This window comes from Rhinoraja longicauda, chromosome 4 (assembly GCF_053455715.1).
Source record: "Rhinoraja longicauda isolate Sanriku21f chromosome 4, sRhiLon1.1, whole genome shotgun sequence".
Lineage (NCBI taxonomy): Eukaryota > Metazoa > Chordata > Chondrichthyes > Rajiformes > Arhynchobatidae > Rhinoraja > Rhinoraja longicauda.
Window position 1 is genome coordinate 50,484,450 of NC_135956.1, and position 144,179 is coordinate 50,628,628.

At 40.5% G+C, this 144,179-nt stretch overlaps 3 protein-coding genes across 12 annotated transcripts; 1 reads left to right on the forward strand and 2 right to left on the reverse strand.

Annotated features, from left to right (window-relative positions):
- Positions 1-19,211: 19,211 nt before the first annotated feature.
- slc66a2 (solute carrier family 66 member 2) lies at positions 19,212-60,719 on the reverse strand. Of its 2 annotated transcripts, XM_078397709.1 has the most exons (6): positions 60,669-60,719; positions 53,460-53,920; positions 44,202-44,335; positions 41,279-41,323; positions 26,371-26,587; positions 19,212-22,904 (listed from the first exon to the last, which is right to left on the reverse strand). In XM_078397709.1, the coding sequence occupies exons 2-6, from the start codon at positions 53,666-53,668 to the stop codon at positions 22,697-22,699; spliced, it is 813 nt and encodes a 270-aa protein (XP_078253835.1). In that variant the 5' UTR covers positions 53,669-53,920; positions 60,669-60,719; the 3' UTR covers positions 19,212-22,696. The 2 variants fall into 2 exon arrangements, with proteins under 2 accessions (XP_078253835.1, XP_078253836.1); XM_078397710.1 differs by lacking the exon at positions 41,279-41,323.
- Positions 60,720-65,593: 4,874 nt separating this feature from the next.
- On the reverse strand, positions 65,594-80,624 carry txnl4a (thioredoxin-like 4A). 6 transcript variants are annotated; one of them, XM_078397714.1, is made up of 5 exons: positions 80,580-80,624; positions 76,573-76,628; positions 76,160-76,344; positions 75,084-75,187; positions 65,599-68,456 (listed from the first exon to the last, which is right to left on the reverse strand). In XM_078397714.1, exons 3-5 carry the CDS (start codon positions 76,310-76,312, stop codon positions 68,285-68,287), a joined length of 429 nt encoding a protein of 142 aa, XP_078253840.1. In that variant the 5' UTR covers positions 76,313-76,344; positions 76,573-76,628; positions 80,580-80,624; the 3' UTR covers positions 65,599-68,284. The 6 variants fall into 6 exon arrangements, with proteins under 6 accessions (XP_078253843.1, XP_078253842.1, XP_078253840.1 ...); XM_078397715.1 differs by lacking the exon at positions 80,580-80,624 and adding an exon at positions 80,510-80,573; XM_078397713.1 differs by lacking the exon at positions 80,580-80,624 and adding an exon at positions 80,369-80,573.
- A 31,566-nt stretch (positions 80,625-112,190) lies between these two features.
- tfap2a (transcription factor AP-2 alpha) lies at positions 112,191-126,553 on the forward strand. Of its 4 annotated transcripts, none has more exons than XM_078397719.1 (8): positions 112,191-112,381; positions 114,488-114,562; positions 114,797-115,228; positions 117,715-117,766; positions 119,764-119,995; positions 120,762-120,880; positions 123,212-123,353; positions 125,193-126,553. In XM_078397719.1, exons 1-8 carry the CDS (start codon positions 112,331-112,333, stop codon positions 125,482-125,484), a joined length of 1,395 nt encoding a protein of 464 aa, XP_078253845.1. In that variant the 5' UTR covers positions 112,191-112,330; the 3' UTR covers positions 125,485-126,553. The 4 variants fall into 4 exon arrangements, with proteins under 4 accessions (XP_078253845.1, XP_078253846.1, XP_078253844.1 ...); XM_078397718.1 differs by lacking the exon at positions 112,191-112,381 and adding an exon at positions 113,467-113,746; XM_078397721.1 differs by lacking the exon at positions 112,191-112,381 and adding an exon at positions 114,107-114,349.
- The last annotated feature ends 17,626 nt before the right edge of the window (positions 126,554-144,179 follow it).

Sequence of the window (144,179 nt, forward strand, 5' to 3'; positions counted from 1 at the left end):
CACAGAAGAGTAGGTTATTATGTCCTTTGAATGGTTGCATTGTTCAGTTGCATTAAAGCTGATTTCTTCTGTAATTCCATTTTCCCAGCTATGTTCAACAACTTTCATCACTGCTACAATACAAATAAATACAAATTGATCAATGAGCACCAATGTTAACAAATCTAAAACGAATAGCTTCCCGATTTCACTCCTAAATAACAGTCTAATGTTAAATTACACTCTTATTCCAGAATCTACCATTAGTCAGAATAGTTTCAATATCTACACTCTTGAATGCAATTAACATTTCAGACACCACAATTTCATCACTTCTCAGTATTCAAATCTCAAAGGAATAAATGCAAATTTATGCAATGCAATTCTAAGATTCAGTGCTGAAAATTAAACAACACTCCAGATTGCTGCCTGACTGTAACTCTGTATAAATCAACTTTTGCTTCCTCAATTATGTATTTTACCCGCCTTTTAGATAATCAACCTTGTTGATTTACTCTTTATGCTGGTGATGTGAATATATAGGCACCTTATTCCATTGCTAACCTTCATCTACTTCTCTCTCACCATCAAGGAGTTATTCCAGTGCCGCACATTGATCTCCATCTGCGTAGTGCTGTCCACTTGCACTCTGGCAAAGTCCCTTCTATAACATCTCCCCCGATTAGTACAATGCTGTTAAACACAACTCATATAAAATTAATTTTCCTCATACATTATTAATAAAGATGAAAAGTGAAGACAGCAGTAGAGATTCCTTAAGGTATGTTATTTGTCACCTTGTGCCAAATATGGAACAAATCCTTCCTTCAGTTTGCTTTATCTTGCTCTGTCCGCTCTTATTTTTGTTTGTGGTACAAATGAATGCGCTGGATCAATATTTTGTTTATTTCCATTCTTTTTAGCCTTTCCATTCCTGCTTCACGCAACTGGTTTGCTGCGAGTCCCTGGAAACTCTAAGAATCTGGCATTGTTTTCCAGTTACCTCTGAGATTTGGATTTAAGTGCAGCCCACATAAATAGCTGCACTTAAATAGTCTCCTGCAGAATAAAAGTCTCCTGGCTTCTATTTAATAAGATAAAGTTTGGTTCAGTTTCCCAGTGCCAATGCTTTCATAAGCGAACAACATTGCTAATTTAGGTAAAAGAAAATGGGTCAGGAATTTATTACATTATTAAAGTTTAATTCAAATAAACTTTGTAGATATTTATGCTTATCTAACATTTTGTAGTTGAAATAATAATTTATGCTTTAGCAGTTTGAAAAAGCCTATAAAGTTGTGATTATAACAGCTCTTAAATAGTGCCAGTTTTCAACCAGGAAGTTTGTACAGAGAATCGAGTCTCTTCTGGCTAGCTTCTAAGCTTGGAACAATTTGAAAATTAATTGTAAATCTGAATGAGCAGACTATTGCTCAAAACTAGTTGTGGTGAAACAATGGTTAGGCTCTTTTTATCTTCTATTTTGTGTTGCTGTATCATGAGAAATCAAGTCATATGGCATGGGAAAACGTCCTTCCACCCACTAAATGTGTGCCAGCCATCAAGTACCCATGAACACAAATCCCATTTTAATCTCTGCCTAGATTCTGCCACTGACCTGCATACTAAGGACCATTAAAAGTAGGCAATTAACCTACAAGCCTGCACATGTTTGTGATACAGAAGGAAACATGCCATCATATTTGACATATACATTGTGGGCCGAAGGGACTGTTCCTGTGTTGTACGGTCCTATCTATGAAACTAGAACACATGAATGAAACCCACATGGTCAACAGACGACACAGATATTCCACGCAGAGAGATAACAGGATTAAACTTGGGTGAACATGGCAATGTGGCAGTTCAACTTGTCATTCCCTTACCTTTAAAAAAAAAAAAAGTGGTAACGCCACTAGGCATTGGAGCATGCCTTTGTGATTTGAAGTCTTGATGGTAAGGCTGGGAAGGTTAGTTCTTGTTCTTCGTGAGGATGCCCACAGACTGGCACATCAGTGGGGGTGGGTGGGGGTGGTGGAGGCAGAGGGAGGGGGGAGTGGAGGCAGAGGGGAGAGAGGGGAGTGAAGGAGAGAGAGGGGATGGGAGGAGGGGAGAGAGGGGAGAGAGAGGGGAGGGGAGGGGAGAGAGGGGAGCTCTAGAAGCTACTGCCACTCAGCAACAGTGCGTGAACAGGATTTGTTGCAAGGTGTGAGTTAGAGTGAACTCAAATTTACAGAGCATGGGAGGGTATTACCAAGACAATGCTGCAATGTTTGCTATTGATATTGATGACATGCACCAAGATACTTTGTGTGCTTTCTAGGCATTTCATGCCATATATGAGTACAACAGATAGAGAAACAGTGCAGAATATAGCATTACATGTACGTGACCTGGAGTTTATACCACTGGAACTGATTTAAAAACAATGCTCGGTTGTAATAAATACACATCCTGCACCCTTGTGTGGAAAACAAATGAGGGAACACAAGACATTTTTATCAAATAGGACACCCAAATCAGCCAGGAATCTTATTATTAATTGATAACAAAAATTAATAATTGAATTGGGCAGAGTCAATATGGATTTATTAAAGGAAAATTATGTTTGACAAATTAGCTGGAATTTGTTTTTATTACAACCAGCAGAATAGAAAAGGGGAAAATAAATGGTGTGTGGATTTGGACTTTAAGAAGGGTTTCACTAAGATACCACTCAAAAGATGATAAAGCAACATTGTGGTGCAAATTACATTATTGTGGATATTGTGCTCCCAACAATGGAATATTGTTAATGGATTAAAATAGTGTGGGAGTAAATGGATAATGTTCTGTTTGGGGGTGGTGTGGCATTCTCCAGCTGTTCAAGAACCTTGATTTGGAATAAGTATAATATATCCAAGTTTGCTCTTGGGGCAAAGGTAGGTGGCAATGTAGGGTGCAGGGAGGAGGCAGAGGGACTTGAGGGAATTCAGACAGGTTACATGAATGGACAAAGACATCAAGCCTTTGGGGTTTATCCATCTCAATGGTCTCCAAGTGCCCAAACAGCTACTCTTTCTTAATCTCAAACTGCCCTTGCATATTTGTATTCTCCACACTGATCTCAATCTCCCCCATGTCCTTGATGAAAACAGATACAAAGTACTCATGTAGTATCTTGCCTACATCCCTCTACTGCAAGCAGAAACTATCTCCTTTATGAACGGTCCTACCATCTATCTTGTTACGCTCTTGTATTTAATGTAGGTATAAAAAGCCTTGTGATTTTCTTTAATCCTACTTGCCAAAGCCATTTTGTGCCTCCTTTTGACTCATCTAATTGCCCACTTGAGTTATTTTCTCCTTGCTTTATATTCCCCAAAGGCTCTGTCTGATTTAATCTTATTAAACCATGCATGCGTGTACTTTTACTTCTTTATCAAATTTTAAACTTCTTTGGTCATCCAAGGTTTCTTGAATATGCCATCCTTTTATCTCATCCTTACAGAAACATTTTGTTCCTGAACTTCAATCAACAGGCCTTTAAATTACTCCAGCAGGTCAGATGTGGACACCCAATTGCAACTGCTACCTAACAGTGTACCCTCCTAACCTAACCTAACCTCCTGCCGAATAACATTGTAATTTGCCTTACTCCAGTTTGGTACCTTCCTGCAAGGTCCTTGTTCTCGTTAAAGAGGATCCTTGTGAGACCATATTTGGAATAGTGTGTGCAGTCTGGTGTCCCAAAGGAGGGGGTGCTCTCTGGATTGAGTCCCAAAGTGGTGCATTTGCTGCATGAGGAAAACTTCAGTTGGCGGAGAAGCAATCTCATTAAATGGTAAAAAAATTCTTAAGGGAGTTGAGAGGTAGATGTGGAGTTGATATTTCCCCTGTCTGAGTCCACATTGTCAAAATAAAGGAACAACCATACAGGACAGAAATGTCTTCACCCAGGGTGCGGTGAATCTTTGGAAATCACTATCTGAGATGGCTGTGATAATTTAGTCATTGAATATATTCAAAGACAGATCAATAGATGATATTGTGGTTCATGATTAGTGCAGGAAAGTAGTGCTGACCAGAAAGATCAGCTGTTATCTTATTGAATGGCAGATCAGGCACAAAGGGATGAATGTCTGCACCTGCTACTAATTTCTATGTCCTCAAGTTCATTCATAAGTGACATTAAATCAAGACATCAGTTGCTTATTGAGAGTGTGTTAGACCATTTCATGATAAGGGCGGGGTTCTCGTCTAGTGCAGGGTAATATCTTCCTCTATTCAACACTTCAAAGTAGAATAGCTAGTCATTATTTACTGTTTGAGGGTGCCTGCCATCTGCACGATTTCTTTGTTTCCTAGTACCCTTGACTACCCTTCAAATGTGTAAATCCAGGAGAGCACTGAAATAGTTGAGTCCAGTGTTAACATGCAGGATGAGATATTCTGAGGTTGTAAATGATGCTTTGTATTTTGCAAAATGTTTTTTATTGAAACAATAATCATCCACAGTGTGCAATTATATTGCTGCACCACTTTAAAATCACTTCAGTGATCTTAGAAGGCTTATTTTATCTTAATTCTCGCAATGTGTCATGAGGTCAGGTATTATCAAGGGACATAGATTTAGTGCAGAAATTGCATTTTCAGTGACACAGAGCAAGCCAAAGAATTTGCAGATATTAGAAAATCCGAATTTACAGAAAATGCTAGAAATGCAAAAGAGGTCAATTGTCATCGACGCTGCTAACCTGCTGAGCGTTTCCAGTATTTTCTGCATGCAGTTAATTAATTCCCTTCACTCTTTAATCATTGGCTTATTGTTCATTATTTACTGTTACAATAAGGATTATCCCATTATCTTAATGATTAACTAAAGGATTATTATGCAACAGATGCAAGACTTTAGTCTCATTAATAAATCTGCAGTCAATGAACAATGCTACACTGCTGGAGTTTTGAGCAATAGTTTCTACATTGTTTATTGTGGATGTCATTTCAGTCAAGCTTCATAAAGATTTCTGTAAATATTTTGAAAGCCATACAAAATCAGTGTACAGGTTTTATAATAGAGAGGAGATAAACTTGCAATATTTAGTTCTCATTTATATGATTTATCAGAGCCATCCATGGATTCATTTCCAAAATATTCTATCTTATTGTATGAAAGACAAAACTATGACTTTTATCACTCGTGTGTTTGTACCACATTATATTGTTACTACTATTAGATTTTATGTTAAATATGTTAAAATAAAAACTAAACATAAAATAAAAACATATTTATGACAATGAAAGAATCTTACTATAAAATATCCATACCCGAAATAGCCAAAGCAACCCGATGATAAGATATTTTTAATTAAGAAAATCTTTGGAACCAGAGCTTATCATTTCTAACCACCTCTAACCATAATCTCTTCCCAACACTTGGTTATTTCTTGAGTAGAATATACCAGACTGCTCCAGTGACCTTTGCTTCTTCCCAAATGTGACCTTTTGTTCTTTTAAAGATTTTTTTTAGATTTAGAGATACAGCGCGGAAACAGGCCCTTCGGCCCACCGAGTCGGCACCGCCCAGCGATCCCCGCACACTAACACTATCCTACACACACACTAGGGACAATTTTTACATTTTACCCAGACAATTAACCTACATACCTGTATGTCTTTGGAGTGTGGGAGGAAACCGAAGATCTCGGAGAAAACCGACGCAGGTCACGGGGAGAACGTACAAACTCCGTACAGTACAGCACCCATAGTCAGGATCGAACCTGAGTCTCAGGCGCTGCATTCGCTGTAAGGCAGCAACACTACCGCTGTGCCACTGTAGTTTTGCTCAGTTGATTGTCAGAGATTCCTCAGTTTTGAAGGGTGTTCCCCACTAGCTCAAACAAAGCCACTTAAAGCCTTTTCTCCAAATAATCTTTTCCTTTTTTCCCGCAACATAAATATTGATAGCAACACTTTCCACTTCCCCCGCTGAGATTAATCTTGCTACAGTATTGAGTCATGGAATTATAGATACTAAATAACTACATAACAATTTTAACTACACCTTAAACATAAATTACTCACTGGGCTGCAAAGTATTTTGCCCCTTCCCAAGATAATGAAAGATGCCATGCAAATATAAATTTATTCCTTTTAGGTTTCCTTTCCTTCATTACTGTAGTGCCACAAAAACTCCTACACTAAACTAAGAATATATAGTACAAGTAACATGGTAAAATGTATCAAGACACTTCAGAGATGGGTTATTAAACAAGCATATGAGGAGATATTAAACCAGAATGCATGGACAGCTAGCAGGTGATTCTGTAGCTGCCATATACTCATCAATGCATTAAGAATTACTGCACCTGCTGATTACATGGCATGCACTAGTGCACCTTGAACTCAGCACTGATGTTAGGGAGATTCCTTAAGATGCTGGCTTCAAATGAAGGTGCTGGATACACTTCGTATATGCATCCCACCTCTCCCCAGCTATACATCAGCCTTGCTGTAATCCGTGCTGCAATCTCGAATAGACACAAAATGCTGGAGTAACTCAGCGGGAGTTCTGAAGAAGGATCTCGACCCGAAACGTCGCCCATTCCTTCTCTCCAGAGATGCTGCCTGTCCCGCTGTGTTACTACTTTATTTTATGTCCATCTTTGGCTTAAACCAGCATCTGCAGTTGCTTCCTACACATTTCGCCTGCAATCTGGAAGGATCTGAATGAGATCTGTCATTTAAAATGCAAATAGTTTTCTATTTTAAGTTTTGTTTTACTTAAATATTAAAAATATATAAGCTCTCTGTCTAAACTAATGATCAATTTTGAAATTATGTAAATATCCCTAGAAGTTTCTCAAGTTCATCGATCATCTGAGACATTTGGATGCATTGCAAAAACATGTGATATCATGAGCTCTCGGAGTGTCTTCAGGACGGTTTAGGGGTCGGGTCTAATTCTGATCTGCTTAGGGTCTAATGGCCATTTGTAGATCGCTCTGCTTCACCAAATGGCTGTAGCAAAGAGGACAGCTGGAAGTAAGGCAGTCACAGAAGTACAAACAAGGAACTGCAGATGCTAGTTTATTTTTAAAAACAAGACAAAGTGCTGGAGTAATTTAGTAGGTCAGGCAGCATCTCTGGAGAACAGGTGACGTTTCAGGCCAGGGCCCTTCTCTGGTCTGAAGACGGGTCCCAACCAGAAACATCAACTATTCATGTTCTCCAGAGATACTGCCTGACTCGCTGTCTTTGTTTCTTTGTTATCAGAAGTAAGGGGCTGAGTTGAGCACTAACAGCAGAGAGGACCAAATCCCTTGTCCAACAGGTGGACTATAGGGAGCGCTGTAAAGCAGAGGAGAGAGACAGAAGGAAAAACACAGTAAATTTGGATGTTAGGGGATATCAAGGGATATGGGGAATAGTCCAGGAAAGTGATACGGAAGGGAAATGATCTTATTGAATGATGAAACAAGAAACAGAAGCAGGAAAAGGCCCTCATAACTCGATATCGCCAAAGCCTTCACAAGGCCCTCATTCAATGAGATCAATTCCCTTCAGGGAATCTCAGCTGGAATACAATCATCATGCTCCTGCTGGCTTCCACCATCCACAGTCTCTGTTAGTGGACAATGTACAGTTTGTATCAACCCAAAGAAAAGGTCATATTGTAACTCCCAACTTACACAATGGGCAACTTACGTAAACTTGCACTTGCGTAAACAATTCTGTACTCAGCCGCGAATGCAATCAAGGCTGTTTATAATTTCCACAACACCATCACTCAAATTTACATCAGAAACCAGCCAGCAATGGCAGTGGTGTTTAACCAGAAGTCTGCGCACAGCAAAATATGCCCCAACAACTAGACAGAATTCTAGCCAGTCGTGGAAGTGGTGCTTACCCAGAAGGCCACGCGGCGCAGAAAGTGCCCTGGTCACTGCTGAGGCAGTTAATACTCTCCGATTCCTTTTGGGCAGAGGATGGGGTATGTAAAATCCGACTTACATGATGATTTATGGAACGTAACCCTTATGTAAGTCGGGGAGTGCCTGTATTTATTTATGCTATTCCCATCATCAAATGGGTAGTTGATTCTTGGTGCCTTGCACCATACATCAAGAAGGTGGATTAACTGGCTACCGTAAATTGCTCCATATGAATGAGTGGTTGAATCTGAGAGAGTTGATGAGAATGTGGGACGAATAAAATTAGATCAGTGGAAATGGACACTTGATTGCTGATGCAAACCTGGCATGCAGGAGGGCCAGTTTCCATGCTTTATAACACTCTAATTCTAATATTACTAATATATTGGGGGATGCCAATTCCACAGTGATTATACAATTCAAGGCTCACCAGCCATGAATCATATCAGTAACAATTATTGGACTTTATCTTGCACTATACGTTATCCCCTTTACCCTGTATTAGTACATTGTGAATAAAGACACAACGTGCTGGAGTCACTCAGCGCCTCAGACAGCATATCTGTGGTGAAAGGATGGATGACGTTTCAGGTCAGAACCCTTCTTCAGACTGAAAGTAGTGGGGGGGGAGGGAAACGAGGCAGGCCAGAACAGATCAGGACCAGCCACAGATAACTAAGGCTGTGGGCAGCTTGGTTGTAATCATGTATATCATATCATATCATATATATACAGCCGGAAACAGGCCTTTTCGGCCCTCCAAGTCCGTGCCGCCCAGCGATCCCCGTACATTAACACTATCCTACACCCACTAGGGACAATTTTTTTTGACATTTACCCAGCCAATTAACCTACATACCTGTACGTCTTTGGAGTGTGGGAGGAAACCGAAGATCTCGGAGAAAACCCACGCAGGTCACGGGGAGAACGTACAAACTCCTTACAGTGCAGCACCCGTAGTCAGGATCGAACCTGAGTCTCCGGCGCTGCATTCGCTGTAAAGCAGCAATTCTACCGCTGCGCTACCGTGCAGTCTTTCTGCTGACTGGATAGCACACAGCAAAATGCTTCTCACTGTACCTCGGTACACGTGACAATAACCTGAACTAATCTAACAATACAGCAGCTGAGTAATTACTTAAAAATCTAGCCAAAGCTTACAGGTAATAGATTTCACTTCCTTGCATGTTGTGTACCATTTTCATGACATTATAAATAATGAAATGCCACACAGACTTGTAGTTGTTTGGTATCCAGTTGATCACCTGCTTCCAACCATCATTTTAATAAACAGCATTCGGCCCATCAAGTCTACTTTGCCATTCAATCATGCCTGATCTATCTTCCCCTCCTAATCCCATTTTCCTGCCTTTTCCCCATAATCTCTGACACCCGTACTAATCAACCTGGAGCTTTCAAAGGGCTTGATAGAGCTCACACCTTGCACGACCATGAGTTTGATTGGAAATATTTCAATTCAGCCTCTGGTATCTTGATGTATATTTGATACAAAATTTGCTAAGCTTTCTGCACCTAGAGAGTTATTCTTACCCAGATTATTCATATATTACATTAATTAACATATATGGAAGAATAATTTAAATTGAACAATAAGCAAATTTCAAATGGCATCATATCAAAATGTCTACAAATAATTGTTTTAAAACTTCAGTTGCATGTGGAATAATTACTTCTCAAAAGGCAATGCAAAAGATCTTGTTATGAGATTATTGCGAATGAAGCATCAACATAGCATAAGCAAGTGCCACCTTTACCAAATTCTTTGCAGAAACTGAATTTATCTGCATGAAATCCTACATAAAATATGTCATATTGCTTTAATAAAAAGTGCAACTATATTTAATTTATCCCTAGTTATCATGGTGATAGGCAGTCATTTTAAGAGGTGTCTCATGAATATATACAGCGGAACAGGTAACAGAGGAAATCATGAAACTAATTATTCTTTAGTTTTCACTGATGCGTGAACAGTAAATCAAAGAATATGCTCTTACCAGCCTCTGATGTTTTCTGGTTACTGACTTTCTTTTCTTTTCTGCTTGTTGCTCTTCTATTCGCTCCCCTTTGTTCACTCTTCTGTGCACTTTTCAACCTTTTTCTTCCAGAATGAATATATTGGATGCCATGTCAATGGTGAGACAGGAAATTGGCTACTAGGAGACACAGGTTGCCATTGGCAAACAGGCCTTCCCAGAGAATATACATCCGACAGTGTTAATTTTCGCCAAATTATTTGTGTTCCCTCACTTTCCATTATAACATTGTTTTGTTCCACAATTCCAACCACTGACCTCATCTCTCTAAAGTATTCGCTCAACCCACACAACCTTCTGCAATTGCAGCTTAGCATCACCACTTATTTCATCTTCAACTCGTCATCCACTCGAAGGTAGACACAAAATGCTGGAGTAACTCAGCAGGACAGGCAGCATTTCTGGAGAGAAGGAATGGGTAACGTTTTGGATTGAGACCAGACATAATTCACCCTCCTGTCTTCCAACTGCACTCCACACTATGTGGGGAAAAGGCCACAGAATCTCTTTCTTCCTCACCTTTTTTTGCCTCCACACCTTTCCATTTTCCTCCTTTCCCTCATCCATTATTATCATCCTCAACCACCTCTCTTAGCCCAAATCAAATCTCAATGGGGAACTGCCTGCTCAGCTAATTCTCTGAGTCCTGATGTATCTTGCAAGTGTATGTGACTGGCATTGATTGTTTCAAACAGGTGGGGAAGATCAGTTGACATGAAAATACAATTGGCACTTTTATATTAAATGATAAATGCATCATTATTCCCAAACTCCTTTCTTTTGCCTTACACTTCCACTTTGGCCATTTCCTCCCCCTCTTCATCTCTCAGTTTACAACCATTTCTCCTGCACCTTTTTCCTTGGAGTCATAGAGAGTCAGTCATAAAGGCTCACGTTGACCATCAAACACACGTGTTTATATTAATCCTATGTTAACCAATTTTACTCTCCCCCACATTCCATTCAGTTCCTCCCAAGTTTCTATCACTCGTCCATACTCTGTGGCAAATTACAATGGTAAATTAACCCACCATACCATACTGGCTTTGTTCTAATGGTGGTAAACTTGAGAGCACTTTTTGATCAGAATATTGCATCATGGCATCAAAGTTCTTATACTTTAATATTTTTTTCCTCCCACTTTGCAATTTTACAGGATGCAAAATTTCCAATTTATTATTTTCCTCAAATCTGCACACTTATAAACTCTCCAAAAAAAATAATTTTTTTTACATGGAAATGGCAGGGCTCTGGGGAGTGTTGTAGAGCAGAGGAATCTAGGTGTATGGGTATATAATTCCTTGAAAGTGGTATCACAGACAGATAGGGTGGTTAAAAAGGCTTTCAGCACATTGGCCTTCATTAGTCAGAGTATTGGGTATAAAAATTGGGATGTTATGTTACAGCGGTACAAAACGTTGACGAGTCCAAATTTGGAGTATTGTGCTTAGTTTTGGTCCACTTGCTATACAAAAGATGACATTCAGCTGGAAGTAGTACAGAGAAGACCTATGAGGATGTTGTCAGGGCCTGCGCTAGAGGGAGAGGTTGGGCAAGCTAGGACTTTATTCCTTGGAGCGCAGGAAGACAAAGGATGATCTTATAGAACTGTATAAGATCTTGAGAGAAATAAACAGAGTTCTTTATCCAGAGTAAGGGAATCGAAAACCAGAGGACACAGGTTTGTGAGAGAGGAGAGATTTAATAAGCACCTAAGAGGCAACATTTTCCACTTATAATGTGGTGGGTATATGGAATGAGCTGCCAGAGGAGGGAGTTGGGGCAGGTACTATACCAATTTTTAAAAGACATTTGGACAGGTACATTGTTAAGAAAGGTTTAGAGACAGATGGGCCAAACTTGGGCAGGTAGGACTGGTGTAGATGGGGCACTTTGGTTGGCAAGGGCAAGTTGGGCCAAAAAGCCTGTTTCCATGCTAAATGACTCTTACTGAAGCTTTTCCAATTTGTCTGCTAGTTTCAAATTTCTTTAAAAGAACTTCAAGGTCAGAGAGTGCTAGAGTCGCAGTATCCCATAAAATAATTCTCTAAATAAAAAGGTGCAATTTATTAAATTAGATGTATTTTGCAAGGTACAGACTTGCTGATCTGGTCAAAAATATCAATGAACAATGTGCAAGCAAAATTTAAATACACAAATCAGCAAAATTCAAAAGGATTTGTTTGGTTGAAGCCTTCAATTTAAAACTAATGAAAGCATCAAAAGAAATAAAAGGTGATCAAATTAGCTCAAAATCTGAAATTTAAAAAAATTGTTTTCTTTACATTTCAATGAATGAAAAACAAAATGACCAAAAATGGTTTTCAGAACACATTGAGTAATAGGAGTCTAATGAGTATTGCCTAATGTACTTTGTGAATAGCAAAAATGTACAGTGTCTTAAAAGCACCTACCATAGCACCACCCACAGGTAGAAGTTTTTAATGAAATGCATCAATCGCATACAGATTTTAAGTACCAAAATGCACCAGTCACATGCAATGTCTGATCAATTGGTATTGGAGTTCTGTTTCATTGGGACAAAACCAATTGGGGAAGGTGTGTGGAAGAGGAGTAAACAAACCAGGGCAGAGAAATAAATGGAGTGATGGAGATGAAAAACATGCGAGACAGAGAAAAGAGGAAGCATAAGGAGTGAGCCAAATCTATCATGTTCCCCTTAACTTAATCATGTGATTGTAATCCAAGTTGAGGGGCAAGAGCAAGATTTAGACTTTAGAGATACAGCGTGGAGACATGCCCTCGGCCCGCCGAGTCCACACCAACCAGCAATCACCCCGTACACTAAAACTATCCTACACACTAGGGACAATTTACGGTTGTTACCAAAGCCAATTAACATACAAACCTGTACGTCTTTGGAGCATGGGAAGAAACTGGCGCACCTGGAGAAAACCCACACGGTCAAAAGGAGAACGTACAAGCTCCATACAGACAGCACCCGTAGTCAGGATCGAACCCGGGTCTCTGGCGCTGTAAGGCAGCAACTATACTGCTGCACCACTGTGGCATCCCAGATAGTACGATGCCAAGAAGGTGGAAAGTTTGATCTTGCAAAATTAATCACGATGTGTAAGGAAGTAATTGTGCAAACTATCAATGCTCGATGGATAATAGCAATTCTGGTGCATGCCCATTGACTTCAGCTCACCTATTATAAGGATTTATTGGATTGCACTTGTTACCATATCCTGCAAAAACTTTGATAATCTAGTTAGTTCACGTCTTTGCTGAATTGGAAGATGTTCCAGACCATTGGACATTCTTTATACCATAACGTACTGTCAATTCACCATTTTGCAAATGTTATTAGCATAATACATTTCTAGTTGAATCAGTTTAAAGGGAGCTGAGCAAATGGAGTGGGAAATGAGGCCCTGATGAGTTAAATTAGGACATAGAAAATGTCACTCGGTGGATCAGATGCCAAATCATCAGTATTTCCAAGTAATTGAATAATGGATTATGATACGTTTTACCATAGATAGACATTATTTCTGCTGGATGGCAAGTTTTGGACTGTGTCAGAATCTAAATTCACTGCCAGGTTTTAGGAGTGAAGAACACATATCCTTGCAGAGAATGCTCAAAGTTTGGTACTCTTCCAGAGTCAATGTTTTTCTCCCCCTTAAAATGACTGGAAATCATTCCCAGGAAGAGAAATAAGACAAGGCAACGTAAATAGCACAATTTTAATAGGCAGTGAGTGGAAAGATTTGCAAGATAGATGGAAAACATGGAGAGTCTTGTGCAAAATCAGTAAAATATGGCAAGATAAACTAGGAAGACTGTTAAAATACATAGAATTTAACAGAATTATGAAGGACAAAAGTAGAAGTTATGTCAATTATCTTTTACATAAAGGTCTTGGCAAAGGTCTTGGAGAGAGTACATGGAATTAATTGAACAGCATCAGGAATGAGGAACTTCAGTCAGTCATACCTAATGAATAAAGAATGTCAAGTTGTTCCCCACAGATCAGAGGTTAAGAGAATTAATAAAGGAGAGCATTTTAAAATAAATGGTAAAACAAGAAAACAAGGAGAAATGTTTACTCTTAGCTTATAATCTACACTTCAAAGTCAGGAAAAGTAGTTGAAGTAGATTCAATTGAAACTTAAAATGATATAGGATAAATGCTTAAATTGTAGTGCTTTTTTTCTGAAGATTGGGACAACAGAAATTGGATCACTCTTTCAAATGCTGTATCCATTGTGGAACAATAATGCCATCCTTTCAGATCCCTAACTAGAATCAACAACATCAATGATCACAAATGGAGGGGGAAACAAACTGATTTAGAATGAAGCAAAGAAACAGGTCACCACAAATGTATATTGGTGTAAAATAACTTTTGAACAGTTGATCAAATGAAACGGATATGTAGCAAAGAAAACCAAAGCTTTTAAAAGATAAACAAGAATGATTTTGGTTCAATTTATTCTGTTAGTTTTAGTTGGAGCATCACTATATCACAGTGCTTAAGTATTTTGATTTTATTTGATGGAAAAACTGGATATAGTTAGTTATTGCTGGAAAATTAAGTAATTTGTTTGGATTGCCCAACTGCAACCCTTATTTGTATTTAAATGTAATTAAATGTAATTAACACCACTGTATTTAAATGAATTGCTATTTACTGCTAACTATTTGATATTTAAAACTGTTGACTACAAGATATTTAAACAAATGTCATAGAAGCACCTTCGTATGTGCTATATTGAATTTGATGCTGATTTAGGTTTCCAGTCACAAGTATACACAAAAAAATAATTTCCATTTCCAACAAGTGAATTGGCTTCAGCTTCAAAGAATATTTTAAGTAGGAAAAAGATACATTGATACAAACAGGAATGTATGTAATTGATGCATTTAACTCAATTGATGAAATCCTTATTTGGCGATTAAAAATCTGGCCTCTAAAGATAAAATAATAGTTTCTGACGATGTAACATTGTCAGTGACAAGTAGCTGTCAATATTCAGATGAAAGTGTGGGTGGAAAACATAACTAATAATTCTTACATAGACCGGAGAAAGATTTAAAAATATGGATCAGGAACTTGAATTTTAGGGATTAATCTACAATTAGGTGGGAGTTGATGTCGACAAGTTGGAGTGGTTAATTTTCAATAAAAGAACAATGACACAAGTGTCTCAAGTCAATTGGAATTTGCGAAGGATAAAGGCAGCTCAGATAATGAAGAAAGCATTGAAGAGAATTTGGCCCTCCCTTGTACGATGAGATTTCAATGGAAAGATCGTGAGCAAGCAACATATATATATATATGTCACCAGATAAAGACATGGTGGACTGTCATTTCTCATGTGAATTCCTATGAAATTACACTTGGTGGGGGCGGGCAAGCTTCTAATTGTTAAATTGACTTCACGGTAAGATGAACCTGCAAGGAGGAAGTTAGGACCAGGTGCATTTAATTAAGTCTTTAATCTATGTTTAATTAATATGGCAAATGAACCCAAATGATCTGTTCATCTTGCTCATTTTAAGGCGGCTTATAATTGTTCTCCAGCATTTCTGACTTGGTTCCCTCAACTTCAGCCTTGTGCATCAAAAAAGTAATGACCATCTCTTCAAGTTTCCACTTTCAAACGACCACTTTACCAAGAAATATCCCAGGCCTTCACAAGCATCCAATATCTATGAGACTGCAATTTTACAGCAGAGGGTGCACTCTTTTTTTGTCTCAATGGGTAGCAACTGAATCGTTTAGTTTAAAAACAGTAAATTAGCTGGCTTGTTAGCCTCTTAATTACATATTGCTTTGGATTTTCTTTTAAGTATTTAAACTCACCTGGGTATTTGTTGAAGCAGAGCTCCCAAGACGTTTATTGTGAAAGAGGTTCAAAAATTCCCCCAAGTACTGGAGGATAGCTAAACTCAAGCAGAACGTTTCTTTTAAGCTTGTTTGACAAATTGATTTGTGGTAACCTGAACATTAAATGAGAAAAGCAAGTATATGCATGCTATTAATTCAAGCATCAGCTGTTCGGAACAGACACTGTGGGCTGCAAGGCCTGTTCCTCTGCTGTGCTGTTCTATGTACAATGTGGAGGAAAAAACACACAGATTGGTGATGGAGCAACTGCCTGTGGAGATTTATGGATCGAGAGCAAATTATATCACACCTTTCTAAAATACTGTTTAAGTTTAACGGAAATGTCAGTATTTAAAAAAAAATAATGTTAGCTTTTGGCCGCTGTTCCAAGTGGAGACTTACAATAGAACTTCATTGTTGGTTCCTGGCAGAATCAGTGATTTTTTTCTTTAAAAATACAAAATTTATTTCATTGGAGGCCCTTTGCATCCACTTCAGTTGGAAAAGATAACTTAGCTTCTAAAACAGGTCACAGTTCCACGGCTCTATTATCCCTTATCCAGTCCCTTCTGACCTACATCCGCGACACCTCACAATTTCTAAAGCCCCATTGCCTCATTTTAACATGAATGTCATTCTTTTTTATTCCTCTATCCTCCACCAGTTCTTTCTTGAGCAAAGACCCAATTAGTTTCCCTTCTGGTAACACTCCACTGCCTGGCGTAATTTGTCCTCACCCTCATCATTTTCTCTTAATTCCTTTCACATCCTTGTTCCAAACGTACACTAGCACCGCGCCAAACTCTTTCCCCGATCATCGGCGACTGCATCAAGGCTGCCTCCTGCACCCGTACAGACCTCTTTGATTTCATTAACTTCACCACTAACTTCCACCCTGCCCTTAAATTTACCTGGACCAGACCTCCCAACATTTGATTTTACAAATTCAGAATTTTGATGTCCAAAATTCAGAATTTTACATCAAAATTCATAATATGGCACGTAATGCAACTTTTCAGCAAAAAAAAGTATGCACGCCAAATGCGCATACGTGTTGCGCTACATTCACGTGTGAAAAACGACTATTATTTCCACCAGTCTGTAGTTCTTGGACTACATGTACAATGTCAGGCCTATCATGAGTATATTCTGCTATTATGGAAAGGTTTTGAACAGAAATACTTTTTACAACAAAGAAAAAATTGTTTTGTTTTGTTTTTTCTATTTTGCTTTTTCCTTACACATCCCAATTCTCTTGGTATTGAATAAAAGAACAATGGTAATAAAATGTATGACTAAGTTATGAAGAGTTTCATTTAAAAAACTGCACATACCTAATTTAATTGAAGACATACTTGCTCCAGTGGTCTTCAACAGCAAATCACAACGGTCCATGTCCCCCCCAACGCTACTCGCCGCCACCCCCTCCCCTCCCCTCCCCTCCCTCCCCTTTCCCTGCAAATACTCCCCCACCCCTCCTCCCTTCCCCTCCCACCACCGCTTTCCCCCTCCCTTCCTCCAACCCCCCGACCGCCACTCCCTCCTCCCACTCCACTGCCCCCCCCATCCCCTCTCAACATCAACGGGCCTCACGCTCCGCAGCGACGCTAGGCCAGGCGAGCGGCGAGGCCGGGTGAGCGGCAAGAGGCGAGGCGAAGCCAGCAGCGAGAAACGAAGTGAGGCCGGGCCAGCGGCGAGGCGAGGCCAGGCCAGCGACAAGGCGAGGCCGGGCGAGCGGCAAGGTGAGGCAAAGCTAGCGCTGAGGCCGGGCCAGCGGCGAGGCTAGGCGGGTACAGAGGCGAGGCGATGCCAGAGGCGAGGTGAGCGGCGGGGCGAGGCGAGCGGTGAGGCATGTTTTGCGGAAAAATGTGAGGCGAAATGAGAATGGTGGAAATGAAATAAGAAAGCGGAAACTTTCCGCCAAATTCGGAAGGGTTGGGAGGTCTGCTGGACTATCTACGACATCTCTCTCCCTTTCTTGATCTCTGACCCCATTAGAGGGTGCAGACTATCAACTGACTTTTACTACAAACACACCTACTGCCAGTTATCTGAACTGCGCCTTCTCCCACCCTTACACTTGCAAATATACTATCCCCTATTCTCAATATTTCCTTCTTCACCACATCTGTTCCTAAGATGAGGCTTTCTATTCTAGGACATCAAAGATGTCTTTTTTTCAGTAAACATGGGATCCTCCTGCTATCACAGATTAACCCCTCACCCACATCTCCTCTGCACCCTGTAATTCTGTTCTTTCTTCCCCCAGACAGGATAGAGCTCCCCCGGTCCTCACTTTTGCCCCACCAGCATCTGTACCCCACACATTGTTCTCAGACATTTCCGTCACCTCCAACATAATCCCATCCCTTTCCGCTTTCAGTCGAGATCACTTACTCCACAACTCCTTGGTTCACATCCTTTCACACCCAAACCATTCCCTCCTCAGGTACTTTCCCCTGCAACTGCAGGAGATGTAACACCTGTCGCAATACCCTCCTTCCTCACATCCATCTAGGAACCACAGCAGTCCTTCAAGGTGAGACAGATTCATGCGCATCTCCTCTAACCTTATTTACTGCATCTGGTGTACTCAATGTGGCCTCCTTTACATCGGGGAGACCATGTGCAGGCTTAGTGATCGTGAACACCTCAGTTCAGTCTGCCTAGGTCCAGGCGATCTCCCGGTTGCTAAACATTACCCCTCCGATTCCCATCCTGGGCTACCTCCACTGTCAGAATGAGGCCCAACACAAATTGTAGGAACAGCACCTCATATTTCACTTGGGCTGCTTACAACCCAGCGGTATGAATATTGACTTCTTTAACTTCAAGTAACCCTTGCTTTCCCTCTCTCTCTCTCTCTTTATCTCTCCCCATCCTAGTTCTCCGACTAGTTTCACAGACCTGATTAAATTTCAGATTGTGTGCCTCGTTGTCACCTTCCCCTCAGCTAACAATGATCCATGCTATATTTTCCTTGATCATCGTCCCCTTTGCTATCATGTTCACACCTTGCCCTTCCATATCTTTACGTCTCTCTCTCTCTCTCTCTCTCTCTCTCCCCTGACTCAGTCTGAAGAAGTCTCGACCAGAAACGTCATCCATTCCTTCTCGCCAGAGATGCTGCTGGTCCTGCTGAGTTGCTCCAGCATTTTGTATTTATTTGTCATATGCCCAGGATATGAACCAGAACAGTTAAATTCCTACAAGCTGCAGCTCCACGGGCACATTTGATACAACAATATACAAAGTATTAGTTATTCTGAGTAAACCAGACCATAAAGGTGCAACAAAAAAAACCGTAGAGAATCAATACTTTATTTAAAAATGTAATCTCAGGTCACTCACCTTTATTTACAGAGCCACTTTCCCCAATATGAAAATTAATATAAAATACATGTTTTTACACAAGTGATTACCTGCTGATTAATATAACAAATGTGTTCTGATTTGCAATTTAATGGGAAGGAAATAAATATTCACAAGATTCCACATTAGTTCCAAATACTTTTATTTAGGGTTTGGCTTAATACATGAATACAGAGAGTAGGCTAATGTATGCACTTCAAATTTAATCAAATTTTCATTTTCCTTCAACAGCCTTATAATACATCCATAAATGGCAAAGTACCTAAATACAATGCTAAATGGCAGCATATGTTTAAGGTTTTTCGTAAAGGCTGGTTGTATTGTGCAACATTATTGTGCCGGTTTAGTGCTTTCATCTGGTTTCTTTTGGCAATGAACAAGTCTTTTACTTTTATGGTACACATGACGTAATACAAAATATGCTAATATTCAAAGATTTACAAATGTAAATACTAAATAAAATGTGAAAGTACACCATGTAACCTGTAAAAAAAAAATTAATAAACTATGTTCAATTATTTCATGACCAGCCAAGACCTGCCCTTTTGACCATGTCCTAAAGTAAATACTTCCATGCCATTTAGCAGAATACCAATTAGGTACAAAACATTCTGTAAACATAATTGAAATTACTGCACCCATGGACTGATCAGCCACTATCAAAGACTGACTAATTTTGTTATGTGAGAACAGCAGGCTACATGTTGTACCACCACCTCACGGTGGCCTAAGGCAAATGCTACAAACCACATAAACAAATGGAAGAGATCTGTGTAAGTCTTAACATGACGATGGTACATTTAGCAGATGTTGACTGCAGAGTTTGGGCCATAAAGGTATGCAAAGTTTACTCAGAACACCAGTGTGAAAGACTGCGTAACCTGGCTTCAGCAGAGTAAACATCATCACTCTCTTGTTAATAGTGCAGTTAATGTGAAATTATTCTTGATTCTGAAACGCATACTCTTAAGAAAATATTTTATAAAATTTAAATGTTTGATAATCAAGGTGGAAAGGCCAGCATTTAACAGTCCCCTAATTGATGAAAATACATGCTGCTGTCTGAACATACAAGCACAGGCAACTTGGCTTAAAATGTTCCTGTTTACATTTTGTTTGTAAGGTCACTTAGGCCCAAAGCAAACTGTGATGACCAGCTATGGGTCAGAAAGACCAAACTTCTGGTAGAACAAATGTCATGCAATGACAACGTCCACTGAATAGCTCCTGAGCAAAATGGAGTGATGCCTGTAAATAGTAAGAGCCTTTAATGGTACAACTCTCATTTGTTGCTACACACAGCCCGAGGGTGGTCACCCAAAGAAATAGTTCTGTAGCAGCTGTATTAAACTTATTACATGACTTGGTAAAATTTAGATTTTTTAGATTTAGAGATACAGCGCGGAAACAGGCCCTTCGGCCCACCGAGTCCGCGCCGCCCAGCGATCCCCGCACATTAACACTATCCTACACACACTAGGGACAATTTTTACATTTACCCAGTCAATTAACCTACAAACCTGTACGTCTTTGGAGTGTGGGAGGATACCGAAGATCTCGGAGAAAACCCACGCAGGTCACGGGGAGAACATCCAAACTCCACACAGACGGCGCCCGTAGTCAGGATCGAACCTGAGTCTCCGGCGCTGCATTCGTTGTAAGGCAGCAACTCTACCGCTGCACCACCGCAGTTTTGCTCCCAGCCATTGTAAATTAGATGGTGACAGTTTAAATTCAGATTGAGAAAATACAATTTCACAGCTTGCTGGAATCCTGTGAATGCGAACCAACTAATTTTTTTAACACAATTGCTCAAACAAAATGTGGCTCATATTAATACATTTACATAATGATCAGATATGAGTTGAAATAAATGAAAGGAAGCTGGTTAAATGCATATTAAAAACAGAGTTGTAATGTCACATTTCTATTTAAATACTAAGGGGTAGGCATTCATAGATACCAACTCCTTGCTCAAAGTATTCTGGAAAGATCAATTTCATTCAGCAATTGGTGAGAACATATACGGACTTTTTGTAGGAAATGGATTGGATTTCAATCAGATTGGTAAAAGTTTCTCTGTGGCTCAAATGGCCTACCAGTGAGAAGACTACCCTTGTAATTTCCATGCAGCCTGGTTGACATGAAGAATTACCTTAGAATGGGGAAAGCAATTTATGGTACCAGGAGACTCACCAGGACTCGCCCAGAAGAAAACATTTGAACACCAGGAACTAGTCACTCATAATGCAATATGGCACAGGAAGCTCTACCTGGATATGCATCCAAAATGGTTTCGTTTTATTTCTTACATGGAAATGCTTCCTTGGAACAATGCTATTTACTTAAATACGTTCCCTGCAAAATGTAGGCATATATCAGTACTGATTTGAACAACAGACATGGATAGATGAAAAGCAAATTAGAGCATCTGTTTGAAAATAATCCCTACATTATGGTTCAAAATTAACCAGTGAACATGGCAATACATCTACTGAAAGGGGAAAAGTCAGCTTCACTGAGTACTTTCAGTTTGCATCTTTTCACTAAAAGTAATTGTTAATTTCATTACCATTTTTATCAAAATAAGACATAATCATAATTAACCTGTCCCATTGCTGAGTATATCTGTACAATTTTTTCTTGCTTTTTCCCTTCTCCTGTGAGCTCCTATCATCCATATCTGAATAAATATCTGAGCTACCCCCAGTCTTTATCCAATGTTATTCCAAAACTGTTCCGAATGGCCCTCTGGGAATTCACCCTAGATAAGCACCTGATTGTGCCACTGTTATGATCTCCGTGGAGAGAATCCCAAGCACAAATTAATGTCCAACCTTTCTCCTTCACTCCAGAGTGTCCAGTTCCAATGGACAATGTTGCTGTAGCATCCAATTATAATGAAGTGAAACTGGCTCCTTGTTCTCCAAAATACATTTGGGAGATTACAAATAACTTTTGTGGATCTAGTTTTAACTAGTTACTGATGAATTAACCCAGTTTACTTGGACATGCAAGTATGAATGTGACTTCAGTCCCTTCCTACAGGTTTCTAAATTAGTCCCATTTTAGCTTTTTAGAAGAACATGTGGTCACATTAAAAGAAAATGAATCAAAAGACAATTGTTTTAAAGCAAGTCCTGAATGTACAACTCTTTGGATGTATGCAAAGGATTGAACAAAAACTGGTTCTAAGATCACAATACTGTCACAAAGCTAGACTTGCAAAACACCAGTGGGAAAAAAAGTTCCAGAAAACAAAAATGTCCCAGAAACAATTCATATGGTAAGGCATTTAGGTGAACTAATCTAAAGACAATGATTAAATTAAGCATAATAGAATATATAAATAATCAACGACATTCCATTGTTTAACCATGTAAACCTCTTTCCAAGAAAGCAACTTTGAAATCCTTTCCGCATCCTGAGAACCAATATGCTGGCACTGGTTCAATTGTAGGGGCTGTGATGCCCTTTCCAAGAGTTGCTCATTTGGTGCTCCTGTTGAACAGTGTGTATTAAAGTGCCTTGGTGCTTGTGAAAGGGACGGTATGTGAAGATGGCTTCTGAGGATAACGCTCATAATAGTAAGCTTGAAAGAGAATAGTAATATCGACACAAACTTGGAGCAATCCACATATCCAGAATTGGAAAGGTGATTGATTCAGAATGAAGTAAGCAGTCTTGAAAGTGTCACCGCTTGCCCACATCAACACCATCGTGATGCTTTATGGAGAGGGAAAAAAAATCAAAAATTAGTTATCATTCATGCACTCGGCTTATAAAGACTCAAATGCATCCAAGGTAATTGCAATGCAGTAAAATATGTAGAATACCCATTTCACTACCTGGATAGTTGACGAGTCTCTACCTACTATTGGTCTTCCTGTAGAGCTCCACAAAATGAAATTGGTGTTTGTATTTGCTGGTTCCTTGGTTTGACTGACATTGACTAATTAAGTTCTACTTAATCTTTTAGAGGAATAAAAGTTTGGTATGAAGAAAGATCAAAGTAATAATTGTGGCTCAGATCTGGTAACAACCTGGCCGCTGCATTCAAGTCCCCTCCAGCAAAAATAGCACAAAATATTGGCATTACTTTGTAATGCTGAGGGAGCTTTGTATTGTTATAAATGCCATTGTTCAGCTGAGATATTACACCAAGGTACTGCCTACACTCTTATTTATTCACAAATGCTAGAGTAACTCAGCAGGTCAGGCAGCATCTCAGGAGAGAAGGAATGGGTGACGTTTTGGGTCAAGACCCTTCTTCAGACCATCTTAGGTGATTGAAATAGCCTAAGGCAATATCTTTAAGAGTAAGCAAGCCATTTTTGACAGGCCAACCAATCTTTCAATCAAGGTTACAAAAAGCAGATAGTTAGGTCCATAGATACTCCACATATTGCTGGAGTAACTCAGCGGGACAGGCAGTATCTCTGGAGAGAAGGAATAGGTGGCGTTTTGGGTCGAGACCCTTCTTCAGACTGTCAGGTCCTCATCTTGGTGATTGTCTGAGTATGCTGTACACAAATTTGCTGTTGTATTTCCTACATGACACATAGTCATGTTTGATGCTTAGGGAATTGAAAGACACTACATAAATGCACTTTTTTTCTCCCTTAGAAAACCAGGACAGAAATCATTCTACGTTTGCAACATCCCACCTCAGCTTAAATCTGATCTCAGCATCACCCTTCACGCTCAGAGCTTTTGATTGAAGACATCAAACACAGCAGGTTTTTGGAACCAAACATGATTTTGCTCTCAAACACAAGGATGAAAAACAGTAGATGATGAGATTAAAGTACAATCATGAACTAAAAATCAAGTATTGGTGCGACTTTAAAAGAAAGATGATAAATGAAAGAGTGCAATTCTACCTAAATTAATAGATTTCATTCATGGCAGCATCTTTAAAAATAATAATGCTGCCTTTCTTTTGGCAAGGAGAAAATTTATTTGGTTTGTAGACTAAATTGACTTGATGGTTTGGATTATTTTGCTTGGCTCTTCAGCTAAATGTCAATCACTTGAATTTAAAAACAAGTTCAAGTTTTTTGATATGAAAAACAAAGACAGCTTCATACACTTCGATGTTTGCAATCCATCTTAATCTTTTTTTATTTTTAGCTTATTCGCAATTTTTAAAAAGTTCCAGGTTGCCAAACTGACATTTTTAGCAATTGTCTTGATTAGCGACTGAAAACATAATTCCTAGGATTTGCTCCTACCAAGGTATCACATAAAATAAGCCTTTATTACTGCAGTCCCTGATGAGTGATGTTCAGCACTTCCCAGTTGCTCCTGTAGGCATACTTATTCAATCACTGTTTATAATATTGAAAGATAATCTATATAGAGAACAATCACTTTTGAGGACAGAGTCTCAAAAAAGAAATACTGGACTGAACTAGGCACAGTGCAAATTCAGAATAATACCAGAGCTTAATGTTTATATTAAGTCCCATAGATATGGTCTGCACCCCTTGAATTTACAAAGTTGAGGAGTGATTTAATTGAAACGGTTATAAGGATCTGATATAAAGTTATAAGGATCAGAATGTAACCCCAAGAGGGGCTGGAGGGCAGGCAAGTGAGCAACTGAATTATATGGACAGTGTGAACACCATGAGAAAGCAGGCCAATGAGACAAATCCTGTGGATTTATATGTAGTCCACAAAAGTTACTTGCAATGGAAATTCAGATAATTCGTAATTTAAAAGTATAAAAGTTTGTTTTATAAAATGCTCTAAGGCAATTGATTCCGAATGATGAAGCAAAGTCTGATTCAATGCCTGTCACTGAGGTCCCAGACTAAGTGACTTTGGCACATTAGGTAGTAAGCAACCTTTGAAACGCTAATTTCAAGATGTCATGCATCTCAAGGGAAGCATATCATTTTGACATTTCGAGGATAGAAAAATGTCTCGGTGACAGTACATGCCAGCTCTGTGGAGCTTGTTCATTTACGATCTAATACTTTTCTGATTTAGATTGCAAGCTGCAGTCCATCAGCTGCATGAAACACACACATTACACAGTGCAACAAGCCAGGGTATAATCACAAAAAATCCTGTTTTGCTCTCAGGTTCTTGATTATTTATTTAAATAAAGCTGATAAAGACTGCCTAATTCAAAGGGTAAATGCAGATTGTTACGGAGTTATTATTGACAATGTAGTCAAGGGCATATCTAATTTAATAGTATCAAAATAAAATCAAAACCACAGTCTTGGTTCACTTTCAACCTGATTTACATTCCACACATAATTTCTGCAGAGTGGAACAGCTTCAACAGATGACAGATGTTTGCAAATTAGTTTGGAAAACTAATCAGTTCTGCTCATAGCATCTCAAAGTAAAAAATACACATCGTCAATAAAGAACTGAGGGGAAAATAAAGATTTATAATAATTCAGGAAGAATACATTTCAGAGGTTACCATTTTTGCACATATAGAAAATCTTACAGGACTTTGACATGAGAGAAAACTAGGACAACAGAATGTCATTAAAGTTGAAAAATACATTTTTGGAATAGGCTGTAAACCAGAATAACAGAGAGGGTAAACAGGATGTAAATTTTGACTGAATGCCAAAAGGACACTAAAAATAGATGAATTCCAAAAGGTCAAATCCTTCTTTTCTCTCATTTCCAACTTTGTGTACTTTTAGGAAAAACCTTAATTGGTTAGGATTAGGTAGTAAGAGACGTTTCAAAAATAGGAGTATCTGGAAACGCAACCACAATTAGCAGCCTTAATCTGAAGGTAATACACTGATGCATCACCAATTACACTTTTAAATTTGCTCAGTATATTGGTGGAATTCTAATATATTCAAACCATGCTCCAGGACCACAGCTATATAATGTAAGCTGGCACTGGAGATTAGTACTGTGCCACTGTGTTAGAGATCAAATGTCCAGCTGTGTTAAATCAAGGCTTTAGAAGTTCAGGAAGATGCAAAAGAGCTGTGAATTATTCTGGTGCCCTGACCAATATTTGCCCTTGCACTATCACCAAAACCAGCCTCATGTGTCATTTGATACCATCTGCTGTGCAGGAATTGCCTGGTGCTTTAACCCATTGTGATTATGCTTCAAAACAATAATAAACAAGACCCAACATAAAATAAATAGAAATGTGTTCTTCCATAAAAATATTATTTATATTGCCTCATTATCTTACCTCATTCCTTCTGTGGATTTGTTCTCATAGTTGCGGTACAACTGTGGTGTGCCCAGCATGGCTTCCGTGAAGACAGCAAAGAAACCAAGCGTTTCCACAAAGAATGTAGAGTCAATAAGGAGGTAGGTTATATACGCAGCAACAACAGTGAAAGTCAATACACACTGGATATAATCAATGAATCTGCTCCACAGCCAGAAGTATTGTAGATCAAAGTCTAAAGCAGAAACAAAATGTTAAGAAAAGTAAAGGAACATTTTGTATGGTTTATTAGTCCTAGATTATATCATAATGAATTAAACATTACAACCATGTCACATTCAATTATTATACAAGTAGATAAAATAAAGATTTAAACCATACATCCGATGATATTCATTTTCTGGTTTAATAGGATGGCATCTGTGAAACAAAGACAATTGTTCTTTTCCAATTTTCTGTCTCTTCTCACAGTAGACAGGACACGAAAACTTGTAAAATGGACCTAACTTCTACAAGACAAGAGTTTTTAATCTGACACTATATTTCCAATCAACCACAACTTACTCCATTCTAGGACATTGGACTTTGTCTCAGGCACTGATGTGTTACAATGTCGAGAACTATATCCTGTACTCTGCATCTTCCCCTTTGCACTATGTACTTGGGTTTGAACGGATTGCATCTATGGATGGTATATCTGATCTGTTTGGATAGCATGAAAACAAAGCTTTTCCCCGTATTGACAATAATAAACCTAAACCTAAAAAAATGAACCAGACTTACATACTCAATTATTGTTGAGGCCAACATATAGATCTCACACAGGTATGATTTCTTTAGATTTTTATTTGCACCTTGTGGACACACTCCCAACTAAATTAACACCCCATTGTGGATATCTTTCAGACTCATTACAGGACCCAAAGCCAATTGCACCTTAAATTCCCCTACATTCCTCATGTCCCTGACCCCTTGTTCCTACACCAATGCTCAGATGTAGTCCTCACCATCTTAATCTAACCTCGACAAAGTCTAAACTTTCCTTCTCTCAATCACACCACAACCATTTCTGTGACAAACCAGTTCTCTTTGCTAATTTTAATCACACATGTTTCATGTGCAATAGAATAATGTTGTGAAATAGAGATGGGCGTGCACATAACATGCAGAAGATCCCTATGTCTTACCAGTTCACTGTCTTTTGAGATTCAAAACATTCTGGGCTCTGGTCAATCATTAAGGCAATATCCCAATCTGTTTTTCTCAAACCTAAGGTTGATGATCTTCCATAGTGAATTACAAATGGTGTTGCTTTACGCTTTACTCATCCTCAAACCCCCCCCCCCCCCCCCTTCCTTCCCCTATACAACTTATTTCAACCAATTAATAGAAAGTTTATTTGGAAAATATGTTCCCAAGTACAATGATGATTTCTTGTTCATGCTGTAAATGGTATAGGGCACACAAGTGATTTGCTGTCCTGAAGCTAGAGTATGTGCCCATTATAACAGGGATAACAGGTATAACAGAGCTTTATTTGTCGTTCGGTACTGAAGTACCGAACGAAACTACATAGCAGTCATAGAAAAAAAAAAAGAACACAAGACACATAACCCCAACACAAACGTCCATCACAGTGACTCCAAACACCCCCTCACTGTGATGGAGGCAACAAAACTTCCACTCTCTTCCCCACGCCCACGGACAGACAGCTCGTCCCCGACCGACCCGCACAGTCCCCGCACCGGGCGCTGAAACGTCTCGCGGCCGAACCGGGCGATGAAAGGCCCGCGACCAAGCCTTGCGCAGCTAAGTCCCGTGGTCGAGCCGCACCGGGCGATGTCAAGTCCGCAGCCGAGCCGCACCAGCGATGAAAAGCCCCGCAGCCGAGCCGCACCGGGCGATGTTAAGTCCCGCAGCCGAGCCGCACCAGCGGTGAAAAGTCCCGCAGCCGAGCTGCACCGGGCGATGTTAAGCCCCGCAGCCGAGCTGCACCGGGCGATGTTAAGCCCCGCAGCCGAGCTGCACCGGGCGATGTTAAGCCCCGCAGCCGAGCTGCACCGGGCGATGTTAAGCCCCGCAGCCGAGCTGCACCGGGCACTGTTAAGTCCAGCGGCCAAGCCGCACCGGGATGTAAAGTCCAGCGGCCGAGCCGCAGCGGGCGATGTTAGGCCCCGCAGCCGAGCTGCACCCCGCGCCGTGAGGAAGAGAAAAGTTCCCCCCCCCCCCACCCACACCACCACCCCCTCCCACACATACACAACCAAAAAAATATATATAAAAACCATCCCAACACCGACACACAACAAAAAAAGGGAAAAAAAGACGGACAGACTGCTAGTCAGCCGCTGCCGTTAGGCAGATACACGTTCATACCCACAACCTCAATGCTAAACAGCCAACTCACCAGGAAGGAGGTAAACAGTATCAGATAAATGAAATCAGACACTTAGCCAGAGGGAAAGGAAAGCAGCTCTTGGAAAAAAAGCCCAGAGCATTAAATCCTTTTCAAACTCCAAGCAATAATGCTTGGTAGTTTATGCTTAAGTTTACATTTTTCAGCTTACACAATAAACTGAGTCTAAACAATTTTACTGACAATGCTTCAGAATATCTTCTCCTCATTACATGAACTCTGGATCTTGCAGGATTCTCTGGGTCTGATACAAGTAGGTTAAAAGACACCGAGTAACTTCCTGACAAAGGTTGTCATAAGCAACAATAATTAGAGAACTCTTAGTTTTTCACTCTTATGTGTGCCAATTATTCCTGGTACTTTATGCTGGAGGAATGCCAGCATCCAAACTATATTTAAAGGCAGTGCTGACAGAGGGATAGATTTTCACATATTTACAACAATTTGGTTTTCGAATAACTTTTATAATTACAGAGGAAAATGTGCTTCAGGATTTGATCTACAATGAAATATAATATCAGACTTAAGGGCCTGTCCCAGTTCAGCGATTTTTAAGGCGACTGCCACCATTCGCCGGGGTGTTGCGGGCATGGTCGTGAGTAGTCTCCAATGAGTCGTAGCAGATCTCGGATCGTCGCGGAAATTTTATTCTGTTCGAAATTTTTCAGCGACAGCCGGCTTGACGCCAATGATCGTAGCTTGTCATATCCTGTCGTGGGCGCTTTCGTAGGTTGTCGCCAGGTGAATTTGGTTATCGCCAGTGCTGATTCACCTTTTATAAGAATTTTGTTTGTTTGAATAATGTCAATTTTGGACAAAATTGAGAAAAAAATATCCTTCTCATTGCTCTTAAAAAGGCAATCCCTTATTCCAAAGCCATACATTCCAGTTCTTGAATGGAGGGAAAACCTCTCACAGCATTCTCCCAGCCACCTTCAGAAACATGCAGGTTTCAATTAAATCTTTCCCCTCTCACTCTAAACCTTTGCCCATTTATCTGCAATGCCACTTTCAGGAAACTATGTACTCTTTGATTTCTCTACTTTAGATAGTTCCTCTGTCCCTCTCTTCCCCTCCTCCTTCCCAGATCTCCCTCTATCTTCCCGTCTCCACCAATATCCTTCCTTTGTCCCGCCCCCCTGACATCAATCTGAAGAAGGGTCTCGACCCGAAATGTCACCCATTCCTTCTCTCCCGAGATGCTGCCTGACCTGCTGAGTTACTCCAGCATTTTGTGAATAAATACCTTCGATTTGCACCAGCATCTGCAGTTATTTTCTTATATTATATTTCTCTACTCAACAATACTCACTGTTTAGTGTGAAGGTGCTGCAATGGTTTGATTTCACAAAATGCAACATTTCACACTTATCCATGTTAAACTCTATTAGCCGCACCTTGGCTCACTTGTCCAGCTGATCGAGATCCCAATGTATTTCTCGCTAGCCATCTTCATTGTCTACAATACCACTTATTTTAATATCATGTGCAAACTTACTAATCATGCCTTGACCGTTCTCATCCAAATCGTTGATATAGATGACAAATAGCAATGGCTTGAGCACTAATCGCAAAGACACACCACTAGTCACAGGCCTCCAGTCTGAAAGGCAACCTGCACCACCACCCTCTGTATCCATCATTAAGCCAATTATGTATACAGTTAGACGTGGATCCCATGCAATCTTATTTTCCAGAACACTATCACAGGGAACCTTAAAAACTTTGCTGAAATACATGTGGGATCACGTATATGGCCCTGCCCTCATCAACCTTCTTGGCTACTTCTTTAAAAACCTCAAATGACTCCATTCACACAAATGTTTACTCATTACAATCTGTCGGTTTAGCTTTATTATCAAGTATCCAGTGAAAAGCTTTGTTTTGCATTCTACCCAATCTGATGAGATGCATAAATGCAATCAAATCAACTCAAGTATAATAGGTAGAGCGAAGGGGAAGATAGAGTGCAGAATATAGTTCTCAGCATTGTAACACATCAGTTCCACAGACAAAGTTCAATGTATGCAATGGGGTAGAGGTGAATCTGACAATCCCCTACCCTTGAAAGAACCTTTCAGAAGCCTGATAACAGAGGGATAGTCATTCCTGAGTCTGGTGGTACGCACTTTTAAGGTTTTGTACCTCGTCTGAAAGGAGCAGGGAGAAGAATAAATGACCATGGTGGGATAAGTTTTCGATTATGTTGGCTGCTTTTCCAAGGCAATATGAAGTGTAGATGGAGTACATGGTGGGAAGTCTGATCGTTGTGATGGGCTGGGCTATATCTAGAATTCTCTGCAATTTCTTGCAGTTTTGGGCAGAGTTATTCCCAAGCCAAGTTGTGATGCGACTCAATAGTATGCTTTATATGGTGCATCCGTATCATAGAAACATAGAAAATAGGTGCAGGAGGCCATTCGGCCCTTCGAGGCAGCACCGCCATTCATTGTGATCATGGCTGATCATCCATAATCAGTAACCTGTGCCCAACATCTCCCCATATCCCTTGATTTCGCTGGCCCCATGAGCTCTATCTAACTCTCTCTTAAATTCATCCAGTGATTTGGCCTCCACTGCCCTCTGTGGCAGAGAATTCCACAAATTCACAACTCTCTGGGTGAAAAAGTTCCTTGCAGATGATACAAAGCTGGGTGGTAGTGTGAACTGTGAGGAAGATGCTATGAGGTTGCAGGGTGACTTGGACAGGTTGTGTGAGTGGGCAGATGCATGGCAGATGCAGTTTAATGTGGATAAGTGTGAGGTTATCCACTTTGGTGGTAAGAATAGGAAGGCAGAGTATTATCTGAATGGTGTCAAGTTAGGAACAGGGGACGTACAACGAGATCTGGGTGTCCTAGTGCATCAGTCACTGAAAGGAAGCATGCAGGTACAGCAGGCAGTGAAGAAAGCCAATGGAATGGTGGCCTTCATAACAAGAGGAGTTGAGTATAGGAGCAAAGAGGTCCTTCTGCAGTTGTACAGGGCCCTAGTGAGACCGCACCTGGAGTACTGTGTGCAGTTTTGGTCTCCAAATTTGAGGAAGGATATTCTTGCTATTGAGGGCGTGCAGCGTAGGTTTACTAGGTTAATTCCCGGAATGGCGAGACTATCATATGTTGAAAGACTGGAGCGACTAGGCTTGTATACACTGGAATTTAGAAGGATGAGAGGAGATCTTATCGAAATGTATGATTATTAAGGGGTTGGACACGTTAGAGGCAGGAAACATGTTCCCAATGTTGGGGGAGTCCAGAACAAGGGGCCACAGTTTACGAATAAGGGGTAGGCCATTTAGAACTGAGATGAGGAAAAACTTTTTCTGTCAGAGAGTTGTGAATCTGTGCAATTCTCTGCCTCAGAAGGCAGTGGAGGCCAATTCTCTGAATGCATTCAAGAGAGAGCTAGATAGAGCTCTTAAGGATAGTGGGGTCAGGGGGTATGGGGAGAAGGCAGAAACGGGGTACTGATTGAGAATGATCAGCCATGATCACATTGAATGGCGGTGCTGGCTGGAACGGCTGAATGGCCTCCTCCTGCACCTATTATCTATTGTCTATTGTCACCTCAGTTTTAAATGGCTTCCCCTTTTAGACTGCGGCCCCTGGTTCTGGACTCGCCCATTCTAGGATCTGTTCCTTCCTCAAAACATTATTTTATGCTGTCATAAATTTGGCTACCATAGTTAATTCCTTCACATAAATCATCAACGTTGGTGGTCATTAAGTGGGACCCAATACCGATATCTGTAGTAGTAGCCCACTGGTTACACCTTGCCCCATCAGGCACCAGTTGTGGAAAAGTGGACATACTGGCCTCATCAGTTACTTCTGGATGCACAAAAATAAAAATGAAATCATCCCTGATCCCAGGTGACAAATCAATAGCTTCTACATTATAGGTTCCTGGGGGGAAAAAAAGAGCATGATATAATCTGGCTGGAGGAATTAAATCTGAAAAAGAACATGACTTCATCTATTGCTCTTTACTTCCTTTTCAGCCACAAAGCAGTTGCAAATTTGTATATGCTTTGTGTGCTTACAAACTTCCACAAATGGGCAGGTGCTGGAGGCAATAATGTCATGATGATTTTCCACAAATTCCACTATCTTTACCAACTTTGTCCCTCAAACAAAATTACGCCTACAGGATGCAGATAGACTTGCGCTTTTGAAATATCATCCCGGTGGAAGTGCACTTCACAACACTGAACAATCAATTCTATTAGAAAAGCAGCTTGGGAGCCTACCACTTTACACCCACGCATAACATTGCTATTCCAATTTGCAATGCTGCGGCATTGTCAACTCCAGCTTAGCATAGTCAGCTGTGAAAATGTATTAATATTTTCATGGATAATATTAATATTTCCCCCAAAATGGATATTTCAAATATGCTTTGATTTAATTCTTTTTGCCATAGGATTATTTCAGCTTCTACCTCAATCATACGCATTTTCTCTTTGTTCACCGATTCTGCACATTAAGCTATTATTGAATCTATAAAACATGCTGAAAGGCTTTTGGAATCTGAAAACTAGATTCAGCTGTCACTAGAAAGCAACAAAATCTTTTATTTAGTTCTCTGTAAAATAGTTAAGTTAATTAAAAGTTTCTATGCTCCTTTGTGGAACACAGAGAATTTGTCAATGGAATTGGATGCTCAGCCTGTATGATGACTTGACAGCTACTGCATGCCAATAGTTCCATTGAAATTGATGTTTGATAACCACCTTTGTGGAAAATAGGTAGATTTTTGCCACAATGAATACTAGATCTTTGAAGGAAGCTTCAAAGCTTCCTTCAGTGGCTACATCATCGCTTTGCTGCTAACTGCAACTCAGGAACAATGTTTCTTATTTCAATCTCAAAGTTAATGAAGTCTGAGGAAGGGCTCCGACCCAAAACATCGCCTATCCATGTTCTCCAGGGATGCTGCCTGACCCAGACGTACTCCAGCATTTTGTGTCTATCTTTGGTATAAACCACCATCTGCAGTTCCTTGTTATTATACTTAAAGTTAATGCCCTTGCTCTGCAACAGCATAACCATGAATAACATTTGATTAGACTGAACAAAACAGGATGTCCCAGTTATGGAGAAACACTCCATTCAAACAGAAAGTCTTTTGAAATGCACAAATTCTTCTATATTCTGCTTATCATCTCCAGTCACTGACTCTTAAATTTACCGCATGTCTCTTTTATGTTAAGGATAATAGAATCCATGACAAACACTGATGAATGCTGCTTATTCAAAGCAATAGGATACCATCATTCAGTTTAATTCACATTGAGTGAGTTAGACTGTGAACTAGCATAATATAATGCAAACATGCTTAATCCTGGATTCCTTGTGCAAGCTACTTTCTTCATCACCAAAAAGTTTCTTCTCTCCAATATGTCTGTTCTTATCTTTTAAACTCTATATTCTGGTGGTGATCATTTGTATGTTTTTTTGTTAATTAATTCAAGATTTTTCTTGAATTGATTTTCTAGAATCTGGACTTAATTGGCAAAGTTACAATTTAGTGTCCATCGCTCACTTCCTTTGAACTGAAATGGCTTAATAAAAATAACACGCCATTGCAGAGTCAACCATATTAGTTGGCCTGGAGTCACATATAGGTCAGACTGGGTTGGAATGTCACATTTCTTTTCCTAATGGACGTGAGTTATATAGGTTTTACGATAGTCAGTAGCTTTGTGGTCACCATTGCTAATAACTTGTTTTTCTTTTGTAGGTGTCATGCACAACTCAAATATTTTGTTATGTTTGTTATCAGTTTCCAGCCTGCTCTCACTTTCACATAATACATACGTGACCTGCCTTTTCCCTTTATGGTTAAGGGGAAATATCCATTACAAGCCCACAGACTGCCACGGCTACTTTGACAAGTCATCCTTCCACCCTACTCTATTCCATTCTCCAACTTTCTCTAGAGTCTATTTCTGTTCTCATATTCTCTCCTCCCAGCAGAGCAAGAAGAGGGCTCCTTTATCACTTAGAATTCACAATGTAGTCTCTACTATGGGGAGCCAAAATGTTTCATTAGGTCCATAAGGGCAACCTCAAGCATCTAGCTGCCAATCAACAAGCTACCATCCCACTCCTACTCTGACCGCTGCTTTAAGCATCCTACAACAACCCCAATACAAATTTAAGAAGCAGAACCTCATCTTCCATCTGGCACACTGCAGTACTTGGGACTCAACATTGAATTCATCAATTTTAAATCATCAGCCTCTTTAGGTCAGAATTGACAAGTTCTGAAAGAAGGCTGTAGGAAGGGTCTTGACCCAATATGTCACCCATTCCTTCTCTCCACAGCTGCTGCCTGTCTCACCGAATTACTCCAGCATTTTGTGTCTACTCAAAAACAAGGTTGCTCACCCGTAACACCAAATCCATTTTTTCTCTTAAAAATGTCAACTAATCTAATAAATACCTCCAGCATTCTCTTTTATTTCAGAGTTATATGCCGAGTTCTACATCTCACAGTTCCAAAGATTTTTCCTCCCTCGAGCTCATTCATTCATTCATCTCCCTCAGTTTATACTCTTCCAGTCAGAGCAGATATGATTGACAAGCATTCATCTCCCTCTCAAGTGACTTCAATAGAATTTCTGCCACCTGGACGTCTTGGTATCTCAAATCAGCAACTTAAAACTTTGAAAAATCATCTGAAACACAAATCTGAAGTAATCATCAGTTTATAAAAAGTTTAGTACAGTAATTCTCCCTATCTCCCCTGAAGATAACAGCTCCCTTCTATTGACTCCATTTGTAGATCACGCTGCCTTGGCGAACCCAGCAGCATAATCAAGAATGAGTTGCACGCTGGCCACTCCCTCTTCTCCCGTCTCCCATCAGGCAAAAGGTATACAAGTGTAAAAACCCACACCACCAGATTTGAGGACAGTTTCTTCCCAGCTGTCAAGCAACTGAATCATCCTACCACAGAGAGCAGTGCCGAACTACTATCTACCTCTTTGATGACACTCGGACTATCCTTGATCGGACTTTGCTGGCTTGACCTTGTACTAAACGTTATTCCCTTATCATGCATTCTATACATTGTAAATGGATCGACTACACTCGTATATTGTCTTTCTACTAACTGGTTACCACGTAACAAAAGCTTTTCGTTGTACCTTGGTACACGTGACAATAAACTAAACTGTAACTATAAACTGTAACTGTAGATCTTAGCAGCATCTGCAACCTGGAATCAACAACTCCTACCATTCTTCCTCAATGGAACTATTAAAAAATATTTAGTAAAGTCCTGCAGATTATTTTTGACCAGTTTACTGTCTAACTCGTACCGTGCAGGAAATGCACTTTTTAAAATATTTAGAAGAATCCTGCTTGGTATTTAAAAACACATTATACTCCAATCCATTAAGAATGGTGGGGACTGCACTTGCACTTGTGCAAGATCTATGACAGTACATAGCAAGTCTCCAGAAGCAGGGAGCAATTAAAACAGATACAAAAGCATTTTTTCAATCTAAAAGTGAAAATAGTATTTTAGCTTAAAAGTAAGTTCTGGTCTGTTTCGTTTCCTCTCATGCTCACCTCTGCAGTTAAGTGAAATAATGTGCCCCATGCTACAGGCAGGACCAATATACAGAACTGCCAAAAACCTGGGTTTGAAAGTTACTACATGTAGGTCTGGTGAGCATTGGCACTCAAGAGGTATCATGATTAGTTTTATATTAAAATCATTTCAACTGTATTTCGAGTATTGTTTTAAGTAATATTGCATGTCCTTTCTGAAAAAAATGCCAATAATAATTTAAATAATTATTAATCTTGACAGTTGAATTTTCATTATATTTTCATTAAACAATTTCATTATGCAACATCTGTTCAAAAGTTATGTGTCTTAGGTTTATTTTGATCATTATCAAACACTGACTCCTACAGGACTTGAACTATATTACATTCTATTAAAAAAATCAGTATAGAAGGCAAAAACTAAATTTTAAATCAAACAGATTTAAAGATTTTCATAACCTACTAAGGTATATTTTATATAACAATCCCTGCTCCAGGCATACACAGCCCTATCCCCGAACTCTACCTCCGCTACATTGACAACTGCATTGGTGCTACCTCCTGCACCCGTGCAGAACTCACTGACTTCATCAACTTCACCACTAATTTCCATCCTGCACTCAAATTCACGTGGACCATCTCCGACATCTCCCTGCCGTTTCCAGATCTCACCGTCTCCATCACAGGAAACAGACTATTGACAGACATCTACTACAAACTTACTGACTCCCATAGCTATCTTGACTACACTTCTTACCACCCCGTTTCCTGTAAAGACTCTATCCCCTACTCCAATTTCTCTGTCTACGCCGCATCCATTATAGATGAGGCTCTCGCTAGGGTCTCCTTGATGTCCCGCAGCTTCACTCTTGCTCCCCCTCCCCGCATTTGTAACAAGGACAGAGATCCCCTTGTCCTCATCTTCCATCCCATCAGCTGTCGCATGCAGCATATAATCCTCCAACATTTTTGTCACCTCCAACGAGATCCCTCCACTGGCCACATCTTCCCATCTCCACCCCTTTCTGCTTTCCACAAACACCGTTTCCTCAGAAACTCCCTGGTCAACTCATCCCTTCCCATCCAAACCACCCCTTCCCCAGGTACTTTCCCCTGCAACTGCAGGAGATGCAACACCTGTTCCTTTACCTCCCCCCTTCGACCCCATCCAAGGACCCAAACAGTTTTTCCAGGTGAGGCAGAGGTTCACTTGCATCTCCTCCAACCTCATCTACTGTATCCGCTGTTCCAGGTGTCAACTTCTCTACATCGGCGAGACAAAGCGCAGGCTCGGCAACCGTTTCGTTGAACACCTCCGCTCAGTCCGTCTTAACCTGCCTGATCTCCCGGTGGCTCAGCACTTCAACTCCCCCTCCCATTCCCAATCTGACCATTCTGTCCTGGGCCTCCTCCATTGTCAGAGTGAGGCCCAGCGCAAATTGGAGGAACAGCACCTCATATTTCGCTTGGGTAGTTTACACCCCAGCGGTATGAACACTGACCTCAAACTTCAGTTAGCCCTTGCTTTCTCTCTCCATCCCCTCCCCCTTCCCAGTTCTACCACTACTAGTCTTACTGTCTCCGACTACATTCTATCTTTGTCCCGCCCCCTCCTCTAACATCAGTCTGAAGAAGGGTCTCGACCCGAAAGGTCACACATTCCTTCTCTCCGGAGATGCTGCCTGACCCGCTGAGTTACTCCAGCATTTTGTGTCTACCTTCAATTTAAACCAGCATCTGCAGTTCTTTCCTACACAGGGTATATTTTAGTTAGGCAAGACTAAAAATGTATTTCTACTGAAACAGTAACAGAACACAACCCCCCCCCCACATTTGAAAGACAAATATATTTATGGTCCATCATTAATTCTTCCTACACTCCTATGAATGGAAACATGTTGTACATTAATCCATTAATTTATCATATGCTATTCAATGCTATGGATTAGATTTGCCTCGAAGGAATTACATATTTCAAATTATATCATGTATCAAACATTACAATTGCATGTCACATTGTTTACATATCTTGGCTGAATTAATCACAAAAAATGGTCGAAATATCCAGCACATCTGACAAAATTAAGTATGCTTCAGGCATACTATAAGCTTCAGGCCAGGCACTAAATCTCAACTGAAAGGATGAGCAGGCTTTGTAACATTAAAAGCGTTGCAATGAACCCATTTGTTGCCACCCCTCAGATTAATTATCAGCTTGCAACTGCCGGCCTGTGTGGGATGGTACACACACTGCTGAAAACAGATTCAATGCAAGGTCAGGGATGAATGATCCAAGAAGCAATAGCTGACGGGGTTCATATTTGCCTCAGGGAGAGGGAAAATCTTCCAACATCTCTCCTTCAGAGAGTAAATGAGAGGAAACTCAATCTGCCCAGCACTTTAAGGACCTATTTTCAATAATGAATTTCTCTTAGAAAAATCAATTATTAAAAGTCTGCCAACATTTATGTGAAACAAAAGCTGCTTTTTATGTCAGAGGGAACATGTTCGATTTTATAAGCTCAACAATCGGACAGAAAATGTTAATCCAAAATTCCAATGAAAATGCCACTGTGCTATTTTTGGAAAGACCAGCTTCTTTCTTCAATTTCATCAACATAAGTGACTAATCATTAATACCACAGAGTTGATCTAATGTATTGCAGTAGTAGCCCTGACCGCAATTATTGAATATGACCATCTTATACGGTTTTCAATGATAACCATCATTTCACACCATCATTCTGTTCAACTAGCTGCTCTTCCTTTTAAAATAAAAAAGGAAGTGAAGGAAATACTCTCAGGCAGCTTGGTGGAGAGAAAAAACAATAGTTAAATATAACAGCGTTCAACAATTTTGGATAACCAGCACCTCTGGTACTTTTATTTCAGATTCCCAGTATTCAGGGTACTTTTCCCGCAGGTTAATCAGAATTATATCCGATTATTCTGACTCTCCCAATTGCTTTCTTTTCTGACCCAATTTGTTTCCCTCACTTGCCCCATTAATGCCTCATCAACTGGCACTACATTCTCTTTTGTCATTCACTCTATCCCACATTTACTTTATCAAAGCCATTTTTTTCTTCTCCTTTTATCTTGAAATATTTTCGCCTTTCTCAGCTCTGGTAGATCATGGTCCAAAATATTAAATAATCCTCTCTTCATAGATGATGCCTGACTTGCTGCATATTGCCAGTATGTTCAGGTTTTATTTCAGATTTCTTGCATCTGCGAGTTTTATACATTGATAAGCTTTATCAGTTTACAAATGTCTGTGGACTCGCATCATCATAACATTACTACGTTATCAACATCCCAAAAATCAAAACATAAAAGGAAAAAAGGTTATTCCAGTTAACACCCATCCTTATAGCTCGGTCAGTAAATGTGGTCTGTGAAATCCACAAAAAGATTTTAATAAAAGATTTTGATAGTGATCAGCCATGATCGCATTGAATGGCGGTGCTGGCTCGAAGGGCTGAATGGCCTACTCCTGCACCTATTGTCTATTGTCTATTATAGCTAAAGTAACAATACTGCTGACAATGCAGATCAGTTCCTGTGATGAGTGGAAGGGGTGTAATATGCATGCTGGTTTAAACCCAATTGACTACAGGGTTGGAAGATGCAACATAAAAAATCCCTAAAGATTAATGAATTTGTAAAGGAGTAGGATGGAGTGGTGATAACAGTATCAGCCATTATAAACAAATGTCCAGACAATGTTTTAGGTTGGGACCCTCCTTCAGATATCTGAAGGGTTCCAACGAGAAACATCATCTATCCATTCCCGCCACAGATGCAGCTTGACCAGCTAAATTCCTCCTGTATTTTGTTTTTTGCTCAAGATTCCAGCATCAACAGTTTCTTGTGCTTCCATAAACAAATATTCACCGATTGTCCTAATATACCCAAGTGCAAAACTTTACAGAACAGTCTGCACCAGCAGATAACAAATCTTGATTATTTATCTTTAGGTTCACTGATCCTGGTTTACAAACCTCTGAGGTCATTCATAAACATTAGCATCAGGATATTTAACATCCCCTTAAAGTTAAGAGTATTTAATTTTTATAATGTTGTAAGATACTTAGTATGCTGAGACGAGCTTATTTTGCTGCCACATTCATTTTAGAAAAATGGCTAATAGCCCTATTAACACAGTAGAATAATTTCATGGTCCTGTGTTAAGCATTTATATGCCAATTCCAAAGTACAAAACAATTAAAAAACTATTGCATGCCCATTTGCAGGCTTGGGCAGGGAAGTCAGTTCATTAGTAACTTAGATTGTGTACCAGCTTCCCAGCCTCAGTGATGTGGCAGAGGCAAGAAATCACATTCTGTCTTCAGGTGAGGAACATAAATCTTTCAAGCCTTTTGTCAAAGGAAAACTATGTAGTTCTTTGCAGCTACAGCCATAAAAACCATTAAAAATCTCAAATATTAATTAGTTCTGTACAGCTGAAGCATTGCTACACAATTAGAAACTTGTATGCTATGTCTAATATAATTTAAAATACTTAAATGGCTATTTATGCCCAGATGTAATGCAAATTTAGCCTTTTATTTTCAACACATTCATCAGTTTTGGCTGAGACTTGTACGAGTATAGCAATTTCTTCTAAATGTTCTCAATGAATTAAGGCCTTAGAATGCACACACCTTTTACATTGGAGGAGAAAATAAAGTTCAATATTCCATGAACAAGATTATACATACATACACACACACAGCTTTGAAATGCTCAGAATTATCCAACCACTCCCATTTTATTTCAACATAAACACTTGCTTCCAATGAAAAGGCACTGCACAGGTCACAACTTTAATCACACCTAAACAAGCATGCACTCAACATAAAATCAAACTGGAAAAATGGAAGGGTCAGAGTAAGGCTATGGAATGAATCTTGGGTAAATGCATGCTACATGGGTGTATACATACCCAGGAAGAATTTCCTAGGAGTTTTGATTTCTTCATCGTTACTGTCTGATATGATAGACCAAGAGCCCAAAAGAAAAGAGAAGAAGAAGCAAGTTGATTTTGATTCAGCCCAGCATTTTTCAGCGACCATTGCAGTGCTACTTTGTTGGCAGAGCAGAGATGTTAATAAAGAATGCTTGAATGTTAATTGTTTCAGCCCATGCTTTCTCCATCACCCCTCCCCCCCCCCCCCCCCCCAGACGAGGATTTAGTATATCGTTCTTTACATCTGTAATTAGCTTTAATAATCGAGCATCCACAATATGGCTCCTATCTTGTGTCATTTTATGTAAACTGAGAACCTAAAGATTAGAGCAGGCAGCCAACACAGCACGTTTCCTGTTTTATATATAAAGATCAAAATGCTTTAGCAAACAGACCAAGCTGCACCAACCTTGGCAATTAAGCCAGAAGTATGGGTTGGCAATATCAGCAGCTTGGATTCAGAGCATTTCCACATTACACTGTTCCATTTTTTAAAATATTAGCGGTTTACATTTTTTTGCCTCATATAAAATGTGCAATAAGGATGATCACTTGATCAATTTCACAGATATGGACATCCTCCCATTGTACACGGGCAATGCCTATTTGGAACACCAAGCATCTTTCCTTGTATTTTATGCATTAATATTGGTAAATCAAGCCAAGAACTTCCAGAGTTTGCTAATCTCAAGCACCTAATGCAACAGCACCAATGTAACGCAACTGATCTCCCGGTGGCCCAGCACTTTAACTCCCCCTCCCATTCCCAGTCTGACCTCTCTGTCATGGGCCTCCTCCAGTGCCATAGTGAGGCCCGCCGGAAATTGGAGGAGCAGCACCTCATATTTCGCCTGGGCAGTTTGCAGCCCGGTGGTATGAACGTCGACTTCTCCAACTTCAGATAGCTCCTCTGTCCCTCCCTTCCCCTCCTCCTTCCCAGAGCTCCCTCTATCTTCCTGTCTCCACCTATATCCTTCCTTTGTCCCACCCCCGACATCAGTCTGAAGAAGGGTCTCGACCCGAAACGTCACCCATTCCTTCTCTCCCGAGATGCTGCCTGACCTGCTGAGTTACTCCAGCATTTTGTGAATAAATCGATTTTTACCAGCATCTGCAGTTATTTTCTTATAGCACCAATGTAACAGATGGCCTTAAATTAATCTCTTCAGAAGGATTTAGAAGGGGCTCCTGATTACCATTCAACAACCCAAGTTTGAATAAGTGTACATTTATGTGTGGCAAGAGCAAGATCAGACTAGGTTATACCAATACAATACAATATATCTTTATTGTCATTGTACAGGGGTACAACGAGATTGGGAATGCGCCTCCGATACGATGCAATAAATCAATTAGCTAATCAGTATTAATTTAAACAACCCAATGAAATAAATTAGAACATTTTTAAAACAGAATAAAGTGCAAGTAGATCTCACTGTGCGATGTGACCATCCGGCTCAGCAGGACCGGTTCATAGCAGCTATGGCTCTGGGGATGAAGCTATTCCTGAGTCTGGAGGTGCGGGCATAGAAGGCCTTGTATCGTCTGCCCGATGGTAGAAGTTCGAGCAGACTGTTGCAGGGCTGTGAATAGTCTTTGTGGATGGTAACATTTAAAAAAACACTCATCTCCTGGGAACACTATCTGATAGGGGACAAAGTATATTGGGAAATATATAGCATTTCAAGTCACTCATCTTCAGATGACAGAACGCAAAGGTAGAATATTAACTAAGATCATTTGTTCCCACCACCAATAGCTTATGCATGTAAACACCCAAACTAAGATCAATCTCAGCCAAATCAGAGACCACATCTATTCAGCATTCAGCTTTATTCCAGGTCCACTCCCTTTATACATTTTCAGCTTTAGACTGAATGTTGATGGTGTAACGTTTGGAAAAATAACATGGTTTTGTATCAAACCATCTCTTGGGGAACAATCAGCAGTCGGGTACAATGTGTTACTTGCAAACACAAGTACAAAGCAAAGTACATGTTTATTTGTATCCAGGATTACTTTAACAAGTCAATTTTATTGCTGCCTACCACTTAAGGCTGGACACATCCAAAAAAAGTGATGAGGGCAGAGTACCAAACCAACGGGTGATTCACATTAACTTCATTTGAGTCCTGGATTCTATTTAACTTAATAAAAAACTACAGAATGTGCAATTTATACAATTACAGTGGTGATACATCAATTAAAACAAGTTATATTAATATTTAAAACTTAACAGTGAGTTACATGCCCTTCTATAAAAACAACACGTCTTTTGTTTAACCTCAATTATCAGCATTATTCTGCTCTTCCACCCCAACTATCAACATATCAACTTGGGTGCTAGTTTTAGATGCTGAGAACTTGACACCATATTTATCTCATTAAGATCAGGGTGAATTTCCTCATGTGGCTTATTTAAAAGAAAAGGAATGCAATGCATATGGTCAATAATACAAAGGGGAAAAGGAATAAAACTGAGGTGGGAATGGTTTCAACCAACAGTGGGACGGACGCACTGGAAGATGAAATTCAACAATAAAGACTTACTTTCCATACCTTTGCAGCTCAGGGAAAATATTTGGTCCAATTAAGAATTCAATGACCTCGTGGCAAGTTTATTAACTTCTTTTTAAATACAAAGATAAGTTAGGTACGCCTAACTTATACAAAGCATTTCTTTCAAAAGCAATTCCACCCTGCCCCAAGGGTGACAATCATAATCTAGCCAAATTTACAACCACGTAGATTTAATAAAATTGCCGTAAGTTTACTTAAACTGTTGCTTTCATTTAAATGGCTCTCTTGATTATTTATAAAAATAAAACATTTTTCTGTGGAGAAATACACGAACGTGCTTGCATTTTGGCTACTTCCCACCCATTACATTGACACTAACCTGAAAAGGCACGGCGTCGTGTTGAGAGTTCATTGGTCATTCGGACGGCGGTACATAGCTTCAACATCACTAACATGGTAATGATCATGATAATACTTTGCAACAAGAGGGGTGGCTCAAAGTACCTTCCAAACCTTAAGTAAAGAATATATTAAATTCACTCATCAATCTGCACAATTTTTGGAATTATTTAAAAAATATTCAAACAAAATAGCACACTTTTACAAAATTACATGGAATGAGCAGCACAAAAATAAGTAACTTTGGGGCTCAATGTCTCGGAATAGGAATAGGAATACTTTATTGTCACATGTGACTAGGCACAGTGAGATTCTTTGCTTACATACACAATGTATACAAATAGCAGCCACCTAAGGTGCTGACAAAGTTACAAAGCATGCTGGCTCCCCCTTTTGTTCTAAACCCCCACAGCAGTCTACCCACGCCGGGTCCTCCATTGTTCTTCCCCTCCTCCCTCACGGTGGTCATCCACGCTCTCATCAACCGTCGACCGCGGGTTGACCCACGAGGCTTCACCACGGCCGAGGCCCCATCGTCGCGGGGCTTCACCGCTGTCGCCACCGAGACGGTAACATGTCTTCCCTCAATGCTGCCTACTTTAAACCTTTTTCTCCTTGTGCCAATAGGTTCCACGTGTTTTTTTTTCTATTCATTTAAAATAATGTAAATGTCATCAGCAGAGAAAAGGTGGTGGTTAGAAAAAGCCACTTTCTTGAACTGCTGCAATCATTCTGGTGAAGACACCCCCAGAATGTCATCAGGTAGGCATTTAGTCTGGATAGCAAATGGAACCAGGGGTAAGCAATACTGAGCAGCTGAAGTATAGTAACAACTTTCAAGATTAATTTGCTATTACATTGTCCTGTTGTTCCTAGAAATATTTATATCCCCGAGGGGATTTACTGTTAATTTACAAAAACATTCAAATTAAATATGCAGGTCAAGAATGTACTGTACTTTTCCAAGTCAGAATGGTATGCAAACTGGAGGGGAGCAAATAGTATTCCCGAGAGCCTGCTACCATTGACTTTTCAGATGGTAAAAATCACTGGTTGGAAGATGCTATTGGAATAGTTTAAGGAAATAATACACACTGTCCCGGTCATGATGGGAATGAGTCAAGTCAAGTTTACCATCTGGCCCATGCTCTCTTCTTGCTACTACTGTTGGGTAAGGGGGACAGAAGCCAGAAATCACCCACCACTGGGTTATTATAAAAGAGAAAGCATTAGGGTCTTGAGGTACATAAAAGATGATAAATTCCGCGTGCCTGACCAAGAGTAGCCCAGGACGTTTGTGAAGTAGAGGGAAATTCCTCTTCATTAGCCATGGGCTAGAAGACTGGAATATAGCTAATGCTGTGTCGTTATTTATACTTTACAACGACCAAACTAAAGAACTGCAAATTGGTTAACCTAACATGGGAAAACATCATGGGAAAGTTACTGGAGGGGTTTCTGAGAGACAGAATCTATTGCATTAAGAAAAGAAAGGACTGATTATGGGGAGTCAGCATTGCTTTGTGTGTGCAAGATCATGTCTCACAAATTTAATTTTTTGAAGTGATCATAGCGATTGATAAATGCTCCTTTTCCACCTTGGTACCCACAAAACCAGTGGAAGGAAGTTATAGTGTATCAGGCTTTGGGTGAGCAAAGATTGTACTGGAGCAGCTTGCTCCAGCATCTACCTGACAATGGAGAAAGTTGTTCAGATATATAACGTTCTAATTATTGTCCTATAGTCCTAATTATTGCCCAATTAATCAACTCCCAAAGTGATGGAAGCTGTAAATAACAGTGCTACCTAGCAGCACTTACTCACCAATAACCTGTTCATTAATGTATAGCTTAGGATTCGCCAAGACCAAATGATTCCAAACCTCATTACACCCATGGTTTAAACATGAACTTCAGAGGTGACATGAAGACAGCATTTGATTATGGTATGAAGGAGTCCTAAAACTGAAGCTAATGGGCAATAATAGGAAAACACACCAGTGGCTGAAGTCGCACCTTGCATAAAGGAAGATAAGTTGTATTTGTTGCGGTCAGCCTCAGGACATCTCTGCGAGAGTTTGTTAGAACACTGTTCCAGCTACAGCATCTTAATAGACAATAGACAATAGGTGCAGGAGTAGGCCATTCGGCCCTTCGAGCCAGCACCGCCATTCAATGTGATCATGGCTGATCATTCTCAATCAGTACCCCGTTCCTGCCTTCTCCCCATACCCCCTGACACCACTATCCTTAAGAGCTCTATCTAGCTCTCTCGAATGCATTCAGAGAATTGGCCTCTACTGCCTTCTGAGGCAGAGAATTCCACAGATTCACAACTCTCTGACTGAAAAAGTTTTTCCTCAGCTCAGTTCTAAATGGCCTACCCCTTATTCTTAAACTGTGGCCCCTTGTTCTGGACTCCCCCAACATTGGGAACATGTTTCCTGCCTCTAACGTGTCCAACCCCTTAATAATCTTATACGTTTCGATAAGATCTCCTCTCATCCTTCTAAATTCCAGTGTATACAAGCCTAGTCGCTTCAGCTGCTTCAATTAACAAACTTCCATCTGTCTCAAAGTCAGCAGTTTATATGTTCGATGATTACACAACATTCAATTCCCATCACAACTCTTTAGAAACTGAAGCAATCTAATCTGCACGCAGCAAAACCTGGACACCATTTAGGCATAGGCTGATGAGTGGCAGGTAATATTTGCTCCACAATAGTTATAGGTGACACCGATCCACGAGTACAATCACCTACCCTGACATTCAATGGCATTACCATCACCAAGTCTTCTACCATCAACATCAATGGGAGTACACCACTAACCAGAAACTCAACTGAACCAGCCACATACAAAACAAATGTCAGAGGGTATCTCACAGCAAGCAACTCGACTCCGAATACCCCAAAGCCTTTCTGCCATTTGCAAATCAGCAGTGTGATGGAATACCCTCCACTTGTTTGCATGTTCATTTCAACTGACACTCTATAGGACTAAATGGCATCCCATTTTAACACCCTAAATGTACATTCTCTCTGCTACTAGTGCACAGTGGCTGCAGTGTGTAGATCCACAAATGCATTTGGAGTATTGCGTGCAGTTCTAGTTCCCCATTACAGAAGGATGTGGAGGCTTTAGAATGGGTGCAGAGGTGGTTTACCCAAATGATGCCTGGATTTGGGGATATAAGCTACAGGGAAAGGTTGGACAGACTTGATGGTTTTCTCTAGAACGCTGGAGGTTGCAGGGAGACCTGAGACAAATACATAAAATTATGAGGCTTAGATAGAGTAGACAGTCAAAACCCTCTCCCCCCCCCCCCCCCCCCCCCCAAGATGGAAAAATCAATACTAGAGCGCATAGCTTTAAGGAGAGAGGGGCAATGCTTAAAGGAGATGCACAGGGCAAGGTCTTTCAATTTACAGAGGCCTGGAACCCACTGGTGGTTGAGGCAGGTATGATACTGGCATTTAATATAATTTTGGATAGGCACATGTATTTGCAGGGAGTGGAGGGATATGGATTATGTGCAGGTAGATAATAGATGGGATAGTGTTTGGCACAGACATTGTAGGTTGAAGGGCCTGTTCTTGTGTTGGCTCTACATGTGAATATGAGTTTCAAGCCTCGGCTACGCTGACAGAACCTCCTAATGTCATTACCTCAACACCAACGACAAGGCCAGAAAGCACATGAGCAGAAAAACAATCAACAATTTGATTAGCAAATAAATAGACAGTACTCTGCATCCCACTTCTGAACTACAATAGACTATTATTATTATTGCACTACTATTGTTTGTTTTTGTGTGTACGTATGTGTGTGTGTGTGTATATATATATATATATATATACACACACATATAAATATATGTATACACATGTGTGTATATATACACGTACTCACAAATACACACACACAGACATATATATATGTATGTGTGTGTGTGTGTACTTGTGAGTTTGTGTATTATACACACTGAACTTTTTTTTCTCTCTCGTTTATTATATTGTTTACAATGTACTATGTTTACATATTTTCTGTTGTGCTGCAGCAAGTAAGAATTTAATTGTTCTATCTGGAACATATACGACAATAAAACACTCTTGACATGCCCATCAATTCCAGCCTAATTCCCCAGCCACACATTTACCTCCACTGGTGACAATCTACAGTGGCCATTAACTTTACAACTAGCATGCCTTTGGTATGTGGGAGGAAACTGGGGAACTTGAGGGAAATCCATGTTGTCACAGGGAGAATGTGTAAAGTCCACACAAATAGTGCAGGCCAGAACTGAACTGTAAGGCTATAGCTCTACTTAAACTTATGAAAATCATCACCCTGATTCCAAGAGTAACACATCCTTTGAATTTCCATACCTTTTATGTGAAGAAACCAAATGTGTATCATTTTTTAACTTTTCAATTTGGGGTACTGTGTACAATTGTGATCGCTCTATTACAGGAAGAATATGGAGGCTTTGGACAGGGTGTAGAAAGGGTTTATCAGAATTCTGCCTGGATTAGAGGGTATTAGCTATTAGGAGTTGGTCAAACTTGGATTGTTGCCTCTGGAGTGTCAGAGGCTGAATGGTGACCTGGTAGAGGCTTATAAAATCATGAGGCATAGACAGTCAGGGTGGGAATGTCAAATAATAGAGGGCCTTGCTTTGAAGGGGAGAGGGGGAAAAGGTTTAAAGGCGACATGCAGGGCAAATTTCTTTTTTTTAAACACAGTGGTAGGTTCCTGGAATGTACTGCCACAGATGGGGATGGAAGCAGGTACAAATAGGTATTTAAGAGGCTTTTAGATAGGCACATGAATATGGAGGGATATGGATGTAGAAAGGATTAAGTTTAAATTGCAGGTAGAAGGGATAAAGTTTAAGTTGGCAAAGTCATCATGGGCCATAGGGCCTGTTCCTCTGGTGTACCTGTCTATGTTCTAATGTTAAAATTATAAAATTATTAAGGGATTAGACACGCTAGATGCAGGAAACATGTTCCCGATGTTGGGGGAATCCAGAACCAGGACCCACAGTTTAAGAATAAGGGGTAGGCCACTTAGAACTGAGATGAGGATAAACTTTTTCACATAGAGAGTTGTGAATTTGTGGAATTCTCTGCCTCAGAAGGCAGTAGAGGCCGATTTTCTGGATGCATTCAAAAGAGAGTTAGATGGAGCTCTCAGGGCTAGCAAAATCAAGGGGTATGGGGAGAAGGCAGGAACGGGGTACTGATTGTGGATGATTAGCCATGATCACATTAAATGGCGGTGCTGGGTCAAAGGGCCGAATGGCCTAATCCTGCACTGATTGTCTATGTATCTATCTATGTTATGTTCAAACAACAAAAATAATCTCAACTCTAACAAGTGGGCATCTTACTCATCCATATATACGCCATTTAACAAAAAACATCAGTTAGAATTAATTTATCCGACATCAGCTGGCATTCCCAGAAAGGAAATCCATATTTATATCACTCATTTATAAATTCGCACCCTCTATCTTTGAAAGTCTGATCCTAATTCTGGTCTGGACCACTTTTAGAAACACTGTCAAACTGCATCCAATATGCTTATCATCATGCAAACAATGAATAAGTTAATCCCCAAACACTCAAAGTTCTTGGAAATAAAAGTCTAGTCTGCCCAATCGCTCCTCGTAATTTAGCTCAGAGGCCAGGAATCATACTGGCAAATCCACATATCAAAAGGTCATGACTTCCTTCAAAAATGTTTTATGTTTCAACTTAAAACTGAATGCCTCACATGGTCAGAAAGGTTTCATTTATATTCAGATGAAGACATATTTCACTCTGCAAACCATCTTGGTGGTGGTACTAAGTTGATGTCATTGAAAGGCATTGAGGGGTTAAGTGACCTACTCCTGCTCCTATTTTCTTGTGTACAAATTATAGGGCCCTTGCACGGTAGGTCAAAAGGTCAAAGTGTAAGACACATGGAGTCACTCAAGCGTTCTGGAGGACAAGCAAGCCTCCGGCATACACTCGTCACACACGCAACACGTACGTTCTTACCTGGAAAATACCGTCAAAATGGTAAGTTTTTGTGCTGCCTGTCCTGCTGATTTACTCCAGCATTTTGTCTACCTTTGATTTAAACCAGCATCTGCACTTCTTTCCTGCACATTTTGTCCATTCCACTGCACAATCTCCTCAAGGAATGTCTACTTTGAAGAACTCCTCTCTCCGACGAGAGTTCAGCAACATCCTCTCTCACTGCTCCCCCTCTGTGATTCTGCTATTATTTTGTCAGGCCAAACCCTTGGCCATCCTTTTCTCCTTAACTTCATCCAGCCTGGCTACACTCCCTGTCTCCATTGTCTTCCAATTTCAGCATTTAAGTGAGCTGATTTAAATCCCTCCACCACTGGTATCCATAACCTTAAAGACTTTGCAGGAATATATTTTGAAATCTAACCAGAGCCGCTGCAATTGGTCTCCTGTGTACCAAAGCAAGAAAAATGAACTGTAAAATATAAGTAAGCTCTTTTTCATTAGCAAATTTGCATATGATACAAAGCTGGGAGGCAGTGTGAACTGTGAGGAAGATGCTATGAGGTTGCAGGGTAACTTGGACAGGTTGTGTGAGTGGGCGGATGCTTGGCAGATGCAGTTTAATGTGGATAAGTGTGAGGTTATCCACTTTGGTGGTAAGAATAGGAAGGCAGATTATTATCTGAATGGTGTGAAGTTAGGAAAGGGGGACGTACAACGTGATCTGGGTGTCCTAGTGCATCAGTCACTGAAAGGAAGCATGCAGGTACAGCAGGCAGTGAAGAAAGCCAATGGAATGTTGGCCTTCATAACAAGAGGAGTTGAGTATAGGAGCAAAGAGGTCCTTCTGCAGTTGTACAGGGCCCTAGTGAGACCGCACCTGGAGTACTGTGTGCAGTTTTGGTCTCCAAATTTGAGGAAGGATATTCTTGCTATTGAGGGCGTGCAGCGTAGGAATAAGTTTAAGAATAAGGGGTAGGCCATTTAGAACAGAGATGAGGAAAAACTTTTTCAGTCAGAGAGTTGTGAAACTGTGGAATTCTCTGCCTCAGAGGGCAGTGGAGGCCAATTCTCTGAATACATTCAAGAGAGAGCTAGATAGAGCTCTTAAGGATAGCGGAGTCAGGGGGTATGGGGAGAAAGCAGGAACGGGGTACTGATTGAGAATGATCAGCCATGATCACATTGAATGGCGGTGCTGGCTCGAAGGGCTGAATGGCCTACTACTGCACCTATTGTCTATTGTCTATAAGCCCTAAGGAAAGACACAAAATGCTGGAGTAACTCAACAGGTCAGGCAGCAACCCGGGAGAACATGGACAGGCGGTGTTTTGAGCCGGGACCCTTCTTCAGATCAGTCTGAAGAAGGGTTCCAACCCGAAACGTCGCCTATCCATGTTCTTCAGAGATGCTTCCTGACCTGCTGAATTATTCTGGCATACGTGTATTTCTCAGGTATAAACCAGCATCTGCAGTTCCCTGTTATTACAAGCCCCAATGAACAGTGATTTGTGAGTTTTGCAGCTGGTATCTGGTTTATCATCTGTCATCAAAAGGGTACCTTAAACTTAAATATCATCTTCACCATAGAAAGAGGTCCCAAAGAATGCTACGATGGCACAAAATAACGCAAGCACAAGGACAAACCCAATCAATGAGTAAGGGTGGGGAAAATGTAGGAAAGAAGTTGCTGGGGGTTATGGAGAAAATACCAGAGCTCAGAAAAAGAGCAGAGAGAACAATATTCCATAAGTCATTTCCAGAAAGGTGGAAACAAAATACAAAAATTGAATTAAAAAAGGTCTGCTTCACAAGGAGAGAAATATTGAGGAATATATCCTGTCTATTTTCAGCTATGAGATGAATTATTTACTTTGATACGAAGAATTAAAACACAAACAGTTTTATTTAGACAAATGATAACATTCTGCTAAATATCACTGTAAAGAGTTACAAGAGTGCTGATGCATAAAACATAGAAAATTAAAATGCTGTGTCTCAAACGGTGTATTGGCCTTTATTTCCAAAAGGAAAAAGAAAAACAGAATTTGAAACAAAAAAATAAAGAGTGAGAACACTCAGCAGTCAAGTAGCATTTCATAGAGGAATATAGCACCAAACAGGTCCTTTGGCCCATCATGTCCTGCCGATCATCAACAACCGAGCTATATTAATCTCATCTACATTTATAGTCTTTTATGCCTTGGCGACTCAAATGTTCATCCAGCCCTGTCTAATGTCTCTCTGACAATGACCAACATGGGGGTCAGGCCCTGCAGGAAAGTCTCTCCCATTTTCATTAGTTCTTGCTACCTCTAATCGCAGAAACTGGTCTTCTACAAGAATGAGGAAGTGTTGTGGATTATACTGGGGTGGTGAGATTGACATGATTCAACAGGCAGTGTATGCATGTTGTGGTATGTAGCATGAGGTTTGCAGCTGTACTAAGTTTATTGGGATGAAGTTAAGCAGCCTGATATGATTAAGCACTGTAATTATGTTGTGGCATTCATAAAGATTTTTGGTTGGGACTGAGGTGTTGCAAGTTTAATGGCGATTTTGGCTTCAGAGTCTCTGGCAGAATTCTGGCAAAAAGCTGCGACAATTCAACGGCTGCTGGGACCGAAGACGGTCCCGCTGTACTGGCAGCCATAGTAAGTGCTTGCCTCCAATACACCGCTTGTCCTCCAGAAGGCGTTGCGTGGCAACATTACGGGTCAGGGGTCATGACCACGCCGGCCGTGCAAGAGCCTTTTATTCACTATCCACCATCTCCCAACTGGGGGGTGCACATCTGAATTACATTCGGTTGTGATGACTCAATGCACACACAACCTGGTCCTCATTATCTTACTAAAGTAGTTATTTCAGACAATTACACCCATGAAAATATAGTCGAGGCAAAATTAGTGTTGATGACAGTTTGCCAGTCACACAGTACAAAGATAAATCTGAGTCCTCAGTCGCAATGCCTTTGCGCAAGGGGACATTGTGAAACATGGATATTCTCACGTATTGAAAATCAAGGCACATACTTTACGAATGATAAACACGGTATTATATCATGGGTCAGGGATTCGCAAGTTAAATTGCACTATCCAAATAACACAATTATCGAATTAAACATACATAGTGCAAAGTATACTTGAACAAATTATTCGTGCGGTTAATAAAAATAGTTTTGATAAAGTTTCGCGTATACTTACCAAAATAATATTCTTAATATATTGGCCACAAGCAACACCAAGCAAACGTAGATGGAGAAGCCCTCAGCATTCTGGGTGCGTTTGATGTCCCTGTACTGAGGAATGTAGGGCAACATACCGCCAAACATCATTGCTGCGGCCGCTGTCCACGAAGCCAGCTTGCCGACAGGTAGGGCGAACAGCTCAAGAGAGCCCAGACTTTTCTCCATTTTCTGTTTCACCCCTAATTCTGCACGAAGTGTCCGTTGAGAGATATTCGATCCCTTTCAGTCGCCAAATCTGCAATCCTCAGCCGGCTGGTGCATTGCGTTCGTCACTTTGTGTAAAAACGTCCCGGAGCTGCCTCGAAATTGTTGGGTAATTGCAGCGTTGAAATGTGCGCCGCCAAGAAACCAACACGTCCTGAAAATCTCTCGCGATGTCACTTTCACATCCGGATTTCGTCAATGCCACGCCGACAACTGAAACATTGGAAAAAAAAGCATGATTTATTTTTATTTTAAAATGTCGAGGAAGGTTCCGTGTTATTATCACAGCAAGGAGAATGACGAGTTAAACAGTTTCCATTTGTATTGATCGTAAGCCATTCACGTGATATCTCATGGAAGTATTTCCAAATCGAGGTATTTCAATATTTGTGATTGAAATCTTGAATTTCGAGTTCCGGGAGCGCTCTCAGAAAGTTATACAATTCCTTCAACGGATAATTCTTCAAAGACCATAAAATGATTGCATGATAGGAAACCATAAAATGTTGATACTATACAGGAACATACCTTTTACTTTCGGAGCAATAAATCTTATCTTTCACTGAAAGATACCAAACTCATTATGAGGTGTAAAGCAGAAATGGACCCTTGCCAGAACTGGAGCATGCTGATTAATGAAAGGATACGTATATATTTCCAGGAAAAACTGTTTATGGTAAGTTTTTACACATTTTCTTGAATTAGGTCTTTACCTTCCCTGTCAAGAGTAGGTTGACATAGTTGACGTTTCCATCAGTAAATCAAATGGGCAATTTTAGTTTTAAATAGAACCGATTCTTCAGCAAGCCATGGTCTCCTTCTCTTCCCCTCACCGTCCACCCAAAAACAGATGGTGCAGACTTTAAATTATTTAGGCTATTGTCAACAAAACTAATCAGAATATGTGCAATACTTGCATTGGGATGCTACTTCATCATTCCTACATACTAAAGATAATGTTTTTAATCCATTGAAAACTTGGAAGTTGCAGGTCCAGTGCCTTATCTCTGATGATCATGCCAATCAACAATTTATTCACAAAATGCTGGAGTAACTCAGCAGGTCAGGCAGCATCTCAGGAGAGAAGGAATGGGAGACGTTTCGAGTCGAGACCCTTCAGACTGATGTCAGGGGGGCGGGACAAAGGAAGGATATAGGTGGAGACAGGAAGATAGAGGGAGATCTGAGAAGGAAGAGGGGAAAAGAGGGACAGAGGAACTATCTAAAGTTGGAGAAGTCAATGTTCATACCACTGGGCTGCAAGCTGCCCAGGCGAAATATGAGGTGCTGTTCCTCCAATTTCCGGTGGGCCTCACTATGGCACTGGAGGAGGCCCATGACAGAAAGGTCAGACTGGGAATGGGAGGGGGAGTTGAAGCAAAATGACAACAATACCTGTTTAGGATCGCCAATGGGAAAATCAACAATTTCTGCTGACAGTGTGTGATAGATTAAGTTTTAGTGAGAATAGGACAGCAATTGTCTGGGTTTTGCTGTTAATGGCAGAATAACAGTGCTTCCTGGCGGCAAAGAAAGCTATCAACACGGTCTAATGATGCGAGTGATGGACTTGTCCATCAGTTATTGCCAGGCACACATTCAATGGAATCCATGGAACCAAGAAAATTAGATTAATTAGACGCACTGAGGTGCAATCAACGACTGAAGGATTCTCGAAGAGAAAACCAAGAAGGATTTTTAGGGTTTTGCATATAAATTACAGTTGCCACTAATTTCATAGTATAATAATAATAAACTTCATCAATCCCATTGATACACACCAAGGTCCTTCAGAGCTGGGCAGTACACTGAAGCTTGCAATGATTTCCACGCCTGTCAAGAAATTAACATCAGGAAGCAAGGGGGGAATAAACAGAGAAAAATAAAACAACCTTCAAGAGACATCTTAAAGGAAAGGAATTTGTGGGATTGTTAAATTTATTTATTTCCAATTACGATTTGGCTTTGAGTTCTTATCACCTCTGTGTTCTTGCTCCAATTCTCTCCAGGATCCAATTCTTCCTTACAGCTAACAATGTGTTTGTCTTCCACGTTGACCATGAGCATGCAGAACAGGGTCAACACTAGAGTTTACACCACAACACTCAAAAGGCATAATCTTCTTGGTTAATTACTAATTTTCCCTGTAACCAAAGGCTAACCCAAGATAATTCCTGCTCTATTAAACAATGTAATTGTACACCATTTTGCAATATGTAATTCAAACCATATAATTAGCTGTATCACATGTGCCAGTACTTATTTTACAATGGACTGTATATCAAAATTACGATGACTTCAGTTACGATCAGGCCCCTCCATGAGGTATGTAGGTTAATTGACTGGGTAAATGTAAAAATTGTCCCTAGTGTGTGTAGGATAGTGTTAATAGTGTTAGTGTGCGGGGATCGCTGGGCGGCGCGGACTTGGTGGGCCGAAAAGGCCTGTTTCCGCGCTGTATATATATGATATGATATGATATGATGAAATCAATAACGCTCAACATTAATGCTGCACACTGTGTATTTTGTTCTCCATACCAACACATTAAAAGGAGACAAGACACTACACTATGCTACACTACACTATGCTGGAGCCTTGAGCAAAACACAAAATGCTGGAGGAGCTCAGTGGGTCAGGTAGCATCTGTAGAGGGAATGGACAGATGCCCTTTTTGAGTCAGAGGATGGGTTCCAACCCAAAATTTCACCTGGGTCTTGCTGTTAATGGCAAAATATAAGTGCCTCCTGGTGGTAAAGAAAGCTACCCACGCTCTAATGATGTCAGCCATGGACTTGTCCCTTTTCTCACATCAGTTATGTCAAAGAGTGTTTTAATGTCATATGTTCCAGATGTAACAACCAAATTCTTACTTGCAGCAGCACAACAGAATATGTATACATAGTACATTGTAAACAATATAATAAACGAGAGAAAAAAAGTTCAGTGTGTGTGTATATACACATTAAAATACATTAAATATTCTTCATCACCTTCAGCAATGGTTTAAAAAAATGTTCAATTTCAGACCAAGTGGAAATTCAGATCTGCGTTTCTGCGAAGTAATACATTTTCATATTTCTTTATGACATCGGAGACCATTCAGTCCATCAAGTCTATTCCAGCTCTCAGAGCAATCCCATTCCCCCACTATCTCCATTTAACCTTTTCTTGTAGACTGCTTATTAACATTCCCTTGTTTCTCCCAGTAACTGAAAGGAAGCATGCAGGTACAGCAGGCAGTGAAGAAAGCCAATGGAATGTTGGCCTTCATAACAAGAGGAGTTGAGTATAGGAGCAAAGAGGTCCTTCTACAGTTGTACCGGACCCTGGTGAGACCGCACCTGGAGTACTGTGTGCAGTTTTGGTCTCCAAATTTGAGGAAGGATATTCTTGCTATTGAGGGCGTGCAGCGTAGGTTCACTAGGTTAATTCCCGGAATGGCGGGACTGTCGTATGTTGAAAGGCTGGAGCAATTAGGCTTGTATACACTGGAATTTAGAAGGATGAGGGGGGATCTTATTGAAACATATAAGATAATTAGGGGATTGGACACATTAGAGGCAGGAAACATGTTCCCAATGTTGGGGGAGTCCAGAACAAGGGGCCACAGTTTAAGAATAAGGGGTAGGCCATTTAGAACGGAGATGAGGAAGAACTTTTTCAGTCAGAGAGTGGTGAAGGTGTGGAATTCTCTGCCTCAGAGGGCAGTGGAGGCCAATTCTCTGAATACATTCGAGAGAGCTAGATAGAGCTCTTAAGGATAGCGGAGTCAGGGGGTATGGGGAGAAAGCAGGAACGGGGTACTGATTGAGAATGATCAGCCATGATCGCATTAAATGGCGGTGCTGGCTCGAAGGGCCGAATGGCCTACTCCTGCACCTATTGTCTATTGTCTATAACTATATATCCAAGAGGTAATCACATTGGCCAATTCACCTAATAACCAGCTAGCCTTTGGGATATTGGAGGAAACTAGAGCATCTTGGGGAAGTCACCTGTTCACAAGGAAAATGTGCCAACCCCATATAGTAGGAGATCGGAATTATATTCTGGTAGTAGATACTGGTAGCAGATACTGGTAGCATAGGTGTTGAGAACAGGTATTGAGGGGGGTTGTTCTGTGACGCCAAACCTAACTTGAGTCTTTCCGAGGTGTCGTGGGCCTAACTCAACAAAACACCAGTGAAAGGAGGTGCCCACTTGATAACCCCAATTATATATTTGCATCTACATGATCAGTTTTTTTTAATGTGTTTGTAAACATGTAGGAGGCTGTTTATTGCATATGGAGTTATTGTCCTTAGCATTAGTTGGTGTATTAATTAAGTTTAGATAGTACTTTAGCTTTGGGCTTGTTTTTATTTGTTTGAGCGCTTATCCTGGTGTTATAGCACAAGTACTTTGTGTTTTAATTGTAATTACTGGTCGCTGGAATTGTGAGATACAGTTTCATTGTGTCACAGTATATTTCCGTCTAAACAAAATTCTGCAACATGCATCCTAGCTCACATTTCTCACACCCATTGAAGGTCAAAGATCAGAACACCAATGATTTCATTGACTGATTGAGCAGGCAAGATGAGCTATAAAGCCCACTCATTCTCCTCCTCATGTTCTTATGATCGAAATCAAAAATACTAATACACGCCTTAGGTGCTGAATTTTGTGTACACACCACAGTGGGCCAATACTGGAGGTAGTCAATGTTTAGGGTTGAGTATTGGCCTCTTGCACACCTACAAGCTGCATTGCCCTGAATGATGTAATGCTCAAGCATTGTTAAAGCGACATTCATTCAGGAAAGTCATAAGTACTTCACATAGAGTGTCATCATACTCTCAATGTATTTTGCAGACAATGAAAAGACTTTGGCATGTCATGAGAACCATTTGCTGTAAGGTATCTAACCTGCTTTAGAGCCACAATTTTTGAGACTCTTCTGGTTTAGCTTCAGTTCAGTGGTAATCCTTCAGAATGTTGATTGGCAGGGGCTTAGCACTGATAATGCCATTGAAAGCCAGTGGTTAGATTCTTTTGAGTGGTGCATTGATATGTGTATGTGTTACTTGCCACTTTATTATTCATTGTCCAAATCATATTGGGGTATTACTGCATACAAGTTAAGATTACATCTTTAAAAGAAATGAATTAAACATTGGTACATCAACAACACATCCTCATGCCTGGCCTTTTGGAGAGGTTGGAATGACATACAGCTCTTGAATTCCTTACCCAAGTGTCTATATTTCTATCACTATACCTCGGCCTTTTACAAGTTAATTGATATCCACCTCTTTTGTTAATTGCTCTGTGTTAAATATTAATCCACAAGACATTGTTTTCGTCACTCTTGTGATGCTTTTTCTCTTGCATTTTTTGCTCCAATCTATCTTATTACAGATGAAATATATCTCTGCAACTGAATCACATTGCAAAACATACCAAAGCAATTTACTGTTGAAGTATGAAAATGTTTCAAACTTTCTTAGATAATCTCTCCCGGGGTGCTACGGCCAAGTATAGCACAGTGCATTGAAATGGTTAAATATATTAGTTACTTCCATGGCATCAGCCTCTAATAACCTATCACAAGGTGGAACTAGTACCTTCCCTGTACAGTGGAAGTCAATTGGTCCAATCCTCTTATTAGTCCCCATTCCCTCACCATTTCTCCCAACCCATGACCACACCACACTTAAATTCTACTTCACTCCTGACCCTGCTGCTATCGCCATCACCAGCCTCAGTCCTCACATATTCCCTGTGGCTATCAAACTGTACAACTCCTCCCTCTTCGGTCGTGGGGTAGACTCCTCTCCCCCCCCTCCCCCCTCCCCCTCCCCCTCCCCTATCCTTCCACTCGTCACTTTAATTTCATGTTTCATGTATCTTGGGTTTTATGACTGTTGGGCGGATCAATTTCCCTCCTGGGATAAATAAAGTTCTATCGTATCGTATATTCCCCCGTTGCCCCAGAAACACAAACTCCTCCCTAGACTCACTACCCTAACACATCCCCCTTCGCCACCCAACCTTAATGACTCGTCTCAATGCCCCTCACAATCTCTTCTCCCGCCGCACTCTCCCTTACCCCCCACTCTCCTCCCCTCCCACTCTCCCCCTCCCACTTTCTCTTCTCCCATCCCTCTCTCCCCTCCCACTTTCCCTTGTCCCATCTCTCTCTCCCCTCCCACTTTCCCTTCTCCCATCCCTCTCTCCCCCTCCCACTTTCCCTTCTCCCATCCTTCTCTCCCCTCCCTCTCCCCCTCCCACTTTCCCTCCTCCCATTGGGGGTTGGGATGGGATGGGGTAGGGATGGGGTGGGGGTGGGGTGGGATGGGGTGGCGTGGGGGTGGGCTGGGGGTTGGGATGGGGTGGGGGTTGGGATGGGGTGGGGGTTGGGATGGGGTGGGGTTGGGATGGGGTGGGGTTGGGATGGGGTGGGGGTGGGGTTGGGGTTGGGGTAGGGTGGGGTGGGGGTTGGGGTAGGGTGGGGTGGGGGTTGGGGTAGGGTTGGGTGGGGTGGGGGTTGGGGTAGGGTTGGGTGGGGTGGGGGTTTGATGGGGTGGGGTTGGGTTGGGGTGGGTGGGGATGGGGCTGGGGTGGGATGGAGTGGGCTGGGGGTGGGGGTGTGGGTGGGGTTGGGGTGGGGTTGGGGTGGGGTTGGGGGGGGTTGGGATGGGGCTGGGGTGGGATGGAGTGGGCTGGGGGTGGGTGGGGATGGGGTGGGGTGGATGGGGTGGGTGGGGGTGGGGATGGGGTGGGTGGGGGTGGGGATGGGGTGGGGATGGGGTGGGGTGGGGGTGGGGTGGGGTGGGGATGGGGTGGGTGGGGGTTGGGTTGGGGGTGGGGGTTTGATGGGGTTGGGGGGGTTGGGGTGGGTGGGGCTGGGGTGGGTGGGGATGGGGCTGGGGTGGGATGGAGTGGGCTGGGAGTGGGCTGTGGGGTCCGCACTCACCCGGGTCCATCTCCACATCTCCAGCCGCCGTTCGTCCGCCAGCTCCTCCCACTGCGCATGCGCCTGGCCGCGAACGCTGGGCCCCCGCGCCTGCGCACTGGCGTTGATCAAGTGCAACCTTGCAGCGGGTCGGGAGGAGGGAGCTGCAGATGCAGCCTCACACCACGACAGACACACACTCACACACAGTGCTGGAGTAACCCAGTGGGTCAGGCAGCATCTCTGGAGGAAAGGACGACAGTGAAACTTGTACAACGACAAGGGTGGGGGAGGGCCAGAGAGTGAAAGGGGATGCAAGGGTTGCTTAAAGTTAGAGAAATCAAAAGTAATGCTGCTGGGTTGGAAGCTGCCCAAGCAAAATAGAGGTGCTGTTCCTCCAATTGGCGTTTGGCCTCACTGTCAATGCAGGAGGCCCAGGACAGAATGGTCAGTGTGGAAATGGGAGTTAAAGTGCTGAGCAACCGGGAGATCAGGTAGGTTAAGGCAAACTGAGCGGAGGTGTCGCTTGGTCTCGCCAATGACAATGTGCAGGAGTTGACACCTGGACCAGCGGATACACTAGGATTATCTATCCCCTACTCCCAATTCCTCCGTCTACGCTGCTGGATCTCGTAGGCCCAGGCGGACTAATTCTTAGTCAATCTTAGACCAAGCAATAAATTGCTTCTTTTTGCAATGGGGAAAAACCCTTTTCTTAAAAAAACAGATTATGTAGGTTGTCAATTTAACATCTGAGGTCTCAATGCATGTGTGGAAAAGGCAGGTATTTGTAGCCATAAAATATCCATGGGTCCTAATCATTTTGGCATCTAATTGTCATATCTGTACAAATTGCCAGCCAGCTGCAGCGCATGGGTCTGAATGTTCTTGACTTCTGCTCCTGTGGAGCCTCTGATCTATAGCTGCACTGCTGAACTCAGCCCTGAGTGCAGGATGGCTTCCACAGGAAGAAGTACTGAGGGCTCGGATACACTTAGTACCCGAATCCTCAACTTCGTGCCGATAATAGCTAGTGCATCTGCTGCTGTCCCATTGAAATAAATTGTTGCCAATCTAAGGTAAAAAGAAAAGTAAACACATATATTTCTTTTAATTTTAATTGACAGTTCAATATGGTTTATTTGATTTGAATGTGTCTTTAAATGAAACTTGGAGTGCACAGTATTAGTGGCAATTACTGCGCGGTTCAGTGGCGCATCTTGTAAAGCTGCTGCCTCACAGCGTCAGATCCTGACCCTGGATGCTGTCTGCGTTTATCCTTATGCGTTTTATTCTCCTTATATTCGCCTGTCTGTCTTTCTTTGCCATAGTATCCTCCCTACCGCAATTATCAATGTCCTCATCCGCATTTAATCTATTTTCCATGCCTCTGCTCTTTTCGCTTCTCTTCTCACCTCGAGAAAGGTGGTACCCTAGTACTCGCCTTCCATCCCACCAGCTCTGCATGCAATAGATCATTCTTTTCAATTTTAACCAACTTTAACTAGGTTTCATCACCAGAGAATTAGGTTTCATCACTTTACCTCCCTTTCATAGTCTCTGCTCCATTCATATCCACACCAACCAGTTCCCTTCTAGCAATATCCCATGTAACCACAAGAGATGCAACACTTGTTCTTTTAACTTATCCCTTCCCACCACCCAGGGACTTAACAGACCTACCAGGTGAATCAGTGGTTCACTTGCACTTAAAATCTAGTGTATTGCATTTGGTGCTCACAATGTATACGTATGTGTACGTGTACTTCTCTACATGACAGAAACCAAATGCAGATTAAGAGAACCCCCCCCCTTCCACCGGATCTCCCAGAAAACCTAATTAGTATGTAAACCTCTGCCGAACTGTTTCCAATGCATTAACATCCTTCCTTAAATAAGTCTACCACTATTGTACACGATACTCCAGATGTAGTCACACCTATGCTGTAGATAACTGAAACAATTTCCCTAGTTTTGTTTTCTACTTCCCTAGCAATAAACAGCATTAACGTTCCTAATCACATAATAAACATGTGTATGATCCTTTAGCAAATATGGCATGAGGACAACTCAGAACTCTGCAATCTCTCATTATTTAGATTTTTTTTTAAATGTTGTCAAAGTGAACAATTTGATATTTCCCCATTGATATTTTCCATTTGTAATATCTTTGCCCTTGCATTTAACATATATAAAACAGACCCTTCAGCTCAACTTGCCCACGCCAACCAACATGCCCCATCTACACTTGTCCCACCTGCCTGTGTTTAGCCCATATCCTTCTAAATCTATCCTATCCATGTACCTGTCCAATATGTATTTAAAAAGTTGTGATAGTACCCACCTCAACCACCTCCTCTGGCAGCTCGTTCCATACATTTATCACCCTTTGTATAAACAGCTTGCCCCTCAGGTTTCTATTACATTTTTCCCCGCCTCACCTCAATTCTATGTCCTCTGGTTCTTAATTCCCCTACTCTGGGTAAAAGACTGTGCATTTACCCTCTCATGATTTTATCCACCTCTATAAAATCATCACATGCTCCTGTGCTCCAAGGAATAAAGTCCTAGCCTGCTCAAATTCTCCCTATATTCAGGCCCTCGAGCTCTGGCAACATTCTCGTAAATCTTCTCTGCACCATTTCCAGTTAACAACATTTCCAATAACAAGGTGAACACAATACTCCAAATGTGGCCTGACTAATGTACAGAACAACTGTAACATAACCTCTTAAATTCTATATTCAAGCCTTGTTGCCACAGATTCTGCTCCTATCACTTATGACCACACAATCTACCTGTAACACCACTTTTACTTGCACTCCTAGGTAGACACAAAATGCTGGAGTAACTCAGCGGGACAGGCAGCATCTCTGGAGAGAAGGAATGGATGACGTTTCAGGTCGAGATGTCAGGGGAGTGGGCGGGACAGAGATAGAATGTAGTCAGAGACAGTAAGAATGGCGAGAGAACTGGAAAGGGGAGGGGATGTACGTCTTTGGAGTGTGGGAGGAAACCGAAGATCACGGAGAAAACCCACTCAGGTCACGGGGAGAACGTACAAACTCCGTACAGACAGCATCCATAGTCAGGATCGAACCCGTCTCCGGCGCTGCATTCGCTGTAAGGCAGCGACTCTTCCGCTGCGCCACCGTGCCGCACGCTTTCTGTCCTGGGATTCCTCCATTGTCAGAGTGAGGCCCAGTGCAAATTGAAGGAACAGCACCTCATATTGCGCTTGGGTAACTTACACCCCAGCGGTATGAACATTGACTTAACTTCAAATAGCCCTTGCTTTCCCTCTCTCCAACCCTTCCCCCTTCCCAGTTCTCCCACCAGTCTTACTGTCTCCAATTACATTCTAACTCTGTCCCGCCCACTCCCCTGACATCAGTCTGAAGGGTCTCGACCCGAAACGTCACCCATTCTCTCCAGAGATGCTGCCTGTCCCGTTGAGTTACTCCAGCATTTTGTGTCTACCTTCGATTTAAACCAGCATCTGCAACTCTTTCCTACATTACTTGCACTCCTAGATCCCTCTGCTCTACAACAATCCGCAGACCCTGCCATTCGCAGTGTAGGTCCTGCCCTGGTAACACCTCACACTTATCCGTATTAAACACCATTAAACATTCCTCAGCCAACCAATCAAGATCCTACTCCAATTTTTGATCCTACTCCAACCATCTTATCTATCTACAATACCACCCACTTTAGTGGTTTCTTCACAACTTGCTGTTTTACTTAATCTTTGTCATTAAAGTCAACCGTGCCTTAATCCAAGATGTTTATATAAATCACCATGACACAACTTTTTTTACATCTTGCCAAAAGGAAAATGGATTATTTATGCCGACTAATCAGTCAGTTTGCTTTTTCTACTCTCAAAGCAATGAATGGATTTAGTTTTAAACATCAGTATTTTTAATTTATTATTCATCACGAGTAAAGTTGGTAAAAGCAATTAGACAATTCACAATACTCTCCTACATTTATCTGCTAAATATTCCTCCTCTATCCATGCATACCAAAACAATCGCTAACCTCTTGGTAAATATAAAATTGCATTAACAAGGATGACTCATGTATTCTCCACGCAATTGTCTAACAAATCCTGTTCAGTTCAATTTAACAAAATGAAATTGAAGAATCAAACGTTCTTTGAATTTTCATGTAGGCTGACTTGATACCCAAGAAAAAAATGCATGTTCTGTAAATGCTTAAATGAGTAATTATAATCTGAAAGGACAACATTCTTACAAATGCTAAGTCTTCACAGGGAACCAATTTTATAAAATGGATATTCTTAACTGTTTAACTCAATTAAATCCATTATTCTGCTCATGTTAAAGGATTGAGGGTGATAGTCACACTTTATTTATGGCAAGGAAAGGAAGAAATTATATAATTTATTGATTGAAAAGATTATCAAATTTATCATGAGGCACTTACAAATGATCTTAATATGGCTTTTAAAGTCCACAGCCTTTACATGTCCACATTAGCTGATCTCTTTTTGGATTTCAATCCAATTTTCCAAACTTATTTATTTGCTGATGCTAACTACATAGCTAGATGGTATTACAGGAAGCAAAGTTCGAATCCAGAAATTTCATCAGGAAAAGTAATGAAGAGGTATTGACTTTTCTCCTGCATTTTGTTTCCATTTTTAAACTGTATTTATTACCCTTTCTCCTATCCTATGAAACGGCATTTTACTATGTGAAAGGTACAATTTAACCATCATGTTTTCCGGAAGCCTGTCACCAACCTGCGCAGATTTGCTCTGGAAGAAAGTGGTGACATGGAAAGCTGCGACAGCAGCTAAACTGCGAATAGCTTTCGGAATGATTACCTAAATTGCAAAGGATTATCACACTATAGCGTAAGTCAATGAAGTCAACATTTCAGTAGCACTTCCAATGAATCAGAGAAATCAGTAACAGAAGTAATTATTGCAATGGACAATATTTATGAAGTGCACTGCATACTTAAGAAATTATACACTGGTTCCAGCAATCCATACAATTGTTGCAATGAGAGAACAGACAGACAAAATAATCTACAATCAGAGCTTTACAGCATGGAAACAGGCACTTCAGCCCACCTTGCCGATGCCAAGTTAGTAAGTCCCAGTTGCCTGCCTTTTGGCTCTTTGTCCTTTTCTATTCATCTGTCCAAATGCTTTTTAAAAGTCATAGCTGTATCCGTTTTTATTGCTTCCTCTGGCATCTCATTCCAGATATCTGAGTGAGAATGTTAATGCTGAGGTCCCTCTGAAATCTCTCCCCTCTCACCTTAAGCAAGGCCCTCTGGTTTTGAAACCTCTAATCTGGGAAAAAGACTGACTGTTCACTTTATCCATGCCCTTCATGATTTTGTATCCCTCAATAAAGTCACCCCTCAGCCATTTGGCTATCTCACCTTGGATTCCATGCGAGCTAACTTTCCAGTCAGGCCTACATGACCTTGTCAAAGGCTAAAGTCCACATTGACAAAGTCCACTGCCTCGCAAAATTCCATAATTCTCTTGGTGACCTCTTCAAACAACTAATCAGAACTCTATCTGGCAACACTAAAGGTGATTAACAGTCACACAATTACTTTGACAAAAATCCAGTCCTTTTGCTTTCTAAGTGGTCAAGAGTACTTTGAATACTGTAGAAACAAGCCCTTCAGCTGTTGCCCACACTGGCCAACATGTCCCAGTTACACTAGTCCCACCTGCCCATGTTTGGTCTATATCCCTCCAAACCTGTCCTGTACATGTACCTGTCTAACTTTCTTAAATGTTGGGATAGTTCCTGCCTCAACTGCCTCCTCTGTCAGCTTGTTTCATACATCCACCACCCTTTGTGTGGAAAAAGTCACCCCTCAGATTCCTATTAAATCTTTTGCCCTTCACCTTAAACCTATGTTCTCTGGTCCTCGATTCACTTATTCTGGGCAAGATTCTGTGCATCTACCCGGTCTGTTCCTCTCATGATTGTACACACCTCAATAAGATCACCCCTCATCCTCCTGCGCTCCAAGGAATAGACTCAACTTCTCCCCATAGCTCAGACCCTCTAGCCCTGGCAACATACTCGTAAATCTTCTCTGTACTCTTTTCAACTTGACATCTTTCCCATAACATGGTGCCCAGAACTGAACACAATACTCTAAATGCAGTCTCACCAATATCTTATACAACTGCAACGTCTTATACATTGCCTTATACAACTACTTCTTGAGGATGTTTATATCTGTAGTGTAAATTGCACTTTGTCAATACTTTTATACCAACACTTAACAGTTTTGACTTTCGTAAAACAAGCTTCCAATTAGCAGATGTATTATTAATAGAACAAGTCAGGGTTTAGAGAAGACGATGGATCACTAAGTTATGTTTACAACCTTTCAAAAACATTAGCACTTTTATCAAGCTCAAAAAAATTATTTACCAAATTAAAGAGATAAAATACTGCAGATGCTGTAAATCGAAAACTAACCACAATAAATGCTCAGACAGCATCTGTGGAGATTTGACATTTCAGTGGTATTAGAAACTTAGCAAAAGGCCAATGACCTGAAATATTAACTCAGTTTTTCTTGCTACAGAAGCTGTCAGATGCATGTACTTTCAGCATCTTATTCCCACTAGTTCATTGGGTGTTCAGGTTACACAAAGGTACAATCTATTTTCACACCACTTTCATTCTTAAAAAAAAAAAAGGCATTGAATTTGGCATCAAATTGTGATCTTTTGCAACTAGGCAATTTTTCAGGGTTTAACGATTGTAGACATGACCAACATTATGAGATCACTGTATTTCAGTAAGATATTTCCAATACAGAAAATATCTTACGATTGTTCGGATCATTATATAAATTCTGTAGTTATGCACGTCTGCACTATGCACTTCTAGAAATGCCCATTGCAGAAAACTGTAGGGTATGTGGTATGAGGGAGGACAACCAACATTATCTATTCTATTCCCGAAATACACTTAAAAATGTTTTTTGATATGATAACAATACCTGTCAATGGTTATAATAATTACATTATATATTTTGTTCCCTATCCTACCCATAACTTCTTGGTGAGATTACATCTTGGCAATGTAAACAATAGATCTACAGAGAAAGTAATACTAATAATAACATTACTTTTATTTTGAGACACTTTATAATTTACATCTTCAGAAAGCCAGCTGCCATATGGCAGATAACCAAAAAGGTTGGCTCATAAAAGTAAATATATAACAGCTGTTGAAAATAGAGATGATGACTCACGTCTTTCCAATCAGTCTAACAGAGTAATATTTTAAACAACCTCCCATTAATCATTAGCCTTTCTTCTAGTTTTGCTTGGATTTCAAAAGGCACATCATAATAATTCAAATATTCAAAATCACTAAACTAAAAATATAATTTATTATCACATTTCGGCCACAGATACGCAATAAATGTTGGGATGGCAAATAATCAAAAGTTTCTTTTCAGGACAACAGACGTAAACATTAGACAATGTAAAATAATGACCCAGTGCAAACGTCTAACCAGAAATGAAATGGGGAGGCTGGGATTTTATTTACAATGATAATAATCCAGGCTGAAGTATATGGCAAATTGTTCAATTGTGCACAGATAACACTTCAATATCTGTATTTTGTGGAGTAGTCTTTTGGAGATACCACAAGACCTCGTCCCTTGCGAGCTCCTCTGTACACTGTTTCAACAATATCAATCATCTCTTGCTTGTCTTCCATCGGCCAATTAATTTTGTTATTGTTGCCAGTCCCCAAATCAATCATGATGTGCTTGTTCCTGAAAAGAACAAAAATTAGCCAAGGAAAAATTAAAGAAAAGTTTTCTGGTGTCTATGTTTCTGACATAAAAACAGATTGCTGCTTTAATATATTATGAATTCTCCATTTACCAAAATGTGTTATAAGTTCTCTGACAATCCATTAAGAGGGAACAGACACAACATTTGAATCAAAGTACAGAGTTTACAATTATCAACGCAGGTAATGCTCAAAGGATTATAGTTTATTTACCCCCCTGATTAAAGGGACAAACGACTAAGGTCTACTAGTGATAATTGTCTTATTAGTCTACTGGAAATGCACAGGTAAATGCAGGATGAGCATTGAATTTGGCTGTAATAAAAGCCATCAAAAGTCATTTGGGCAAAATTCTGGAGTGATCTGTATGTGGAGTTACAAAGAGTGTAAATGTTGCAGAAGAGAAATGACAAAAAAAAATCAATGTTATACCTTTGCTCTATAATTAACGTTACAAATGTCAAAGGTGTCATTTCAGAGCTGCTCAATAAGTCAGGAAAGAGACAAAGATCAATCCCTACAATTGCACAGTACTGAATGATAGCTCTCAGAATGTCTCCAAAGTATCTGATTGTCAGTTGTATATTACAAGTAGATAGTACATAGAGATTGGAGACAAGAGAGACAGCAGATGCTAGAATCTTGAGCAAAGGACAATCTTTTAGAGGAACCCAGCAGTTCAAGCAGCATCTGTGCAGGGAAAAGGACAGTGGTCAGTACTCTCCTTGGACAATAATTTAACCATTATGATTTACCAGTGCTGAACCAAAGCAAGTGCTTGCTTCGAGGTGAGAATGAAATAAAAAAACCTGGAGAGCAGAGCAGGGATTGGAACTTGTGTTACGTCTGTTGTCTATTGGCATTACTCCATTTCACAGAACAAAAATAATAGGACAATGAGAAATAATTCAGATTTCATGGGGAAATGTCAGCAGTGCCACCTATTACCGCTGACATTTTCTTCCACTCACAAGTCTAAGATTGACATGTGAACATGAAATGTATTTTAATTGCACTGAGCTGTTTGTTGATGATTTTTCCAATATATTCCAATACTGGACTACTGGTAGAAGCAGCAACTTGGGTCTTTAGCCCAAGTTGAACACTCGAGTATCTGTTCCAGATTTGCTTCTCTATCGACTTCAATTGAAGGAAACTAATATCTTAGGTGTAAGATTTGAGAAGTTTTCCCTCATTCTGAAAGCAACACCAAACCAAAGAGCTGCAGTTTGGACATTTTAAACGGGAGACTGGGGCTGATAGCGGAGAAAGGCTGCGGTCAGTTTACCAAGGGATGTCACAATCTGTGGGTCCTAAAATGGCCGCAGGACCTCGTGACCAGCCACAAGAGCAAAAACCTTACAGCCCAGTCTCTAGGTTTCTGCAAAGCCACGGCCAGAACAATGGATGGGTATTGGCCATGCAGAAACCTGCGAAACCAGGTCGAAGTCCAGACACTGGGGCGCTGACATCAGCATACTCACAATGCCCCAAGCCGACCTACACAGTTAATCTCGTTAAGGGGGCACAATAGCCCATAGAAAACTACCTGGTAGGTGATGGGAAACCAGTTAAACCCATCACCTCGCAACGAAATACCAATTAACACCGTCTGGCCATCCCCGGTACCCCCGGACATAAGCGCAGATCAGAGAGAAAACTCATACATATCTTTTAAACAAAGAGATCCCAAGATCTGGTGGGAGATAGGACGGGTCAGAATAGTATAACTGGCCACGACTTTTGGGTTTTAAACTCAAGTCAAACGGATGCAGGAGGAAGAAAAGACAGGCAAGAAGAACAAATGCAAGAGAGAGGAACAGGCACGCAACTCGAGAAGAAATACTGCAAGAAAACCTGCAAGGAACGCAAGAAACGGAAGGAACTCACGGGACAAGCACGACCCTCACGGAAAGCAGCGGAGAAGCAGCACGAACAGCCAGTAACCCCAGTAATAGCCCCATGGTGAGCATGTACCCCGATCCTGCATATCCTGGACATAGTTTAGTGTAGAGGGGAGGGTGGTTTGAATAAACGTGGGTGTGTAAATGTATATGTGTTGGTCAAGTTTGCGATGTGTCGTACGTTCCCCATCTTACAGCCAAGAAATGTCTAGTAGAACTGTGTCTAAGTATTCGTGTAGTTGTGCATAAGTCTAATAGAACTGTGTATAAGTATTCATGGACAATAGTCCCAAGCGCTCAATAAAAGCCTTTTCCATTTAAACCCTGGTTTTCAAATCTGGTCTGGTTGAATTTTTCTGCACTATAAACGCTCCTGCATCTAAGTCCAGTGTCTAGAACCGTAGGGGGTGAGTGGGTCAAACCACTCACGGGGAACCAGTGTGCGCGGCCTGGTCAAGAGATCAGAGCAAGGCACGGGGACCTTAGGTCGGGCGAAAGCTCCGCGCAGAAACCCCTTACAGAGGCAATTATATATTTTACAATTATTTGAATTATTTAAAAGTTGTCAATTTTCTTTACTTCTTAAAGTTTTCACTAGTTTGAATATTTTTTTAATCTTTCTGAATTGAATACCAGCCAGTTAAATCAGAGGATATATGTTCCAGCACTTTTTTCTAGGGTGGAATTCATTCTACTATCATCTGATCCCATTATTGCACAGAAAATATTCCCTGATATGTGGCCCTGCCATGAGATCCAACCAGTTTCACCCTGAAGCTCCTGCTGGGAGATATGCACATGATATATATTAACCTTTATGGAAATCAGCAGCCTCATATCCTGGTCATATATCTTCTAAAGTAGATCAGAGCACAGGAGGGACAGGGGTCCAGACTTCTTGCAGCACAGAAACAGGCCTTCAAGTGTCCATGTCTACAATCCCATTGACCACATTGGGATTGTGTACATCGACACTTGGTTCACAGCTCTCTATGTCCCGGTGATTAAAATTCTCATCCAGATACCTTTTAAATGTTATATTTTATATTGTGATGCAATATCACAATTATATTATTGTTCTCACTTCACTAAATAGTTGTTCCTGATTTACAATATTTTCTTTTGGAGCAACCTCAATAGCTGATTTGTCACACTGAGTGGTGTGTTCCCAGAAAGCATGAGTGCTAACCAACCTCTAAATGTGCCGCAGAGATTTTGGTACAGTTCCACCCAGTAGGAGAATTGGCCACAGCAGTAAACATTTTCAATCATATTACAGTCAACAATAACTGGCAAGAAAACAATTTTTTTATTCACCTAAAAATAGTGAAACAAAACCCAAACAAATCGCAGGATAAACTGTTTCCTCTTACTGTAAAAACAAATCTACATGGAGCAGTGTTAATGAAGATGCTAATAATTCTTGATCAGTTAACAGTAATATTGAATAATAATCCACCGGTGGGGCAGATGCAGACATAAAAAGCAGAATCAATAAGGCTAGCTAGGGTGGTGTTTAATATGCTCAGAAAATCTGGAGTTCAAAATACATCTCAATCAACACCAAAATACGCATCTTTAATTCAAAAGTGAAGCAGGTAATGCTGTATGGATCAGACATGGAAAACAACAAAACACACAACAATCAGGCTGCAAACATTCATTAATACTTGCCCCAGGAGAATACTAAACATCTGGAGGAGAGACAAAGTAAGCAATGTGGACCTGTGGAAAAGAACAAGCCAGGATCCCATTGACTTACAAATTCCAAAGAGAAAATGAGGTGGATTGGACAAAACCCTCAGAAAACCTGCCACAAACATCACCTGGCAAGCCCTGAAATGGAACCCCCAAGGAAAAAGGAAAAGAGGTCGCCCCAGGAACAGCTGGAGAAGAGGTCTCCAGGCAGAAATGTCTGGGAGTGGGCTCAACTGGGGAGATCTCGAAAGAACCGCCAACAACCGAGTGAGATGGAGGACATTTGTCAATAGCCTATGCTCCCTAGAGGAGCCAAGGGCTTAAGAAGAAGAATTCATCTTCTTACATTGTTTATCTAAAAATAGGAATCTGGTGTGCTACCCGCAAATCTCCTTCAGTATTCAAACCAGATGCATGGGGTGAGTAATTTACCTCATAATAAAGATATATTGTATTGTATTGTATTGTGTACATGACTGCTATTTCTTTAATTTCTTTCTTTGCCTTAAAATTAGTATGCTCTTAAGTGCTGGTAATCGAATAAGTTTGTTTAAACCTAAAGCACATTACCAACTTTGTTAACAATCAAAGGTATAGTGGACTAATTACACGTAGTGTGAATTCATCGAGTGCAAGTCTGCTAGTCAACGTATGATCTTATAGAATTTTCTATCCTTTCTGAGATAGTCAAAGCCACGGCAAAAAAACTCTTCCCAAACTGCTGTCAGGCTCTTTTAGAGGTCAACCTTTAAGTTGATGAAAACAGGTATCTCCACACTGAATCATGAGTCATGAATCAACACAAGTTGGAAATTCCAAAATGGCGGCGCTGCCATAGCAGCTGCGGCTTACCTGCGGTCCATTTGTCTTTGTGTTTTTGGGGTTTTTGTGGTCTTAATTGTAGTTGTGATGTCGTGTTTTTGTGTTTGTGTACTATGTGTGTATGTGGGGGGGAGGGGGGAACTGTAAAATTGTAAATATGTGTCCCTTCCGAACGGAGACCCGACCTTTGTTTTCTGGGTCGGGTCTCCGTTCCCGCTGCGGCCTACCATCGGCCCAACTCCTGGAGCTGGCGGCCTCCAGGGCTCCGGTTCGCAGAGTCCGCAGACCGGACTAACCATCAGCGGAGCCGGCCGTCCTCGGAGGTTGCGGGAGCGGCTGCGACTCGCCATAGGCTCGGGCCGCGTGGATGCCGACATCGGGAGCTCCGGCAGCGGCAGCGTGTTCGCCCGCCCCGGATTTTTCTCTGCTGGGCGGGGGCTTCAATGTCGGGAGCCACGACCGCCCCGACGTGCAGCAACAGCAGCAGCGTGTTCGCCCGCCCTGGATCGGACTTATCATCGGCGGAGCCGGCCGTCTTCGGAGGCTGCGGGAGCGGCTGCGACTCGCCTTAGGCTCGGGCCGCTGCGGACCATCCAGCGCGGCCTGCAACCACAACAGCCTGACTGCGGGAGAAGACGGCAGGAGAAGGGAAAGACATTGTGGCCTTCCATCACAGTGAGGAGAGGACTGGAGGAGACTCACTGTGATGGATGTTTCTTTGATGGATGTTTCTTTTTTCGTGTGTTTTTGGGGTTGTGTAATTTTAATGCCTATTTAGTGCTTTTGTTGTTGGACTGTGGGTGACTGAATTTCGTCCAATTTGGATGACAAATAAAGCTATCTTGAATCTCTTGAATCTTGAGTTAGCAATGCAGTGATACAAGTTATGCTTTAACCTACTGGAGGTAAAATAACAAGTTTATATATTATTTCCAAGAAACCATAACTCAGGTAAAAGAATATGCTGGGTAGTCTACTTAGAACTGAAATGAGGATACATTTCAGAGGATGGTGAATCTTCAGAAAGTTATCATTTGAAGGATTGTGGTGACTGAGCCTCCACAGTCCTTTAGAAGAGAATTATCTGAAGATTCGCCACCTTGTGGGATTTCTCCTCATTGCTTTCAAAACAGATTGAGATATATCTGGATAACAAAGGAGATATGGGAATAGGGCAGGATAAGTAGTGTCTGAGGTAAAAGATCAGCCATGATCTCATTGGGTGCTCATTGATCTCACTGCGGCACTTGCAGTCAGTGCAGTATGGATATTGATGGTGCAGTCAGTAACCAATCAGATCACTAGTGTTTTATTAGGAGTAATTGAAAACAGTGTAATGCCAACAGTAAGATCTATTGTTGGAAAAAAGGCATTGAAAGATAAAAAGGCAGAGTTATTTAAGAAATAATGAAGGAAATGGAAATATTTGACTGTCACAGCAAAAGGCATATATTGACCAGGAGAGAAGCTTTTTTTTTTTTTTACAGTGCTGAGGACAACCAATCTACCTGATGAGCCTAAAATTGTATGTGTGCTCATCTTAGTTTGGTTTCTAAATGCCGATTTGCGGTGGAACACTTTAAAAAACAAAACACAGTCCAACTACATGCAACTGTTAAGTTGGAAAACTGCAAATGAACAAGGAAAAAAATTGCAAAATCTAAACAGGCAATCTTTGTATCTGATATATATATATATATATATTTTTTTTTTAAAATTCAATCAGCAAGAAACTCGAACATTTCATGCAGTGCAAAGCTGATGGAAACAGCTTCATTTGAGAATCTTCTATCTTCTCTAAATTTTGAAAGTAGGATTCTAATCACAAACTAGATTGGCACCAGGGTGGAAATGTTTGATGTAAGCAATATTATATTTTACAAATTGCAATTAACAAAACTACAAATCTTACAAAAGATTTTACAAAGGTAACTTTTTCACAAAATGCTGGAGTAACTCAGCAGGTCAGGCAGCATCTCAGGAGAGAAGGAATGGGTGACGTTTTGGGTCGATACCCTTCTTCAGACCCTTCTCCTGAAATGCTGCCTGACCTGCTGAGTTACTCCAGCATTTTCTGAATAAAAACCTTCGATTTGTACCAGCACCTGCAGTTATTTTCTTATATTTCTCTTACAAAGTAACTTATTTGCGTTATGGTGATGAGGAACTGTGATTTTACATACCGGAAGAAAAACATAACGGTGCATGGATCGTATAACTCGTACATCTTGTTGAAATCTGGTACCTCGGTGATATCCACTAGATAAATAACAGCAAAATTTTTCACCTAAAAATAGAACAACGATTACAAATTTTACATTATATGAAATAAATTGATAATTTTTCAGGAACCAAAAAATTGTTTTTTTTAAAGTTAATATGATAACATAATGCAAATTCCATGCTTATTAAGCCAAAAAAATTAAGTCAGATATTTTAAATCATAATTTTATTCGAGCTTATTAAAAAAATAATAACTTGCACGCTTGACACAATCTCCAACAAGTAATTATGTTTCTCAAGATTTTATTTTGAACGTTCTGCAATATTGAAAGTCAGGATTGTAAATGATGGCTTGATACTTATTTTAATAAAGTGCAGTGGGTGTAATGCAATGACACACAAATGAAAGCATTAATGCTCAGGGCCACAAAGTGGAAAACATAATGGAGGCAATAATATTTTACTAATGAACAGAAAAAAAATGAGAGGAGTGAAATATGATGGACCATGCCTTCAACAAATCAATGGGAAAAATCAGCAAGATTCTTTCTAGCCGTTCATTGCCAATTCAGGCAAAATGAAGGTTGGTAAAAAAAGTTACTTCAAAAGAGAAAAAGATTTTCAAACTGCTTTTTTATTTGTAAACACCATTAATATCATATGAAAAACACAACCATTTACTATCCATTCCTTGCAGTTGCAGAAGAGAATTACAACTCAACCATGTTTGATGCATCTGCTTTTGCCCAGTCACCCAGAGAGAATATAGGTGGTGGATTTGGTTTACTAAGAGAGATTAACATACTGGAGAGGTTTTTTTTATGAGTCCTTTAGTTTCAGGATCCTAATTACTGATGATGGATTTTAGTTACCAGTTTACCTAATTATTTGAATTAAGAGCCAAGGCGTCTAGTAACTTCACCCCCATTTGGCTGCACTCTGATTGCACGAGAAGGAACTTGTGGTTGATCATTTTCTTCCTGCTATTCTACTTAAATAATTGTTATACTAAACTTTGATATTTTCAAAGGCTCACCTTTTCAGCAATACTGTACAACACCTCATCCATCTTCATGCACGTTGGATCCCAATCATGACCAAAACGAATGACGACAACGCGATCTTCCTCTGACAGAATGGCCTGGTCAACTTGCCAACCATTGTGGAGATGTGGTAACATATACGACATTCTGGCAGAGTTGTACTAACTTCCAAAATAAACTAAAACAAACAAATGAGGGGTTAATTTACTCAACTTGGAAGTTCAACATACAATTAGCAGCACTGTGGAGCTGAGAGCAGCTTTACAAAATCAATGGTAACAATAGAGATGGCCTGACATAAATAACAATCACATTAGTTTATATAAAAACATTTACAGCTATTATACTGTTTGAAGTAATGAACACTGTAATTCTACTAAATGAAAATACTGTACAGAATTTTCACCTTTCATTTGCTCTCCTTAATGTTCCACCCATATTGGTCCATTTGGTCAGAATGCACTGGAGTTTTTAATAGTCATACATAGAATGAATAAAATAAAACAGTTTATTTCAACTTAAATGAGAAGCAAACTATTTAAGAGTCCATTTTTAAATAGTACACAAGGTGATCCTGCATTTTGATGTGATCTGTGATAGCACCAATTTACAATGGGAATGTCAATTTACAAGGCATATGCATTCCTTTTTTTCAAATACTTACTTTCAAATATAAAATTTTGAGCACAGTAATGATGCAATTGCAGGCGAGTAACTATTGCTCAATAATATTGCTAACTGTATTTCCTATTTTCCTACAGTTGGACAAGATGTTGGTGAGGGCCACATTTGGAGTATTGTGTTCAGTTTTGGTCTCCTTGCTCGGAAAGATTATGTTAAGCTGGAAAGAGCTCAGAGAAGTTTTATGAGGATGTTGCCAGGACTTGAGTGCCTGAGCTTTCAAGAGAGGTTAGGACTATATTCCTTGGAGTGCTGGCGGATGAGGGGTGATCTTATAGGTGTATAATATCACGAGAGGAATAGATAGAGGGACTGCACAGAGTCTTTTATCCAGAGTAGGGAATCAAAAACCAGAGAACATAGCGGGAAATATGGAACGAGCTGCCAGAGGAAATAGTTGAGGCAGGTACGATAACATTTAAAAGACTTTTGGACAGGTACCTGAATAGGAACAGTCTGGAGGGATCTGGGCCAAATGCAAGCAGGAGGGACTTGTGTAGATGGGGTGTCTTGATCGGCATGGACAAGCAGGGTAGAAGGGCCTGTTTCCATACTTATGATACCATGCCTATGCTAATGATGAAAGGTAATAGGTCAATACTGACTACCTTCTAAATTGTACTGAGAACTGGGATGCCAATCTGAACATAGCTTAAACTTAGGGACTTAACGTTTTGATACCCAAACAAAGCTAACACATGTGGTTGGGTCCTGCCAGGCTCAGGTAACCAGGTTCTATAGTGATGCCATACATGAATCACTTTCCATGGAAATTGTATATTATAGGGATACAGGTTCAGCGCCAGGTGCGGCTCGGCCGCGGGGCCTTCCATCGCCCGGCGCGGCTTGGCCGTGGGACTTAGCTGCGCACGGTACGGCCGCGGGGCCTTCCATCGCCCGGCTCGGCCGTGGGATGTTTCAGCGCCCGGTGCGGCTCGGCCGCGGGGACTTGGGCGTGGGGAAGAGAGCGGAAGTTTTGTTGCCTCCATCACAGTGAGGGGGTGTTTGGAGTCACTGTGATGGATGTTTGTGTTGGGGTTATGTGTCTTGTGTTTCTTTTTTTTGTGTGACTGCTGGTAACGTAATTTCGTTCGGTACCTCGGTACCGAATGACAAATAAAGCTCTGTATTCTGTATACAGCATCTAAGTCCACACGGATCATTGATCACCCGTTCACACAGGTTGTGTGTCACTCACTTTCTCATCCACCCTCTACTGGGAATTTACAGAGGCCAATTAACCTACAAACCCACACATCTTTAGGATGCGGGAAGAAACCCATATGGTCACAGGGAGAATGTGCAAACTCCACAGACAGCACACGAGATCAGGATTGAATCCAGGTCTCTGCCGTTTTGAGAAAACAGCTGTGCCACTGTGCTTCCAACTGTGTAGGAAAGAACTGCAGATGCTGGTTTAAATCGAAGGTAGACACAAAATGCTGGAGTAACTAGGACAGACAGCATCTCTGGAGGGAAGGAATGGGTGATGTTTCAAGTCGAGACCCTTCTTCAGAGCTTCCAGCTGTGAGCTCAGTCAAACCTATGACATCCCATGATAAAAACCTGTGTGCATTTACTTATAATGTATCTTATCATGTATCTCAACACTGTAAATGGCTCGATTGTAATCATGTATTGTCTTTCTGCTGACTGGATAGCATGCAACAAAACGTTTCCCTGTACCTTGGTAGACGTGACAATAAACTAAACTGAATTTATAAAGAACCAGCATATTCTGAACTGAACTAAGTTAAAGGAGTGCTGATAGTTTGATTGCTGATTCAAACCCAACACCTGCAGTCAGATCTCACTGAGGTTGACTGGAGACCCTGGCTGCACATAGGACAAAGCAAAATGGAGAAATACCAGAAGCTACTCAGGAATATTTTAGTCTGGTCTACACATTGAACAAAACTAACTGATCATAGAAATGTTCAAGATCTCCACCGTCTTTGGATAAAGAGAAGTCACAGAGCGGTTGGATCTTCGGCCCAAGTTGTCCATTACTTACCTAACCGAGCTCGTATAATATGTCTGTGCCTGGCCCATATCCCTCCAAACCCTACCTGTGTATCGGTTCAAGTGTCTTTTAAATATTGTAATTATACCCACCTCAACCACTCGACAACAGCTCGATCCATGCATGTCACTCCCCCTGTTGTCCTTCAGGACCTTTTTAAATCTTTTCTCTCAGTTTAAATTTTCACCTCTCACCTTCTTGTTTTAGTCTCCTCTGCCCTGGACAAAGGACTATGGCTAAACACCTTATCCATGACCTGCATTTATTTATCTCTAACATCATCTCTTAGCCTCTTACACGAAAGGAAAATAGATCCAGCCTAACATCTACTTATCACACAAACCCTCAATTCCTCCTAATCCTTTTCACACACTTTCCATTTTAATGACATCCTTCCTATAGCAGGGTGACGAGAAATTACATAGCAAGCACTCCAAATAAGTTAAGAAGTCATCGTAGAATTAGGCTATTCAGTCCATCAAGTTTACACTCCCATTCAGTCATGGCTGATGTATCTTGCCCTCTCAGCATTCTCCTGCCTTCTCCCCATAAACCTTTACATCCATACTAATCAAGAATCTGTTCATCTCTGCCTTAAAAATACCCAATGACTTGGCCTCCATAGCTGTCTGTGGCAAATATGGCCTACCAGTGTCTTGTAAAGTACTCAATACCCTGACTGATGAAGGCAAGCATTCAAAATGCTTTCTTCACCACTCTGTTCACCTGTGTCATCACTTTCATAGCACGCCTAGGTGCTCCCCTAACATACTGTGCAAATCCTGCCTTGGTCTGTACCAAAATGCAACACTTTCATTTATTGGAATTAAATTCCATCTGCCATTTCTCTGCCAATTGGGCCAGTTTTTCAAGATCTGGTTATAATTTGAGATAACCTTCATCCTGTCCCCAATTTTAATGCAAAAGTTACCAACCATGCCACCCACATTCATGTTCATATTATTTACATAAATAACGTACAATGGACCCAGCACTGTTGTCTGTGGCACACCATTTGTTACAGGCCTGTAGTTACAAAAACAGTCCTTCACCAGCTTCCTCTGTTTCCTACTTTCAAGACAGTTCAAGACATCATTGCACCGTGTGATCTAACCTTCCAGCCCAGCCGATCATGTAGTATTTGGTCAAAGGCCTTGCTAAAGTCTATGCAGACACTGTCTACGCGGCATTGCCCTCGTTAATCTTCTTGCCCACCTATTTTTAAAAAATCTATCGAATTGGTGAGACAAGATTTCCACGAACAAAGCCATGCTGATAATCCCTGGTCAATCGCTGTCTTTCCAAAAGCTTCATTGCAGATCCTACCTCTCAGAATCCCCTCCACTAACTTACCACCATTGCCACCGACGAGTAGCCTACTCCACCATTGCTGCACGGCTCATGACATTGGCCTGCAAGACACTCATCCTTTAGTTTGGCCCTCTCCACCACGTTGTCACAGCTCCAGGCAGATTGCCCTACTCGTTGGTGCACCTACCAGGGCATTGGCCAAAGCCGCATGTCTTTGACTTTGGGACGTGGAAGGAAACCCGTACCCCCGCTAAAGAACGAGCAAATTCCGCACACACAACAAGCACTGAAGCCGCCCCGCCCTGTGTGTGTACATTGGAAACGTCACCTGCCGCCCTCCGTTCGTGCCGGGCCGACAGAGCGGGTAAAGAGACGGTTACCGCGCAACAAACGTTTACCTCCGGGCACCGGGACGGCGGGCGCATGCGCGGGGCCCGCCGGGAGATGTCGCGAGGGCCGGGTGGGCAAGCGCATGCGCGCTGGGCAGCAGCAGCAACAGCAAATAGTGCAGGGAGATGCACCGCAATGATCCTCTAGTACTTTGATGCACAGTGCTGCAGTAACTCAGGGGACAGGCTGCAGCAGCTCAGGGGACAGGCTGCAGCAACTCAGAGGACAGGCTGCAGTAACTCAGGGGACAGGCTGCAGTAACTCAGGGGACAGGCTGCAGTAGCTCAGGGGACAGGCTGCAGCAGCTCAGAGGACAGGCTGCAGTAACTCAGGGGACAGGCTGCAGTAACTCAGGGGACAGGCTGCAGTAGCTCAGGGGACAGGCTGCAGCAGCTCAGGGGACAGGCTGCAGCAACTCAGAGGACATGCTGCAGTAACTCAGGGGACAGGCTGCAGTAACTCAGGGGACAGGCTGCAGTAACTCAGCGGATAGGCTGCAGTAACTCAGCGAGACAAGCTGCAGTAACTCAGGGGACAGGCTGCAGCAACTCAGGGGACAGGCTGCAGTAACTCAGGGGACAGGCTGCAGTAACTCAGGGGATCGGCTGCAGTAACTCAGAGGACAGGCTGCAGTAACTCAGGGGACAGGCTGCAGTAACCCAGGGGACAGGCTGCAGCAACTCAGAGGACAGGCTGCAGCAACTCAGGGGACAGGCTGCATCTCTGGAGAGGAGGAATGGGTGATGTTTTGGATCGAGATCCTTCTTCAGACTTCCCCAGTGACTTGCCAGGCTCAATATTCCCTGCACAGTAGACACAAAAAAGGAATCAAGGGATATGGGGGAAAAGCAGGAACCGGCTTTCAGCCATGATCATATTGAATGGTGGGTACTGGCTCAAAGGGCCGAATAGCCTACTCCACCTATTTTTCTATGTTTCTAAAAAGCTGGTGTAACTGACTGAGTTTACTCCAGCTTTTTGTGTCTATCTTTGGTTTAAACCATTATCTGGAGTTCCTTCCTACGCATTCACTGCACAGTATCACATTATGAAATTCTACAATATATCTAGGCCACTGACTTTGTAGGTTCAGCTATTAAACCACACATATTTAAACTGTGGCTCAGTCTCGTACACCAAACCTTAATTTCTCCTGCAGACAACTAGGTTATTTAGTACAAAACCTTTTCATACCTCTGGTTTCCTCCCCCGACTCATTCTGAAGAAGGGACTCAACACGAAACGTCACCCATTCCTTCTCTCCAGAGATGCTGCCTGTCCCGCTGAGTTACTCCAGCATTTTGTGTCTACCTGCAAAGTAAAAGTTGTTACATTGTCCCCATTGTAATCCTCTTTCAATGTGTACTCTGGCCTCTCATATTGTTTCGTACCACTTGCTGTCAGTCTCATTGTTCGCATAAAAGCCCAAAGTCTCCACATGGAGGAAATCTGCAACAGTTGGAGCAATCCCAAAAGATTTTATCAATACATAAGGGGGGAAAGGGTAACTAGAGAGAGAGAGAGTGGGACCTCTCAGGAATCAGTGGTCACCGAAGAAGTGCTGGAAGACTGGAGGGTGGCCGATGTGCCTCTTTTCAAGAAGGGCTGCAGGGAAAATGCTGGGAACTCTAGGCTGGAAAGTCACTAGAGAGTATTCTCAGGGATAGGTTAAACAGGCTTTTAGATGGGCAAGGGATAGTCAGCATGGTTTTGTACGTGGGTGGTTATGTCTCACAAATCTGATTGATTTTTTTGAAGAAGTGACCAAAAAGGTTGATGAGGGCAGAGCTGTAGATGTGTAGATGGATTTCAGTAAGGCATTCAACAAGGTTCCTCATGGTAAGCTGCTCTGGAACGTTAGATTGCATGGTATCCAAGGTGAGATAGGTGAATGGATAGCAAATTGGCTCCATTGAAGGAAGCAGAGGGTGATGGTGGAAGATCGCTTCTCAGACTGGAGGCCTGTGACTAGTGGTGTGCCTCGGGGTTCGGTGCTGAGCCTGTTAATGTTTGTCATCTACATCAATGATTTGGATGAGAACTTTTTAGGGCAAGATTAGCAAGTTTGCTGATGATAGAAAAGTGAGTGGTTTTGCAGATAGTGAAACATAGAAGCATAGAAAAATTGGTGCAGGAGTAGGCTATTCGGCCCTTTGAGCCAGCACCGCCATTCAATATGATCATGGCTGATTATCTAAAATCATTACCCCGTTTTTGCTTTTTCCCCTTGTTTCCTTTAGCCCTAAGAGCTAAATCTAACTCTTTCTTGAAAACATCCAGTGAATTGGCCTCCACTGTCTTCTGTGCCAGAGAATTCCACAGATTCACAAATCTCTGGGTGAAGAAGTATTTCCTCATCTCAGTCCTAAATGGCCTACCCCTTATTCTTAAACTGTGACCCCAGGTTCTGGACTCCCCCAACATCGGGAACATTTTGAGCCTGCATCGAGCCTGTCCAATCCTTTAAGAATTTTATATGTTTCTATAAGATCCCCTCGCATCCTTCTAAATTCCAGTGAATACAAGCACAGTTGACCCATTCTTTCATCATATTTCAGTCCCGCCATCTCGGGAATTAACCTGCTGAACCTACGCTGCACTCCCTCAAATTAGGAGACCAAAATTGCACACAATATTCCAGGTATGGTCTCACCAGGGCCCTGTACAACTGAAGTAGGACCTCCATGCTCCCAAACTCAAATCCTCTCGCAATGAAACTCAACATGCCATTAGCTTTCTTCACTGCGTGCTGTACCTGCATGCTTATTTTCAGTGACTGATGTACAAGCACACCCAGGTCACGTTGCACCTCCCCTTTTCCTAATCTGGCACAATTTAGCTAATAATCTGCCTTCCTGTTCTGCCACCAAAGTGGATAACCTCACATTTATCCACATTATACTGCATCTGCTATGCGCCTACCCACTCACCCAACCTATCCAAGTCACCCTGCAGCCTCATAGCATCCTCATCGCAGCTCACACTGCCACCCAGCTTTGTGTCATCTGCAAACTTAGAGATGTTACATTTAATTCTCTCGTCTAAATCATTAATATATATTGTAAATAACTGGGGTTCCAGCACCGAGCCTTGCTGCACCCCACTAGTCACCGCCTTCCAGTCTAAAAAGAACCTGTTAATTCCTACTCTTTGCTTCCTATCTGCCAACCAGTTCCCTATCCATGTCAATACCCCACCCCAATACCATGTGCTCTAATTTTGCACACTAATCTCTTGTGTGGGATCTTGTCAAAGGCTTTTTGAAAGTACAGATACACCACATCTACTGGCTCACCCTTATCCATTCTACTTGTTACATTCTCAAAAAATTCCAGAAGATTAGTCAAGCATGATTTCCCCTTCATAAATCCATGCTGACTTTGACCGATCCTGTCACTGCTTTCCAAATGCGCTGCTATAACATTTTTAACAATCGACTCAAGCATCTTCCACACTACCGATGTAAAGCTAACTGGTCTATAATTCCCCCATTTTCTCTCTCCCTCCTTTCTTAAAAAGTGGAGTTACATTGGGTCCCCTCTAGAACTGGTTGTGAAAGATCGCAGCAGGGTCTGGATCGATTGTCCAGGTGGGCTGAGGAAAGGTTGATGAAATTTAATACAGAGAAGTGTGAGGTTTTGCAATTTGGGACGTCTAACAAGGCCAGGACCTACACAGTAAATGGTAGGCCTCTGGGGAGTGTTGTAGAGCATAGGGATCTAGGAGTACAGGTGCAAGGTTCCTTGAAGGTCTAGTCGGAGGTAGATAAAGTCGTCAAAAAGGCTTTTGGCACATTGGCCTTCATCAGTCAGAGTACTGAGTATAGAAGTTGGGAGGTCATGTTGCTGTTGTATAAGACGTTGGTGAGACCACATTTAGAATATTGTGTCCAGTTCTGGGCACCATGTAATAGGAAAGATATTGTCAAGCTTGAAAGGATTCAGAAAAGATTTACAAGGATGTTGCCGAGACTAGAGGGTGTGAGCTATAGGGAGAGGTTGAGTAGGCTGGGTATCTATTCCTTGGAGGGCAGGAGGATGAGGGATGATCGTACAAAATTATGAGAGGAATAGATCAGGTCGATGCACAGAGTCTCTTGCCCAGAGTAGGGAAATCAAGGACCAGAGGACATAGGTTCAAGGTGAAGGGGAAAAGATTTAATAGGAATTCCAGGGGTAACTTTTTCACACAAAGGGTGGTGGGTATATGGAACAAGCTGCCATAGGAGGTAGTTGAGGCTGGGACTATCCCATTGTTTAAGAAACAGTTAGACAGTTACATGGATAGGACAGGTTTGGAGGGATATGGACCAAGCACAGGCAGGTGGAACTAGTGTAGCTGGTACATTGTTGGCCAGTGTGGGCAAGTTGGGCCGAAGGGCCTATTTCCACACTGTATCACTGTATGTCTCTATGACTCTCTGAAGTTAAATTAGAAAAGGTGTAGGAAGGAATTGCAGATGCTGGTTTACACTGAAGATAAACACAAAATCAAGGACAGCACTCATCCAGGACACGAATTGTTTGCTCTCCTGCCCTCTGGGAGGCGCTACAGGAGCCTAAGGGCCAGGACAAATCGACTCAAAAACAGTTTATTTCCCTGGGCCAAAAGAACAGTGAACGGAAGCACATGACTTGACTACTCTCATTTTCGTCGCACATTTTAAAAAAGAAACGTTTTTTTAGAATTTTAGGTGTAAAACTCATTCATTATTTATCAGGTTTTTAAATTGTTTTCTTTATTGATACTGGTATTTGTTGTGTTGGTTCGTATGTCTGTTCAATTGTCTTTGAAAGATATGCACTGTCGCACTGTTATCAGCTGTAGCACTTCTAATTTCGTTGTACCTTGCGTACAATGACAATAAAGGCATATTATATTATTATAAAATGATGGAGTAACTCAGCGGGCCAGACAACATCAATGGAGAGAAGGAATGGGTGATGTTCACCCATTCCTTTTCTCCAGAGATGCTGCCTGAGTTACTCCAGCATTTTGTGTCTATCTTAAATTAGAAAATGTTGGAAATACTCAGCGTGTTGAACAGCATCACTGGATAGAGAAGTATGAGTTAACTTTTACCGGTTCTGTTGATAGGGCATCAACGTGAAATTGGAATCTGTTTCTCTAACACTGAAGTCACTGCTTTTAAACTAGATTTGCAGGGAAACTGGGCTTAAGTTTGGATGGTTCAGTTACTTTGGAAAGGATTTTGTAGGACAAAGAGAACAGTGATGATTTCACTGAGGAGATTTATGCTGATTTCAATTCTTGAGGAAGAAACACCATTTACAATAGGCAATAAACCATGATTTAAGAGAAGTAGTCAACTGTTGGGAATAGGAACATGAGACATGATTGGGCTAAACACACTCAAAAAGCATCAATCTAATGTTTGCTGTGATTGCACATTTAATTTTCCTCCTGGTCTTAATTTCTCTCCAATATTATATCATTCTTGCATTCTAAGTTTAACTTTTGTCATTGTATATGGTCTCATCCAATTTAAACCCTGAAATTCTTGCAGAGTTTTAATGTTTATTTCATCTACAATGTCAGTCTCTTTCTATCCCATCTGTCATCATCTATCCCCAGAAATGCAGAATATCTACAGAATGGAAAGAGGATATTCAGCTATTGTGCATGCAATGGTTGCATAGAACATTGGACAGGAACAGACCCTTCGGCTCACAATGTCTGTGATGAACATGATGTCAAGTTAAACAATTTTCCTCTGTTTGCACATGATCCATATCCCTCCATTGCCAACATATCCATGTGCCTGTCTAAAATCCTCTTAAATTGATTAGTGTGGTTGTCAGAGGTTATGGAGAGAAGGCAGGAGAATGGGGTTAGGATGGAGAGATAGATCAGCCATGATTGAATGGAGGAGTAGATGTGATGGGCCAAATGGCCTAATTCTGCTCCTATCACTTATGAAATGCCACCATCGGTCTGCCTCCACCACCAACTCTGGCAGCATGTTCCAACCACCCACTATTTCCCATGTTAACAACATGCACCACACATCTTCTTTAAACTTTGCTCCTCCCACTTTAAAGCTGTATACTCTAGTCTTTGACATTTCCTCTCTTGGTTTGTTGAAAGAACTAAGCAATTTGGATCAATTTCCCCTGCAAGCTTCTCCTTATCGAGTATATGGCTTTATTTCCCCTTTGAGAGTTGCTCTGGAATATACTTGCAATGCTTTTTCAGTAGAACATTCACAAAAAGTTAACGTCTCAAATCTAATTCTCGTTTCATTAACAGCATCGGCAATCCAATCCCACCCCAGAAACTCTATTGGTGGATTACAGCATCCCATCTCTTTTGTGCTTTTAAATATTATTTTATTGTATCAGTGAAATACAAAGATTCAGATTTTTGTTCTCCAAAATTAATAAGATAAAAGATTTTTTTTGCCTGTAATATTTAGTGAGATCATTAGATGGCGCTATGAACCAATAAATGAGGCTGCCAGTTTGCTACTATTTTCCACAATGATTTGGCAATTATTAATACAAGGATGAACAATGCTCATCAATAATATGTGAAGCAGAAAATTATATAACTGCATACAGTTGTATAAATATAATAATAAAGAAAATTTGCTTCCAAAATCTGAGTCAGAATTGAAGGTCAACAGCCAATCAAGTCTGGAGCCAATCAATTCAGCGGTGCTGGCTCGAAGGGCCGAATGGCCTACACCTGCACCTATTTTCCATGTTTTCTATTTCAAGTCTTTTTCTCCAGAAATGCTGCCTGACCCGCTGAGTTGCTCCAGCACTTTGTGTCTATCTTTGATATAAACCAGCATCTGCAGTTTCTATAGAAACCATACACCTTTCTCTTGGGAAAGGTGTATTTTTCAATGGAAATGTTTCACTGAGGAAAATAAATGAGTAGCTCGCTCTTCCATCAACTACCAGCCACTTTGTTAAACCAACCACTGTATTGCAAGGGTTAAACGTGTTTATGGTGACCATTAACTCAGGTTTCATGTAGAAAATCGTATAGAACACGAGAGAACCCAGAAAGAGGTACACAGATTAAAGTAGGAAGGAATGTATTTAAAGGAGTTGTCAGAAATATGAAGATGTACAAATTGCATGTGAGGCTGTGTTGGGTTTACCTAGCACAGTTGTTTCGCTGAACCCTTGCACTCAGTCTGCCTTAACCTACCTGATCTCCCGGTTGCTCAGCACTTTAACTCCCCCTCCCATTCCCAATCTGACCTTTCTGTCCTGGGCCTCCTCCATTGTCAGAGTGAGGCCCAGCGCAAATTGGAGGAACAGCACCTCATAGTTTGCTTGGGTAGCCTACACCCCAGCGGCATGAACATTGACTTCTCTAACTTCAAATAGCCCTTGCCTTCTCTCTCTCTGCATCCCCCCCTTCCCAGTTCTCCCACCAGTCTTACTGTCTCCGACTACATTCTATCTCTGTCCCGCCCACTCCTCTGACATCAGTCTGAAGAAGGGTATCGACCCGAAACATCACCCATTCCTTCTCTCTAGGGATGCTGCCTGTCCCTTTGAGTTACTCCAGCACTTTGTGTCTTCCTTTGCAGTTGTTTGGATGAAGAAGCAAAGATTAATGTCAGGAATATTTTTTATCTCATTCAGCACCACTGAAACAAACAGAGTCAGAATGTGAAACGCCCATCCTCACAGTTAACCTACATGGAAGGCATACATTTACCTTTTGAGAATTCCCCCATTAACAATTTGCAGCTAATTGCCTGTCTTTTCCTTGGTGGCAATTCCCTACACGGCAGCAGGACCCAGTGCAATGCCCACCCCATAAAACAGTTGGCAAGAACTCTGATGGTCAGGAAATCCTTGTTCACCATCTGCCTGCTGTTATTATTCAGAGACATTAAAAAACTATTAACATTTAATGAAACAATTGAAAAATTAAAATTGAAGTTAAATCCTCCTTCAATAGAGGCCAACATACAGTTTGCTTTTCTTATCGTATGCTGTACTTAAATGTTCATTTTTCAGTGATTTCCAAAGGACATCCATCTAAACACCAACATCATTCACTTTCTCAGTTTTGGACCTTATCTATTTCCCATCAAGTGGATGACTTCACATGTTTACATGTTGTATTCCATCTGCCATATCCTCTTCAATTCAATTAGCTTACCTATGATCGCTTAAAGTTCCTTTGAGCCGTCTTTAGTACAATCAACAAACTACACTTGGACCCAAATCATTGATATGAATGTAACAGCTGGAGCACCAGCCCTTATCGCTTTGGCACACTACCAACCACGATCTCCAAACATAAAGATAGCCTGTTTGTTCTTATTCTTTGTTTGTTCATGAACCAATTCTCAGTTCCAACCAATATATTACTCAAAATCTCATATGGTCTAATTTTGTTCAATAACACCTTGCATGAGTCCTTATCAAAAGCTTTTAGAACGTCTAAATGTATCACATTTATTGATAGTCATAATCGCAAAAAAGCTCTTAACACACACCTCAAATGCTGCTTTCTTTTTATAAATCCATGTTTCTTCTGACTAACCTGATTATTATTTTGTAAGTGTTGTGTTACCATTTTCTCAATGGAGGTCCTCCCCAGTTTATAAACGCCTAACTTATGCACAGTTTGTGTAGGTCAGTCACTGAATTCATAGTCCATGTCGGTTTTACATATGCCGTTCCTGCAAGAAGTTATCTGCAGGTGTCATTTTGTCCGAGAGCTGCGGCTTGGACTCTAACCTTGCATCCTCGTGCTCAATAAACTTAGCTTGAAGTTAATAACTTGTAGTTATTATTGCAACTTCATACATGGTGTCAGAAGTTTTATTCCGGAACTTTCACGAACTGTGTTTTTCTTCGACCGGGATTTGTTTTTTCAAGCGAGGACAATGAACTAAACCTGCTCGACGGTGCAGCCAGCAGCTTGTCATTTAACATGGCGGATGCATTCCGGAGGCTTGTCTTCAGCAGCAACATCGGCGAAAAACGGTGAATTTTCGAACAAGACTATGACATTTGCATAGCGGCGGCACAGTCTGACAAGTCAGACCACACTAAAGCATACATTCTCCTCACTCTGGTGGGACCGGAGGCCATTGAACGTGAACGGTCTTTTGTGTATGTGGGGGAGGTGAGAGACTCTGCCGACAGAGGAAACATCCTCACTCCAGCGGAATCCAAAGAGGATCCTGAATGCCTCAAGAGGAAATTTCAGGAGACATGCAGCCCTCAGACCAATGTTACTATGGAGAGGCACAAGTTCAACACACGGAATCAAAAGGCTGGTGAGACAATTGAATCATATGTCAGTGATTTAAGGATGAATGCAAAAAGCTGCAATTTTGGAGATCTCTGTGATGAGCTTCTTAGAGACAAGTTAGTCTGTTGTATCTATAACGACGATTTGAGAAAGGTGCTACTGCGTGATAGTAATTTGACACTAATTAAGGCGGTCTCCATCAGTCAAATTCATGAGATGACTGAAGAGCACAACAAAATGCTGGCTTCTCCACAGCATTCTGTTACAAATGTTGATACAGTCCAGGCTGGGTTTGTGAGAAAGCAACAGCCTGAGATAAGAGTGAAAAACAGTCAAAACAAGCTGGAACACGGCACGCTGCCAAGTGCAACAATTGAGGGGGTAGTCAGGCAGCTGCGAGAGACACATGTCCAACTTTTGGTCAACAGTGCCTTGCCTGTAAAACACGGAATCATTTTAAAAGGTGCTGCAAGTCCACACAACAAACCCACAACAGGCAATAGGAGGACCCTTCACCAGATAGAATCTGACCAAGCTGACAGCAGTGCTGATGAAACAGTCTGCATCGACGGAATAGCACTGCAAATGCCTGCAGATTCCATTGAGACACAGATGGAAAAGAATGATGAAGCCTTAGTCACTGTGCGAGTCAATGGCATTCCAGTTTAAATGAAAGTGAACACAGGTGCCAAGTGTAATGTCCTGTCAAGAGATACATTTGACCAACTGCAGGATGAAGAACAAATAAGAGCATGCACTAAAGCCACAAACCTTGTTGCATATGGGGGCAGTAAAATCAAGCCTGTCGGTATATTTAAGTTGCAGTGCCACCTAGAGGGACAGCCATACACATTACCATTTGACGTTGTCCAGGAGGATGCTCTGTCACTGCTAAGGCTTCGTGCATGCAGGCAAATGGGGCTTGTCTCATTCAGTAAGGATATTCACCAGTTGCGCCCCACTGAAGATGATCAGATGTCACGTCAAATTCAAAAGCGTACAGCGATCTTTTCACTGATGATCTTTTCCCTGATGATCTTTTCACTTAGCTTGAAGTTAATAACTTGGTGTCATTTTTGCAACTTCATACAGTCTGTGCATGCGATCGAGTGTTTGGGGGACTGTCAAGATTTGCCGGCTGCCGTCGGATTGCAGGCATCTTCAGTTCTGTGAGAATCCAGAGAGCAGATGCATTCCCATCTGCAGATATGTTCAGGTCACAGGAATGGCACTCTGTTGTAATCTGGGAGGAACTGTATTAGATTCCAGTATTTTCCTTATTACTGTGTGTATGAAGGAACTGCAGATGCTGGTTTAAACTGCAGATAGACACAAAATGCTAGAGTAGGGTGGGACAGGCAGCATCTCAGGAGAGAAGGAATGGGTGACGTTTCAGGTTGAGACCCTTCTTCAGACCTCTGAGATTTCTGAAGAAGGGTCTCGACCCGAAACGTCACAAATTCCTTCTCTCCCGAGATGCGGCCTGTCCCGCTGAATTACTCCAGCATTTTGTGTTTATTTTCCTTATTATTGATGTCAGGTTCAATGGCGTTAAGTCCATGCTTCCCCACTCCCCCTGTTCATTAATAGTTAGGTTAAATTCATTACCTTCTAGTTTTTGAGAGCCATTCGAGAACAGACAGAGTAAGATGGTCTGAGAAATGTTTGAATAAGGTCTTCTTATTCTGTAGGTTCTAGAATGGTTTCCAAAGACTGGGAGATAGCAAATTTAACCTATTAAAGAACAGATAGAGTGAGGAAGCAAGGACCTAAGGTCATTGAGTCTTTGTTGATTGGCATTACGTGGGAGATTGTTAACAGGGTAGATGTTGATATGTTTCAATGAGTGCGAGAGTCACGGACAAATAGAGAAAGCTGCAAACACGGGGCTGATCATTTAAAACAGAGATGTATATGATTTTGTTTTCGCAGAGGGCAGTGAATCTCTGAAATTTTCTGCTATTGAGGTGGTGGAGGCAATGCATCGATATATGTAAGGTGGGAATAGATAAATAATTGAAAGATCAACAAACTGAAGGTTATGGGGAACCACTCCAGAAGAGATGTTGAGGCCAGCATTGATCATATTGAATGATGGGGCAGCATTGAGAGGCCTGATGTCACTCTCTGGCTCCAATTTTCTTGTGTGCATTCTTCAGAGCCACATCTTTCAAAATCTTGGAATGCAAGTCATAGGGCCTCGGGACATTGGCTTTCCATTACATTAATTTCAACAGTATTTTTTTAAACTATTGCTAATTTTCATTCAGCTGCTCATGCACTTATCCAGTTCACCTCTCTTTCTATGAGAGTTTCTATGTTTTCTTTTGTGACTACAATCACAAAATATTTTGTTTAATTTCTTTATTTCATATTCTTATTTATCCTGTCCTGGTTCTCAAGGAACTCATATGGACTTACAATGAACAGTTCCTTTTTACATTTAGTATTTATTTTATTTTCCGCACAAGATTACTTCCTTTTTCTATTTTTCCCTTCCTTTTCTTTGTTAAATTCTGAAATTTTCCCAAATCAAACGCTTACTGTTTTTTTTGGTAACTTTATAAGTATAAATTTTCCTATCATCTAACCTCTTTAACCTCTCATGTGAGCCTCCTCCAGTTAAATTCCATCACAGTGAGGAGGTGACTGGAGGAGACTCACTGTGATGGATGTTTCTTTTGTTTGGTGTTAGTTTGTAATTGTATGTGTGTTGCATTTTTATTGATTATTCTTATTGGTCTTATTGTGAACTGCGGGTAATGTTTCATTTCACTGCACATTTATGTGTATGTGACAAATAAACGACTATTGACTATTGATGGGGTCTTGGATTTTGTGCCAATTCTGACCACTTTCTCAGAAGTTTAAAAGAGATTCAGCATGTCATGGAATAACCTAACAAACTTATACAGATGTACTGCAGAAAGTATCCTGACTGGTTGCATCATGGCCTGGGGTGGCAATTCCAATGCACAGCAACTCAAGAGGTTGTAGAGGATGGTGGATGCAGCCTGGTCCACCACCATCAAAGGCATCTACATGAGCAAGGATCCTCACCATCTGGGCCACACCCTGTTGTCACCACTACTGTCAGGGAGGAGGTACAGAAGCCTGAAGTCTGACAGTACCTGGTTCAGTATCAGCTACTTTCCTCTAATCATCAGGTTTTTGAACTGACCTGCACAACACTAATTCTACCTTGGCAGCAGAACACCACAAACCACCTCTTGCATTACTATTGTGTATTTTTGCTCTTCTGCCTTGTTTTTTGCAGTCATTTTTTCTTTGTACGGTCTTGCAGAATTTAAGTGTAATTACCACATAATTTATATTTAATTTATGGTTTTATTTGCTGTCTATGCGCCTGGGATGCTGCTGCAAACAGGATTTTAGTTGTGCCTGTACCTCACTATGTGTTTATGACAACAAACTTGACTTGATAGAGGAGATAGTTTTCCCTGTGTGTTTCAAAGAGGAATCCATCAACAGAGCACCAGACAGGTTCCGCTCTTTGAACTTGTCAGTGAGTCTAACCTCTGTGTCTGACCATGCATGTGTAGAAGTCTTGAATTTACTTTGTTTCCAGTGCCTGCATGCAGACATAACCTCTGGCAAATGTCAACGTGCGTTTCGCCTTAATAATCCCAATAATAACATGCAATGTGCAAAGAAGCTCAAGAGAGGGCACAATTTACCAAGAAATAGCAGTGTGAAATCATAGCGCATGTATTTGCACAGGCAAGTTAGTTTGATACTTTTTCTAACTAATTTCATCCATTGCATTGAACTGAAACAAAAATAGAAAATAACAATATTACACATTAACCCCTTTATTTAACCCCCTCAGCATTCATTGTAATATGTGATAAGTTTAAAAGAAAAAAGAATATAGTCATCATGAAGCAAAAACAACTGCGGGAAGAACCTAATGGGCCAGGCATGGAGTGAAATGAACAGACAGCATTTCGGATGCGGACTAAGCCTAAACAAGGCTTAGTCTAAACAAGGATCCTAACCCGAAAGAAGGAAAGTCTTTTTCCCTCCACAGATGCTGCCTTAGATCCTCCAGTAGTTTGTCTTTTGCTCAAGATTCTTGTGTCTACAGTCTCTTGCTCCTCCAATCTTAAGTGGTTTTATGTAATGAATTGTAACTGGATTTTGACTTGCAATTTGCCATTCGTGTATCCACTTGTGTTTGATTTTTGTTCTGGTATTGTATGTCACAAAATTGGAAGGTCCTATTCATTTGAAAAAAAAAACATACAGTCAAGAAGGTGTAGTGATCCACAATTCAGCTAATCGAGTGGTGGAGACTGAAAGGACCATATTCATTATCTAATACAATACCACAGTTTGCAACTGCAACATTGATCGTAAATCCTGATGTAAAGCTACACTTTAGGACACCATCCAGATTTGGATGAATAGTTGTGCTGCCCAATGCTGAAGAAATAAGTCATTTTGATCACTTTTATAACATTAAATAAAATAAATGGATTTGGAACATTGATTAGGTTATATATATTGTATTTATTAATATTGTCCATAATAGTGAGTATCAATAGGAAGGCAATATTTGCCATTCTTCCCTAATTGCCCAAGAACTGAATGGTTTGCCTTAAAATCAGATTCTTTTAATTTTAATTCCAATGCTATGTAAAATTTCAAGCCCACCAGAACACACCTTGCAAGCACAATTGTCTGAGTCCAATGATCTCCATCAGCAAATTTCTAACATTCCACTGTTTGAAATTGTAATGCTGTTTAATGTAACATAGACACTGATAAGGGATCACAAGGAACCCACCTCTAAAACAATTACTCTGCTAATTTGGACTTTGGAGCAGAAATTATTATGTAAGACTGTAGAGCACAAATGATTGTGTAGGAGTTTAGATATGCAAATATCTGCATTAGGTGCAGTGTGTCATTCATTAGAAAGCTGATGAAAACATTCCTGAGGCTGAATTTCCAGGTAAGCTAGCTTTTGTAGACCTATTTGTGATGCACTTTTTGAAGCCTCTGCATTGAATCATCCAATAATGATTTCTAAATCGGATTTTTGCAAAGATTTGACTGACTTTCCAGAAGTTTTTCAAGTGAACTTTATAAACTTATCAAGTTGAAGAATGGAATATATTTTCAGCGTACTAACACAGACCAGCAATAGGATAGTTTACATGTGGACATACCTACATTGCCTCAGAAATGGGACATTGCTTGCTCCCTGACATTGTGTTTCTCAACATTGCTTTAGCTAATGTATGGTGAACTCTTCTTCCAGACTTAATGACAGTCTAGAATTGCCTTTATTCACATCAACATGATACATCAATTTCACATACCAGCTGGCATGCTACATATGACAGTATTTGTGGTGATATTAGGAGTACATTTGCCCAGCGAGACTCAAATTCATGCGATCCTAATGCGCTGAAATGACAGGACATACAGGTATACAGGTAAGTGTCTCTGGAGAGACCACATGTTACTTCACCATGTTATGAAGTGTAGATCCAGTGTTCCAAATTAGATCCCATAGATACTTTGAAACTATGCTACCTTAAAAATGCCAAATTGTGACTGACAACAATTCAGAAATAGATTAAAACTATTTCAAATCATTAATATCCCAATAACTTGCAGGAGTAGGAGGCTTTTATTAAACTTCCCTAGCGTGGATTGAATGCCAGCATCTAAATGAAAAGTGAGATCACAAAATCTGATTGAGCCACCTAATCCCTCCTGTTGCCACCTAGTTAAGAACTGAAAAGAACCAACTATGCACATTGGTGACATTATAAATACTATAATAACTTGCATTTCCACAGTGTTTACAGTGTACTATGTTTACATATTGCATTGTGCTGCAGCAAGTAAGAATTTAATTGTTCTATAAGGGACATATGACAATAAAAAACTCATGACTATCTCTTGACTCTTGATTCTTGACACTATGGGCAATCTTTATGGAAGCTAATTTACCAGCAGATTTTGTGAGATCAGAGCAGTTGGAGGAAATCCATTGCAATCACAGGAGAGTGTTCAAATTGCACAAAGGCTGCACTGGAGGTCATGATCAAACCCAGGTCACCGGAGGTGTGGGGCAACAACATTAAAATCTATGCCATTGTGTATCCCCATGGGGTGGTCAATTTGTGCACAGGAAGCTTCCACAAATAGCTAAGTCAAAACATGCAGGTTTTATGTTGGAATGATATTGAATGAGGTGTAAATACTGAACCAGGATATGGTGGAAAGCTCTGCTTCCCTGCTTTGACAAAGTGGCCAGGTATCTGCCTGAGGGCCCTTGGTTTGGCATGCACACTGAAAGTTGACATCTCCGACAGTGCATCACATTCACAGCATTACATGTAATTTGTGCTCATGTTCTAGAGTAGCACCTAAGCTGGCAACAGTCCGGTTCAGAATCGAGAATGCTTGCCGAATGCCAGCCCTAAGCCAGCAGGTTGGGAATGTAAACTCTACTGATGTTTTCAAGACAGAGTCAGATATAGCTTTTTTGGCTAACAGGATCAAGGGATATGGGGAAAAAGCAGGAACGGGGTACTGATTTTGGATGAACAGCCATGATCATATTGAATGACAGTGCTGGCTCGAAGGGCCGAATGGCCTACTCCTGCACCTATTTTCTATCAGTCTGAAGAAGGGTCTCGACCCAAAATGTCACCCATTCCTTCTCTCCAAGATGCTGCCTGACCTGCTGAGTTACTCCAGCATTTTGTGATACCATCTATGTTTCTATGTTTCTACATCAGATACTCAAACAAACATCTTATCATTAAATACTACATTATTAGAAATACTATCTTTGAGGCCTTTGTATCTATCTCAGGTATATGTTTGTGGAAAAAGTCCATGGCTTCAATTGAAGGTAGACCGAGGATATTTTCCAGATGAGAATTTATTTCTCAACCAGATTCGCCTGAGAAATAAATTGTTTATTCATTTTCTTGCTTGCAAATTGGTGGCTTCACTTGCTTACTTACAACAGTATCTGCGCTTCAGTAAAATATTTGATTGGCTGTTGACTGGTATTTTGACATAGAATGATTAACAGTCCAACTTAATTGCTGATGATTTATTTGCAAGGACATCTTAAATCTACTTCACCAAGATGCCATCACAACAAACAAAAAAGCTGCGACTACAAGGGAAAAAAATAATGAAAAAAGGAAAATAATAAACTTGCTCAAATAAATTGAATTTATTTTATGATCGCCAGAGAATGTGCATTTGTTTTACAAAGGATTAATGTCTGTATAGATTGCTGCAGTGTAATTCAAAGAATGGGAGATTTCCCAAAAGTTGTAAAAGTTGGAACAGAGGTTTTAAATTTATATAGGTTACATGTTGCAGGAATTTTAATGTCATTAATCTGGACTGCCAGGTGCACGGGAACAGTGCAATAGGAATTAAAATGAGCACATAAAAGATTTTGGTTAATTCACTAATTTCTGCCGATTTTGATCTCTTGCCCTGCATAAATGCTGAGGATTCAAAAGAATTTTATAATTGACTGTCTAGTTGGTAAGCTGGTATCACCACATAAAAGAAACACAGTGTTAATGACCAAACGCTTGGCTTACCTTATTTTCTAATATCAATAAATGAAGAACAATGGGTGATTTTCATGACAATTGAATCACTCATTGATGACATGACAATAAATGATTGTTATGTCACATTTCTTATACCATATTGTTGTCTTCATTACATTTAATTATTTTTCTCGCAATTGGAAATTTCCATAGCAGTTGTAGAAAATACTCTGCAAGACTCCCCCCCCCCCCCCCCCCCCCCCCACACGCCCTGCCTGAGTTCCAGTGACCTGTATTTGTTCTTGACCTCCAACGCTGTCTGTGTGAAGTTTGCTATTTCTCTGGATGACCAAGTAGGTTTCCTTCAGATGCACTGAATTTCTCCCATATCCCAAATTAATTGGTTGCTGTAAATTGTCCCTTGTGGTGTGGATGAGTGTAGAACCTGGGGGGAGTTGATGGGAATGAGGGGGAGAATAAAATTAAGATAGGTGTACGATTATTGTAAATGGGCGTTTGATGGTCAGCGTAGACCAGAGAGCCTGTGATCTCCAAGAGGCTAGCTTACAAAAAAGATTTGGGTTCAGAATATAATTTAACCACTCACTTTAACAAAATCTATTGATCTCAATATTCACTTTCCCTTTTCCAGCACATGGTCTCAGGTTATTTTTCTATATCTATTAGCCATGATGTCACTAAGTTAACTGATCATAGACAACAAACTTGGGTGCACAGAGCACAATTTGTAATGTAATTTAAACATTATTCTGAGAGATAATTAAAGAGAACTTAATTATAGAATTAGGAGGATATGATAATCCATCACAGTTTTTGTTTTAAAATCTGACAAATTTTGAAATATTTACACGAAGAATTACAATCCACACATGTAAAATTAGTTGCTTCAAGACAAGTAGCTTTCTCAACAGCAATTATGGTTTGCATGCAATTAAAATTCACTTAGATCTCATGTAACAGTGTTACATTTTCTGGCCATGTCACAATGTGGCCACTTCATAAATAACTATATTTCATGTTATTTCAAACAATTTTCCGTAATTGTGATTGAGAATGCTGCCAAAAACTGTGAAGGGTCAAAGAAATGCTGACAGAAACTTTGGGATTTCTGTGTTAAATTATGCATGCTGGAAATCCTGCAGTTGGCGTACATTTCCCAGAGTGAAATTGGCAAAATCATCATATTTGTTTATAAGACTGTCACTTTATTATATGCTTGCCAATATCCAAGTACTCAATTTAATTTGAAATAATTTTAATTTCAAACAGAATTTAGGTCTGTTTTATGGTTATTTTGCCATTCCAGTTGACTGCTATTATAAATAGGACATTCTGTTTGCAACCAACTCACTTGCCATTAATTTTGGATTTATTTTATACTGTGAGAGGCACCATCATCAGTTGAAAATAGTTACTGTGTTGACAGCATTGGTGAACTGTAGAATCATATTTTCAGGCTCTCGAAACCTACCGTACATATTGAATTTGAAGATTGCAAAAGGTGTAAAAACCTATAAACATTTGATCTAGGTAGGCTTACGAAGTCACCTGAAGCAAATGCAGTGGCCATGTATGTGAAAGCCTATATCTTCATCTTAAGATCTGTTTCACTCAATTTCAGACACAATTATAATACTTTGCACATTATCCCCATCAGCCCCATCTTATTATAGCAGACTGTTCCCTCTAATCTCTGGCTACAGAAATTCTATTACCTTTGTGCTACTGGAAGCCATTCAGCAATGACTTGAAAGTATTATTGCTACTCTTGCCACTGTAATTTATTTAATTGTTATTCCTCTCAGAATAACAGTCAACTTAAAAGGAATGTCAATATACTCTGTTAAATTCCAGGTTTAAATTCTGCTGATACTGTTGACAATATTTGACCATTGTTAAACCTGAAGCAGTTCTCAACAGCAACAATATAACTCTGGGCAGGTGGGTTGCTCTCTCTCCCTCCAGACTAAGCAACACAAAGAACCAGCATTTGTGGGAGGGAAAGTAGTGATATTGCTAAGCTACACACAAAAACATTCAGCAACCTCTAGCATTTGCTTTCAATGTAACCCTGCTCCTCCACAAGAAGCATTATTGTAGTTTTCATCAAACATATTTGGAGGGTGGTTGAAGGAGAAGGAAGAGAAAAATGTGATTCAGGTACAGTAGATGGGTGCTTGATTGTCAACATGGGCCAGACAGGCCCGATTCCATGCTGTATTAGATAATAAGCTTATAATTTAAAAAATATTCAGTGAGATGATGTAACTCCAACTATTTATCTGCTATTTTCCCTTTGTAAGCATTGTGAAGCCTTGTTGAATGATGAGTAACTGAGCATTCTGAAACATAATGACTACTAAACAATTTCTCAGTCTCTGAAAAACTAAGTTGATATCTGTGAGTTCCCATGCCCTTGACAACTTTTCAAAATTCAAGATCATGATATTTTCACCGCATTTCCACTTTATTCACATTTTTAACTTTAATTCTATATTTCACTTATTTTAAAGAGGATATAATTGAAGCTTTTTACATCCTTGTTTGCGGTCTGCGAGCAGAGTTGTCATTGGCTGCAGAGCCAGCATGGTAGCTCATTGTTGTTGGATCCCTCTGTAGCCTGTGCCTGAATGGTAATCTCATCAGGAACAGGGAAATCAATGCTGGCGAGGTGCCTTAATTTTTACGGCCAGGTTTCGTTGACACAGCATTAACCCAGCACTGGGTCAAACTGAGATTAAGCAGTGCATAGGGAGTTCATTGAACCTCCTGGGTCCTGGCCAACTTGAAACAGAGTTGATATAAATGCTTTGGGAAGAAGGCCTGGCTTCTCATATGTAATATATTGCAAATTTACTGCATGAAAACAGAGCTCCTTGGCTGTGAGAGTTGAATTTATAGCCAGGCATTATAAATAAAAGGCTGCTGGTTGAAAATTGATACGGTAACTTCTGACATCAGTAGCTACTGTATAACAGTAGCCTCAGGGTTTCTGACATCACCAGGTCCTTGTGATTGAGTTACACTGTTTTAATAAATACGAGTTACTTTATCTCTTTGCATTTTCTGAAAATTATATCCCTATAATCCGTGCAATCATTGGTTGGATCATATAAATTACGTTTCTGTAAATTTCCCTTCTCTGACACTAGATACGTATCATCCTTTTACACCTATGCCAGTACACACCCACTTTCAGTCAATATCCGATATGATGATTAAATCTCTGCAAAGAAAATGGAAATATGTTGGGGGTGGGAGGGTGGGTGGATGGTGGATTGGGCAGGAAACATACCTATTTGTTGGTGATTAATTAGAGGCATGCATTTCAACAAATCTATGTCTGGGGTGCATCCAGAGATTCTGGGATTTCAGACACAAAATCAAGACTTGCATGAGCCCTGGCCAAATGTAACAACTTGATGGTAAAAATCTGAAGCTATAGTCAGGTGGACACTGAAAAAACAAGGGTCAGTGGCAGAAATTTAGCTAATTAGCGAAGTTGTCTTGTAATAGGGCAGGTGTCTTCTAGGTTTGGTTCTTGTAATGAGTGCTGCATTGAATTGTCTTTCATTCACCAATGCTCTTAATTTGAGTTTCTTCATTTCTAAGTCATATTCCATTTGTTTAGACCTTTTGCGTATTGATGCTCTTCCCTATTCTATCAATATTTTTTTCTTCCAGTGTCTTGAGATGCTACTTGTAGGTCTTAGAAAATAAAGGACAGGAGGAAACATTGCTGCCCATAGGCTCTTTGCTCAGTCTCTCATCGATGGACGTTACATGGTGAGCTGAGGAAAAGATTCCAGGTTGTGTTCAAATCTTTCTTGAATGCAATATCCCCACTAATTCCTAAAAACCTCTTGCCCAAGGCCACTTAAAGTGTGAAGGAGCATTTGAGATGGTTCAGAAAGGTCAGAGCCATGCATCAGAAGTGCACAGAAGCCCAGCACAGGTAGCACAAGGATTGCACCACCTCACAAACTTTGAATCCACCCATTCCATCACCTACCTTGAGGTTAGACAAATGCTGATGATCTATGTAGAAGCATAAAATAGAGTCCTTTCAGACTGAAGAAGGATCTTGACCAGAAACGTCACCTATTTCTTTTCTTCAGAGATGCTGCCTGACCCGCTGAGTTACTTCAGCATTTTGTGTCTATCTTCGGTGTAAATCAGCATCTGCAGTTCCTTACTACACATTTTGCCATCACTTACCACATCAGCGGAAGAGTCTACAGTTCCCACAGTATCCTTGTTATCCACAGAACCTGAGTACCAACAGACTTCTTCAATCCCAAAGGGCACTCTAAGAAGGAGTTTTTCTACATTATTATTGAGTTGATGTTCTTATGCTCAGACTGAAATCTTATGGTTACGCACATCGGTTGCTCTCCATGTGGACTTCATGGGACTGCATTGGAAACAGTTCACCATCCCAGTACAACAACGTTGGGTACATTTCACACCTGAACAATCCTTGCCTTTTGGTACAGCTAACTGCTTCACTGCCTCGGAGTTAAACTAGTGGGGGCGATGTCGGGTTCCTTTCCATAAGGAAAAACTCCGAAATTTCTAGGTGTTCTGCCAATGTTTTGTTTGTCTCTTTCAGGGCTCAGCGGGATTAATGACTTGGTGGCCGACTCAGTTCCATTACTGACGTATCAAAGCAGCTCGTTTGACTAACCTTGGTTAATTAAAATCGGATAACGAAGTTGACCATTAAGGCAAGAAGAGGAACTAAGAGCTGATCTCGAGTTTTCACACCGCTTTCATCCGCTGTATATTTTGCATTGGATTTCAATGTATTAAATGTTCCCGAAAATGTAGTCTTTCATTTCACTGCACATTTATGTGTATGTGACAAATAAATTGGCTATTGACTATTGAGTCATACACGAAGTTCTGATTATCAGCATGTTTTCATCTTTGACTGGTATTTGTGTGCTTTCCACACTGCAGCAATGAATTCACTGCAAAAAAATACTTTACTGGCTACAGGGATCGTGAAATGTGCTAAAGAAATACAGGTTTATTTCTCTGAGATGCGATTGCATTGATCGCTCGCTATGCCCGATTATAATCAGCTCCCGGCCCCCTTCTCACTAGAGGGCACACTGTGCTTCAACTGAATGTGCTCCGCATGTATCTGGCTGTAGTCACCAGATGCTGTTCTGTGTATGTCTGAGAACGCTATCGAATGGAAACCGATATTTCGTCATTTGGAATGGTTTTTGCTGCACCATGCCTTCCCGCGGCCCAAACCGTCGCAGAACTCAAAATAAAATTGACACGTCCTTTATTATCTGTCAGTCCCAGCGTCTTCGCCGAAGAAACCCAATCTTTTTTGTTTCCCTCTCAGAAAGAGCCCCCCCCCCCCCCTCCCACCTCCTGGGACTGTCGACTTATGAATGTCGCTTTCTTCAGACACTTCGTGGACATTTTTACAAGCGGTAACAGCTGTAAGTGCTTTTCATTGGGGCAGATGTGTGGCAGAATGGGGCGGAAGGACTCGTCAATCTTGGGGGAAATCTTGAATTCCTCCTCCCTCCCCCACCCTCTCACCTCCACGCGCAGCACCTAACAGGATCAATCTTCCCAGAAGACTTAATGCTAATAGATTGTTTCTCTGCCGCCTCCCATTGCACCTTTACGCTGTATGCTCGGCTACATGTAAATGTGCACCTGTGATCAAAAGCCAAGGTGACTACCGATAGATGTATTGAAAGGCACAGTCGGCATTGTACAGAAATGTAACTTGGCAGATTGACGATGAGTACGCACATATTTGCTTAATGAATAGAGAGGTTCTTGCACGTTAGACTCATGAGTGATACTCACTTGCAGAGTACATGCCAACATGCATAGACACATTTAGATATGTCCCTTCCCGCATAATATGGAAATATACTTGTTTTATTTCGATAAAAAAAGTCGCCCATACTGCTATCACATAATGTGTATCAGAGAGATTAAGATGCTGCTGCAGAGCTGATGCACAGATAGTGATCCATTGGTGAAAACAAATACTACGTTCGACTACTCATTCCCAGTGACAATCTCGGAGTTTTCGCTATTTTGAATCTGCGCGTTGATACACGTCCATATTAACCAGTTTTCGACGATGAAGGACCAAATTAACGCGGTGTGAAAATGCATCATTCTAACCTCTACTTCCATCCACCAACAAGATTGTCAAATATGTTGAACGAGATGTTACGAATGGGAAAAAGCTTTACAGAAATCACTACATTGATTTTTAATACTTTCTTAATACACACATTAACTTAAATAAAACAAAAGACGCGAAGTGCTGGATTAACTCAACGGATCAGGCAGCATCTCTGGAAGATTTGATAGGCAACCTTTCGGATCGGGACCCTAGTCTGAAGTCCCGACCCGAAACGTCGCCTATCTATATCAGTCAGAGATGCTGCTTGACCCGCTGACTTACTCCAACACTTTTGGTCTTTTTTTTTGTAAACCAACACCTGCAGTTCCTTGTGTCCACACTTAACTAAACACTGTTCTAAAATATTCCTTTGGAAACGTCGCTCTGCGTCGGCGAGTTCCGACAACGAACACCTTCAGTATCATACATTTGACGAAGTTTACCACCTAGTTATATTTTGATCATTAGCCATCGCACACAGTTAAAGTATAACACTTCAATGCCATGTTCTGAGACTACCGTTGATGATTGGAACGGTGGATAGCCAGTGCTCGGTTGCGTATCCATATTTATTCGATGTATTCTGAGAAAAGGGCTATTGCAATTACTGTGTGCTCTCTATATCGTGGGAATGTATTGATCTGCACCTATATTTTGAGTTCGCTGGCCGTTTTACGATCCAAAGAATATTTCCCCAAACATAGTCAGAAATAGCAACTCGGAAGAAGCCTCGGGGGGGGGGGGGGGGGGGGGGGTTGTTCATCGACGTGGTAACTTCGTGCCTGAAGTATCGAAATACCTCACTTCTAATCGGCGTTGAAGCACTAATTTAAGTAACTACGGAGCATTTCGGGGTATGTATCGCGATGGAGAGGCTCAATGGGGAGAATATTCGAAGACTATTCGCAAAAGTCGCTGCGTAAACGAACGCATAGTTTTGGAGACGAGTTGGAGTCATGTGTGATATTCCTTGAACCCTCAGATTTCCTCGAATTTGCATCAACTAAATAGTAAACAGGGCAGAGGGGGCGGGGGGAGGGGTTGAGAGAAGTGCTCATCAAAATACAATCCTTAATTATTTGGTTGCGTCTTAAGGTGGATGTCTTGGAAAGGTAGATCCGGAATCACAACTGTCAATTTGACTTATCAGAAATGTGTCATTTATCACCGCACATATACTGTGCAAAATTATTAGGTGTGATATGTCAGTGTAAGGAGGTTGTCACTTCAGTTCCAGTGAGAATTCACAATACTGGTTAAAGATAGTTTAAGCATTTCGTTCCTAAATGCGTCAGTGTAGGTATTTATTCGTGAATAAATTCCACACAGACTTGTTTTCCGAATGCAGGTTTGCATTCTGTAATTGCTGCCGCGTACGTTTGAAACAAAACTGGGAAACAACAGTTACCTATATTTGGGTAATTTTAGGAAAAAAAATAATCCTGCTGTGCTTTAACGAAGTTTAATCCAGAATTCACCCCCCAAAAATAAAACGGCAGCAATAAAGCATTACGAAGAAAAACACGGCATATTTACCGATTATTTAATTGAATGGAAGATTTCAAAATGACATTTACATTATTTTTTAATATTTAACTGTTAAGTGATTGCCAGGTTTTGGTTCTTGAAAAAAATAACACCAAATCTGACCAGGGATCCCAAACATTTTCTACCCCCTCACTCACCTGGACGGTGACACAGGTGAACACAATAATATTGCACCAAGTTATTGAGTGTTATAGCTCCTGGTATGGCGCGGACATTTATACCCATGAGTAATTAAAAGCGCCAGCATACTTTTATGCACTAATACAATTCAGAAGAACCAAAATATTTGGAACTTCCTACACAGTTGCTGTAGCCAACGGTGCCACGGCAACTGGTTGCCAATATCTTGCGTTGCTGCAGAAAGTTTTTTGTTCAATCGCAAACTTTGAACAAGCTAGCCAGAATCAACCAGGAACATGGAAAAGGTGCCGGTAATAAAATGTAAACAACGATTCGCTTCCCTGGTTCTTTTTCTCCCACTCTAAACGCTAACAGAATAAATTGATGGCAGCATTGTAATTAATTTGTGAGGTGTACTAATTCTGGTAACTTGAACCGGCCGGTATAATCTTTCTAAGTGCTGGCAGCTCCGGTGGGGATTCGCACATTTTATGCTTCATTACTCAAGTCAAGCGCCTCCTTCTCAGTATATAACCTGCTTGCACGCTGCCATTTGAAATTAGAAGCGAGATTAACAATCAGTATCGACAAAATATAACTTTTTTCATGACCAGATTTTCAGAAAACAAATATAATTATTTATCGCACCCGAGAATTCTTTAATTTGAAAGATGCTCTCAGCGTGGTTGTTGCAATCGTACAGTTCAATGTTCGGGAATATATCTTGTGGTCATCTACGAAATGCTTAGCAATGTTCACTTACACACACGACCAGTGTACCAGAGAAAGAATTAGATCCATTATTGCCGTTGACGGTTTATTTCACTAGCTAAATCTAGGCCAGTTGTTGCCTGGTCAGTTTTAAAATACGCTGAGACAAAATTAAAGAGAAATCTATTTAATCCATAGGTGTATTTGTACTTGGAAAATAGTTAAGAATAGAATGATAAACTTCAATGAACTAATATGTTAGTCTAGTAAAAAAATGCAAGGGGACGGGGCACTGTGGCACTTTTACAAGACACGTGAGCAATGCACACTATTCCTGTATGAGCTAGAAGTTACATGACTCATGTTAAAAATTCTGCATTTAATAGTCCTTGGCATCCATCAAGCTGTGGACATCGAGCATAGGTTGAAGTGGGTGCACGAAGTAGTCATAATCAGACTATTATGTATTATAGAGATGTTTGTCTAATCTGCGCGCGTAATCTACAAGCGCCAACGCGCAATATGTTATCTTGGAAAATGCATACATTTGAAATAAAGTACAAGACTAATACAGTTACAACGCGTAAAGATGACACACATGTAAGACACACGTGAAAGACTGTACCGTGGGAGATGGTAGCCATGCCATTAAAGAAATTACCCGCATACTGTAAAACCTTTGAAGGGGCATGAGACTGCGTTATCGGAGTACAGAGAATGATAAGAACATGTTCACAACAGGAGATATGGCAAAAATATACAGAAATGTGTAATGTATCAAACGCCTCTGTGTTGACATTTTTGTATTTCTTTAACAGACTGACACCGTGCGATGAAGTGTAACTGACACTGAAGGGGAATCTTAGGAAAGCTAATAGACTTTTTAACGTTGCAACAAGCCATTCACCCAACATAAGCGGGCTGTGGAATAAATACGTTCGTATTAAGGGGCTAACAGAAGGAATTTCTTTTTTTAAAACGTTGGAAAATAACAAAACAAAAATGCTTATGGTCTAAGGTCATAAATGCGCCCACTAGTCCTAATTAGATTAAGTGATTAAGGAATGGCTTCAGTTTAATAGCCCCAGAATCACGATATGACACTCAGCCAAGTAGAGAATATTTTTGTAAGGTGGTCAGTAGTATACTAGTAAGTAGATTTACTTTATTTCAAAAATACAAAATCAAAGTGCTTTAGCACCATGAGATTGGCACAGAATAGTTGTAAAGTTAATGTAAAACAGCTGCCACCATTAGCACTATGGCTACGGTAAAATCGACAGCAAGGTGAAAAAAATCAGCTATATTATTTTTTATATAGTACTATTTTCTCTATAATCATATGCCGCTTATGTACGTATTACCCATAACACGGGGCTAATATAATGGTTTCAATTTATTTATTCGATTGGCTACTATTTGCTCAAAACCGCGCCTCGGATCTTTTACATACAATTGGGTCCCACGGTGTAACCATCTTGATGTTTTAAATGCTGTTAATACTTTGTCGAGGCGCTTTTAGAAATAATGGCATAAATAAATCTAAGCGCAATATTAACGAACAATGATAATTCACAGAATATAAAGAATAACCAGCAAGCTCCGTCGCCAACGCAAAGAGACAAAATAGGGTGCACTCTACTTGGAATGTAGAGGGGACGCAGCAAATCGAAGTGGATCTTAATGCTGCACATAGGTCCCTTTTGTTATGCGTGTACGGCTTAATATAAGATCGAAAAGGGAGCAAAGAGAGATAGAGCGAAAAATAAAACGTTCCAACCACTTGTTGAAGTCAATTCCTTCCCCTGTCTGTTTTCTGTCCATTCTTGGCAACTTCTGCAACTTTTAGATAAGCTTTGAATCTGTTCTACCTGAGTAACCTTCCCCTCCCCCATCATCCAAAAGAGACTTCGCAGCATTCCCAGTAATTGCAGATGTCTTTTGCAGGTAACAATAAACTCCCCCAAATTCATTGCAACAGAGTTCCTGCAGTCATGAGTAGGTTTGTGTGTGTGTGTGTGCGTGTGTGTGTGTGTGCGCGTGTGTGTATGTGTGTGTGTGTGTGTGTGTGTGTGTGTGTGTGTGTGTGTGTGTGTGCGTGGGTCAAGATGAGATCTGGTAACTGATGGAAGTTCTGGACGTAGAGGTACATATCGGTTGTAAATCCATCAGTGGTGAGACAGGCTGTTAGATTCTGACATTCCTGACGAGTACGCAGGCGCAGGCAGGTGGCACCCAGCACATTATGACCAGGTGAGATGATTCTGTAAAGGTAAAAGGAGAAATTACTCAACAGTTCGCAGATCATTTGACGACACCACGGACATCTCCAGGCAATATGTCGATTCTGGGCAAAATGAGCGACTGGCAGGTATGTGGAAAAACATATTAACTACACGGCTTCAACATCACAACCTGTGTTTCACTAGTTGCTGAAAGTTGTTCTTTAAGCAGTGCATCATATTCTATTGCGCGCACACGTACAATGAATAAATCCGAACAGTTGGGACAAAGAATTAGCAACTTGAAGTGCAAAGTCCAAACTTTTTACCAGTACTTGTCTTTACCTGGTTGACGTAAGCGAGATAAACTTGTAATTACTCTGCGGTTGAATGAAAGGACGATTTAATCATTCCGAACAGCTCTAGTCAGATAAAAATCATCTAAGTTTTAAATACATGATCAGTCTATTTCTTTCCTGGGGGCTATGAAAAACTTTCTTTAGTAATGTGTTATAACCCCTTTTCCCTTTGTCTTCTGTGTTTTGCATTAAACTTGTAGTCAGTTTACAGTCGATGTAGTTCCCCAGATATGTAGCAAACGCACCATTAGAGCCATAGTCACTACAACTATCAGCAAATTATAGTGCGATTCAAAACCAAGAAAGAGTAGAGGTTACTTCAACATTTCATCTCAATCCTTGTTTCATTTGTATTACACTGAACAATGGTACTGAGTTGCTATTCTTAGACAAGTAGGAAACGTTGAATAAAATGGAAGTTCAATTTTATGTTTCTTATTTTTATTGTTAATTACTGCATGTTGATTACAACTTGAAACTACTTACAAAGTATTTAATTAATTTTGTTTATTGCAAAACCTACTTGGTAATCAATTATATTGATATCGGCATGAAAACATGAGATTTTACTATTTACGCCAAACATTTGAAGTTTTAACTTTCAGTGAAACAGCAATCATAGATAACTTTTGTGAAAAATAACTACACTTCACACACTCCGAATTATATTATGAATTGTGCAGCTCAAAATATATCCAGAATTTAAGCATCGGGTGGATTAGTGTGTCAGTGATTCCAGTGTAATTGGAAGATTGTGTTAAATGCACATACCCATAAGTCTCCAAATTGCAACTGCTTAAAAGTTGGAGTTATGTGCAGCAAGCTTCTATGATAGGTCGGGAAGAGAGGTGGTGAAGATGAGACACTGGACATAGTGTGTAGCATGAGGAAGTTCTTATGGAGTGAGAAGGAGGCATTTTATCACGTAAAACGAGGTAACCTCTACTTTAAAAAGTTTGAGAGATGCTGTCAACATTAGTACTAATTATATCCAAAGTTACTGAGATCTGTCTGTCCATGTAACGTCCACGTAACAGCAGCTGTTTTCAAATATGCATTTGAATATTCTACAGTTAGTTAGTTTAATATTTTCACCGGGAAACGAAAAGTTATCAAAATGACCAAAACACAAGCTCAGTTTAGATCAGGTACTTCTAATGCGTAAAATATGTCATAGGGCAGTTGTTAAGATGTGTGTTTGTATTTTGGTCATCACAGATTTCAACTTCTTGCGTTATGGTCAGTGAAAAATGCAACAGGTGTGCAGAGAAGTTAAATACTACCCTTAAAGAATATATCCGGCGAATTTAAAACTAGTAGGGAGACTATTTTAATGCGTATAATCTCAGTTCAGTAATTAAAGAAATAATATTCCGATTCGATTTTGTCCACCACGTCGAAAAACGGGCATTTGTTTCAAAGGAGCAGCGTCTCCTTATGGCTAGGCGACGATTCCCATTTAATTAAAATGCTAGCCATTGGGGTGGAGGAGGACGGTGGTATAGGGCGGATGGAGTAAATTTCACAACTTTATTTTTGTTCTCAAATACTTTCACAAAAAGAAGCCACTATAACTATTCGTTTAAAGTTGTTCCTACTTATCTGTAAAATTGATTTGAATAAGTCATTGTCCTTTGATACACTAGTTAATCAGAGGATCATTTAATGGAATAAAAATCTTATAGGAGCAGAAATTTGCGCGGAATTCCAAATGAGCCCCCTAGTGAATAAATTAATACCATAAAGTTTAAACGACTTTACAACTAACTAGTACCATATGGTATGTTAAAGTCCATCGTATTATTTAAGCTAAACTAACATGACTTAGTTAATTCTATATTCTTTAAATTAACAGTCCTTTGGTCACTGACAAAATCACCCTGCCAGATAATGCCCTGAACGTTGATTATATGAAATAATTACGTTTTATTCGAGAAATTGGACATATTGAGATATTGTCTCCCCTCCAACTGAAAAGACAACCATTTTAGATAAGTCAAACGACATGTCCCGAATAAACACTTAACAACTGAATGTAAACAGGTTAATGAAAACTTCACGAAAATCTGAAGGCGAGGTAGTATTGGTTGAAAGTGACTTTTGAGAAACGAAAGTATTAAGCAAAAAACATACACTAGGTGATCACAGAGTCTATGAACGCATTATATTAGCTCGATAGACAAGCAATTGTCAATATACAATGTATATAACTATATACATTATATATATGTGTGTGTGTGTGTGTGTGTGTGTGTGTGTGTGTGTGTGTGTGTGTGTGTGTGTGTGTGTTCAGGCTTAAGTAAAAGATGTTTACCTCGCTTTAGCCGCAATGTTGACCGTGATTCTCCCACAAGATGAGGGTGGAAATTATTTTTCATCGAGTATCAAAGGATTTGGTCATTTGGAGCGAGATATCTTGAAGCGGTTGATATTTCGGATCTTCTAATTAAAGACAATAGGTCTTGATGACATCTTTATCCCGGAGCTCCACCAAAAATGGTAATGTAGATTAATTGAAGACGACGCCTAAATCTAACCACGCAGATTACCTGTGTTGAGTTTTAACTTTACACACTTTGTCACCTTGGAAGAAATACCTTGTGTCTCAAATCATAATTGAAAGTCAATAAGCTATTTATTATGATAATAACTTTTAACGTGAAACGCAGCAAAACGATTAGCAAGGCGGCGCTGATTCGAAATAGTTTTCTTTTAAGTCACTGTTTATCCGTGGTCCTAAATAGCAGCCTGATTTCCACATCAATTGACGGCAAACCCACACTTTACTTGCTTGTTATTTAAAGCCTGGAAATATCAAAGAGAGGTAAATTTCGAATGAGGTTCTTCGGAACAGACCTAGTGTTTGATCAGGATTCCGCAGAAGGCAGCCACCGAAATCATCTGATTAACAATGCGTTTTAGAACCGCTTCATTCCGCCGTGGTGATAGACCTAAAGTCTCCTAGAAATAAATTGCATGATGATAAAAAAAAACAGGGGTTTCTTTACCTGCTCCATCTGAACTTCCCCGGGGAGATGGTGTAAAAATAGCAAGCGTAATGAAATCGCTGTCAGTTCGTAATCTATTTAAGCACATCCATTGTAAAATGCTAAATCCATTTATTTATTAGACCACAACAAGAAAGGAAGTTGGGTGCTTGATGCATAAAGGCGTATGACATTAACAGCTGTTTGGAAAAAAAAACATGTATTGTATTTATTATTATGGCGAGGATTTCATTAACTTGGTAAAAATTTAAAATGCACTTCATCTAGGCCAGTTGTTTTTATTAAAAAAATAAAAACTGTACTTTAAACAATTGAACCTCCTATGTTTCAATGAGATTATGAGTCTCTTGGGAAAGTATCGTCGTATAAACTAAACACTGAATCATCATCTGTTGGGGAAAGAGTTTCTGCGCATTAACACAATGGCCGATAAGTCAAGATTTAACAATTTGGGATTCCAATTCAATATAACAAATGGCCCGATGTGCATGTATAAGGTGCCGTGCACCTCACAATGTATTTATGTTGACGTCCATTATCAGGGCAAAGCACTGTACCTGTGTCCATTGGAGCAGTAATGCGGTAGCATGAGTGTTTGGCTGGCGTTCATATGCTAATTGGGCTGTTATTAGCAAGTTACTAAAGAGCTGAGAGGGGAACTCGATCGACCATTAGAGGGAGATCTCAGAGCACATACGGAGCTCTAAACCAACACACACTCTCTGTACAGGACTGTCCGCTTTCTGATACACCCAGCCAGCCACTTTTGCACCAATCCATGAGAATGCTGTGGAAATTAGCGGACAATATCAAATATGAAGAGTGTGAGGTAAGACATTTTATACTAACTTTTATTTTTTAAATGCACTTTTCAGTGCCCCGCCGAGGTAACAAATCATCTCTACATCACATCCAATGTAAATCAAATATTGCTTAGGACTTATTTAAGCATTAAACATTATTCCACAAATAGATGCAGCGAAAACTAAACGAAGCATTCAGACATTCGGCTTGAAAACGCAACAAAATAATGCAACCTCGGACTATTGTGTGCAGACCTATTGTGTGTCAGTAGCTCTCATTGTAAACAATGTAAAAAACGAGGTTTAAAAAATCCGATCATTAGGTAAAAAAATCTGAAATATGACTAACTGATAAATCTCGCCGCAAACTTTCGTTTGTAGATATTTCAAATAAATATTTAAAAGAGCGGTTGTTGAGTACGGTTTCGATTATAAATGCAATTATTTTTTTTATGTTTATTTATCCACACTATAGTCATAAAGCGATGTAGCGAATTCAGATGTCGTTGAAAGCAGTGTAAGATTTTGTAGTAAACTTCAATGAATAGATATCAACAAAAACAATGTGTCCGCCTGTTAATAAACGTTCATTTCCTTCCCTCCTCCCCAAACCACCCAATGAAAACAATTGAAATTTGCACGAAAATATTCTGTTGTCGTTATGATTAAAAGATTTGTGTAAATATATATATGTGTGTGTGTGTGTTGTATGTGTGTAAAGACGGCATTATGTGTGTAAAAACGGCATTAGACAGTAAGGTAGTAATGGCTAAAGGCCTTGACTATACCCGGATTGAGAAAGTTGATCTGCAGAGTTTGCTAGGTATTATTTAGGGGAGTTGTTTTTTGTAGTTGTACAGCCGGTCAAACGGGTTTACAGAGCCAGGCTGGAAGACAGCTCATTCCAGGAGCTGAATTAGACAACCCTTGAGTTTCACTTTTCCCTTTGGAACCGAAGTCGCTTTTTTAAAAAAAGGTTAAAAAAAAGAAAGCAGAGAAAAGTATGAAGGGTCGACGCGATTTTCCGGCGAAGAGAGTTAACGATCAAAGCTGAAATCCGTTTATTTGGAACTGGCTTCGAGCAGAGTTTAGACAAAAGTGGTGGTTTTTTTCAGGATCGCTGTAGGGAGCAGCCCTGCGTAGAATTGCGTGGAAACGAATGAGGGCTTCGGAGACTCCATAGTCTCTCTGTTGCTCCCCCTGTCTCTTAACTTTTAACCCATTGTACGATGGACCAGGCTACTAGTGACACAGGCTCAGGGCAGAACACGTCTCCGGGAAAAGATCTGAAAAGGAAGAGAGCTGAGAACGCGGGTAGACTCTCCCCAGCCAGGAAGCGAGTGCCCGCCGACATGCCTTTAGCATTCTCTGGATTTTCACACGAAAACGAGGTGCAAATTCCTTCTCGTGTCAGCCTCTTCATCTCTCTTTCTCTCTCTCTCGTTCTTTTTTTTCCATCTTTCTGTCGCCATCCCTTTCCCCCCATCTTTTCCCCACTCTATCTCCCCCTCTCTCTCTCTCTCTCTCTCTCTCTCTCTCTCTCTCTCTCTCTCTCTCCCTCTCTCTCTCTCTCTCTCTCTCTCTCTCTCTCTCTCTCACACACACACACACACACACACACACACACACACATACACACTTTCGCATGCCCTCGATCACTTTAAAATGTTCTCCTCTTCCCTGTGATTCGTCAGACCCACCGGTGTGTCCCCCTCTTTTCTCTCTCTCTCTCTGATTAGATACACTGAATCTTTATTCAATGGACGTCATTTATAACAGACACAGCCTTCAGTTGCTTTCTCGCTTCACGCTTGATTTCCGACCATTCTCCCCTTATTAAGTATTCGTGTAATATTAATAGTCATGAATATTTGCCATTATGTGCGTACTTGAAGCCGCTGCTCCTTGTTAGTGGAGGAGAGAGGGAAAAAAGTTTGAAAAAAAAATCTATCGACGTGACGCCCTGAAACTAGACACAAATGTGATTTTTTGATGTGTGTTATTCCCAATGAGGACATTTTTCAAGTACTGATGGATTCCGCTCCCTTGCTCCTGCATGTGACTCCCCGGCGTTGTGATCGTGTTGTAGTTGTATAGTACTGGACTGTTTTTTTCCAATTTTCCCACTCTAGGTCTCTCTCTTTTTTCCCCCTGACGAACTCAGATCAGACTGTCCGCAGATGTTAGTGCACAGTTTCTCGGCTATGGTGAGTTACAGTGAGATGCCACTAGATTTAAACAACCCCCCAACTGGTAGCACTTTCGGTTTTGAACCCTGTGGAATAATATTTTGCTGAATTCGCCCCATTTACCACGTATTCCTGTTACGGTTAAAACTTATGAATGCAATGATGCCAGCAGAACGAATATGCAATGGCAGCAATTATTTTTAAATTTTATTATTATTTTTAATGCCATCTCAATGTCTGATTTCGTTGCAGGATCGCCACGATGGGACCAGTAATGGGACTCCACGTTTGCCCCAGTTAGGGACGGTCAGCCAGTCTCCATATTCGACCGCCCCGCCGCTGTCTCACACACCTAACACGGATTTTCAACCACCTTACTTCCCTCCACCGTATCAACCCATCTACCCGCAGTCGCAGGACCCTTATTCCCATGTGAACGACCCCTACTCGCTCAACTCTCTGCACCCGCAGCCGCAGCCGCAGCACCCGACCTGGCCGCAGAGACAGAATCAAGACGCGGGCATCCTGCACCAACATCGGGCTCTCCCGCAGCTGGCCGGTTTAGACCCACGGAGGGACTATCGGCGGCCTGAGGTCCTACTCCACAGCACCCATGGACTCGATTCCGGCCTTGGAGATTCATTGCCCATCCACAGCATTGCACACTCCATCGAAGATGTACAGGTAACTTCTATGCAACCGCTGGGAGTTTTATTGTATATTTAATTTCATCCCCCTCCCAATTTCATCCCCCTCCCCCCCCCCCCCCCCCGTTGTTTAATGAGATATTTTCAAATCTGAGAGGGCGTTTCCCCCATGCAATACAAAAAAATTGCTTTGGCGAAGAATTGGTCTTCATTTAGCATTTCAAAGTAAAGTCAAACCATTTGAAGAGCTGTTTATAAGACAGCATAAAACCATCACATGCAATACAAACGGCCCATAACGCATTTGCTACTATACATTAAATGCAAACAGATTATTCTTTTCAATAGCCAAAATGGATATTCACGTCCTTCGATTAATTAAATTGAATGTTCCCGTTTTAACATTTTGTTTGTAATTTGTAAACAATTAGCCCCCACCAGAGTCCAGAGAAGTATGTGACTTGTTAAATCTTTCAGTTTGGCAGAACAGATTTATTTCAATCTGTACTTTCTGGAGTGCTTTATAGGCAAGAAGTGTATATTTCACCACAATTCTGAAGAAGCTTTTTAATTTCCCCCTCCCCTGAGGAAATTAGGGATATTTTGTTACGTGCATTGATTTACTGGAGTTAATTTCATATCTTTTGCTTATTGTGGAGTTATTATTATGGGGCATACAAAGGGCACATGCTTGCATTGTGTTAAATTGACCACTATTCAGTGGTGAAGAGAATTGAATTCCTAGGTTAAATCGTAATATGAATTTCTACCTTCAACTATAATCTGGAATATTTAGCAATAGATATCTATTAGCAATAGATATTGCTAATCTTGCAAACAAAAAAATGATGAAATGAAAACCAACCACCCCATTGGTCGTGTTAGTTTGAGGCAATGTTTTGTTTCGAAACACTGTAATTTCGTTTTACAAAAATGCAGATCTCAAAGCTCTCGTAAAATATTCATAAGCAAGAAACCATCATGCATTCACTTCCAAACAAATACTCATTATGAATGCTTAGTGCGATTGAAAGCTGTTCAACATTCCACTTAATACCTGCGGCCATACTTTGCTTAAATGTGACTGGCTCTTTAACACACATACGCGCGCGCACACGCACACAAACAAAAACCTGCTGTAAACAAGCCTAAAATGCAGCCTTAACTGTACGATTTGTGGTTCTGATTCTTCAGGAGAACATTTAACAATGCGAGTATTAATGTGTTGACCAACAACAAGCTGTTAAAAAAAAGAGAACACAGTCGATCTGAATAATTCAGTTCATTTTGTGCGATTGTATCTGTGTGATACAAGAATTAGAAAGCCCTTACTTATTGTCCAATATTTATATTTCAGTGGTGTGGGAGAGCCTGCCGCTTTGGAGTGTAATTGTTATAATGAAGCCTATTTAACACTCTGGTGTCAATTCTTCAGACTGTCAAAGTGGTGCCAATGTTGAACGTTTTTTTAGCAAGGTAGCGATTATCGCCTTTAACCACGATTAACGGGGAAATATATTATTTCTTCCCCTGTTAAAGTATACAGACTCGGGGATTATAAACATTTTAAGCAAAACGGTTCTTAGCTTTTGTTTCAATTAAAAAAATACCCTGAATCCAAGTAGGTCGTGTCAGTCTGTTGATTATTTTAAATGGATGCTAAATAGAGACACAATTCCAGCGCTAAGTTTAAGAATTGGTTTAAAACTAAACCTGCTTAAAATATATATTTAAAAAATACTATTGGGTTTAGGTTGCGTGTGTCCGACTGAACGACAGTTTGAGAGAAAAGAAACATAATGGGAAATCTGCAGATAATGCACTGGGTAACTGTAGATGGAAGGTGCAATAATAAATAACGAAGGGGAAAAATCAAAGCTGAATGAATGATGCTAGGTCGGTTACTGACATTGCAGCGGCGATTTGGAACTGACTGGTATTTGTAAATGAACTGGCGGCTCTGCGCTGATTGCCAATCGCTCAGTCTCGGTAGAATTCGTGTCAAATTGGCAAACATATCACGACACTGTATTGCATATCGATGTGGGAATGAGATTTGCTCTCACTTAATGGGCCCCATAACTAGCAAAAGCTGAGGCCAAATGCATTTCTGGAAAATAAGAACTGCTGGGGATGGGCAGTAGAAAGATTTACAATTCCCAGCCCCCCCCCCCCCCCCCCACACACACATAGATGCACACACAGACACAAACACACACACGTTGTACCTCACAAAGGGAGATGATCAAATAAACAATTCTCAGAACTGCAACCTTTTACCAAACACATAAAAATGCTACAACGAAAATTTAAATGATGTATTGACCAGGAAACGGGAATTATCAGGCTATGGTTAAATGCACGCGTTATCATATTTATTCAGAGGAATGTGCCAGGCAGTGGATGTATTTTAGCAACTTTTAACGTGACTCGGTTTCATACAGTTCCTGCCACAGTAATGACTGTTCGCCGTCTTTATTTCTGTAAGTTTGTGGTAATATTATTTAAACAATTCAATTTCAGCATATTGATGATCAAGGCATTAACATCCAGGACCACACCGTCATTAAAAAAGGCAAGTTCTGTTTTTTCCCCCTTCAAATCCAATACCTTTGCACTGACATTAATAGGGTCAATAGACCTTTACTGCTTTATATGAGTTTTGGTGTATATCGTACCTAATGACAAACCGAAGGATGAGGTAATTAAGAGAGAAATACGATGGTATTCTACAAAACACTTGCGTGTTTAAATTTTCGATAAGCACACACAAAATAATTCTGCCCTCTGCATCTCAGCCTCTGCACGTTGATGAGAACTTAAAGAATCCTCTACAGTTGTGCTCCGTTAATGAGCAAAGGAATTAGGGAGCATATAAATCAAACCAAATGCCCGAACTTGCAGAACCAATTATACTGTCGATTGGCGTTACATGCTTTTGAGGGTCTGGTTAGTCATGTGCGTTGGACATGTATTTATTTCTGTGGAGCTTTGCATGGGCAGTATGTATTATTTGCTTGGGATTCATAAAGAGCCGCCTGCTTCCCTTGCTTATTGAGATGTTCTTTCGGATTGATTTGATTCGAATTGGGTTGCATGCAATAGTGCGTGTGTGCACATTAATTCCTAAAACTTCAACATACGATTAAATGGTTTAGTTTCATCTTTCTGTTTCTCCAGGTTTTGTCACGTCAAATTACATGTGCAAGGGATAAATCTTAAGAGATGCTCTTTCCACGTCGACATGATAATTGGCTCTTTTATTAGTAATCTCAAGAGTTCGTTTAACTCCTATTGTCTCTGTTAGCCTCCCCAGAGCTATTAATGTCACAAGTGATCTATCCGGAACTAGGAACTCGACGCCTTCAAAGATCTAGAGTAGATTTCCAGTGGCATAAAGCGAGCCCCTAAGCAGTGCAGTTGATTGCGTTGCAACGGTGTTTTTTTTATGGGGGAGTGTGTGAAAGCAGCGTAGCTCTCAAGCCAGCATTTTAGACATGCAGTCAATAAAAAAAACGAACCCAATTGCTGCACTGGTGCTTTTTCCAAATTCGTGAATGAATTGTATTGTTTAGATCTAATTCGTCTCTAGTGATCAACATTCCACGATAGTGTCTTTTTATTCCGGACGGTTAGAACGACCCGTTGACGGAATGCAGGTTGTTTCCCGAAAACGGCGACTTTAATTTCCTGCCAATTATACCTTTGTTTTTTGTTGTGGTCGTTGCAATGAGCTGATAAATTGAAGTTATGAGTTGATGTGTTGGTGTTCCGGTATGTGTCCGTCTGGTTTGCCGACAGAAGCAATGATTCTTTCTTCCGTGTTGAGTGTTGTAGGATGTAGGTCCAAATGCAGACTGCAACGGAGTAGAAATATCATTAGAATAAAACAGTACACTATTAACTATCCCACCGTGCTTACATGATTACAAAATAAACGCCTCGAAATTAATTTAACATATAACTCCAAGCACAAATATGGATGGAGCACAATTTAAAACGGTGTTAGCGATTTAAACGTACAATGTAGCACGAATATATTAGATTGAGTTCATTCTTGACTTGCCAAACAAGGAATCTATTTACGTTGTGTTGAATCACAGGAGCATTTTTTCTATTACACAATGGAAATGACTTTACTGTGATACTGACACGTTTCGAAATTGGTCTTGGCAGCAAAATGCAGTTAGGAAGCTAACTTTGGAAAGAATGTACAGTACATATAATAAAGACGTAGTTCACTTCAATTTGATCTGAATGCTGAAACGACCAGGTTTCATTTTGTTTGTCTTAAAATATACAATCTAAAGATACAATTCAGTGCAGGGGACATTGCATTAATGTGCATAGCGGACGCTGCTTCTGGTGACATTGAGTCCCACGAATAACACAAAGGTTTGATAGATTCGTATATGTCTAATCCTAAACGGTACAAACAAACTTGCCAAGAGGTTGGAGTTGTAGAGTTAGTGGGGACCAATATTGCGGAGAGTTGGAAAGTCACCTTTTTGATAGTTTGTGTAATGCTGGTCATGGGCTCGGGCACTGATCTGTTTGATGCTTCTGTTTCAGGTCCCATGTCCCTATCCAAGTCTCACAGTGGGGCTATCACCTCGATCTCACTTAATAAGGACGGGCTCTTTGGCGGGGTTGCGAACCCAAATGAAGTGTTCTGTTCAGTTCCGGGTCGCCTCTCCCTCCTCAGTTCAACATCAAAGTACAAGGTGACGGTGGCGGAAGTGCAGAGACGCCTCTCTCCGCCTGAGTGTCTCAATGCCTCGTTGCTGGGCGGAGTACTGAGGAGGTGAGGGCTATTGGCGCATTGGGCACCGTTCTAACCAGCTCAAGTTGGTGAAAACACAACGCTGAACACACCGCAGGGAAAACCGCTTTTTTTAGGCATAGATGTCACAGTTAAAATATTTCAGCCGTGTTACCGTTCTTTATTTTCGTTTTTTTGTTCATTAGTTTTATTTCCAACAACCACAATCACATTTTTGATGGGGTTGTTAATATTTGCAACGTATATAGTCTTTGTTTTTGACTCTGCGCATTGCCTTTGGATCGCACTGATCAATAGTTTCAAAAGCAGCCACTCGTTACTCAAATAAATCGAGACCAATATATATTTCTAAGATCAACTGCCTAAAAACATTTTAACAGTGTTAAGTATAAAACTTATTTGCAGTTTTGCATATAATTTGCTGTGACCTTTCCACACTTTGGATAACACACGACGGGTGCACTAATAGACAAAACAGTTTTATCAAATCAATTGATCAAAATCAATTCAAACATTGGTATTCAATTTAGGTTGGTTAACTTTGGAAAGAATGTACATGGGTTTGCATGTATCAAAGGTTTGCATTAAAAAGAAAAATAATGTTCAAACAGTCAACTAACATGTGATTGTTTGAAAACTTTTGGGGGTAATTCCCAAGTGAATATGTTCATTTTTTTATTTGCAATGAGATAGTTCACACTTTAGAATAACAAGTAAAAGGACGAGTTACATGAGGTGTGTGGAGTTACAATTTAACTAAGAGCTTCCCTCTATTTTTTAAAAATAGGGCGAAATCTAAAAATGGAGGACGGTCATTAAGAGAAAAATTAGACAAAATTGGATTAAATTTACCAGCCGGTAGACGCAAAGCTGCCAATGTAACGCTGCTAACATCACTTGTTGAGGGTAAGTGAATTTTATTGCATTTCCTTTTTAAGGATGAAGGCATTTGGGATGATTGTGGAGGAGCGAGAAATGCTGCTTTTGTGGAACCACGTGCCCTTATGTAATTTGCGCTGCCATACAGCAGTCATTGCCTTATGTTAACCCTTCAAAGTGCCGACAGAAAGGAGAAGTAACAGAGGTCCGCAATAGCAGTGAACATTGCAACGGTTGTCTTAGAATGTACACAGTAAGCTTCCGCCAGGGTTATTAGAAGAGGGAAGGGGCCTTGACATCGCCAGATGTGGTCAGAGGATGTGGTCGGGTGTGTTGCTGGCAATATGGGAAGGTTGCAAATCGTTGTTTTTGTTGTTGATGGGACGGAGACATATAGGAGGTGATAGGTGGATGGATTGCTTTGTGCATTTGGTGCTAATGTCCGAAATAACATCATGCGAATGAAGTTCTAATGACGGGCCCAAAGTCACTCTCGTGCCTCAATATTGTCTCCAGGAGTGTTGAGTTACAAAGTATAGAGTAGCACAGATGCTGGAGAAACAAGTTGAATGTACCTGATTTGGAGACTGAGATAATCAACGGATTATCCCAAAGCATTAGTTGGTTGGAGAATAAGTCCAAACCTTGTGACTTATTATTATTTGCCCCGTTGGATGTCTTATAATTGACCTTAAGAGTGAAAAGCGTTTGTGTATCTGTTTATAATTGATGTTCATTGTGCCCACGGTCTAGGCTGTAATATGGTTACAATAGACCAGTGTGTCAGGATAGTATGAAGCGAGGTACTTAAAGAAAATCATTAATCTGATTATGGTTTAGTTATAATTAGCCAGGAGTGGATTCACGCGTAGATGGTTTGCTGATGAATGTGTGACCAGTTGGATTTCTAAGGGCCAGGCTGTTGGACTGTGTCCTGTTGTTATTGTTTATGATCTGTTCCATTTTATGGAAACGAATTTCTGGACTGTGCCTTTGAAGCACTAATTGGCGCATGCGTCCTTCCGGTGCTGGCTAATAGCAGGAAGCCCTGCAGTAAAACCCAACTGGTTCAGGAAATTAAAACCAAAGGCTTTGAAATCAACAAAAAGACAGGGTTCTTGAGACTGATGTACCCTGGCCGTTTCACAGAAACTGACAAATATATGTGTTTTTTTTGCAATGAGTTCTTTTTCCAAAGTGCTTAGTTTGCAAATGTAAGAAATCATACATTATTTTACCATTGTGTCGACTAACTAATTGCAATGATAAAAACACGATAAATCGTCCGGAATGTTGATTATTTATGGTGCATTGCATCGAACGGCACATGCATTTGATTTGAATCATGTTTTTTTTTTAAAACACTCGGATTTGTTACATTTTGCCTGGTCAATGAACTGCTTATATATTTTTTTTTAAAGTGTAGTTAAAATGCAGTTGATACATGAGCAGTCTTTTATTTTCCAAATCGACAGAAGTTCAAACATATTCACACACGACTCATCCTTTTACAAAGTGCTGTCTGAAACCAGTCTGGGTCACAGGAAGCATACCGCTTTAATGTTTATGAGCTAACATGAGTGAAAAATAGCAAACGGCCATTTCTGTCCTGTACGACTACAATATGCTTTGTTGTTCGGTTGCTTCGGGTTTACGGAACACAGGCTTATGTGCAAGAGGATGTTGCATCGACATGGTTTGAACTGGCACTGAATGTATGACAACAAAAGAGATATTGTCAATTTATTTGATATCCTATCCAGTGCACTACTTAGCTCCTCGTAATGTCGTTAAATGACTCAGTGAAGCTTTCCAAGTTTTTTTAAATTGCATGCTTCAAATATTTAGTTTGTGACAAATGGTAGTATGAAGGTTCCAGCAGGGCACTTCTAAACTATTCTTTGCATTAAGATGCTGCAAGAATCTATGCGATTGTTAGACATCGCGCAATCCAATCTAAATATTTAAAGAGACACTACCATTTTGTTTTGATGCTGGATTGTACCGATAGTAAAGTGAAAAAAAGTGATCATTTTACACAAATCTGCAAACAACGTAACATGTGCCTACTTTATCTACGCCCTGTCATTGAATTTAATTGTCTTAATATATAGCTCTAACTAAATTTCAATAATGCGAGTAAAAAGGCAGCTACCTTTTACAGGGGTCGTAAAACGGGCTTTGAAGCACTTTAAATGTAATATGTAAAACAATTCTATTAAACATTTGGAGATCGGTTGCTGGTAGTGGTGTATCTGTTGTATCAGCCTACCGTCATCAGAATCAATTGTGATATATTAAAATTGGATCTGAGGCATCGACCTACATTTTGCACATGTCATTCATTCCCATGCCCAGGTGAAGCTGTGCATCTTGCTCGGGATTTTGGTTACGTTTGCGAAACGGAATTTCCAGCCAAAGCAATAGCCGAGTACGTCAACCGACAGCACTCCGACCCCAACGAACAAGTGACGCGCAAAAACATGTTACTGGCAACGAAGTGAGTCCTTCCGAATGAAAACTTCAGCTAAGTCCTCCCCCCCTCCCCCGCCCTCATCTCCCTCCCTCCTCCCCCTCCCCTCCTTCTCTCCATCTGCATTCGGGACTGCCATGAGCACCAGGGGATGTAGGTCACGAAAAACGTTTCGGGTTTGGGCGGGCTCAAAATCGGACAACATGACTATTCTGAAAATGCCAATTTGGTTTCTGACTAGTGATTAGTAATATGCGATGAGTGGCAAAAATTTTTTTCGCGTAGATTGTGAAAGAGTAGTCGATAACAGTCTGAACCTTGACACCTAGTGTGCTTTGCAGTGTATCATTCGTATTAATGTTGTGACCCATTGCTATCAATGCCAGCGCCGCCTGACTTGCCGTCCAACGCTTTCACTATTCGGAGCAGAGCAACCATCGTCATTTTGTGAAGTCACATATCAGATGGAGTTATTTATGCTTTAATATTTGCTCAGCGGTTAATAAGCATTATTTAGCAATCGAGTGTAGCCGGATTGCTTGGATGAAAAGGCACGTGTGAAAAGTAAATTATCCGTGCTGAAATGTTGGAGGAAATTTCAAGGCTTGTTTTCTAGCCTTTAATTAAGAATTTGAAATGTCACCGAAGGGCTTTGCGGTGTATAAGCGTTAGGAGGTTGGTGAAGCAATTTGTATCAATGGTTACAATCCCAGTGAAGTAAGCATTCTTTCAGAAGGTGTGAGATCTTTCGACTTCAGGCTTCAGAAATATGTTTTACCTAGATCCGAAGAGACTTTGAAAATAGATTCAGTACATTAAACGGTATAGAATCCCAAACATAGGTAAAAATTAGCACATCTAATCATAGCTATACCCACGGGCACATTCAGACGTGCGTACACGTGCACGCGTGGGCACGCACACTTACATGGAAAGGAGTATACAAGGGCGCATACACACACACGGAGTATGACTTGAGCTTTATGTGTTATAGTGATTGTTTTATACACACTAATTAATCTGATTATTTTCCAAGTCTATGGGCACTGGAGGACAATATAGCTCTTATTGCCCTCTGCATTCCATTATGTGATTTTGAAATTGTTCAACCGATTTGTCATGGAAAACTGTTATGTGGGGTGCACGCAGTGTATCAGAACCCCCAAAATGGAAACAATGATCAGTTCTGACCTCAGAGAACCACTAAGTGAAAACTAAATTGTCAGATAATAGATTTTGCTAATGAGCATTGTGAAACTCCACGTGATTTGCCCTATTAGAATGCACTGGATATCAAAATGGTTTTGTTTTAACTTCTGAAATTTTGTTTTTCTGTATTGAAAAATGCTCGAAAAGCCGCTAATTTATGCTAAACCGTGCACCCCGACTCTTATGCGACTGTTTCAAAAAATACCTATCAAGATTTTATAATGAAATAAATTAATTATTGGGAGCAATCGGGATCGATTTCATGTTAACATACCCATTAAAGATAATAATCGTCCATTAATCCACTCCAGAAGAGCAGACATTATCAAAAAACTGTCTGCTACAGCAATGTGGGGTGAAGTCTGAACGAAATTTCTCTTTAAAGCTGACCGCTATTATCCAGGGCAAACACATATCCCTAAGCATTGCCCTTTGTACCAGAAGTCTTTAAATAATGATCTTGTATTAGCCGTTTAATAACTCCCTACCTCTGCCATGAGTTTGGTTGAAGGGGCCGGAAGTTAACTTTAGTCGGGGTCCAAAATAAATGCTGAATAGAAGTTGTTGTCTCTCCATTCCTCCCCTCCCCCTTCCCACCCTTCTATCCCAGATAGATGCTGCAGTTTAAACATTACAACCTGTTATCTTAATTTTCAGACAAATCTGCAAAGAGTTTACAGACTTGTTGACACAGGACCGATCTCCTTTGGGGAATTCACGACCTGCCCCGATCTTGGAACCTGGCATTCAGAGTTGCCTGACTCACTTCAGTCTAATCACGCACGGCTTCGGCAGTCCGGCTCTGTGCGCTGCTATAACCGCCTTACAGAACTATCTTACCGAAGCACTCAAAGCCATGGACAAAATGTACATGAACAATACTCCTAACAACCACACGGGTGAAAATCCCAGTAAAAGCGGCGATAAGGACGAAAAACACAGAAAGTAGTCGAATAGCAAACGCACAACTTCCTAAAGGAACAAAACATTTAAAATTTGTCATATAGGTGTGACTGTTTTCCCCTCAACCTGGAACTCGGAGCCTTAGTGAGCAGAGAAGGCGATGAAGAATTTTGAACTGCTTTTTGAGAGAAAAAACACACGAGAAGTTTCTAAAACTTTTTACCGAGTTAAACCTTCATCCATCAGACTGCATCTTGACTGACATATCCCCGTTGTTTAAGTCTGTTAAGATTGTAGTCACAATCATTTAAAGAAGGTAACGAAAGCACATTTTATCAGTATTGTAAGTAAACTCGAGCAGTTCTACTGTCATAACTATCGTTGTTGAAAAAAGAATCCTCTAAAGTATTGGTCAATTTAACATCTATTGCAAGTTGCAGTTCACGGTATAATAAGGGAAACAGTGTTCATGTATGTATATATTTATTTATGTGTAATTTAATGGGAATTGTAAATATGGTGCGTCCGTTTAAACCTTTATTTTATTTATCTGGTGATATCGTTTATCTCCTGTTAGTGGGTTTTAATCTTCATCAAATACAGTAGATCTTTCCGTGATTTTATGGTACTTAGAAAGATATCGGGGGAACCCTGGGAAACACATTTTAGCCCTCTGTAGCATGTTGTGGCGATAAGCAGTTGAACAGAATCCAAAAGAGGGGGGGGGGGGGGGGAGAGAGAAACGAGTTTTATATGATAAGCATCGAATTTAGTTTATAATACCACAGAAATTCGAATTTAAGAATAATACCTAATTTTTTTTAATAAAAAGCATCTGTGATGTTTTTTTGTGTTTAAAAATATCCCATGTGTTGTGACAAAGGAATTATCTGACACCATGTCTTCTTTCCCTACTGAAAAACCAGAGCAATAAACTGATATTGTCTATAGAACGGTTTCGTATTTTATTGTTGATCTGACAGCATTTGGGACGAGCTGATATCTTGTGGCTAAATTGGAAACAGTTTTTAGCTGTATTATATAGAGTTGTGTTGGCAATAGTTTACATGCCTGTCGATGTATCATAGTCCTTTGTTACCCAAATAAATAAATATTTGATACGCTTTATGTCGATTTTTTTTTATTCAGTGGCTCTCTTTTGCCCAGGCGTATTTTTACTTGGCAGTATTTTCCTGCAGCCTTTCTGTATGGCTTGCAGTAATTGGGTTTAACTCTCCCTCGACAATTGCTCCCCTGCAATAAGCAGCTGAACCCATTGTTTCCCTCAAGTATAATAAAAAAAAACTTGAACTTCAAGTTAGAGTTGAATAGGCTTGCTCTGCTAGTTTATTGAGTCGTAATCAAAATAAATGATAAAAAGGTGGCGGTGGTGGGTTGGGAGGGTGGGGGTGACGGTCAGGGGTTGGCGGGGCGGGGGCGGGAAGGGGGTGGAGAGGGGAGTGCACTGTTCTTTAATGCCCTTAAATAATGTACCTAATGATGTGCCAAGTCACTAAATAAACTTTGTAGATTTCCATGATACTGTGGTTATAAAATGCCGATCTGCCGTTTAACCTGTTAACACTGTTTTCTCAATGACAGTGGGGGGTTTTTGGATAATGATAATAATTGTAATATTTTGTAGCGGACTTGCATGGAGACGTGTTGAGAGATATTGCTATATTGTTTACAGCTTGCGTTAATAAGTCGACCTGTCGACCAACCCCCTTCCCCACCCAAATTCAATGCATAAGGTTTATTTTTCATTGCTATAGTGCAGTGCAGCCAATAGATTTAAAACAATAAGGTTAAAAGCGACATTACTCTATTGATATTGAATTTTACAGGCTTGATGATTCGTGAATAACGTAATGTGCGTGGCGTCACACAATAATTTCTCAGCTAAGAGATGGAATAAATCTGTGAGATAAGATAGGTTTAACGTATGGTATATAACAGGGCCGTTTGATTCTTGTTAACTGCAATGTTTAATTTTTGTCAAGTGCAAGTCCGTTTTACAGTATACTAAACGCACGGGAATTCTTAGCCGAATACCCCCCTCCCCCGTCCCTCTCTGTGTTTGTTTGACATAAATGAAATGCGCAATACTAGCAGGTGAGGTGAAGCGTTGTCGATCAGAGCTGTTTTTCCTGGCCGGGTCTCAGAATGTGTGTGGGATACTGTACTTACCTCGGGCACAATGGCATTCATAAACATTATTTCAAGTCCGCTGTTTATACAGGGGAAGAGACACAAAACTATCAAACAAATCAAAGCATATTTATTAAATTCCGAATGCGACGTCAAAAATGTAACTGCCCGAGAAGTGTATCTTAATTTTAAATGACGTTGGGGTGGCAAAATGAACGATTTCCAGTTGGTTGTGGCGATCATAATATTTTACAGGAATGATTAAGCCTGTCCAATCAGCTCAGTTTGCAATCTTGCAAAACACATTAAAAGTTTTAAAAAAGTTAGAAAGCAAAGACTATGAAGCACAACTTTGTCACATTAAGTATGTCTTTATGTTGTTGAATCATATGCGGGCAATCACGTTTCAATCGCAAGACATCAATATTAATGATAACTGCCTGGTAAAACCCCAAATCTAATCAATCCATTTTGCCTTGTTGTGGTAATAGTTTTGTTTAAAAAAAGATGGACCTTGTTTTGACATTTCCCGGAATATTTTACCCGTGATATTACTACACTGCTGTCCCAATATATTGAATCAATGAAAGCTCCTTAAGTTAAAGAACCCCCAGTATTCGTCCCAGTGTTCTTCGTTGACTTCTGGTGAGAGTTTTCCTGCCAGGAATTACTTTTGATAAGAGCTGCGATTTGCTAACGGGGGCTCCCAGTGGGATGATCAGATGTCTCTCTCTGGCAGATATGCGTGCACGGCTTTCGACTGGAAAAAAACTTACTGGCCGCTGTTATCTAACAATACTGCGTGTGTTTACGGGGAGGGTTAGAGTTAATTAGCGCCATTATCAATCATTAATGCTTGCCTAACATGTCTGAGGTATAATCAGGTTTAGAAGACTGGAATCGACATCTGCTTCGTTCCAATTAAATATTTCATGCTAAATCATTTATTACATACACAGCCTACCTTCCCCAAAGAGGCCGGTTGTTATTGTATCTGAATTAAAAATAAAGGGCGTTTAACCATTAAATAGGAACCTCACCCTTGGGGTGTTATCACAAAGTCAAATTGCCACAAAGCAATCTGAACAGCAACGATATCATTTCTGAAATGATTTTTTTAGCATTAAAGTAGTTTTAGTAAAAGTCAGCGATGCTGAGAAGATTTTTACGGATTAGTCTGCAGGACAAACGATCTGTCGATTGCCGGGCGAAGTGGGGGCAATAATAGTGAAATAGTTATCAACCCAAGGGTGTTTCGGAATCAACTGCATGCGGGTCTCCAACTTTCTGGGTCATTAACCCTTTCTACCTAGTTTACTGACGACCCCGCCTCGCCCCCCTACTGCAGCGTCTGTTTAAACGAACAAAAATGTCCATAAAAGTGCCGAGAAGTAGAAAGAACAAGTTAAAAACATTGTTCCTAATTGTTTGTGACTGATTAAACAAACATCAGAGCGAGCCCCTCGCTGGCAATAGTTAAAATGAAAGACATCAAGAAATCAAATATTTTCTACCGTCCAACTGCCTAGAGTGAGCGACGGACTCGTGAGACCTGTAACAAATAATCCCGGGTTACAGGGTTTTGGAGCAATCGTTCGCCCAAAGAGACGTGGCGCTGAAGCGTTTGTCCTTGCGTTTAATCAGGTTACCCTGCCTAGAGAATATAAGAATTAACGTCCATCCAACACTTGGACAACCCAGCGCTGTAAAGTGCGAGAAAAATGCGTTACATTTTCGTTTGCGAGATTTGATTGATTAAGACCCCGAATGAGTTAACTTGGTTTTCGCTTTACAGATGCTGACTGACTAGTGACGCTGTTATATATAGATTTAGATTTCCTTTTAACAATTAATACGGATGCCTTCATGGGTCGGAACTAGATTGCTGATGTCAGAAACTGAAAAACTCCAAACTATCTATATCCGATTGCTTGTTACACTTGCACGAAGCTTGTTGTCCTTCACGCTGCTTGCTCATTCCTCTTTACCGTATTCCCAATTAAACGCACAATCGCTGATGTGCGTGTCCCAGTTTAAATAAAGTGTAAACTCTTCCTTCTGCGCACCTGCGAGTGCGAACGGTGGCTTTGTGAGGGATTGGATGGTCCAATTGTATTTCTGGCAACGTTGACAGTGTGGCAAAGTAGCGTGCTGAAGTTTGAGGGGTCGCGGTTTGAGGTGTCAAGTGTGTAATCTGTCTTTCTTTATTTGTAGCCCCTGTGCTCTGGATACAGGTTGGTGCATTTTATTTTTAACAGGCGAATTAGTAATTACGATTCAACATCTCCGTTAATGCTAATTTAGTCTTCGTTTAGACAATACTTAGTTAACTTGTTCCAACTCTTGGTTGCGTTCAGTAATCTCTTGCACTGTGAGTTTAGATTCCATTCGGATCAATACTGGTGGCCAATTCAGGCCAATATTTAATCGCCTGTTCAAGGCTTCTCTGAGTGATCTTGCTTGCGTCCTCTTATATCTTGCGCGGGTTCCACGGCCCTTGTTAAATCCGAAAGATCTCGAAACTAGTTCTCTCGTTCCAAGGTTCGGGTTTACCATACCGGTTTCATTCCATTGATCAAATCCACAAATTAGGACATAGATGGCGAATATCCAACCTATGCTTGTCCCCCAGATTGAATACATTGGTGGCGAACTGGTTGGTAGGTAGGACGTTTGGTTTACTGGTAGCATTGTGATCAATAGTTTTGAAAGTGCGTATGCCAATATGAGAGAAACAGCAGCTCCCAACTAACCTTTATGGTAGAGGGAACAGAAAGTTTCTAACCCATGTTGTAAAAGCTCTGGGGTTTCGATGGGAAAATATAGTCTGAAGAAGGGTCTTGACCTGAAGCGTCACCCATTCCTTCTCTCCAGAGATGCCTGTCCCGCTGAGTTATTCCAGCATTTTGTGTCTCTCTATGGAGTAATCTTTACTCTGTTCTAATTATTTTCCCATCCTCACCATTCATTCAATATCGCACTTTTTACAAAATCGCTTTGTTTAATCTCATCTCCCGAAAACAAACCCAGAAAGAATCAAGGGTGCACCCCATCAGTTGAAGAAAGTTTGAAGTGTACAGGTTTACATACACCTGGGACTGACTCTTGTGACTTTCACATAGATCAACAAGATCCTCCAGTCTTTTAATATGTCAATTAAAATGAACACTTTGTGTAATATATATAATTAACAGAGATGTGGTCATGCATGAAAATAGGAAACATTTTCAGAGTAGATTGGGATATGCAAAAAGAACTATTTCAGAAATATGTATCCCACCCCTGCCATTATCTATAAATTGGTCATCCTAGACTATGTTGAGGCGTAACTGCTTGAGGTTTTCGCTAAGGTTATTTGTAATCTTCTTGATAGACCACCAGTAGATTTATCCCTGCCATACCATAACAATTGGGGTAGTTCTGCATCGTGAATTGCGACAGCCAATGTCACTATTATAGTGCAACATGATACATTGACATTTGGTTTGAACATTTAATTTGTGTTAGCTCCAAGTTGTTGAATAACATGGATTTAATGAAGGTCAGTGGCAGAAGGGAGGTAGAGTGTGAGGCTACTGGTGAGTGAAATATTGAGAATGAAGTTACAAACATTACACTCAATGATCTGATATAGATAGTATGTACAAAATGGAGTACCCATTTTGCCTCCGCACTTCCTCACCTCTTTCTCATTCTCCTGCACCTACTCACCAGTGTCATCATGCAGTAAGTGGCAAGGAATGTCCCCTCATGGTGGCAAGGTGGTAGAACATACAATAGCCAACTGTGTGGTTTGATGCTGAATATGGTAGAGTTCCTACAGTAGGACCGAATTCCTATTCATTGTGGCTTTTGTTGTGTGCTTGTTGCCTGTATATGCATTACTAAATTCATCAGCCACTTCATCAGTAGATAGGCTTTGGCCCATGGTGATAGCTGGGCCACAATAGTATGTTGAAGGTATGAAATCCCGCTTAATTTTAATGCAAAGCTGTTGCACATTGCCCATAAAGTAGTCTACATGCAAATACCTCATGTTCTAGCATGGTAGATCTTAGCAATGTAAACATTTATTAACATAGTCATCTTAACAACAGTTGGCAATGCAGTCTCTGTCCCACTCCGAAATTGCAATTCCAGCTGGATCAGGTGGAAGATTCATTGTACATGGATGTCTTACATTGTTCCTCACAATGGTTTGGCTCAAAGAATTGTTCTGTGAGAATGTTAAGTGGAATGACCTCCTGCATGAGAATATTTCTTCTCCCTTCAACCTCATTAATTCCAATGTTCTGTTCCCAGTACCTGGTGGTCATTCTCCCAGACATGTTTTGTTCCTAATGAAATGTACACCAGGGCAGGTAGTTTATTCAGAAATCTCAAATGCAACCTTAATTCTTCAAATCTGCCACATCTCTCCCAAAGGAATCAGAGCAGGCATTTCATCAGACATCTTCTCATGACTTCTGTAATTTAAAACAACTACAGAATGTGAAAACACTTGTGAAGATGTGTCAGGACCAGATGAAATCAATCAATAACCAAACTGTAAGTGATATTGGTATGAGTTCTGACTATTGAATATGTTAGGTTAATGATGGGCATTGGTTAGAGCACTGAGTTTAAAATTACAGCTTGGAGATGTATTAGCATTGTGTGTCTATTTTATATTAGCTTTCCACACCGATTAAGGCTGATCTGTTTCCCTGCATTCTTCCAATGGATGTCCATTGAGCACATATGTACAAATCACATTACTAACATGGTACCTGGTACAATTTGCCTAACAAGTACTTGTGTGCTGCCAATGAGAGTTTGGACCTCATGATGTTTGGCTATGATCCCAATTAACTGCTCAATCTATTTTAGATTTAACTGAGAAAGAAATGTTGACCTAGACATTGGGGAAAACGCTGCTCTTCTTTGAAGATCATCTTAGTTCAGCACCTCTGATAATGACACATGTTAAGTATTGCAAGCTGCCAGCCTGCATTAACCGTTCACACCGAATAATGGAGCTTAGTTCAACACCTGAACCTGACTCCTTCTGCTGAGCCAAACCAATACTTATATTAATAGAATCATTCTCACACTACTACTCCTGCAAAAAACACAGACTTTGCCTTAATGACTCATGCTTCCCAGAATCTGTACTGGAAACACTTAAAAGTACCCTTCGCTTGCATTTACAATGCAAATTTAACGTCAGTACAAAATGATTTCATTTCCCAAAGGACTCTTATAGCAAGTGAAGGTCCTTTGAAGCGTAGTCTCTGTTGTAATGTAAGAAGCGCAGCAGTCAATTCCAGCAGAGCAAACTCTCACGAACAACAATGTGATAATGACCAGATAATCCATGTTTGTGTTGTTTATTGAGTGATAAATATTGGCAGGGAAATGGGGATAACATTCCAGTTCTTTTATTGAAATTAAAGTTTCTACCCAACGAGGACACAAGGAACTACAGATGCTGGAACAGGGTTTAATTTATTGTTCTATTTGAGAGTCAGCACCTGTAACAGTGCAATGCCCCCAGCTGCTGGACCCAAGCATCAGGCAAACATTTTGGTCTAATTATTCCAACGCCACTTGGGCCTTATGACTCAAAGAGAAGACTCCTGCCAATTCAGCCACCGTTGGCTTTTTTCCAGATATAATAATTTGAGGAAGGACATTGTTGCTATTGAGGGAGTGCAGCGTAGGTTCACCAGGTTAATTGCCGGGATGGCGAGACTGACATATGATGAAGGAATGGGTCGACTGGGCTTGTATTCACTGGAATTTAGAAGAATGAGAGGGGATCTTATAGAAACATATAAAATTCATGAGGCATTGGACAGGCTAGATGCAGGAAATATGTTCCCTTTGTCGGAGGAGTCCAGAACCAGGGGTCACAGTTTAAGAATATGGAGTAGGCCATTTAGGACTAAGATGAAAAAAAAACGTTTTCACCCAGAGAGTTGTGAATCGGTGGAATTCTCTGCCACAGAAAGCAGTAGAGGCCAATTCACTGAATGGTTTCAAGAGAGAGTTAGATTTAGCTCTTAGGGCTAACGGAATTAAGGGATATGGGGAAAAAGCTGCAACAGGGTACTGATTCTGGATGATCAGCCATGATCATATTGAATGGCGTTGCTGACTCGAAGGGCCGAATGGTTTACTCCTGCATCTATTTTCAATTTTTCTATGTTTTTTTATGTTTCTATGTAAGCTTTCTCGCCATGCAAATATTGAAATATTGATTGGGATATTGATTGCCGTATACTGTAAGGACGAAAAGACTTGCATTCACACAGGATCTTTCAACACCCGAATGCCTCCCAAAGGACTTTGGAGATAATTACTTAATTTTTAATGCAGAGGCAGTTGAAGTTTAGGAAGCATGCTACAAACTTGAACATGATGGTCTCTCATAAATAGTATGACAATCAACCAGAACGTGTGTTTTATGGTGTCAGTTGAGAGATCAATATATTGGCCAGGTCATCTGGGCTTGGGATCTTTAACTTTCTCCTGAATAAACAGACAAGATCTTGCTTTAGCATCTCATCTGAACGTTTCCAACATGTCAGAACTTCCTCCGCACCACATTGGAGTAAAAGTTTTAATCTTAACTATCTGTAATGGGATCAAACTCAGATATTTTGATGCTCTGTTAACTTTCTGAAGCTGACAATATTTATGCAACTTCATAGATTATTTAGAACGTTGATTCATCAACCTTGCCTTCTGAGTATGACTTTCATGTTGACAGACAAAATTGCAGATGCTGGAATCTTGAATAAAACACAAAGTACTGAAGAAACTCAACAGGTCAGGTAGCATCTGTAGAAAAATAAACAGTAATTTTTCAGGTTCCAGGACCTTTATTGTGTTTTACACTTTTAGGCTTCACAAATATTTTTATAGCCTGTGAAATGTTTGCTGCAGAGGCAGTGTACATGTGAACAAGGCCAGAGAAATAGAGAACAATCTCCTTATTTGAACTTCTTCAAGTGTTCCACATTGCTTTATCGCAAACATTGATCTTATGACTTTATGTACATAGTGCAACACAATAACCTATTCTCTCCCCATGATTCTGTAGCTTTCCCCATTTCAAATATGTAATCAATATTCCATTAAAGAAATAGAAATCTTTACCTCAGCCACTCTGTTCCGTAGTGCAGCAATCCTCTTCAGAAATATATTTCACCCAATCTTTCTTTGTGATAAAATTAAATTAGTTTGCCATCAGCAGGGACTCCCAATCAGCAAGAAGTAACCATGAGGCTATTTCTCACAGTTTAACAAAACCTTATGTATGTTAGAAATAGGAGTTGCAGCTAAATCCTTTAACCCACCAAGTTCATACTGACCATCAATAACCAATTCACAGTAATCTTACATGAATCCTTTTATTTATTCTTCCAATATTCTCACCAGTTCCTTTCAGCTTCCACCACACTTACACACAAATGGCAAGTGACAGTAGCCAAATGATCTACCAATTATCTTTAGAATGTGGAAGGAAACTGGAGCCTCTCATGGTCACAGGGAGCACATGCAAACGTCTCATAGACAGCACTTGTGGTCAGGACTGAACCCAGATCTCTGGCACTACGAGGCAACAGCTCTTACCAGTTGCATCATTGTTGTCGAAGTTTTCCCAGCCATAATGGAAATAGATTTAGTGTATCAAGTATAGACACAGAAAGCTGGAGTAACTCAGCGGGACAGGCAGCATCTCTGGAGAGAAGGAATGGGTGACGTTTTAGGTCGAGACCCTTCTTCTATCAAAGTCCTCTTCCTAACTATAGTTTCCTACATCTGTAAAGTCTATGACATGTACCCACTCCTGCATACATTGACATCTTGCTAAATGAAGAGCTCTCCATAAACATACAGTGCAACTAATTTAAAATAATGTAATATATTTTTCAATGTTTTAATTTTCTTTGGATGTTGACAACTGCATAGCCACTATTCATTGCCCATTGCTAAAGGGTATAATTGGTTTGTCGCAAGAGCTGTGGTGCTCTGCTCTCATTAACCTGGGACCCTCAATAGACTCAGACAGGGGGACAATAAAAGTACTTTCCAAAGAACAGGGAGTTATCTCAACTGTCCCATCCAATAAACAACATTACAAGAGTTTATTTGGTCATTTTCATATTGCTATTTCTGATAGTCTTCTGTATCCAAATTGGCTGCCACTTATATTACATTACAACAGTATTATCTGCATTTGTTATCTGAAAGGGACTTTGGGAGATCATAAAAGGAATCTGACAGAACAGATAGAAAGGCAAGTCTTTATTTTTGCTTATAACATTACAAATTATGTTAGCCTTTATATATTCATTTACCTGCCTTTCCATTCGAAGGCATTGAAGGATGTATTATGCAGGACATCACACAGGTTAAAGAGGACAGGAGAGGTAAAGGCATTGAAATCAAGGAATAATGGTTAATGAACAGAAATTCGGTTACATATGCCTGAAGGAGCAGAAAAGGAAAACTGACAAAATTGTTCAACAGGTTTTTTGTCTCAGTAAAACAAATTTGGGTAATCTAATAAGGCATATACATTTGTTCCTTCTTTAATATGCAGCTAATTCAAATGTATGTTATATATTTTAATTTTCTTTGGGCATTGGTTTAACTGCATAACCACCATTCATTGCCCATTGTTGGCTATTGTCTAAAGTGTATCATTGGTCTGTCTCTAGAAACAAGCTTCTGAGATCCCAGCGATATATTCTAATATACTCTTCCAGAAAATGACATTTGAAAAAAGAAATCATGGGAGATTTTATATATTGTATTTCAATTTCGGACATAAATGTATGACTCTAATAAACTCAAGTTAACTCCAGAGAGAATTAGATGATAACATTTATCTGAAGGTGTGAACAAAATACCTTCTTCTATTGCCTACATATCTAATGCCCTTGAGATGCTGGTATTTCTCTCTGTTTTTACGCAATGATAATAGGACACCATTCCTATATGCCTGGTCCTAATACTTAAATTCTCAGTCTCTAGTTCCAAACTGAATCACCCCTCTGCAAGCATTTTGCTTTCTATCATTATCTTCTTTGTGCTTTTCCCCATTCCTTATAGAGATGTTCCAGTTTCTTCACTTTGAACATGTGATCATAATCCTTGACATTTCAGTTCCAAGTTTTTCACATTATATCTTTGGAATCCATAGTCCACATATTATGTTCTGTCCAAAGCATGCTTCTTCTCCCATGTGCTTATGTGCTAACTTTTTTCTGGTTCCAAATATTCTATTCCTATTCCTTCCGATTAAGGACCTGTTCTCTTTTGGGAACAATGTCTATAATATTATGCAATAGGCATTATATCCATCATTCTTCCATATTATATGAACAAATTCAGTGATGAATACTTTCTTGCTCTATTGTGACTATGTTGTACAAAATACCTACCGTTTGCCACCAGATTGACTCTGCTTGCATATCAAATCATTCAGATCAAGATCTTGAAAACAGGCAAATATGAGCTCCCACTGGTTTTATGACCCTTCCATCCAACACAACACATGTGTCAATAGTAACTTGATATCACTTGATATTTATTCTATTTCTGGAACAGGACAACATGTAAACACTCAGACGGATTAAATAAATTTTCTGCCTTCGGATTTCTGAAGCTCTTTAAAAATGTTTGCTTCACCTCTGTTTTAAAGTGCCACACTCTTGAGCATTTTAGTTAAATATTCTTTAAGTGTGACCCATGTATGCCATTATATACTGTACAGTGATGTGATTTCAGAAAATGCTCTACGATCACTTAAGGTTTAAACAGACTTTCATCCTTTCTGCATCTCCTGTTCTCGCTCTTCTAGCTGAATATATGGACTTGATCTAGGTACTCAATTTGCAAAACATTTTAGTGTTGTGGAAATCATTTCCTGTGTTTAGTGTAAGCCTGGGGCTAAGTTAGGAGAATAAAAGCATACCCTCCATTGTTGTTGCAATTTGCTTCCATGTGATTGGCTCCACCAATTTTTAATAATTAAGTATCTTTGTTATTTTAGGTTCACAATAGTCCAATTTCTAAATCCCCACAGTTTAATGCATTTATCTGAAACAGAAGCAGATTAGTTGAAGGCACTATAGCCCTATTTTGATTAAATCTTCATTGGACTGTCAGTATTCTGAGATATTTAAAGATACACAGAATGTGATACAAATTCAAGACAAGCCTTAGGACTCAACTTACAAAGAGACCTAATTCGGTAACTTGGGACTCAAGCAGTATTTTTATTTTTTCTATTTGCCTTTTATAACTTGACACGAGGAATATAATTCTGATAATTCAACAGTGACAGGTTCTAAATACAACTCAGAAGCTCCGGCTGGTGCTGGACCCAGGATTGTTATATGCCTGCAGTCCCAGGTCTGTGTCTCCTCTCTCAGTCTGATCACTCTGCCGCAGCCGGGGGGGAGTCTTGCCTCAGGCCAAACATATGCTTCTTTCCAGCAAACTAATACAAATTCACCATGGAGAAATAATTGCTCGAGTGAACATTTTTTCTCTCAGCTTTGTCATTCGCTCACTCAAATCGCTGAGGCACACGCCATTTAAATCAGGGGCTTTGATGCTTGCCTCTCCTTTTTAATGAAAACCTGGACCCTTGTAAATGATGTGAGCGTTTAAAAAGGCTTCATGGTTCTCCATCAAATGCATAACAGTTTGGCAAATGGATGAATCCAGACAGAGAACTTTAACAACAACTTCAGATGGGTTGATTGAAAGAGATTCCCGGTATCTGTGTTGATTTGGAGCTCTTTTTAATTTGATAAAATTGATTCTTTTTCTCATCACTTCAATTAAAAAAAAACTTAATATTTTTGTTTGAATCCTCTCATTCTTCTTTATCTGCCCATCAAATTATTCTCAATTTTCCGTCTTGTGCTTTAATATGTTGCCTTTTTGTTCTTGCTTGTCTCTTAAATGTCTTAGTTATTCCTATCACTCTCACTCCCTCTCACACAAAGAAACATGTCTCCAAATATGAATAATTACCAAAGAATAGGAAGAAAATAATCCATTATATACCGCATAAAGAGGAAAAAAACATGAAAGAAAATCAGAGCCATGAAAATGAGTTAACAGCTTTTTTTATTATTTCAATCTGTTTAATTTTTTTAAAAAGCCCCTTAAAGTTAAACCTCTGTGAAATGACATAATTCCACAAACACAATGTTACAATCATTATTTATTTCAGGTAGATGACATTTGTAGAAACCTGAGATGGGATTTTGAGATATTTATTACTGAAGAATCAGATGAGTTTAGTACTGCTGTCTTTTCATCTAGGGACCAATTTACTAAGTTTTGTATTTTTTGTTAACGTTTTGAATAGTGCACTTGTCTGCTTAATATGGAGCAACTGTTATGCTGTGAGCTAGTTTAGAATTAAATAAACGTTGATGGCTTAAGACCACACAAATATATTTACAGTTTCAAAATAATTATGTTAATACAGAAAAGATGGTGGAGTACAGTGGTAATGGATTGGGTGACAGGACTGAGTTGCTGCTTGCTCACGGTGATGGTTTATCCAACAGTGACTCCAGCTGCCTCTCGATTATTTTTTTCCCCTTTAGATAAGAGCAAATCTGTGGTTTGAAAGAGAATTAGAAATGAACCATTTTATGTTTTTGCTTGAAAGTTTATGGTTAATCACTGATGGTGCAGGAAACGACAAGGAAAGTTAAGCAAAATACGTTATTCATATTAATTTAGAATGTGTATTTACTGCACAGATATAATTTGTAAGTGTAACAGAGAATGGTTATAAGCAATTGCAATGTATTAGTCGGTAACTACATTTCAGCTCCATTCTCTTCACCAGCACAAACCTATATTTAGGTTTGAATGAACTGACCCTTGAAGGCAATAACCTAGATTTCTGTCCACAACGCTGAATTCAGTTTCAATTTAAGCAGCAACATTTTATGCCTGCTTGACACACTGGGAGGCAAGTCCTCACAAAGCAAATGCAAGTAAATAGTTTTACCAACAGGACATGCACAATAGGGGTCAAGAAGGAACATGTATTCAACTCCACCCATAATCAGCTAATAAATATATACAGTATAACATGAGGTTTTGAGTGCACACACATAAATGCTCATCCCTGTAATTATAAGGATATGTGCCAGTCTCAAAGGCAGTCAAATTTAATTACCAGTGCGCACCCTTATTTACCAACATTATGTAATAGTCATTTGTATTTAACACACAGTTAGTTATACCGGATGCATGCTTAGCATAGATTCAGAACATGTGTGTTTAATACTGAAATATGTGCTTTAATATAGATACACCTTATCAGGCAGATGCACAACATGCAGAGTTAACCCAGTCATACAAAATGTGTACGTAAGATAGGCATACAGCACATGCATTCCAACTAGCTGATGAAAGGGTTGCAATTATGTCTGATAGGATACAAAATATGATACTGTTTTTTTGATGGGGCCTTTCAACTGTGATATGTCCAGCTAATAAATGTGGATTGAATTTTTCAAGGAATACATCACTATTCATCAAGCCAGCACACTTTAAATCATGAGTCAGGACAAGATTACAGTTATAAACACAGCCACTGTGTTCCTTGCATCCATCTAACCAAGACTACAATCCAATTGAATGATGCAGTTGATCCTAAATGGATACCAACATAATTGAAGAAATCATGAAGGAACTGAAACATGCTGACAATGGGTTGGGATTCTCTGACTGGGGAATAGGAAAGCAAACATTTTTAAAGAGTATTTTATTTCAGTTTAATGTTTTCTTGATTGTTAATACTTTAATGCATTGTAATGAATGTAACTTTAAAAAAAAGTTGTTGCATTTCTTTTAGTTGTTTCCAAACATTTATTAAAATTGAAGAAAATAACATCACAGGCTTTGACTGGAGGCAGAACTCTGCCTCCGTCTGGTTCCACCTACAGTTTGGGGTATTCCAGGGGCAGAGATTCAGATCAGCACTGCTGAAGACCCAGTTGCAGCCTGCAAACACCTCTGCCTGGTGGGATGCGACAGGCAGAGAAACCTTTGAGGACAATTACATTAATTTTCTGAAATAAAGTATGGTCACAAGAGTGAATGGGCACTATGAGTGCAAGCAGTGAGCTGGATCTCGACCAGTGCTTCAGCTTAGTTCTTTCTGAATGAATGGTCATTGACCAGAAATGTTAATTTTGTTTTTCTCCCCATAGATACTGCTTGACTCTTTGGATACTGCAATATTTTCTGCTTCCACTTTACACTTCTTGCATCTGTGATAATTTATTTGGACATAAAAGGGTGCAAGTATTTTTTAAACATTTTAATTTGCTTTCATGTGAATTTCCAGAGCCTATTGGTGGTGTAAATTGCAATGGTCCAAACTTTAATCACATATCCTACCTCTGATTTGAATCACATAGAAACAGAAATAACAGCAATTCATATTTCAGTTCTATTTGAATCTTTTCTGATTCAGGCGTAAGATGTGATTGCAGGTCACATTTGGCTATAAAGGTTTTCTAATGTTCTTTATCTCCCCTGACATTCTTAAAGGTAGTGATACTTTATGGAGTACAGTATCACCAGCTCTCCATAATACTACCTTTACATCTACTCTTGACATATAATGCTTCCAATCGGTGTGTCATTATAAAACATGTGTAGTTGCTGTAATCAAGGGAACACGTGCTGATTTTCATGCATGTATTTGTAGTTCTTTTACTACAATGCTTGTACGTAATACAGTTATTGTTTCTCAAAGAATTAAGTTAATTTGAAAATTTCTTTATTTCTCTGTTTCTCTCTTTCTCTCTTTCTCACTTTCTCTCTTTCTCTCTTTCTCTCTTTCTCTCTTTCTCTTTCTCTTTCTCTGGCTGCTCATGCAACCATCAAGGCATTGCATTTATTTTCTCTTTCAGTGCAGGAGACTTCTCCGTGGTTTGTCACCTTGTCGTGGTGCAGAAGCTTGTGTGGTCCTGAGATTCTGAGAGCGATGCCGTCTGGAGCAATGCTCCTGGTAGGGTCACCCATGGCGGTAAAGTCGAGGGGCAGGTCCCTGAAAAAGAGCAATCCAACCAAGACCTCAAAGTTGGAACAGGTGTAAGATGATGGCTGACTTTAGTGGAACGTCACAATGGCTGGGAAGGCGGATGAAGGCTGCAGCAGAAAAGGGTCCCTGGTTGTCTTGGACTCCATGCCACTGGATCCTGACCCACATCTGTCAAGGAACGTGTGGTGGCTGTTTGTCCTCCAGTCTCCCCACGTTAAACAAAGTCACGCACAGGCGTCCTCTATGGAGAGGACAGTCATACTCGCTTCGAGTGACCACTGATGATGATGAGTGTAGGAGATGCAAGCAGCTAATTCTCCATTGTTGAAAGTCATTTTAATTCAAATGTCAATTTGCCAGCAAAACAAGAGATCAAAATTTGAATATAAATCTAACATTGAATCTGTCCATTTCTCTGTAAATGGTAAAGCATTTTTTAATGTCTTAAATATTATTGTTTATTTCTACAATAAATCTCATTTTTACTTTTCGTTTTGTGTCTATCTGAGTGAGTGTTTCATTCGTACAAAAGTACATTTCAACAGATTTTGGAATTAGTGTGGAGAGATGAAGAATAGTTTGAGCATTGTAGTCCCATGTTGCTGTAACAAAACGCAAACTTTCAATTATGTAATCTCATTGAAAAGTGATGAATTCTTATGGGGCTCAACAGGGTAGATGTGGAGATGATATTTCTCTTGGCACAGTTGCAGACTAAGACCAAGGAGATGGTCAATCAGGTAAGAGATGAGGAGGAGGTTCTTCACCTGGAGGATGGTGAATCTTTGGAGCTTTTTACCCATGGGAGTTCAGTCACTGAGCATATTCAAAACAGGGATTAATATATTTTCATTTATCATAAGGAGCGAAACTGGATGTTAGATTGGGAAATTAACCAGGCTAGGTGATTGGATTTTCAGTGGGAGAGCATTTTGGAAACAGTGATCATAACTCTGAAAGTTTATGGATAAGAATAAGATCTACACCTTGGGATATAGAGCAAAATTGGAGTAAGATGAATTACAACAGAGTTAGACAAGAGCTGGTGAGAATAGATCCAGAGTGTCCAGATATGACACGTCTGATGCATTTAAAGGCCAGCTGTTCTGAATGCGGGACTAACATGTTTCTGTGAGGAAGAAAGAAAAGGATGGCAAAGTCCGGGAACCTTTGACGATGAGAGATTTTGCAAACCTATCAAAAAGAAAAGCATACAGTGCATTCAGAAAGTATTCATACCCCTTCATCTTTTCCACATTTTGTTACATTACAGCCTTATTTAAAAATAGATGAAATTCATTTTTTGAAATCATCAATCTACACACAATAGCCCAGAATGAAGAAGCGAAAACAGGTGCTTAGAAATTTTTGCAAAGTAATTAAAAAGAAATAACTGAAATATCATATTTACATAAGTATTCAGACCCTTTGCTATGACACTCAAAATTGAGCTTAGGTTCATCCTGTTTCCATTGATTATCCTTGAGATGTTTCTACAACTTGATTGGACTCCACCAGTGGTAAATTAAATTGATTGGACATGATTTGTAAAGACACACACCTGTCTATATAAGGTCCCGCAGTTGACAGTGCTTGTCAGAGCAAACACCAAGCCATGAAGATGAAGGAATTGTCTGTAGACCTCCGAGACAGGATTGTGTCGAGACACAGATCTGGGGAAGGGTATAAAACAATTTCTGCAGCATTGCAGGTCCCGAAGAGCACAGTGGCCTCCTTCATTATTAAATGGAAGAACTTTGGAACCACCAGGACTCTTCATAGAGCTGGCCACCCGGCCAAACTGAGCAATCAGGGGAGAAGGGCCTTGGTCAGGGAGGTGACCAAGAACCTGATGGTCACTCTGACAGAGCTCCAGAATTCCTGTGAAGATGGGAGAACCTTCCAGAAGGACAACAATATCTGCAGCACTCCACCAATCATGTCTTTATGGTTTAGTGACCAGACGGAAGCCACTCCTCAGTAAAAGGCACATGACAGCCCACTTGGAGTTTTCCAAAAGGCACCTAAAGGACTCGCAGACCACGAGAAACAAGATTCTCTGGTCTGATAAAACCAAGATTGAACTCTTCGGCCTGAATGCCAAGCGTCACCGCTCATCACCTGGCCAATACCATGCTTACGGCGAAGCATGGTGGTGGCAGCATCATGCTGTGGGGATGTTTTTCAGCGGCTGGAACTGGGAGACTGGTCAGGATTGAGGGAAAGATGAACGGAGCAAAGTACAGAGAGATCCTTGATGAAAACCTGCTCCAGAGCGTTCTGGACCTCAGCCTGGGGCAGAGGTTCACCTTCCAACAGGACAATGACCCTAAGCACACAGCCAAGACAACACAGGAGTGGCTTTGTGACAAGTCTGTGAATGTCCTTGAGTGGTCCAGCCAGAACCCGGACTTGAACCCGATTGAACATCTCTGGAGGGATCTGAAAATAGCTGTGCATCGACGCTCCCCATCCAACCTGACAGAGCTTGAGAGGATCTCAAA

Coding starts and splice junctions, on each gene's coding strand:
- slc66a2 (XM_078397709.1), bottom strand. CDS start 53,668: ATGGAGAAAAGTCTGGGCTCTCTTGAGCTGTTCGCCCTACCTGTCGGC. Junction 41,324..44,201: donor ACGACGCCGTGCCTTTTCAG/GTTAGTGTCAAT, acceptor CTATCATATCAG/ACAGTAACGATGAAGAAATC. Junction 22,905..26,370: donor AAATCCACAGAAGGAATGAG/GTAAGATAATGA, acceptor CTCTCCATAAAG/CATCACGATGGTGTTGATGT.
- txnl4a (XM_078397716.1), bottom strand. CDS start 76,312: ATGTCGTATATGTTACCACATCTCCACAATGGTTGGCAAGTTGACCAG. Junction 75,188..76,159: donor TGTACAGTATTGCTGAAAAG/GTGAGCCTTTGA, acceptor TTCTATTTTTAG/GTGAAAAATTTTGCTGTTAT. Junction 68,457..75,083: donor ACCGTTATGTTTTTCTTCCG/GTATGTAAAATC, acceptor TGTTCTTTTCAG/GAACAAGCACATCATGATTG.
- tfap2a (XM_078397718.1), top strand. CDS start 113,585: ATGGACCAGGCTACTAGTGACACAGGCTCAGGGCAGAACACGTCTCCG. Junction 113,747..114,487: donor GATTTTCACACGAAAACGAG/GTGCAAATTCCT, acceptor TTCCCACTCTAG/GTCTCTCTCTTTTTTCCCCC. Junction 119,996..120,761: donor CTGGGCGGAGTACTGAGGAG/GTGAGGGCTATT, acceptor TTTTAAAAATAG/GGCGAAATCTAAAAATGGAG.